General features: G+C 46.2%; 2 protein-coding genes and 1 long non-coding RNA gene across 4 annotated transcripts; 1 reads left to right on the forward strand and 2 right to left on the reverse strand.

The window, feature by feature from the left end:
* Window positions 1-17,293: 17,293 nt before the first annotated feature.
* TGFB2 (transforming growth factor beta 2) lies at window positions 17,294-86,788 on the reverse strand. Of its 2 annotated transcripts, XM_029047171.2 has the most exons (8): window positions 86,052-86,788; window positions 72,891-73,004; window positions 41,181-41,344; window positions 25,687-25,819; window positions 25,459-25,569; window positions 23,662-23,839; window positions 22,088-22,241; window positions 17,294-20,112 (listed from the first exon to the last, which is right to left on the reverse strand). In XM_029047171.2, the coding sequence occupies exons 1-8, from the start codon at window positions 86,395-86,397 to the stop codon at window positions 19,954-19,956; spliced, it is 1,359 nt and encodes a 452-aa protein (XP_028903004.1). In that variant the 5' UTR covers window positions 86,398-86,788; the 3' UTR covers window positions 17,294-19,953. The 2 variants fall into 2 exon arrangements, with proteins under 2 accessions (XP_028903004.1, XP_028903005.1); XM_029047172.2 differs by lacking the exon at window positions 72,891-73,004 and having other exon boundaries at window positions 86,052-86,786.
* A 2,017-nt stretch (window positions 86,789-88,805) lies between these two features.
* Window positions 88,806-90,081, forward strand: LOC120639015. The gene is made up of 2 exons (XR_005661114.1): window positions 88,806-88,990; window positions 89,959-90,081. It is a non-coding gene; the product is annotated as an uncharacterized LOC120639015 (long non-coding RNA).
* A 19,430-nt stretch (window positions 90,082-109,511) lies between these two features.
* On the reverse strand, window positions 109,512-131,461 carry RRP15 (ribosomal RNA processing 15 homolog). Its single transcript, XM_029047203.2, has 5 exons — window positions 131,432-131,461; window positions 127,035-127,294; window positions 126,341-126,438; window positions 125,294-125,495; window positions 109,512-110,014 (listed from the first exon to the last, which is right to left on the reverse strand). Exons 2-5 carry the CDS (start codon window positions 127,152-127,154, stop codon window positions 109,853-109,855), a joined length of 582 nt encoding a protein of 193 aa, XP_028903036.1. The 5' UTR covers window positions 127,155-127,294; window positions 131,432-131,461; the 3' UTR covers window positions 109,512-109,852.
* Between the last annotated feature and the right edge of the window lie 12,718 nt (window positions 131,462-144,179).

Raw genomic sequence — 144,179 nt, forward strand, 5'->3', positions numbered from 1 at the left:
ATGGAAATCCCAGATGAGAAGCTAATCATTCATTCATTCATTCAATAGCATTTATTGAGCGCTTATTATGTGCAGAGCACTGTACTAAGTGCGTGGAATGTACAATTCGGCAGCAGATAGAGACAATCCCTGCCCAACAAGGGCTTACAGTCTAATCGGGGGAGACAGACGGACAAAAACAAGAACAAGACAACACCTAATTAGTCATCAGTTAGTAACTTGTTGGAAGCCATCTACACCTAGAACGGTGGCTAATGTCCCACCACCAGCACGTAGACTGTACCCAGAGCCCTTTGTAATTCAGCATTGGAATTTTTCTGGTTTGAATGAAGCTGTGATCATAACCGTGGCATTTTCTCTGCTTCAGTTTTTGTTTCAGGCAATGATAAACTGGTGATTACTGGGCAAAACTCTACCATCACATGCACAGGAGAAAAGTTATCTCTAGAATGAACACATGGACCCATGGTACAAAGCCATTTGCATGTCAGAGACACTTGTTACGTGACATAAGCAGTGTCTCGGGCCAAAGTTTTTAGTTTCCCCAAAGCTAGTTCTTTAGAGTGGGTGGTAATCTAATAGATAATTAAACCAAAAGTCATTCCTATTCTCCATTTTCTAACCACGGTTGTATTCCAAACAGGAAAATATGGAAAAGCATTCAGATCTGAATTGCTGAAAGAATTACAAGGAAATGTCACTGCACACATAAGAACTATGTTGACATGGAAGGGTATCTGACCATTAGTCTGAGTAAACTATTACATAACAGCTAAGCTATAATAAAATCCTGATTCCAAATCAAATAAGTCTCCCAGACTCCTCAAATGAGTCACCAACAGCTTTATAAACATACAAAATACTTGACAAGGAAGTCTCTGATAATTTTTTAGTAATTATGTCTGTGAATTGTTTCTTGCTGACATCACTATTAGAAATGGTTTCCCATAAGCTTGCATTGCCTCTTAACATCTGCTCATTAATCACTGAAGCTTGGAATATTTCTATCATTACTAAATATTTACAGGGTTTACATGGTCAGACAGCTTTCTCTTCTGCTAGATTTTTAATTAGCGGCTAGCTGAGATCAAAGGCAATATCTCCTTCTAGATTGTCAGCTCGTTCCCGGTAGGGAACGTCGGCTGATTCTCTTGTTTGGTACTCTCCCAAGTGCTTAGTACAGTGCTCCGCACATAGCAAGCGCTCGGTGAATACGACTGACTGACTGATAGCCATTCAATCACATTCTGTGGAGGACTGTAGTGTAGATTCACATTATCTGACCTATCGCAAAGCAAAATCTAGATGCACTTAGATGAAACAACTGGGGAGCATCTGGAGGAGAAATAAGAGAGGGTTGGAGGTGGTGCAGACAAAGGGGAGATGGCTGGGACTTTAAGTATGTGTTAGTGTGTGTGTGTATGCATTTGTTTGAGTATGTGCTAAAAGGCATTTTAAAGTAATAGTGTAATCTCTGGTGGTGTTGGACCGGACATCTGAAGATCTGTTCTTCCGTGATTCAGAAGCAAAAAGCCAAACCGAATGAGTCACGTGGTGGTTTGTTAATTCAGTGGTTGTCTGGCACAGATTGTAGGAGCAAGTGAGGGGACTGTACAGAACGATTTCAATCGTCCTAGTAAAATCATATCTCCTCCAAGAGGGCTTTCCTCTCTAAGCCTTCCCTTCTCTGTCACCTGTGCACTTGGGCCGGTAGCCCTTAAGTACTTTGATAGTTAGCCCTCCCCTAGCCCCATAGTACTTAGAAAGATACCCAGATGAAATTCATTTTATTGTCTCTCTCTCTCCAAGTAGTATATAAGCATCTGTGGACAGGGGTTTTGTCCACCTAATAATAATGATGGCATTTGTTAAGCGCTTACTATGTGCCAAGGACTGTTCTAAGCGCTGGGGTAGATACGAGGTAATCAGGTTGTCCCATGTGGGGCTCACAGCCTTCATCCCCATTCTACAGATGAGGTAACTGAGGCACAGAGAAGTTAAGAGACTTATCACACGGCTGATAAGTGGCGGAGAGGGTATTAGAACCAACAACCTCTGACTCCCAAGCCCGGGCTCTTTCCACTAAGCCATGCTACTATACTCTCCCAGATGCTCTACACTCAGTTCATGCTCAATAAATACCACTGATTGATCGATTGATTCCATTTGAGACTATAGTCATATCCTGAAGATAGCAGAAGAATAAATGCAAGAAGCAGCCTATCAGTGGAAATACTCCATTCTAGAAGCATAGAGTGAGCACAAGTGGCCAGGGAAAATAAAATTATGGTCAGATCCTTCTTTCCTAAACATGCTTCTTTCTGCTCAACCTTAACCAGTTCTCAAAACTTCCTGGTTTTTATCCACACCTGGACACAAGTCACATCTCCTCAAGGTCCCATCTCTGAGAGCCTTCCCGGTTAAGCCCTCTTTTCCCAACCTCCCTCTCCCTTCTGCGGTCGCTTGTGTCCTTGGGCATCTGTGACCTTTGGACATTTAATATTCGCCCAACCCTCAGCCCCACAGCACTTATGTACATATCTTTAAGTTATTCTCTATCAATTGTTTATTTATATTAATGCCTGCCTCCACCCTCTAGACACCAAGCTCATTGAGGGCACGGAACATTTCTGCCACCTCTTTTATAACATACTCTCTCAAGAGCTTAGTACAGTGCTCTGCATATAGGGAGTGCGCAATAAATACCGTCGATGACGATCGTTGAAGGTGACGATGATGATGATGGATGTAATCCAGTAGTGTGGGATGGTGCTATGTGTTTCTCCATTCATCTTTCAGGTGGCTTTCTAGGAAGTGGACGTTATTAAACTCCATTGACCAGAACATTGTAATCTAATGAAGTTAGGGGCACCATTTTATTTTTTAAGAATACTGGCTTATCTCCAGTATCTGCCCCTTCTTCTCCATCCAATCGGCTCTCATCCTGATTCCAGCTTGCATCATTTCACAATTAAATTAATGTTCCGGCCTTTTCCTTGGCCTCCTCCCCCCTTGCTTCTTCCCCCTTCAGTCTAATCTACACACTCCAGCCCGGATCATCTTTTGAAAATGTCATTTGGCACAAGCTATTCCGCTCCTCCATTATCTATGCTAAATAGTGGCGTTGATAAAATCTAATACTAAACTGAGATAGACTTTAATCACTCTATTCGACTCAATTAAAATACTTCAAAGGGAGGGAAAGGGAAGTGCTTAAGCCAAAGAAAACTTCTGCATTATCAGCAAGTGAGAGAGGCTGAAGTAACACTTGCATTAAAATTCAGTAGTGCTTTGGGGAAAGGGGGCTGAGAGAAGAGCGTTAAAAGGGGGTGGCTACATTCCCTTGTTTATTCATCTAAGTGTGGCCTTGTGGATCGAGTAGTGGCCTGAGAGTCAGAAGGACCTAGGTTCTAATTCCGGCTCTGCCACTTGTCTGCCGGGTGACCTCGGGCAAGTCGCTTAACTTCTCTGTGCCTCCGTTACCTCAACTGGAAAATGGGGATTGAGACTGGGAGCCCTGTGTGGGACAGGGACTGTGTCCAACCCCAGTTGTGTTGCCTCTACCCCAGCCTTTAGCACAGTGCCCGGCACAGAGTAAGTGCTTAACCAATACCATGATTATCATGATAATTATCCTGGATGGAAAATGATCAGTTAAAGCCTTGTTCCTCTTCTACTATTTGTACCCAAATCCTCTAATAGATTGTGAGCTCTCTGAGGGCAGGAACTATTGTACTCTCTCAATTAATAAATGAACAATTGATCTTACATACCGGAAGCTCCGACTGCTATTCCAATTTAAGTTCCAGTGGTACGATCAATCGGTCAATCAAGCAATCATACTTATTGAGTACTACCTGTGCGCAGAGCTCTGTACTGAGCATTTGGGAAAGTACAATGGAGTTGGTAGACACTTTTGCTGCCCATTAGGAGCTTACAGTCAAAAGGGTGATTATTTAGTAAAGGGAATCAAAGCAGATAGAATAGTGTGCAATAACTTAGAAGTGCCTGAGGACCTGATGGAGATTAGAAGCCAGGTAGCAAGGCCACTCAATGAATAAGAAAAATGAGCAACAGAAAGTATGGAAAGTGGGTTTAGCGAATACCACGTAGATGGAATAGTTGTCTACCATTGGAGGCTACAGTCAGTAGCTGTTCTGGTCCAAGAGAGAAAGCCGTGACCGCCTTTCCGATATAGTCTAAGGTCCGTGTGGCCTGAAATAATGCAACGTTATTGTCGCTGTTATCATTTTTAAAAACTACGATTCCTACGTAGTAATAAGAGGACCCATTTTCACAGAGCCTGAGGTCAGCTACAATCGGATGACTCACTCACACCACTGATCTACATAAATAGCCGTGTGCTGAGATTACCATCTGGTATAACAATCTACATCACAAGACTCCACATTTCCAGTTACCCAGGGCAAGTCAATTTCAAGCATGAGGGAAAATTTTAGCAAGTTTCCCCAAGTACCTTTACAGAAAGAATAATGAGGTTTATGCAGCGAGGGGGAAATAAAGGAAATTATGAGGTAAATCTTCTCCCCTTCACCTAAGAAGAAAAACATATCAAGGTTACCATTTTCATTTCTACCTTATTTGAAAAATCCAATCTATGTAATGAATACCTGGACAGACTCATTCGGGGGAGCATTTTGAGGGCCAGATATTAGTACACTTTTCAAAAATAGGCTTTTCATTCTCTCCCTGGCTCTATTTTTTATATTACATGCCATGAAACTACATTATATTCTTTGCTCCCAACGTAGAGCCCATCTATAAAGTCATTTCAAGCAAAACCAATTTTTATTTTGAATGGTAATGTTTCTAAAGGTGTTTATTAGGGTTAAATAACTTCGATTGGACATGCAGTTCATTTGGAGTAGAAAGGGCAACTTTCACGTCTTATAAAGTAACTACTTTCCCTGTGATTACTCTCATTACTTGGTATCATTAGTTAAAGGTTACTGAGAGCCTCCTCTGTACAGTTAACTGAATTCTGCCCCATCCACCTTCCACTCTTGAAGTGAAGTGAGTACATACCCTTAAGGCTCATGGTCTTAATCCCCATTTTACGGATGAAGAAACCTAAGGAAAGAGAAGTTAAGTGACTTGGACAAGGTCACACAGCAGACGCATTGAGGAGCCGGGATTAGAATCCAGGTCCTCCGACTCCCAGGCCCGTGCTCTGTCCACTAGGCCATGGTACTTAACAAATACCATGAATACCAGTATTCACAGTCTAACTGTAAGTCTCCAAACTATCAAATTAGACAATTCAGGCCAGGTTCAAAAGAATCAAATGTAGTAAATGCATTTTCATATTGCCATGCCAGTTTATAAATAACAATAATAATAATAATAATAATGTTGGTATTTGTTAAGTGCTTACTATGTGCAGAGCACTGTTCTAAGCGCTGGGGTAGATACAGGGTAATCAGGTTGTCCCACATGAGGCTCACAGTTAATCCCCATTTTACAGATGAAGTAACTGAGGCACAGAGAAGTTAAGTGACTTGCCCACAGTCACACAGCTGACAAATGGCAGAGCCGGAATTCAAACCTATGACCTCTGACTCCCAAGCCCGGGCTCTTTCCACTGAGCCATGCTGCAGAACTTTATACTTGCAAAACTTTTTCACACACAGGTTTTCACAAACTTTTTTTTATTTGTTCTTTCTCATTCATTAGATTATAAGCTTACTGGGGCAAGGGTCATATCTTTATACTTTTGTCATATGTTGCTGTGGCTTTGACTTCCGCTGTGGCTGTGAGGCATCTTGGACTCTGAGCCACAGAGAGACTGAAACTGCTTCTCTAGCCACTGAGCCCTATTGTTACTGTATTTACTGTTCTCCTAGTGTTTTATATTATTTTCATTTGTTATCTGATCTTTCCTTAGGTGAACATGAACAACCTTCCCTTACCTCCCGATTCCTAAATTGTGAGCCCCTTTGGGGTTAGGGATTCTATCTAATCCTCACCCTTTTTTTTATTTATTGATTTACCAGCACTTAGGAGAGTACTTTGCATACAGTAAGCATTTAATAAATATTTTTTGTCGTGGGCAGGGAATGTGTCTGTTTTTTGTTGCATCGTACTCTCCCAAATGTTTAGTACAGTGCTCTGCACACAGTCGGTGCTTAATAAATACAATCGAATGAATTACTATTACTTATCGCTTCTACTGTTACCAGTCTCGTCTTGTCTTATGCCGGTAGAGTCGTGTCCGACCCATAGCAACGCCTCAGATACTTCTCTCCCAGAACGACCCACCTCCGTCGGCAATCGTTCTGGTAGTGTATCCATAGAGTTTTCTTGGTAAAAATCCGGAAGTGGTTTACCGTGGTCTCCTTAGACATCCAATAAATGTTGTGAACCTGACGTTGCTGTTGTTCAAGGAAGAACTTTGATCAAGGTCACCGGGCAAGCATGTCGCAGAACTGGAATAAGGAAAACCACAGGAATTGAATTCTGTTGCCGGGACTACCACTGGGTTGTACTGCTTCTCAGTCCAAAAGATGGGATGTTCAAAATGTGGGAGTTTCCAGGTGCACCGAAAGTGGAAAAGAGCAATTTAGAGGCATGTATTGAATATGGAAACACTGAACTGCCATGGAGGATTCCAACTGGTGTTAACCTGAAGGAGAAAAAATGGAAAAACTGAAACAACATACATTTTTGGGGAATGGGAATGATATGCATCAGAATGCAAATTCCCAAATGTATTTAATAATAAAAATAATGATTGTAGTCACTGTTAAGCATTTGTCAAGTGCCAAGCCTCATACTAAGCAATGGGATTGATGAGATAAAAGCACGGTCCCTGCCCTACAAGGGGCTCACAGTCTAAAGGGGAGGGAAAGCAGACATCTTTTCCTGTTTAGGAAATAGATGAGAGTGAGTAAACTGAAGCACAGGGAAGTTAAGTGACTTGCCCCGGGTCACATAGCAGACAGGTAGAAGAGTTGGGATTGGAACCCAGATCTCCTGACTCCTAGGCCCATTTTGATTCCAGTAGGCCACCACTCGACTGCATCCATCGAAGAGGAAGAAAGGATCAAATTGAACATCTGCGGCAGTTATCTCAATCCAGTCTCCAATCATATTTGTAACTCTAATCCATTCATTATGAGGTTGCTTTCAATATGCATGAGTCCAAGTATGAAATCCTTTATTCCCATGGCGAACAGCATTTGAAAATGATGCTTCACGCAACTAAGGTTTGTTTGGGATTTTTTTCCCCTTTCACATATGGCAGTATTTATCTTCAAAGTTTTCCTTTTGGCTCAAGGACTGCTTTGAAAACCAGATGGTCTTGGGTGGCCTAATTGGAAGATGATTTGTTGTGTGATTCGGTAGCATTGTTTATTTGTACAGTGGTTCGATGGCATTTATAAACTACAAAATATTGTTCTAGATTGTTTTCTTTTTATTAAGAAGTTACGTGTTTTCTAACACTCATGGCTGCGATCACAATTAGTTGGTGTACGCAGATTGTTTGAACCCAACTTCCTCTGTCAGCTAAGGACACTAAACCCAAATGGCTTATAAGGGAGGCACAGTGGTGAGTCCAATCTAAATGTCTTATGTTCTAACAATAGTTCACTGATAATTGAGTAGATATACGAAATAAACTCTACAGGTCCCCTTAAATGAATTCTAATTGCTGTTTTGAAAATCCTAACAAGTCCGCTGAACTGAAGATCCTCCCCTTTGCTACCAGATTTCTATTCTGGTTGTGCCCCCTGAGAAATCTTCCCAAAATTGTCCCATTTGTTTGTCACCTATCATCCAGCTTTTGACATTCTCAAGAATTGCCAAGCCTATAAAACCTTCTGATAACAATTTAACTTTAGTTTCTTTTATTTCAAGCAGGTTTCAGATGTCTTTTTTTTTCTTTTGCCAGTAAGAACATTCTTCACTGGGGTAATGAATGAAAGCCCACATTTTTTATAATAGTTAGGACCTTCCGAGACTTTACTTGAATATTTTATATTGGGATATCTTCAACCTCATCACTAGCAAGAATGATTTCAGCACTCAAAGGGTACATGACCTTTGAAGATACTTTGAAGAGTTTTTCTGACCTTAACAAACTTAGAATCAAAGAGGTGGGAGACTAAGAGGCAAATGGAAAAACCAATATGAACAAGAGTGGGGCATCACCTTCAAAATGCAAAGAATAACTAGTTCCACAATAATATTTGTGGTATTTGTTGAGCACTTACTACGTGCCAAGCTCTGGGAAAAATGCCGGCGTAGAAACAACACAGTTAAATCAGGCACAGTCCCAGTCCCTCATGAGGCTCACAGGGGACAGGAATCTAATCCTCATTTTTACAGATGAAGGAATGGAGGGACAGAGGTTAAGTGACTCACCTAAGTGTCCCACAGCAGGCAATTGGCAGAACCAGGATTAGAATCCAGGTCTGCTACTTCCCAGTCCTGGGAAGAGTCTCAAAAGCCCTTGGAGAGAATGATAATTATGAATTTATTAAGCGCTTATTACATACCAAAGTACTGTGCTAAGAGCTGAGTTAGATGCAAGATACTCAGATTGGGCATAACGATGTCATACATGGCATGATGTACACTTATCCCTATTTTTCAGATGAGGAAACTGATCACAAAGAGTTTAAATGACTTGTCCAAGGTCACTCAGCAGGTCAGCGGCCCAATTAGAAGGGGACAATCACGGGACTGAAAGAACCAGTAGGTTCTCCATATAATAGAGCCTCCATAGTATTGTCAACAGCCTGTTTGGGCTTTCCCATTTCTGCATTCATTCTCTCCCAGACTTATTCAGTCATGGTTCCAGCAGGAAGTAGAGAGGGCCCAGTGAATCATTCAGGAATGCAACTAAAAAAAAAAAATAACAAAAACCTGGCTGACCTTTCCTATTTGTTTAGACATAAGCTGTTTTTCCACTTGCCACACAAACAGGTACTGTGAGAAATGATCATTGGCAACCTGTCAAAAGCAATCACTGGGCAGCAGAGACAGGACCCCATTGTGAGGGAGATGAGCCACCCCAATTTGAGAAGCAGCTTCACTCTGGCTAGGAATTCCATTTTCTTTCCTTGGCTTATAGCCGAGCTCCTCTATAGAGATAGACCTCGCCACCTATGAGGTATTTCAAGAGACAACAAAACCGTGTCCCTTGCTTTTTCCTACCTGATTTGACGTTAAGGGAAAAGTGATTTAGTCTTCCCAGGTGGAGGGAAAAGGTGGGGATGGAGATGGGGGGAAGGGGTGTGAGCTCTGTGAAGGGCGAGGCTGGAAAAGGGTTGAATCGGTTTGTTCTGTGGTGAGGGAAATGATTGGAATCTCTTGGGACAAAAAAAAAAAATAGACAGGAGAGCAGCTGTTGAAAGATCTTGCTTTCCATTGATTTCTAGAACTTTCCGGCTGGGCTCTGACTGGAAATGCCACCGGGAAATGGCTTGGTTTCTCATTTTCCACTCTCAGACGGAGTCATCTGCAAAGAGGTGGAAAATAAATTAACAAATTGTTTGACCTTCCTTTCCTTTCTACCCAGAGGGTTTTTTAAGCTATAGAAAAAAAAAGTTAAGTCCAGTTCTTATTTTATCCTTCCCCTTCATCCAGAAAAAAAAAAAGGGAAAAAAACTACTCACAAAATGACATATACTTGAATAGCTCCAAGATCTATTCTTAGATTGACATATGAGGAATTTAAACACCACTCCCTTCAGCACTGAGGATTATTAACCTCTGGTGAACAGTCCTTATATATATGTGTCAGGGCATTTTTAAGTTGTGAAAATCAGGGGACCAGATCAGTGAACCACGGTCCAAACCCAACTTTATTTTGACAGTGGTCTCTCTGAATTTTGTACCTCTCTAAGATCCTTGGCCTTTCCCCCATTGCCACTGCCCATTCATTTATTTGGTCTCCAAGCCCCCCCCTTTTCCTCATCTATTCTTCATCCAGTAGCCAAACTTGAAGTCAAAGTATCTACGAATGGGGTAGAAACAGCGATGAGCCTCCTGAAATAGAAACACCAATTTTGTGGAGGACTCTGTACTAAAAATATCTGGGTTCTCACAGGTTTTCTAGGAGGTTTAGATCCTAGATCTAGTGTGGATCCTCCTCCAAACCTACCTTGAATATGTGAGGTGAAACTAGGATAAAAACTATGCAGGATATTCTTTTTGCTCTTATTGTTACTTCATCTGAAAAGAGGTCCCGGTTACCGTCCGAAGAGAATGGAGAAGGTTGACCCTGCGGATAAAACCTGACAGGCTAAATGAAGAATTTTGACTTTACATTTTATTTCATTCAAGCTAATCAAGAGGAACATGCTATATTTTCACTTTCGACTTCCAAAATTGTTAGCTCAAGCCTGTGAATATAAATAACAGAAGTATAGTTTTGTTTCCTCTTGCCTAAAGGTTACCTCACATGAGAAGAAAAACTATAATATAGAAATCCTTAGAGTTTAAAGCATATTTAAACTTTCTAGTCATTATTGGCCATGGATCATTTGGTAATGAAAAACAAAGGATTTAGGCAGGATTTATAATTATTTTTCTGCTTCAGCAAAACCAACCCCATCTCAGAACCGTATACAGAGTTGTTAGTAAACCCAGGGCCGGTAGCACTGAACAGGATTGTCAAAAGGGGCTGTATAAAGGTTGGACAGGATTGTATAAAGTGGATTGGGGGAGGGGTTGTAATAATAATAATAACAATAATAATTAATTGTATTTATTAAATGTTTACTGTGTGCAGAGCACTATACTAAGGGCTTGGGAGAGTACAAATTAACATAGACGATTTCCTTGCCCACAAGAAGCTTACAGTCTAGAGGGAGTTGAATAATTGTGGCATTTGTTTAGCATTTACCGTGTGACAAGTGCTGGAGTAGATATAAATTGGGCACAATCCTAATCCCAAATGAGGCTCACAGTCTAAGGGGAGCACATGTTGAATCCCCAATTTACAGATGAAGAAACTGAGGCACAGAGAAATGAAATGACTTGCTCAAGGTCATACAGCAGGCAAGTGGAAGAGCCGGGATTAGAATCCAGTCCTCCTGACTCACAGGCCCATGGTCTTTCCACTAGGCCACATTGCTTCCCAGAGGTGATTCCCATTTCTTGTTACTGGTGAGGAGCCACAACCTGCCTGTTCTTTTCACATCCAAGAGCTGATCAAGACTTTTAGAGGCCAAAAAAGGGTTAGAGGGTGGGAGGTAGGGACAGGTCTGCCTCGGTTAGATCCCCATCTGCCACGAATATAGGGTTCTAAGATTTATAACTAATGAAAGAACCGTCTCTGAAATAATTATATGGAATGACATATCATAAATGTGACATAATGTGCTGAGCACCCTTATGTGACTCTCTGGGTCTTCCCAAAGGCTTCCACTTGACCCAGTTTGGAGCCCCATTTACCTTGGCTGTTCCCTGTGGCTGCAGCCACTCTCCCAATCAGAAATGGGGTCCAACTTATCCAGGGCCGGGGTGGGTAGGGGGGCTTCTACACGACCAGGTGGAGATACGGCAAGCTTCCTAGAGGAGGAAGAAATGGGAGAAGAAGAGAGATGGACGGTGGGAAGGAGAAAACCCTAATGATAATAATAATGCCTGTGGCATTTTCGATCCATCGATCAATCGTATTTTTTGAGTGCTTACTGTGTGCAGAGCACTGTACTAAACGCTTGGGAGAGTGCAGTATAACAATATAACAGACACTTTCCCTGCCCACAACGAGCTTACATTTAAGTGCTCACTATGTGTCAAGCATTGGGATAGAGACAAGATAATCAGGTTGGACACAGTCCCTGTCCCACCTGGGGCTCACAGTCTAAGGAGGCGGGAGGGCAGGTATCATTTTACAGAGGAACAAAGAAGTTAAATGACTTGCCCCAGGTCTGGCAGCAGGCAGGTCGCTCTATTCCGACAAAAGCTGCCAGGGAAGAAGAGGGTATAATTGACTGTATCTTAAGAAGAGTCTGCACTAGAAATGGAACAAACGAAAGTAAACCAAGGGGTTCGGAAATGTCAGCCCACCAGAACAGCCCATGGACGATAGAGAAGTCAGAAGTCCGATTTCTGTGGCTCTCTCACCAAGGCAAAAGATCGCAAGACCACACAATCCAGGATGCCAAGAACACGACCTCTCCTAGCTCCTCATCCAACTTTAGCATTTTCTTTGTACCAACAGTGGGATCTCATCAAAGCCTGAAAGAGGCCGTGCTTAATAATATTAATAATAATAATAATATTTAAGTGCTTACTTTCTGCCAAGCACTGTGCTAAGCACTGGGGTAGATACATGGATGTCTTCATCCCATTTTACAGATGAGGTAACTGAGGCACAGAGAAGTTAATTGACTTGCCCGAGGTCACACAGCAAACAGGTGGAGGAGCGGGACTAGGACCCAGGTCCTTCTGAGGTCCAGGCCTGTGCTCTATCCGAGGCTGCTTCCCTATCAGAGGCCGATGGTATGAAGAGGGAAGGAGGTAGACCATTAATATAATAGAGTGGAAAGGCCAAGAGGTGCGGTATAAACGGTGAGGAAAGTAGGGTGGTGGTAATATGAGGGTCAGAGGTCAAGGGCAAGAAGTTTTGGACCGGTCAATCAATTAACCAGGGCTATTTTCTGAGCCTTTACCGCATGCAGAGCCCTGGACTAATTCCAGCTGTGTCTGCTCTTCGCAACCAAGTCTCTCCCCCACTGGGGAATCGCTGGCCTACGATCAGAGACGGCACCGCTCTCAGAGGTCTGAGCCGCTGGCCTCAGGATGAGCTCCCCCGTCCTTCCAACCTGCCCCCAGGGTCTGGGCTCCTACTCAGCTGGCCACAGCCCCCTTATTAGATAAGTACCGGGCAGTGCTGTTTCCTCTCTCAGTGGAGGAGACTCGAGGCTGGAGGTTTTCAGAGCTCCTTCCCTGGCACCAGTCTCTCTCCCGCCTCGAGCTGGGGCTGCTTTATTGCGTGTGTAAAATGGTTCATAAAGCAGAGACCTGATCTCCCACTCTGAGCCATCACTCACTCCATCCCCTGTGCCTGGAAACCCCTCCCTCCTTTATTCAACAAGCCACGTTCTTTCCCTCCTTCAAAACGCTCTTACCACCCCCCACTCTGGCGAGAAATCTCCCTTGCACCCTCCTCTCTCCATCCCCGCAAAACACACACTCACACCACCCATCACCACTGCCCCAACACTTAGAGACTCAGTGATAAATTTGGGAGGTTGTGTAGTCTGGTGAAAAGAGGTCAGGACCAGGAGAAAGGGATTTAGCTTCTTGTCTTTCCTCTAGCATTAATCCACTGTGTGACCTTGGACAAGGCATCTACTTTAAAACATTGCACCTCAGTTTCCTCATTCTCAGGTTGTATTTCTCCCACTCTGTGCTAGATGCTAAATGTTTTAAGTGATACGTTTCCTAAAATTATCACGCTTTCTTCTAAACTGCACAGCGTTTTGCAAAATAAAGGATATTCCACTCCCACATAGTACAGATCCTATTATTTTTAAAGGCATTATCGCTTCCAGAGGATAGTCACTTCATACTGCCACACTCTATTAATCTTGTAAGGGTCCAGAATATCCTTTCATTAAAAAAAAGTTAGATAATCTCACAGACGTCAACCAAAATGCTCATTAAAACACAACAGCATTGTAGAAGTCTTTGTGAATAAGGCTAATGAACCTCATTTCAAAGATGAATGAAGTGAAGCACAGGTCTTTGGATTAGAGGCAAGAGCAATTTTCTGAATCCCTACGGCTTCTACACTATATAATTTGCATGGCTAAATGGAAGAGTCCAGGCTGGGGAGTCAGAGGACCTGGGTTCTAATCCCCGTTCCTCTACTTTGCTGTGTGACCTTGGCCAAGCCACTTAACTTCCCTGTGTCTGTTTGCTCTTCTGTAAAACAGGTATTAAAAAAGTGCTCTCCCGCCTACTTAGAATGTGCATTTGATGAGGGACAGGAACTTTGTCCAATCTGGTTGTCTCTTGCCTACCCCAGTGCCTAATACAATGCCACCACATGGCAAGTGCTTAACAAACACTATCATTATTCTTATTATAGTCATTCTTCAATTGGAAGATGATTCTCCTGGTGATGATCCTGCATCAGCGAATGGAGAATCCAGTCGGGGCACATTTGAACACTTCATTAATGAAAACAGAGAAGTGAGTCTTTCCAGCCAATCGGATGAGTGTTGTTCAAACCCCAGTTGCTAAAAGAGGAATGATTCCCAGGAGAACACCAATGACAAGTGCAGTGGGACATGTCTAAAAGTTGGAAATGGGCGTTGAGGTACACACAGATCTTTACTCAATAAATATCATAGCAACTCTATTGATAGGAACTCTGAACTCCAAACATTTTGTGCTTTGGGCTCGGGGAACCTTACTAAAACTTGCTAAATGGAGCAAAGTCCAGATAATGGCTGACCTTGCTCAAAGTCATGGAAAACCCTTCCCATCCCCAAGAGCAGAGATAAGGAACTTACCTTTCTGGTCTGACTCATTGCCATTTTGGCCTGAACTGGACACTGGGACCTATTTTTTTTTTTTGTATGGTATTTGTTAAGAACCTACTATGTGCCAGGCACTGTATTAAGCACTGGGGTAGACACAAGGTAATCAGGTTGGGCACAGTCCATGTTCCGCATGTCCACATGTCTCACGGCATTAATCTCCATTTTACAGATGAGGTCACTGAGGCACAGAGAAATGAAGTGACTTGCTCAGGGTCACACAACAGACACGTGGCGGGGCTGGGAGTAGAATCAAGGTGCTTTGACTCCCAGTCCTGTGGTCAGTCCACTGGGCCATCCTACTTTTCTACTTCTACCACCGCAGTAAACTGAAGGGGAGACTAAATAACAGTGATGACACAATTTGACTCCAACAGATTCCTTCATTAAACTTGAAATTTTTATACGTTTTCCTTTCCATTTGATATAACTGTTTTCAGATGACTTAGTGATACACCCCTACCCATTGGCCAGCCAGCTGCATGACTTCACATTTATAACAAACTTATAAAATTGCATTACCTCTAGGTTGTGTCCTCCCAGGATTCCTGACTCCTGGAATATGTTCTGTATGCTGCATTTCTTGGCCTGAAGATTAATTTGAGGAACAGAATGCTATTTTCAGCATTCTATCAGTATGGGCACTGAAAATTTCCACTGCCCTCACTTACCATAGTTAGACACCTGTAAGACCAAATCTATTCTCTTTGAAATCAAGGCCTTTCTTCATTTGACACTTGAATACTGTCTCAGAATGCTCGACTCCTTCCACTGTACCTCTGCCTTTTCCACTTGTGAACGAGTTTTTTCCTCATTCAAAAAACCCAAAACTCACCTAACTGCAACTTTTAGAACGAGGAAAACACAAAGTCATTGTGTTCTGGAAAAAAAAAAAATCAGAGATATTTTTGCACAGAGTAAATGCTCAGTAAATAACCCTGATTGATTGAAAGGAACTGGAAGACCATTTTATTTGCCCTTTTATGAGGGTGTCAATATTATTACCTCTTAATAGACCGGTGTAGTTTCCTCCACACCAAAATTAAGTGATGACTAGGAATATCAGAGGAACTGAGAAGGAGCTCATCCTATTTACAGATGATACTAAATGGAGAAAGGTTACTAATTCCTCGGAACGCAGGAATAAAATTAAAGTGGCTTTGAGAAATGAGAATAATATGTGTATACAGACACGGTGAAATTCAACAAGGACAGATGCAAATCGATACACTCTGGGGCAAACTCTACTCTTCCCAATTGCTAATGCAGGAGAAGGAAAGACCTGCTAGACCCAAATTCAGCAGAAACAGATCAGGGATGTAGAGGGGACAGAGTGGACCAAAAACTAGTCAGTAGACCAGTGTCTTAGCTAGCATGGAGCTGAGGTGTATTATCGAGAGTATGACATGTTACAACTCAAAAGTAGTCCTTTATTGTCATCTGTAGTGGACAAAACTATTTTTAGGGTATTATGCCCTGTTCGGGTGACCACAATTTTTTTTAAAAGATATGAAAAAAATGGAGGTTGTCCAGAGAAGAATGACAAAAATGATTTTAAGAGACGGGATAGAAATAGATCCTCGGAAAAATAAGTTGCTTAGCTTGGGAAAGAAGAGACTCTCGCTTTGTCCACAGTGGCTTAGTCACTGATCTGCCAGGAGGCAGGGGTTGGACCAGATGACCTCTTGAGATCTCTTCCAGCCTTAGGATTCCAGGATAGAACTTGCTTCATTATAAAACCGGAGAATCTGGGCATCCGTTCACTCGTCAGAGCTCTGGAGATGAAATATCCATTTCAGTGTGTTGAAAAGTTAAACCTTTTTTTTACTTCATCCAGCCACTTGCATTTATAGGCTGTCTACAAGCTGCCAAGAAAATGGTTTCTTGAGCAACACGTCAATTTTGAAGGAAACTTGTTGGGCTAATCAAAGGTGAGGAACAGGTTCTGTCGAGAGGTGAGGGAGAGATTGCAGCCATTTCCCTGGGGCAGAGCCTTCCTACCTACCTATCCAAGTTGTGGGATTAGGTTGAGTAGTAGCAATTATTTCATTGCACAATGGGCTTCCCAAGCAGCCAATTTTTTCTCATCGTGTTCAGTGCCATTGGCAACTTTCTTAAGTTGCTGTGCTCATCTGGGATTGGGGATGGGAAGGAGGGAGGGAAAGGCGGGAAGGTAAGGGGTTGGAAACGGAGTGGGTGCTTCCGATGGCAGCCAGACACCAGGCTCAGCAGCCTCGACCTGTGTCACATCAGCTGCAGGATGAATGGCAAACAGCACAACTGCAGTTCTGCACCCTGAATCTTCCTAGGTGCCTCCACTCCTAGGGGGAAACACAGCAGCAGAAAGGCCCGGAAGGTGGGGTGGGTAATGGCTGGAACTGTGGATGAAGGCGGTAGGGCCTGTCCCACTCTACGATAGGTGCGTGGGTCACCGTTCCCTGCTGGAGAAGGTAACCCTGAGCAGACAGGTGGTCCTCACACCACCTCCCTTGAAGACTCATCTCACTGAAGTGAATCCTCAAACCTCCCCCAAACTAACCCAAAACCCCTGAGGACATAAGAAAGAAAACACAAAAGGCCTGACCATGGGGTAGGATGAATTCCTTGGCTCCCTGGCTGTTCAGAGTGGACACTCAAGAGCACAATTACGTATTTTTTTCCAAAGCCGGGAAATTCTGAGGACCATTCCGGGATCCGAATAGGACTTCTCACAGTGTAGGGGTTTCCAGACTGCGAGGTGATGCTCTAATATGAAAGCCACATCAGTGTATAATTGAAATAATTTATTTACCACTAGAGCACCACAAAAACAGACATACATCGTGTTAAAATACAGAGTAATCGGTCACTAAAATACAAAACAGCTGTTCTTACGTTCCATTTTTAAACCATGCTGTCCATATCATAGTATTGCTGCTTAACACCGCAAAATGCTGTCCTAATCCACCCAAGTGTTAATACTTTTCCCCCGCCACCCCCTTCCCCATGTCATATTCGCTAAAGGAAAATAAACGTCTAATGGGATCCCCAACTGAAAAGATTCATGAGATTTAAAATAGAGCATTTAAAATATTATCAGTGCATTCATGAGGAAAAAACAAAACAGAACAAACACAACTTCATCCTATGGTGGGAAAGTCCCTATGGAAATAGAAGCACTATACACAGATTTCCAAGAAAAATGAAAAAAAAAATACACAAAATAACCACAAACCCAGACCCAGTGCTGCAACCAGCACATATCAAGTATAGTTCCACCACAGGCATCCTACGTCCTTGCATCTCGAACTTTCGGGCTTCAGAACCTGTTTTTTGCATTAAACGTCTGGACGAGGTCAAGCTTTGAAAAGCGAAAGACACAAAGAAGCGCTTCCCACCTCATCCTACCTTGTCTCTCCCCCTCCCGCTTATCGAAATTTTCGCTTTGGCCACCGGTAGGGAATAAATGGCCTCGGCAGTCTGTGGCCACTGACCTCTTCCACATGCCGATGAGTCCGAAACACCTCAGCACAAAGGGGAGCTCATTCATCCTTTCTAGCAGATAAAACTGTAGGCTCAGACCTTGCAAGCGGCCTTCCTTGAGGAACAGTTGTGCAAGAGACTGAGAGGATGAAACGTAGCTCGCTTATCGGTCGTAAAGAGCTGGGTCTTTTCCCCTTGGAGAATTTGAAGAGTAATGCTAGTAAGTCACTGCAGAGAGATAAACTGAACTGGTCATCCCTACCATGGTCTAGGTTTTGGAGCTGGAGTTTTTTTGTTGGTTTTTTTTCCTTTTCAACATACAATGCAAATGAAATTTTCCCCTGAATACTCAAAATCTGATTAAAGCCAAAGATGCTTTCTAGGAGCCTTTGGCTCCTTAGAAAAGGGAAAAAGGAAAAAAAAGTGGAATTGGTGGAATTGCTGATTAAACCAAGTTAATCAAAGTTAATTAAACTAAGTTAAAGAAACCTGCTAAATCCAGCCACAAATGTTCTTAGCTGTAGTCAGATCCGAAAGTCCTCTTTTAAAGCAAACAAACAAACGAAAAAAATGTTGTCTTGACCACCTATTGGTCCATAGCACTCCTTCTTCCCCAGAAAATCAGACTGGAAATTCAAACCGCTTAGCGATTTCCAGCTTTATCAGGGAAGAAGCAGGAAAACTAGGGAATCTGAATCTCTCGTTTTTTGTAAAAGAAAAAAAAAAAGACAAGTGGAGTCAGGTAGCTTATGTCATAATGATGAACAACATACAAAGCACATGTATAGCAAATAGTATAAAACATGTATTTGTAGTGCAAGTCAAAGTACATTATAGGGACTCTACTTCTACTGGCCAGCTACGGGGAAACACATTGTTCTTTCTGTGTGACTGAAAAAAAAGAGCCCCAAATTCAAATTTAAATTTATCCAAGTAGACAGTATTACAGAATACAAAAATATGGTGAAAATTTACACATTACACATAAAGTACTTCAGTTTTTTTAATAGTTTACAATAGAGATCTACAGATATGTTTCCAATTAAGCTGGCTTTACTACCCACCTATTGTAATACTATAGGTATGTTTTATATATCCCCCCCAACCCACAAAAAAAAAAAAAAAGAAATCCCCATAGCATAGCTATACAGCAACACATTAAGGTCTGAAGATTAGACCAGTACATGTCAAAATATTTCACTGTTTTACTAAACTGACATTTTATCCATTTACAGTAAAAAAAAAAATCTTAAAGACTTGTCTTTCAGACTGAAACAATTCCTTTATTAGTAAGCTTTTCAGGATTCCAAACCTTACAAGAAGCCTCCTCACATAGCTGGCATTAAAAAGTAAGTTGTTTTCTCAAGGCAGATTGTTTTAGTCATGTAATAGCTGACTTCTAATTTCATCTCACTAGCACGATGCTTTTAGAGTTCAAGTTCCCTAAGTCATCTACGCGTTTCTGGCAGTTGATTTGGTCTCCACTTTGTCCACCTTTATTTTTGCTTTCCCAAAGGCAATGAAATATTCATTGTATAGTTACACACAAATAAATAATGCACTGTTACTCTACAACTAAAAGGTATGGGTAGGGAGACTATTGCATAGCAATACAGAGAAATCAAGTGAGGCAACGGGTCAGGTACATACAGCAACTCCACTTAATGGGATTTTCCTGTTTTTTTCCTTTCACATAATTAACACTAACAAATTCTTCCAGTGTTTATTTTTTTTTTAAAAAAAGGTTTTGCTTCTTGTCTATCTCACTAACAGAGCGGATGAAATGTAAGATCAGACCTTCGACGTTTGGCTTCGGATGCCAGTTTTGACAGAAAAACAAACTTCCAAACAGTTCACACTTAGTACCGCTTTTTCAAAAAAAAATTTGTTTTAACACTGATGAAACTTGGCTCTCTCTTTTCTTGGTATGCACATTATCATCGTTATGGTGCCACTTCTGGGATTTTTAGCTGCATTTGCAAGACTTTACGATCATATTGGACAGCTGTTCAATTTTAGGTGTTTTGCCGATGTAATATAGGATGGTGAGGGGTTCCAAATCCTGGGAGACACAGCAAGGAGATGCAGAAGCTTCTGGGTTTATGGTATTATATAAGCTGAGTACCTGGATGAAAGGAGATTTTTTTAAAAAAGACAATCGCCCTCAGAGTAGTATCTTGCTTTATTCATTCATTCATTCAATAGCATCCGGTCTTTACCCCTCGATTGTTACTACCAGTCAGAAAGAGTCCAGAAAGAATTCTGCACGTGAAAGATTTAAACTGTCTTTGAATTTTAGCTGTCCCTGGTCCCCGTTTCAGCTACCACTGGCTCCTCAGCATAGTTGCGTTGAGGTGAGTATAAGGGAGATCTGAAAAATCATTTTAAGGAAGCAGTGAAGCGCAATTTCAGTCATTGTGACATCTCAACTGATCTGGGGGATTCGGTGGCAGCAGAGGGATCAGTTTGCTGGACACAAGTAAGCACTTAACAATACCGTCATTATTATTATTACTCGAGGGCTTCTGTGGCAACTGGTTACTCTCTCCGGCCACAGAGCTGCCCTGCTCCATGGGGACCCCCGGACCTGGGCTGAAGATGAGGTCTCGAAAGTAACAGCGGAGCAACTATGGTGACCGTTCTAATCGTTTGGCCACCTGACTCTTCCTGAGGGGATCTTGACCCCGGGACATTTTGGCAATCTTTAACTGGGATTAGGTTCCGGAAAACAGGTGCAAGCTTCTATTCATTCCACGATCTTAGTGGAAATACTTCAAGGTCTTTCTTGAGTGTAACGCATATTCCAGAATTAATTTTGGAATCACAAGTCAACTTTTTTGATCCACACCCTTCAACTCACCCTCACAGTTTACCAAATGCCACCAGCTTAGGCGGGTACAGCAAGAAGAGTACAGATTCAGTATAGTTTTCTTTTTTCTATTTGCTTTCAAACAACTTCAGTTTTGGCTCTTATGTAAGAATAAGAAGACTTGAGGAGATTGCTTGGCCTGGATCAAAGTTTCTATGCTCAAAACTGCAGCTTTAATTCCACACGTTATTTACGAATCGTGACTTCCACCAGGAAAAGTCTGTAGGTTACCCGCAGATGACAGATAGCTATTTCCAAGGATGCCATTAATGGGTTGGTTAAACACTAAATGACCTTTTCCTAGAGATTAGGTTGGAGCATTTTCCTCATGAGACAGAAGATCTGTTCAACCAACAACACTAACTACATTATTAGCTACGTCTGGCTTCTTAGATTACCATCCAAGCCACATATTTGTGTCCATGATAGTTATTCTTCCTCTCTCCTTGGAAGAAGAGCATAATTCCGGTCTTCATATACTATCCCTGAGTGTTTGGGAAGCTAGTGACTTTCCTCCTTGGCAAAAGCTAACTGCCCACACTATGGGGTCGAGGTAAAGGGGCCACCCACAAGCAGCAGACCAAAGAAATGCTAGAACAGAGACATAGAGGCTATGACCCTGACCCAAAATCTACTAATGCCAGTGGCCTGGGGAGGCCTTTTTTTAAAAAAAAGGTATTTGTTAAGCTCTTACTTTACGTCAAACACTGTTCTAAGCACTGGGGGTAGGTACGAGGCAAGTAGGTTGGACACAGTCCCTGTCCCGCATGAGGTTCGCCGCCTAAGTAAGAGGGAGAACACGTAACAGTTGAGGAAACTGAGGTGCAGAGAAGTTGAGGGACTCGCCCAAGATCACACAGCCAGCAATTGGCAGAGCCGGAAATAGAACCCAGGTCCTTCGGCCTCTCAGGCCTGTGCTCCCAGGCAATGCTGTTTCTAGACCGGTGACTAAAAGGAGCCGGGACTTTCGACCTGCTAAAAATGCAGGATGAAAATTACCTAAATTACCTAAATAACTGATGCTGGTGTTGTATTTTCCCAAGCACTCAGTACAGTGTTCGGCACACAGTGAGCACTCAACAAATACCAGAGACTGATTCCAAATGCCTTCTTATGTCTGGAGTTGAGCTAGGCACCCGTTAGAACTCATTTAGAAACGCCATATACGTGAGTGTTTAACCAGTAGTAGCGTAAAGCAATGTACCCAAAGTTAGCAATGAAAAGTACTTACTCTGCTGTGCTGAGTATCAGAACTCCATAGATACGGGCAGGCGCCTGCACAGAAATTGGCGTTATAGCCCTTAGGTTCATGGATCCATTTCCAACCAAGATCCCTCTTGAAATCTATGTAAAGTGGACGCAGGCAGCAATTATCCTGAACATTTCTGTTGGAAATAAAAAAAGGAACGTAAAGGTATTACAGAGCTGGCTCTGTGAACGGACTAAAATAAATCGACTACTTTTATGATTAACACCTATTTAAGAGAGATTTGCAACCTGGGTCATCCCGGAGATTTCCCGTATGATCTTCCCTCGCTGGCTTTAGTCCTGGGCAGGACTGGGAACTAGGTGACCTGATTCTAATCCCAGCTCTGCCACTTGCCTGCTGTGTGACCTTGAGCAAGTCACATAACTTCTCTGTGCCTCAATTTCCTCATTGTAAAAAGGGGGATTAAATGCCAGTTCTTCCTTCCGTTTAGACTGCAACCCCTATGGGACAGGGACTACGTCTAATTTAATTGTATTATATCTACTCCAGCACTTAGCCCAGTGGCTGGAAGACAGTTAGCACTTAGCCAATAGACAGTGATTATTAGTAATAATACATAATGTCTATTATTACTACTAATAATAATATCCATCTACCTGGTGAGATTAATCCCGATCCTCTCTTGCCAGTTGCAAGTATAGAATTACCAATTCCAAACAGAGAGGTGACTTTCCCATGGGGGAGCGACAAATTTATAGCCGACAGCTTTTCTACTAAATAGATTCTAGATTCTCGAGGTAGATTTTCTAGATTCTTTTCAAGTTAGATTCCATCACCTGGTCTGAAAGGGAAGTCAGTACCCGGGGAAACCTCTGGATAAACAGCTTTAGGCCCAGGAAACAGTCAACAACAGTAAAGAGCACAGATAACGGCAGTGGCTGTGCAAAACGGTGGCCCTCTCTGATGAAAGCGGTATCCTCACTAATCAAGTAAATGTTGAAACATCCTATGTAGTCTCTTGCTATGGGATGGGGCTGGAAATGATTAGTTAGATGCCAAGGACCATTTTAAAACCTCTTCCAGAAAGCATCCCCCACCAGGTCCCATCAACCAACTAAGTCAAGCCATCCCGACAGGCAGCCTTACCGCATATATATGTACATGTATAAACACGTTTGGTTTGTGCTTATTTTTGTCACCAGTTGTACCCAAGCATTTCCTTTTGTTCCCTTCATTTACTACTATCTGGGTAGTCCCCCTTTCACTGTAAGCTCCACAGGGGCAGGGACTTAATTTTTCTACATTAATTTTATGGTCCAAGTGTCTCTGTTGAGAGTAAGGACTCGATAAATATTACTGATGGATTTCTTTTGAAGGTTCTTTAATACATTTGGAGAAAAAGCGTTATTTGACATCACTCTGACCATCCCATGTTAGAAGTCAAGAATTCAATTTCAACCTGCACTTAGAACAGTGCTTGGCACATAATAAGCGCTTAACAAATACCATCATTATTATTCTACAAGCAGACAAAGGTGGGGAGCACCAGTGCACAAAAGGTTAAAAAGAAAAATCAACAGAATTTTTTTTTTTACCTAAAGCAATAGGCAGCATCTAGAGCCCGTTTCTTCCGCCGGCTGGATTGTTGCGACTCAAGTCTGTAGGAGGGTAACAACATTAGCAGGAGATGTGGGCTCTTCCCACTGTTTTTTTTCCTAGCGGACTTTAAAGTTTTCAGATCACCACTGGAATATGTGAAGGAGCCATCAATACCTTAAAAAAATGCATTTTGGTAATAAACATTGTGTCTCTTTATCTTCATCAATTATAATCAACCATCTTTTTTTTTTCCTTTTTTGACCATTATCAGACTCAGCCGCAAAAATGTCAGCAACAGCATCTGTTGCCTGTGCTCAGTGCCAGGAGAGAGAGATGATCCGCCCTGGCCCCTCAGTGGATTGCACAAAGATAACAACTAGCAGGTCATTTTGTTTTTAATTAATAGTCTCTCCTCAAATGTCATTATCACAAGTACTAGAAGTAGAGATTTTTCCTTATTAAATATATTAAATCCATATGTCTAAATCAATCCAGGACTGGGTCTATACAGTTTGGGTCATTCACTAAATACTACTGAATGAATGAAAGAATGAATGGGTGAACGAATGAATGAATGAATGAATGAATGAATGGTGCAATTAATATTTAGTATTTGGTTGTGCTCAATTTTTCACTGGCAAAAAGTTCCCAGTGCTAGAGGGGAAAGAGATTTTTCATGAAATTATTTTATAGCATTCGTGTCGCGTTCTTCGTTCTATCTAAGAAGAGAAACTTAAATACCCCAGGTAATTCAAAAGAATTCCAGGCTCATGGCCGGCTTGCTGTTTCCCAAAATACTGGACATGCTGGATACTGGGGCAAATCTCTTGATCTTCCGAGTCTTTGTCACAGGCCCCTCACAGATCGAACACTGGTCTAGTGCAGTTATTTGGAAAGGGCCAAGAAATGTCATGTGATTACACATCGTTGCATGGGACTGTGATCATTTCCTGAGTGTCACATGATCAGACCAGCACTATGATCTGGTCACGCCTAGGCGGGGAGAATAGTGGATACATCACGGGCCTGGGAGTCAGAAGGACCTGGGTTCTAATTCTGGCTCTGCCTTGTAACTGCTGTGTGACCTTAGGCAGGTCACTTAAGTTCTCTGTGCCTCAATAAGCCCCATGTGGGACAGAGACTGTGTTCAACCTGACTTTCTTGTATCCACCTCAGTGCTCAGTACAATGCCCAGCACACAGTAAGGGCTTAACAAATACCACAATTATGACTATTATTATTACTATTATTATTCAGGGGCTGATTATCCACTTTGTGGATTATCCAGACTTCGTAAAACTGCGGCTTCTCCCTTCTGCTCTCTGTTTTTCGGTTGCACCCCTGCTTTCTTTAGCACCTGCTCCAGAGGACAGGCAGGAGTTCATTAGTAGCTCTTATAATGCTTCGGTGGCCCAAGAGGTTAAATGGCATGGGCTTCTGCAATGAGGTTTGTGGATTTTCATTTTTCCCAGGTCCCCTTCTCATCCTACTGTAGAGTCATCTGGCCTGCCTCGGAATGGAGTTCATTTAATGAGATCGGGCAAAATGACCCTCTGGCCTTACCAAGAAGCGCTCACCTCCTCCCCAGCCATGACTCTATCTTCGTTAGTTACCCCGCCAATTCAAAAGAAAAAAATTCTCCCAGGCTGCCCTTGTCAACAGAAATTCTGAGATTTTAACTTTACACACGTAAACTGAGCTCATTTCACTCATACCCTCAAACCTCCCAAAAACTAAGTTAGGCATCTGTGCTGACTTCCCACCCCGACCCCATCAGACAAAGTCTCGGTTACCTGCAAATCTTGCTTCTAGTTCTTCACTTTTATTTGGGATGATGTAATTGTTGGATGGTACAAAGGTGCAGCAGGGACAGTGTAAACTGATCTTAAATCCCAGGTTCCTGTCTGGAAAACATGGAAGTCAGGAAGATCATTTTTTTCCCCCTGAAACTTAGAGCAAATCTGTAAAGATGCAGAAGGAGCCAACGTCGAGAGAGAAAAAACACAAGAAGAGGAAGTTACCTTTATGGTGTAGCCATTCATGCACGGCGTCGGTGACATCGAAAGAGAGCCATTCCCCTTCGGCACGTGTTTTAACAACCTTGCTATCAATGTAGCGCTGGGTCGGTGAAGTTAAATCTTTGGACTTGAGAATCTGCAAAGAAATAGAAAATCTATGAACAACTGGGTTTCAGTAGAGGCCTTCCAAGTTCCAAGTTCGACGGGTTGAACGCGGTCCCTGTCCCACATGCGATGCACGGTCTACGAGTATAAGTTCTTCTCTAGACTGTAAGCTCGCTGTGGGCAGGGGATGTGTCTATTTATTGTTATATTGTACTCTCTCAAGCGCTTAGTACAGTGCTCCGCACACAGTAAGTGCTCAATAAATATGACCGAATGAAGAAAGAGCTCACACGGGCTGGAAGTTCTTCTTCTTGTAGTAAAATATATTATTCTGCTCTATGTGAGACTCACAGAAGAAGAGGGGAAGCAGCATAGGTTTCAATGACCATTTCACAGATGAGGAAACCTAGGCCCAGAGAAGCTAGGTGACTTTCCCAAGGTGACACCGCAGGCAGGTGGCGGAGCTGGGATTGGAACTCAGGTGTCCCAATTCCCCATCCTGTGATCTTTCCATGAAGTCTCACTGGCTATCTAGCTTTGTGTTTCCTCATTTCTTCCGATCCGTATTTGTACGTTCATCCGGCAGCAGCAAACCTCTGCTATGGAAAATAGGTACTAAATCATATGCATGTTATGATAAAGGGGACGTGAATCATACGGCCGAAATTCTAAGTAAAAATGACATTAATTATTTTATCCTTTCTGACACGACTTTTACAAGGTTGCAGTCATAAATTAGAAGCCATTAAGTTAATAGTTTTGTTGTCCCCGATCCTTCAGAGCTGGTATTTATTTAATTTTGGGGGGGTATAACACAGTGAGTGCACTCTCTTACTCTGAAGGCCCTTATTATAAATCTACTCCCGATAAAGGAGAGAGTGTTGTAACCCTGGCTCTTAACTCCGCCGACCCTAAATTCCTTGGCAAGCAATAGTGTTCTAGGTAAGGCTGCAGCTGGACTTTTGACTCTGAATGTGACCTGTTACAATTCATAAAGACACTTCATACCCCACAGAGAGTCAACTGAGTTGGGCGGTGAAGGACAGTCTGGCAAACAATGTGAATGAATGTTCTCAAACAAACTTTCCCCTTTAGCTAAGAAATCAGTAAAAGCTATTTCTTTCACACAGAATGAAAAGCAGCAGTCTTACGTTTTATAAACAAGTTAACTGTGTGTAGTGCTTTTCTTTTCTTTGCTTCTGGATGACAGTCCCGCAGGACAGTCTCAAAGCCCAACTATTTCTTAACTGAAAAGTAATGGACAACGACCACCACCCCTACCGGACCGCTTCCCAGTAAGGTTCACAATCCAGTCTCCCCCTCCCCATTTGCTATACAAACTCTCGGGAACAAATTTTGCCAAGCAAAAACTTCTTGAAATGACCGGAAGAGCCATGGAGGTAATGGATCAGTCAGTCGGTGAACAGAATTGATTAAGGTCACATCTCCTCCAAGAGGTCTTTCCTGAATAACGCTCTTTCCCCGACTCCCTCTCCCTTCTGCGTCATCTATGGTCCGGTATCCATTCCCCTTGGGCACTTGGTATTCACCCCACCCTAAGCCCCACAGCCCTTAAGTACATATCTGTAATTTATTGATTTATATGAATGTCTCTCTCCCTCTAGACTGTAAAGTTGTTGAGGGAGGGAATGTGTCTACCAGCTCTGTGGGATTGTACTCTCCCAAGCGCTTTTAACAGTGTGCCATGGATTGACTGGCTGAGCATTTTCTAAGCACTTGGGAGAGCATATTAGACTCAGTAAAAACAGCCACTGCCCTCCAGGAGTTTACAGCGTAGCAGGGGAGACAGACACTACAATGAACTTCAGATAGGAAGAAGAAGGCAAGGGGATATGTGCATGAATGAATACTTAATAAGGTAAATAAGGTACAAGAGGGTACAAATGTTAAAGTGGCATACATGTACTGAAAAGGCAGTAGGGGGATTATAAGCAGAGGGATCAGAAGCCAATCAGAGAAGGTCTCTTGGGGGAAATGCGCTTTGAGAAGAGATCTGAAGGAAGAGATATCTGTCGTTTATCATATTTAAGATGGGAGGAGATGCCAGGCAAGGAGGAGGGAGTGAGCACTTGGTGGCAGGAGAGATGAGAACAGTGCACAATAAGTTGGTTAGCTTGAGAGGAATGAAGTGTGCGAGCTGAAGTGATGTGAGAGAAGAGAGCGGCTACGCAGGAAGAAGAGAGCTGAATGAACGCTCTAAAGTCAAGGGTCAGGAGTCTCTGTGCGATGTAGAGAGGAATGGGTAAACATTTGAGGTTTCTGAGGTGTGGGGAGATGTGTGCAGAACGGCATTTTAGAACGTGGATCCTTCGCACAGGTGCAGGACCAGAGCGGGGAGAGAGCAGAGGCGGTGAAAAAATTGGTGCAGTAGTCGAGCTGGGATATGACGAGCACCTAGACCAGCATGGTGGTCATATGGATTGAGAAGAGGCAGATAGATCCCGGCACTGGACGAAATAAACTTTCATCATCTCAGAAGGAAGAAGGGCGATTACCATCTTGGAGTTTGGGCTTACCCAGACGTGAACTGTGAATAATTCTCAAAGACAAATATCAAGCTCAACAGCCACAGAACATTGTGAAATTGGTCTACCATGTGAGACCCACCATCTCTGCTGAACAAATAAAATCCAGATTTAATATCGGTGCTCCTCACAGAAAAGATGGTCCTTAAGGGACAATCTGGCTGAAACGGCAAAAGCCCAGAACAAGATTTTATGCTACATCACTGCCAAGATAGTGTGTGGGAGAGGCAAACATGCAGTATGGGGGAGGGTCAGGGTTTTTACTCCCGCGGTTCAAAAAGAGAAAGGATAAGTGGAAAAACACATGCACAGCTAAAGAAACTTCGGAGGAGGCTTCTGACACTGAAGATAAATGTTTAAGAGCAGTTCAATCTCAGAGAAACCAACACTGCCTTGATAACACTGCCAGACCCAGTTCGTGATCACTGAGGCTCCAAAGAGCCGTTACATAAATTTCAGGGCTGACACAAAATACACAGAACTTGTGAACCTGATGTGTAATGCTATGCTTTTCTTTGGGGAAACAATTAGGAAAAAATGAAGCCTACAGGTATTTCGTTCCTACCCAGTCAGTTGGCTTGAAAGAGATGGCGGTCCATTCCAAGAGATAATACAAAAAGAAAAGAAGCGCTGGCTACCTCTACAAAATAGATTCCCCTTCTCGACAAAGACTCTATACATGATAAGAGACTGAAGCCCATTCATCACTCGTGCAAATATGACCAGGGGAGAATGTTACTATTCTTCCTCGGGCTGCTTTGTGGAATCACTGGACCTGATGGGATTTGAGGGCCCATTACCTCTTGAGAGATTTACACTTATCCTGCCCTAGAAAACATAACTGCCTCCCCTCTTCTTAAAAATCTCCAGGGCAGGATATTTCTTTACCTTCCTTGGTAATACTGCCCTGGGTGTACAGATTCTTTTGGTCAGGAAGTTCTTCCGCGTATCTAACCGAAAATCCTTCCATCTTAAATTTAGGTCTGTTCCCTCATTCGTTCTCATGGAAAAGACGGCAGATTTACTGAGATCTGTGCCTTTGCTCCTCCAGTGCTAATCTTCTCTCTGTGCCTCGATCTCATCTATCTTGCCGCCGACCTCTGGCCCACGTCCTGCCTCTGGCCTGTAAGGTCCTCCCTTTTCAAATCCAACAGACGATTACTCTCCCCCTCCTTCGAAGTCTTACTGAAGGCACATCTTCTCCAAGAAGCCTTCCCAGACTAAGCCCCACCTTTCCTCATCGCCCCCTCCCTTCTGCATCACCCTGACTTACTCCCTTTTGCTCTTCCCCCCTCCCAGCCTCAAAGCATTCATGTACAAATCTGTAATTTTCTTTATTTGTATTGATGCCTGCCTTCCCTCCACCCCCGCACCGCTAGAGACTGTAAGTTCACTGTGGGCAGGGAATGTGTCTGTTTATTGTTGTATCGTACCTTCCCAAGCGCTTAGTACAGTGCTCTGAACACAGTAAGTGCTCAATAAATGTAACTGAATAAATGAAGATCCTCTCAGCAGCATATATTTTAAGTTAAACCAATCAGTGATATTTACTCATTCATTCATTCCATCTTTTGAATGCTTCCTGTGTGCTGAGCACTGTACTAAGCATTTGGGAAAGTGAAATGCAGTTGGCAGAACTTGTGCCTGTCAAAAGGAGCTTACAATCAATCAATCACAAGAATTCATAGAGTACTTTCACAGAGGACTGAACCAAGGCTTTTCCAAATGCAGCCTACTCCCCAGTCTTTCATCGTATCTGAGGTACTACGTATAAAGTGAGATCGAGCCACAGTATTTCTTTTATGGTATTTGTTAAGTATAGACTACGTGCCAGGCACTGTACTAAGCACTAGGGTGAATACAAGTTTATCAGATTGGACACAGTCCACGTCCCACGTGGGGCTCACAGTCTTCAACCCCATTTCATAGACGATATAACTGAGGCACAGAGAAGTTAAGGGACTTACCCAAGGTCACACAGCAGAAAAGTGGCAGAGCCAGGATTGGGACCCAGGTCCTCCCGACTCCATATCCCTTGCTCTACCCACTAGGCCACGCTTTTTCTCTATATATAATACATAATCTATTCTTCTGCAGATCCGTGATTTCCCTGATACTGAGTTTTCAAACTACACGACTCAAAGGTCACAAATCGTTACTTAAAAGAAGCACTGTCTTCCTTGATGACAAGCATATATCTGTTTTCCTTGATTATCTCCTACGGGTCATGTTGGGGAGGGGAGGGAAAGTTTGGAAGGAGTGACCTAATGATATTATCTCTTAAAGAGGGTAATTATAAATTGCTCCTAGCAGAACAGAGTGAAAAGAACACACACTTTCCCATCTGATTGAAAAGCCCCACTCTTCTGATGGTGGATACCAGACAAATTAGGCCCCTGCTTTTCCCTCCATTGGATAGCCATCTTAATCCATCTGTGTAAATTGAATTGTAAAAGATTTTGTAACGATACTTGGAAATCAAAATTGGCTGCCCCTAAACTAGCTACCACCCAGAGCGGCGTTCAGATTTCACCTTTATTACATTATTGATGTATCCATATATAGATACGCACGTATCTACAGCCATCGCCTCTGGCGAGTCTCGGGGCCCTTCGCTGAATTACGCAATTCTCGACACAAAAGGATCCATTCATTTCTTCTATTACTCACTCACAGCCAGCTCTGGAGTGGAAGGAGGCAGAGGGGCCCGGGGAACGTTATCCTACGGTTGGGGCTAGAAGAAGGGAATTCTGGGTAAAAAATTATGACCAAAGGGGACCTGGAGAACTCTAGGCTAGATACTGGAATTCTCCTCCGGAGTCAGCCTAGACACGAAGACTGGCGCCTTTTAGAATCTGGGGAAAACCTAATACCAGATCTCTAAGAAATGCCGGTGGTCTCACGGGCGCCGGGATCAAATTAGGCCGAACCCAGAGTGCAAATTCTATCGGACTCCTAACTCTGGATTCACAGATTGAAGCCATTTGGGTTGGATGTAGAAGGCGGGCCCTTCGTAGGGGCTTTATTTTTGCTTTCAGGTTATGTTCCAACGGGCTTCTCCACGAACCGGGATCCCCCAGTGCTAAAACTACTCCCAAGCACTCTGGAAGCTGCATTATTCGTTCAGGAAGCCAGGGTAATAGGAGGCTTGGATGCCAGATATGGATATTGGAGGATAAAATGAAAAGCTGACTGTTCTAGCAGGGTTATGCATCTCCTGAAACATACAAGTAGAAAAGTGTGTGCTGCAATTGAGTATCTATGCACATGGAAAATGCTGGACTTTGACCACAGACAGTTTTCTCCTATGTTGAAACTATTCCACAGTGGCACGGCAACACTTTAGGAAGCTGCATTAACTGCATTCAGAACACCCGGATATTATTTAGGAAATAGAACCGGTAATTTCCTAAAGTACATCCTGATGTCCCGGTGCTCGTTACCGTAGGACTGGAATGCCAGGATTAATCAAAAAATACTTAAAAGACATTTGAAATGTCAGTTCATCTTTAACTGTCCACTTCGACTTACTTTATGCTTAAAATATGGATTTTCGGGCTTAAAAAAAAACACCCCACAATTCAGAGGGTGATTAAAAAACCAAACTAAAACCCATTAATCAGTTTGAAGTTTTCCACATTTCAAAAATTTCCAGTTATATTTTCATTTTCATTTATGATTTCCCAGACCGGGAAGTCCCTGCGGCGGGAATGGGGAGAGCCTGACACCGACAGACCTTACCGGAGGGAGGTAATGATGGGGAAGATGCTGGAAAGGATCACGGGGAGCATCAGAGGCAGAGCTGGGACTACTGAGAAGGACCGAGGCCTAGCGGAAAGAGCCTGAGGCTGGGGATCTGAGGACTTGGGTTTGAATTCTGGGTCTGCCACTTGCTTGTTTTGTGACCTTGGCCAAGTCACTTAACTTCTCTGCCCCTCAGTTTTCATAACTGTAAAATGGGGATTCCACACCTGTTCCCCTTCCAAATTAGACGGTGAGCACCATGTGGGACGGAGACTGTGTCCAAACCGATTAATCTGCATCTACTCCAGCTCAAGCACAGGGCTTGACACAGAGTAAGCACCTGACAAATAATAATAGTAATAATAACAATAATACCCCAGAGGGAAGGGAGACTGGGGAGGGCAGCAGGGGTATAACTATCCACTGCACATTAGTCTTGACGTTTCTTTCTCACCCTCCTACTTCCCCAGTACCGCAGGGGGAAAAGAGGGAAAAGAAGGGTGGTGGGGAGGAGAACTGTAAGGCATTTCTGGGGAGGCAGGAAAAGAAGGGGAAAGAGTGCCAACAGATAACAGGATGTACATTTAAAAAAACAAGAGAAACAGGGAGGTAGAAATCAGGTACCACTTCCATATCTGTTCTCTACGTATGTTCTAGCCCTTATTAGAGAAACCATTAACAACCCACTCAACCCTAAAAAATATGCTGTTTCATGGAAAAAGCAGCAAAAGTATATATCCTCAGTTGAAACCCTGATGTTCTACACACGTCAACCTCACTTACTCAAAGGCCAACTGAGCAACGGCAGGCATATCCCGCTGGGATTGTCTTTGGGACCGAGTAGGAGGAGAGAGGAGACTCGCAAGACAAAACAATTGAATTTGGGTTGGTACTGACTCTTCGTATCGCATTTCCAATAAAGCCTGACACGAAGAAAGAATTTCCAGCCATCAGAAAGGTCCCAGTCTTTATGAGGTCAAGAGACCTGGAAAAAAATGGCTTCCACTGCCACAAAAATTCCTCCAAGGCCTAAAAGCCAAACTGTGTTGCCTTTACACTCAAATCTCCTGGTTGGAGATGGGGTTTCTTCAGGGAAGCCTGTGAAACTCAACACACAGATTCCTCAGAAAGGGTTCAAAAGACCCAGCAATTAACCTGACTCTTTCTTTTTCTTTCTCTTTTGTAAGGCCCCTTTCATAGAGCCTTTAAATAATAGATATATTCTCAGCAGCTTCACTGGTCTCACAGCCTGGGCCCAGGCAAAGAGCGTGTACATGGAGGAGCTTTTTAAGGAAAAACTGCTCCAGAGATCCATGTCATTGCATGAAATACGTTCTTTATAGCCGGATGTTCATGCAAATAGGTGTACCTGTCATAGATGCTCATAAATAATTGTAGGGTTAAAAATAATAATTATAGCATTCAATAAGTGCTACCTGGTGAGAAGGAATGTGCTAAATGGATAAAAAATAATCAATTCAGAATGAGTCCCTGTCCCCAACATGGCTCCCAACCCAGGAGGCCGAGAGAGCCGGTAGTTTATTCCCATTTTACAGCTGAGAATAGAGGCACAAGAAGGTTAAATTGACCTCCAAGCCCTTAGTACAGTGTCCCACACATAGTAAGCACTCGATAAATACTACTGATTGACTGATTTACCAAAATCACAGAGCAGGCAATTATATGGAATTAGAAGCTGGGACTCCTGCTCTTTACACTAGGTCATGCTGCCAACCATTATAAAGAATAGTGTCAATTGTACCTACCTTGCATTTAACACACACAACGCACTTAATCCACGTCATAATTACTACTGACTACATCTCTTTCAAGCTACTTCCTCTTTTGTAAATGCAGGTCATTCAAACACACGTACACGTATAAGGTGGTACTAGCCTATATGAAATCTTTAGCCAAATGTCTCCTGCTACTGCCCAAGAGTTCTCTTCATAAGATTGCACTGTTTGTCATCTTGAAAGTCTGTTTTTAAGACCACCTGAAGTATGTTCAATCACTTCCTTTAGTATACATGGGACTTTCTGCTGATGACAGAGTTGCAGTGATACAAGAGTAAAATCACTTACCCAGATCAGGTGGAAAAGTAGGAAACAAATAGGCCGTCTAAACAGAAAAACTCCATAAGTCTATATTTTGGTCCTTCTAAAGCTCCTTTTTTTTTAGCGATGGAAGCAGCCGTTGTTCTAAAAATGTGGGTTGCAGAATGCTAGAACTGAAGTAATTCACAAAAAATACATCTGAACTCCATATATCCAGGAAGCTTTGATACAGTAATAGGGAGTCAGTTTCCTTATCTGTAAAATGGGAATTGAAAACTTGCTTTTCCTCCTTCTTAGACTGTGAGCTTACACTGTGGGACAGGAACTGTGTCCATCCTGATTATCCTGTATCTACTCCAGCACTTGGTTCAGTGCTTAGCACCTAGTAAGCACTTACTACCACAATTATTATTATTAATAATAGTTATAATTGTATATATTAAGCAGTTAGTGTGCAAAGCACTGTACTATTTTCCTGTCTTTTCTGAAACATTACGATTGTGTCGTAGGTCTAAACTTCGTGCACGTTTGTGTGGGTGTATTCACATCTGTGAAGGGAGAGAAAGAAAGAGACAAGCAGATAAAGGGACCGACAGGCAGACAGTTGATCCCCAATATGCTTTCCTTCCGAGTTTAAAGGTCCTGGTGTAGAAGGTGAGATTTTATAAGTGTGAGTACCTGGTTGATAAGGCTGAAGCATACCCAACAATCTCTTCATCAACATGTACATAAAAAGACTGTTGCTGTCAAAGCTATGCAAAAGTATCGTTCCCTCCTGCAGAGGTCAGTGAAGACATGAAATGCACTTTACCGTCTATAATACCCCTCTTATCCCCAAAGGCAGTAAATTTCACCAAAAAATACATCTAGTCCATAAAACCTTCCAGTCTTTTAGTTTTGTCGATCATTTTATTTGTCCATAATACCATAAATGCAACCGTATTTCCATAAAGACAGAAAAACTCAGTTACTCGGATGACCCAGAGATCGGGCCAGTTTGGGATTTAGGCATTCTGGATAATTGTGTTTTATCAAATGATGGTGATGATTATGCTTTTCTCTGTAGGTGGGGGTGGACTCTGTGCTTAAAAAAATATTTAGATACTAATCGTTTTGTATAAGCCTTGTGCCTTTTATTTGAAAAGAGGCACTGGGCTGTGTATGTCTGCTCTGTGGCGCCTGAGAGAGGTTCAGTGTTAAGGGGATTGTATGCAGTAAAATGTTAGACAACAGGAGCTCAGTATAACCCTTTTCAGTAGCACTTTTTCTAAGCCTAATTTAACAGCCACTCTGTTTTTGTGGCTGACCTCTTTTTTATTTTGTACACCCCTGGGCAAAATGAGAAATGAAAGCTAAACTCTGTGTGGGTCTGCATGCGTGTGCATGTGAGAGAGAGCGAGAGAGTGAGAGAGTGTGTGCCTGTATTGGAGAGGTGGGATAAGAAGGAAAAACTTTGATTAACTCTATCAGTACCGCAACCAGATTACATCATCCACAGAATCAACTCACTTTTGTGGTCACAAAGTCCTTTAAGAAATATAATCTAGCTCTCTTACCTTGGACTAAACCTTCTGTTTGTATTTATAGGTTTTGCCCTGAGGTATCACTCTGGGGGAGATGTAGAGTTTAAAATCCTGTTATATGGACTTCACACCAGCAATATTCATGAGAGTGTGTCCACCACATTCTCTCATGCCTCATTTTTTTTTCTGTGATGCAGGAGATTCATTCTAGTAGGAGACAATCCTCAAGGTTCAGGCCAGTGACTTTAGCTACATCTTATCAACTCCAAATTAGAATCTCTACCTCCTCATGCTAAATAATTGTTTACTATGTGCCAAGCACTGTATTAAGCGCTGGCATAGATACGATTGGGTTGGACACAGTCCTTGTCCCACAATGGGCTCACCGTCTTAATCCCCATTTTACAGATGAGGTAACTGAGGCCCAGAGAAGTGAAGTGACTTGCCCAAGGTCACACAACAGGTAAGTGACGGTGCTGGGATTAGAACCCAGGTCCTCTGACTCCAAGACCCATGCTCTATCCATTAGGCCACGTAAAGATCCCTTCCCCCACTGACACTTTCCCACCGCAAAATACAATGGAGCTCAAAGCGTCCCTTAATCAACCAATCAATAGCATTTATTGAGCATTTACCGTGTACAAAGCTCTGTACTAAGTGCTTAGAGGAGTACAACACAACGAGTCTGTAGTCATGTTCCTTGTCCCCAAGGAGTTTATAGCCTAGCATTTCCAGATACCTTACAAGATACATGTTTCCAACTGGATTCTTATATATTTATTACGTTTAATACTCGGTCACTGGTATTCATGTTTGTATAATTTTGCTTGTCCATTCTCGTCTATAATTCTGCCTCAGTAACTCCCCATAGAGCCCAGTAATTGCTCTGCTCCCAAGGGTGATGTTGATTGTCCGACAGAGAGAAGTGTTACTGCTGCATTATTTGGCGGGGGGGCGGGGATATTGGGTGATGGGAAGGGTGGGTTCCTGTAATTTTTTGCCTGGGTTTAAATAAAGTGTAATATAAGCAATCCCATGATCCAGGTCACTGAATATGTGCTGAGAACAGGAAGGAGGGTGGGGAACCAAACTGTCCAGAGATAATTAGTGAAAGTTGTGGGTGATGAAAGAATCGGGGGGGGGGGCAAGTACATTTTTGAAACTAGTTCTAAATGTCCTGAACTCTTTTAAGTTTTTCCGAATTGCACCTCCCTGCAGGGTCAGTAAAATCCCCCGGGGTTATCACCCAGAAAAAAGCAAACCTTGTAAACTGACAAACGACAGTCACATCATCACCGATCCATCCCCCAGTAAAGCACCAATGTCCATGATGCATTAAACCACTCTTCCATCAAGAGAGTCCTGAAAGAGTCCCGGGAAAGGCCAAGCCTCAGTTTACATTTCCTTGAAATATATTCAAACCCTCCTCCTCTTCTTAGGCCGCCTCCTGAGTTGTCTAGCGATCCGGTTGGGCTCTGACTTCTGGAGAAAGCTCACGTTAACTCAACGCAATCCTCCCCTAATGATTCATGGGGAACAGTTGGCAGGTTTTATTCCTTCAGTCCATCAGGTACAGATATATGCAGCCTCACGCCAGCACCGTGATGAAAGTTAGAAATCTGGCTGCCTCCCTCATGACGCTTCATGATGTATGACCAAAACATCTCCCTGCTTCCCAAGAGAGTTATCCAAACACGTGACTGCTCAGTGGTCTGGCACTAATAAGTCACCTGGAAAACGACATGGTGGCTCCTTTCCACTGTGGCAGGAGGGGAGAGAACCACCCCCCTCCTGCTAATACCCAGGGGGAAGATGGCGCCCTGGTTGTTCCCAGAATGCTCCCTCTCTGCCTCTACTTTGGGAGAGATTTAATCTTAAATACAGGAGCATTTTAATCAAAGAAAGATGTATTTTAGTTCCTAAAGTGGCTGAGAGTGCTTTGAATATCAAAGGTTCAAAGACATTCCCAAAACATCAGAGCTTTATCTGATAAAATTCCAATAAAGGTTGCATTTGACATAAATCTTTAAAAACACAGTAAGGGGCACTGGCAGCGGGCATGCTTGCTTATTAAATCTTATTTTTCTCTTGCTCTAAAAGCACTTTACCCCTCAAGTACTATCCCAAATCTTGGTGTATTGTTGAAATCAAACAGGGATCATACCAACTTAGAGTTTTAGGTGGCTATTACATTAGCAAGGGGCAGAGGGAGGCTAGTCTAATCAAACTGAATTCTATTCCCTCTCCAAAATGTTGGCAGACTTTGGAGAGAGTTAAAGCTTGAGATTCCTCCAGAAGCCTGGCGGAGTTCCCTGGATTTCACGCATAGGGAGAGAGAAAGAGGCGGCATTTCTTTTGCAGTCTGGAAAGATGAGTTTGTACCCATGAGTTTACTTAGAGGGTACAATCTGGAGCTGTTCTGTTGGACTGTCAGATGTGGTCAACAAAAGCCCAGCTACAACTAAGGGCAAGGAAAGAAGAACAAGAGGGAGTGAGCTCCTTTCAATCAGTCAGTCAATCAAACAATTATATTTACTGAGCATTTACTGTGTGCAGAGCACAGTACTGAGCACTTAGGAGAGTCCAAACAACAGAGTTGGCAGATTTGTTCCCTGCCCACAATGAGCTTACAGTCTAGAGGGGGAGGAGTGTTTTTTTCAGTGGATGATCCAGTTAGAGGTTTGGGTGTGATCAATTCAGTCGAAGCAAAAATAAATACGCCATATAAAAAAGCGATCCTCCCCGACTGCCTTTCAACTGGCTTGTCTTCCAGAGGAGCGGGCTTGTAGCTTTTTTTTTTCTCCCCCAGACAGAACTGCACCTTCTTCCCTATATCCTCTCTGTCATTGCTAACTAGATGCAGAGAAGAGGGTATCGCACATTCAGAGCGAAAACCCTCTTCATTTCTCCAAGTATCACTCTCCTACCTTCATCAATCAATAGTATTGAGTGCTTACTGCGCGCAGAGCACTAAAAGCTTGGAAAAGTGCAATACAACAGAGTCGAAAGGCAGGATCCCGGCTCACCAGGAGCTTACCGTCTACTGTGGGAGAAAATGCAACCGGTATTCCTTAAAGACCTCAACTGACAGTGTTTGACTATTATTCAGTCAGACGAGGGGGGAATTGGGCATAAAGCTAGTGAATACTTTCTTCCATTAATCTGCCGTGAAATCGCGGCAACCTACCTACCTGAACGGTACCTGACTTGACTGATGCAACTGAGAAGCGAGTTAACTGTAGTGGCCCAAACCCTCTGGTCCTCGCCGGGATGTCATGAGAATGTAATAGATTTCCAGTGTTTGATCTCTTCAGATAAGTTAGCCACAAATGGGGATTGAGGGTCCTGGAGGAATCCGAAGCCAAACCAGGGGTCCCCGTCACCTATGGGTGGGCATTGGGGGGTGAAGGGGTGCTCCACAGCCAACATGGAGACCCTCAGCACCAGAACTGTTTCATGCCCTATCAGCCTCCAGTATAAGGTTGGGCATTTTCCTGTCTTCCAACAGGCTCCGGGGGCAGGGGGGTTGGGAAAGGACTTCTGAGTCCCCGCTGGAGACCACATATCGTGTTCCCTCTAGGCTGTGAGCGTCTTGCCGGTGGGCAATGTGTCCACCAACTCCTTGCATTATATTTTCGCAATTGCTTAAAACAGGGCTCTGCTGCACAGTAAGAGCTCAGTTAATACCACTAAGTCAAATAAATATCACTGAGTGATCCTGTCCCGGAACACCACATCCCCTCTAAGCTCCTCCCCAAGTTCTCCTCTTGAAATCACAATGAAGACTTGGCAACCTAACAAGAAACTCCATGGGTAGATGCTGCATATGATTAAAAACAGTACCCAAGCCAAACCATGTGCTCTTCTGTTCTAACTTGCCACAACCCCCTTCCCCCTCAACTGCTCTAGCAACCAATATTGCCCTGTTAGAAATAAACAGACTCCTAAGCCAGAGATCACCACACAACTAGAGAGGGAGACAATTTACTCCGTTGTTTGCAAACTACAGTGAATACTTCTTGAGTCCAAACTGCCTGAGTTTATTTGGGGATTTGGGTCAGTAGACTCTGTCGGGGGTAGAGATCACTTAAAAGACGGGCCTCTCACCCCTTGCTCCCACCCCGTTCTGACTTGCCAGGCCACAGCTTTCCCCATCTTGAGGCTGAGAGTCCACCTTCTCCAGGAGGCCTTCCCAGATTCATTGTTTATCTAAATAACTCAGTCGATTCAATTGGATATAGCTGAGTCCTTCCAAGTGAAAAGTTTCAGTGCTTTTTTTCCTCCCAGGGGCAAGATTAAAAACCAAGCATTTCTACTCTTTCTATAATTCCTTTTGTCAAGTTTCTACTTCAGATAACCAGAAGCAGGAACACAGTATTTGAATAGGTATTAACACAAACAGGAGAAGCAGCGTGATCCAGTGGAAAGAGCAGAGGCCTGGGAGTTAGAAGGACCTGGGTTCTACTCCTGGCTCTGCCACATGTCTGCTGTGGGACCTTGGGCAAGTCAGTTAACTTCTTTGTGCCTCAGTTACTTCATCTATAAAACGGGACTGAAGATTGCGAATCCCAGTGAGACATGGACTGTGTCCAATCTGATTAGCTTGTATTAGACACTCAGTAGAGTGCCTGGCATGTAGTAAGTGCTTCACAAATACCATAAAATGCCCGAACTGAAATTACCTTTCATCCTCTCCACTTGAATATCTTGGCATCCATCTCTCCCTGTTCCTCTGGGGCCTCCCTTCTTGTTTTCTCACAGGTCTGGTTTGCCACAGCCAGATCTGGCTTTCAGAAGGGCTACCCGAGCCTCTAGGGGTCACAGGGTGGAGGAAGCCACAGAAATGGCCCCCTTCTTGAGATCTTCAACCTGAGAAGGCCGGTCGGTCCCTGAGATTCACCATCAACGGGAGAAGCGGTCTGAATCTTCTGGATCCAAGACCAATTCAACCTCCCTCTCAGAACTGCAGTGACCCCCCGACCTAGCTTTCGGTCAGAACCGCACAAACCCTCAAGCGTTAATTCTGGAGGGGGAGGGAGGAGAGAAGATGAGGCAAATAGCCAGCACAGTGTAAATGCCTCCCTCTTTGTGGAGGGAATCCCTGGTAGGAACAGTCATCTGGGGCCCCATCTCAATGGCTTCCTGAAAGTGAGATGGCTCCAAGTGCTTTGTTAGGGAGACAGCAAGGAGTAGATTCACGGGCGTAGTGCTGACGGAGGAACGGCTGCCGATCCGCACGTTGGAGGAGTGTCAAGAACGGTAACTCCAGGCCAGTAGATCTGTGAATTTATCTGCACGGCTGTATTACCACCAGACGAAAATTCAAAAGTAGGTCATTCCTAAGTATTCTAGAACAGACCCTACTACGCGGACCCTTACCTCATTTGGAGAAGAGGTGCTCAGAACAGCACCGGGCACGTTGTAAGCGCTCGACAAACCCCATCATTATTGTTATGACAATGGAAAGACTATAATGGACCTGTGAAGCCACAGTTCAAGCCAGTCGGGAGAAGTCGTTTTACCTGATAGAGTTCTATTCGTTGTTCAGACACCCGGGCCTTGGGATTCTGCAAACGGAAGACCCGGAACTCGGCCTTTACCAGGTTGGAGGCGTTCTTCTCCATGGCCGAGACGTCGAATCTGACAATCCGGAAGTAGGGTCTGTAAAAGGTGGCTGGGATGGAATCTGTAAGAAGTCAGAGTAATCTTTTAAGAGGAGAAAATTCACTATTCTCGCCAAACAAGATAGTCTCACGAAACAGGGAAATAGCTGCAATATCATTCAGTTTCCAATGGCTAATTTAATATCGTTAACAATTTAACCAGAAAAATAAACATGTGCGTTTGATTACCGGAATAGCAGATTAATGGAGATTAACAAACTGTTTCCAACTCTGTCAAGGGCGTGCAGTTAACCCTCGCCTTTGAAAGATGAATTTGGGGTGGAAAAACCTAGGTGCTTTTGAATCAGAGTGAATTCACGGCAGTTGATGTCTGGCAAAGCCTTTCAGACTTGCATACACCCTAATCGGATGTGCCAAGAAAATAGCTCGTAATGGCAAGCAGTTTGCCCTGTGTATTTTTTTTTCCTTGAAAGTCTGGCGTAAAAATGTCCAGCCTCATCCAGGCTCACGTATTGATTTTTTTATTTCTGGTTTAAATATTTTAATTTTTATGAAGCACAAAAAGGATTAAGAAAGGTGGGGCAGAAGAGAAGGGTTTGAATGAACGCTACCCCCAAAGGCACACAGTAATTCCACTTGAGGGACAGTAACCAGAGTAGAAGTCACTGTGGGCTCAGCCCTAAATCCTCACTCAAAGGGGATGGACATTTTGGCTGAGTTAGGCTGAATTCCCTGGCCCGTCATCAGCAAGGGATCCTGTCACTTTTGTGTCTCGTTTAGGACCGTCGTGGAGAGAGAAAATAAAATATACCCGCTCCAGGTCTTTGTTCAACCATGCTGCCCTCTGCCTAAACTAAAAGACAGTAGATAAAATCACTCTTCCTGATTATCCATACATTGCTTCTGGCCCCAGAGTTGTGATGTGGAGCCAGGTAGATCTGATCCTAAAGAAGAGTCTCTATCTCACCAGTCCAAAGAAATTCAATCTCCAAAGATCCCAATGTAAGGGATCATCGGTTTACTCTGCTTTTGGAGAACAGTACATCACTAGGGAGGGATACATTCTAATTCCATAATCTTTCAATATCTAATAGGTGGCTAAAGCACAGGTCTACTGGCCCAGAGTCCTAAGGCATTCATTCATTCAATCGTATTTATTGAGAGATCGCTGTGCGCAGAGCACTGTACTAAGCGATTGGGAGAGTACAACACAACAATAAACTGACACGTTCCCTGCCCACAATGAGCTTACATCGTAAAGGGAAAATAGGTCATCCCAATAAGAGTTAAAAATGATCCCCCCAGTGATCACCATTATCATTCTACTTCTCCATCCTATCGATGTCCCAGTCATCAGACACATTACACGTCGGTCTTTCCAGCCACACTCGCAATCGGCAGCATCATCTTCAAAACCAGACAAAAGATCTTTCTCTCTCTCTCCTCCTCCTCCTTCCCTCACATATACCTACATATAATATGATAAATTTATCCTGCAAAGTAACATTTATTGAGTGTCCATTTTTTAATAGTATTTGATAAGCGCTTACTATGTGCCAGGCACTGAACTAAGCATTGGAGTGGATACAAGCTAATCAGGTGGGGCCAGGTCTTAATCACCATTTTAAAGATGAGGATCCGAGAAGTGAAGTGGCTTGCCCAAGGTCACACAGCAGACAAATGGCGGAGCGGGAATTGGAAACCACATACTTTTGACTCTCAGGCCCATGATCTATCCACTAGGCCACGCTGCTTCCACTTTGTGTGGTACACTGCATGGGGCACTTGTGGGGGGACAGTAATAATAATAATAATAATGCCGGTATTTTTTTCAGCATTTACTACGTTCCAAGCATCGTGGTGAGTGCTGGGATAGGTAGGAGATAATTAGGTTGAAGGTAGTCCTTACCACCCTCAGGGCACACAGATGAAGACCGAGGGAGAAGTATGTTATCCCCGTTTTCTAGATGAGGAAACGAAGACCCAGAGAAGTTAAGCGACTTGCCCAAGGTCACTCAACGGGCAAGTGGCAGGGCTGGGACGAGAATTCAGGTCTCCTGACTCCTAGGTCCATGTTCTTTCTGTTAGGCCTCACTGTCTCCTGACTATAGAATGCAGAATAAAAGTGACCCTCCCCCTCCCCATCCACAAGGAACTTATCCTCTAATGGGGGAAACAAACATACAGATATTTACAACTAGCAAAACTGATTGAGTGGTGAATGACGCTAATGAGGAGCTGGTTACATCTAAAAGACTCTTTTTCTCCAAGGAAGTGCAAATCGCCTTACCCCTTTCTCTCCGCTTTTCAGTCTATATCCTGGCCGGATGACCGGGCCAGGAGCGGCTCCAGGGACTGGGGTTGGAAGGGCCGTTCAGTGACACCGAGCAGGCTCCCACGTGGCACGTTGTTTCACCCAGTATTTGATCCGGAATCCTCCAGCCGCCGAGCGGCTGCGTTTATTCCGCGGTGCGGTCTCATTATTAGACAGCAGAAGCTTTAAACATTCTTTGAAAGTGCATCTTAAATGAGTGGAACTAATTCAATGTGTTTCCTGTTGTTAGGAAAAGTAAACAACTATTCCTTTCCTTTCTTTTCCTTTCTTCCCTCATCCAGGCAGGGTTCACATACACACAAACAATACCCCACACACCCCACAAGCCTCAATCTTATCCTTCCATCGAGATTTGTAAATAAAGGCCCTAGAGATTTATTTTTATTCTCTTTTATGTTTATTAAACTTTGGAGGGTTTTTCTTTTCCTAGCTCGTCTCCGGTTTACCAGCACGCTCTCCTGCTACCCCCACCCCTCTCTCTTCTCACTGACTGAGAACGGGGCGATCGTTTTTTTTTCTTCTTTCTAAGCAAATCACCCAAATGGCCACATTGAAGCAGCACATGCAAATATTTACAGGACTAGCTTGATTGTTATTGATAACAGTTGTCATGTTTTCTATACCTTGGCCGGGATCCCACTCCCCTCGTGGCTATTTTAACCATTGAAACCATTTCGGCTCCCCGACGACACCAGCCCCGGGTACTTTTAATGAGGAGAAGCAACTTCAGGCGGAGGTGAAATCATCCTGGGCCGGTCCTACCACCCCGTTCGGCTCGAGACCTTTGCCTTCCACGTGGTGGAGTTCCGGGCCGTGAGCAGCGACGGAGTGTTCGTGTTCCGAAGACTGAAGCTGCCCTCCCTTCGGTTGCCAGTGGCTGCCATCTGCCGTAGGTCAAGGACCTCCCGCCTGACTCGGGAACTCGAACAGCTTGTCCAATGCACCTGGAGTGGCTAATTGCTATTTTCTCATACCCATTCTCGTGATCCTATCCTCACTCTCTCTTAAAAAAAGTGCAACGTGGACGAGGTAGAAGGACCAACCCAGCCTCACGACAACCCCTCGGGAACTTAAAAATCATAGCCTCCGTTTAGGAGGGTAATAATTGTGCCATTTCAAAAGCGTTTACTATGTGGCCAGCACTATACCAAGCAGATCAGACACGGCCCCTGTCCCACCTGAGGCTCAGTCGAAGGGAGAGAGAGAACAGGTATTCTGTCTCCATTTTACAGAGGAGGAAACTGAGCCCCAGAGTAGCTAAGGACTTGCTCGAGGTCAAAGAGCAGGCGAATGGTGAAGCCAGGATTAGAAACCAGGCCCCTGACTCCCAAGCCCAGGTTTTTTCCACTAGACCATTATATTCATTATGATACCTAATACTGACCTCTGGGTAACCCCAATCCCAGAGCAGCCTTGGTAGGATTTAATTTTTACCCAACCCTTCTTCAAGAATTCTGTGGTTCTGCCCTGTCTCTGGGCTATAGCTCAGTTAGCCTTTTCTTAATCTTTGCCGCCCCCACCCCCGCCTCGGACCCTTTCTTCTTTGCTGTTCCATATTTCAGCAACAGCCTCTCCCCGCTCCTAAGCCTTCCCCACATACAATCCCTCGCCTTCCATGCCCTGCCGGAAGGTTTTTTCCTCTCAGTGAGTGGAGTGAGAATTCCACCTCCCCCAAACATCCGTGCCAGACAACCATCCCGCCTCACACTGGACCCACCTCAAGCTTGCAAAGTAAGGCCAGTGAAAATGGGCATCGGCTAGAGAAAATTATAAGGAGAAGGGAACGTGTCGACCGACTCTGTTATAATAATAATAATAATAATAATGTTGGTATTAGTTAAGCGCTTACTATGTGCAGAGCACTATTCTAAGCACTGGGGTAGATACAGGGTCATCAGGTTGTCCCACGTGAGGCTCACAGTTAATCCCCATTTTACAAATGAGGTAACTGAGGCACAGAGAAGTTAAGTGACTTGCCCGAGGTCACCCGGCAGACAAGTGGCAGAGCCGGGATTCGAACCCATGACCTCTGACTCCCAAGCCCGGGCTCTTTCCACTGCTAAGTATAGGAACACAGGAGCAGGCTCTGATGATACCTACTTTTCGGGGGAGCTCGTTCCTAGTGGATAGTAGCATTTCCAGGTAGACCCAAAAACCTAGTCCTTCCAGCTACCCTACTTATCTCACTCCAGCCCATGTGGCTCTCCTCTTCCAAATCAGAGAATCGTTAATCCCGGGATCCAATCGTTGGTCTCCGTGGCCTCGGTAGACATGGGATCAGGAATTACTCAGTCTCCCCATTTCCACAACAATAATAATTATGGTATTTGGTAAGTGCTTACTATGCCCCAAGCGCCGGGGTAGATACAAGGTAATTTGGTCCAATACAGTCCCAGTCCCATGCAAAGTAAGAGGGATAAGAGGTACCGAATCTCCATTTCACGATGAGGAAACTGAGGCACAGAGGAGTTAAACGATTTGTCTGAGGTCACAAGAGGCAAGTGGCCGAGCCCGGATTAGAACCCACATGTCTCGACGCTCAGGACCACGCTCTTCTCACTTAGCTACGTTCACCGTCACTCTGAGAACTATTACCTGGACCGTTGGGAAAAACTGAAAGGTTTGGAGGGCAGGGACCTTGTCTTTCACTTCCATCATATGCTCCCAAGTACCTACTACACGATTCTGCCCCTACAGTGTCTTCCGAAAAAGCTCCTCCTGCCCTTGACATATCTCAGAACGTGGAACTTAAAGAAGACAAGGACTGGAGTCACATATTCGGTGCAGACCATTGTGTGTACCCAGTCATTCCTAAACGGGACACAAGACTGCAGGGGAGATGGTGGATAAAGCCCAGGGCTTGCAAAGGATGTCCTCACCCCAGGTCCACTACTGACCTGCTGTGCAGCCTTGGACCACCCACCTCACCTCTCTGAGCTTTCATTTCTTCACCCAGGAAACTGGCAAACTGTCCTTCCTTGCCCCGCAGGATCAGGCTATGGACAAATGAGATAATGGAGGCAAAAACTGGATGAAAAAGATAAGGAGTGAAGGAAGAAGCCTCAATCCCCCAACTTCAGGACGGAGGACCCGTGCAGAGGAATCGATTACAGTGCTGGTGACTTGCTCAGCACCACTCATGCTCTCTCTTCCCACCGGTCCATGTTCCCACTAAGGGAAAGAGTGAGTACCGGGGCACAATGCCCTGAAAACTACCTATGTAGTCTTTGCTCACGTTAAGAATAATAATAATAATAGTTATCGTTATTATATTTGTTAGCCGCTTACTACGTGCCAGGCACCATGCTAAGTGATGAGGTGGAGTCAAACAAATTGGGTTGGGCGCAGTCTCGTCCCACACAGTGCTCCCAGTCTTCATCCCCATTTTACAGATGGGGTAACTGGGGCACAGAGCAGAGAAGTGGAGGAGCAGATAAGTGGAGGAGCAGGGATTAGAACCCGTGACCTTCTGACTCCCAGGCCGTGCCGCTCCTCTAGCTATAGACAGAGCTAGGGCAAAAACCCAGGTTTCCCAATTCCCGGAACGGAGCCCTTCCACCTAGGTTTAAGAACAAGGCTGGACGAGAAGAAAAGTACCTTGGAAAATCTAAGCCATAGGCTTGTAGCCTGACGATATTATTAAGGTGCCATTAATACTGCAGCTGGAAGCTTGAGGAAAGAGAGAAAATCTGGGTGAAAACTTTCCCCTGCTGCTTCTTGAGGAAAGAAAACAAAAGTAAAACCAAAAGATGCAGCCTCCCAGTAGATCTCCCTGAGACCTCGGCTAAATTCCTCCCGCAGATGAACGTCTCTCACACGGGAGGACCTCAACGCATCTTACCACGAGGGCCCCAGGAAGAAACGCCCTTTGTTTGGAAAGCTGGAAATGATCAGTTGGAGCCGGAGACCTCACGTAACATACCTCAGGCCCTGGGTTCAAAAACAGGGGAGAGCGGTCACTGCGGCCGTGGCGTTCCGTTAATGCCAGCGCTTTCCCAAGAGCTCTTGAGGTCTCCAGCCTACCGAAGTGGTCCCCGGAGACTACGCGAGCGTATTCTAGCTCCAGGCTTCGGGGTGGCCTTTCGTGACTCTGGGCTGGTTTTCTCTGGATCCACCCGAGCAAACCGTGATATCAATCTGCCCACAAACTGCTGAACTTTTCCTACGGCTCTCTGGGGGTTTGTAAGGGCTTTCGACATTTCCTAGCCGGACTGATGACTTAGCGTTCTTCACTTCCACAGCTGCCGAGGAGATGGTCAAGAAGTCCTTTCGGGTGCTGAGGAGGCGGCCCGCGGCCCGTGCGTCTGCTGAGGGGCAGCGACCTCGACTCCGTCTGTGCTTGCATCAGCCCGGCCGGCATGAGAAGAATACAATTTCAGTTTGGGTTTTCTGAAATTTGTCTTGGCAAATTAGGCCTGGATTTGATTTCACTACCACATCCCAAGCTGTGCTGACATTCACGTCACAGCGATTTAACACAAAACGACTGAGAAATAAACAGTGTACCTACAGTGGTTTGTGTTTTTCGCCGGGGCTAGGCCTCCCACCAAATGTGTTACAGCAGCACAGAAGTACAGTCCCCTTCACTCAGAAGCGCACCTCCTCGCGGGGACTCCGTTCATCTCTACGTTCCCTGAGCGCTGAGGAAACGGTGGGCCCAACACCAATGTTGCCTAATCCCCGTGACACCCATCTGACGGGATATGGCTTTTACGAAGGCGAGTGCCGCGGGCGACACTGGCCGCTCCGAAGACGCACACGGTCCTATGCGGACTCTGGATTTCCATCGATCAATCGATCGCAATTATTGAGTCCTTACCGGGTGCAGAGCACTGTACTGAGCCCTAGGGAGAGGATAATATACAATACTAATAATAATTATATTTGTTAAGTGCTTACTTTGTGCCAGACACTATACTGAGCGGTGGGATGGACACAGCGGGCGGGACACGGTCTCTGTCCCGCGCGGGGCTCAGTCTCAATCCATTTTACAGATGAAGTAACTGAGGCAAAGAGAAATGAAGTGACTTGTCCAAGGTCACACAGCAGACAAGCGGTGGAGCCGGGATTAGAACCCCTGACCTTCCGACTGCCAGGCCCGTGCTCCATCCACTGTGCCATGCAAAGACTTGGTAGAAACACTTAAACTAAATTTAAACTCAGGTGGATCTCGAGTGGAGTGTAAACTCCTCCACTAGATTGTAAGCCCCTGGAGGGCAAGGAGCGTGGCTACTTTATTGTCCTCACCCGAGGGCTTAGGACAGTGCTCTGAACCCAGTAGTGGCTCGATAGATTTTCTTCATTAACGGTTGACATCAGGTGGGAGATCCAGATGAATCTGCCATTAACCTAGCTACTGCTGCTCCATACATTCTCCAGCGTTTGCTTAATACACCCCAGAATGGCATATACACCCCACAGTAGAGTGCTTGGCACACGGTAAGGGCTTTACACCAGTTATTATCTTTGTTTTTTCCTATCTCCGTTTTGCAGAGGGGGAAACTGAATCATGGAAAGACTAGATTAAGTGATGATTTCAGGGTCCCACTGACCTAGATGAGACAGAGTCAGGGTTTCATCTTTCGGTCCCTGACTTTCTAGCCAAGTCTGACAAACCGTCTCGAAAAGTGTTCTAAGCAGCAGCACCAGCAGGTACCAGCACAAGAGCACTGACTGGACAGCTAAGCATCTCAATAATAATTACGGTACTTGTTAAGCGCTTACAACGTTCCAAGCCCTATTCTAAGCGCTGGGGTAGATACAAGTCAATCCAGTTGGACACAGTCCCTGTCACACATGGGGCTCATAGTCTCAATCCCCATTTTACAGATGAGGTAGCCCAGGCCCAGAGAAGTGACTTACCCAAGGTCACATGGCAGACAAGTGGCAGAGCCGAGATTAGAACCCATGACCTCCTGACTCCCAGGCCCGTGCTCTAGCCACTACGCCATGCTGATTCTCCATAAAGGCTCGGAAGGCCCGGCAGAGTATCTCACCAGCCAGACTCAAGTCAAGCTTTTTTCTTTATGGCCAACAAGGACAGGTAACTCGGGAACGAAGAAAACGGAGGACAGGACTAAAAGGAAGTTTCAGCGGAAGGTGGTTTGCCCGGTTGGTAGAAGTATTCACTAAGGGTGTTCACTCTTCCCCCATCCTGTTTGTGTTGGCAACAGAGATGTGGGCAATTAAGATATGGGAACATACAGGAATTATAGGAATCCAGATGAACTGTGGCATGAAAAGATTCTGGAGGTTTTCCAAAGTGTCATGCTTGTTTTAAGAGATCCTGTTAATTTGGAAGTTAATCCGCTCTCTGTTCTCAATGGTTGGCTTCCATTTATGGATGAAAAACCAACTCATCGAGTCCGTGGTGATGATGCAAGATTGGGCTGAAATTTGGAGAAATTCCTTAAGTTTGGCTATTCTAGAAATAGGGATGACGTTTCATTGTGCCTCGTTTCCTAACTCTAGTACAGGGACCACATCATGAAAAAAAATGGAAGAGAAGGGAGATACCTTCTTTTGTATTTTACCAAAATGACAGTGATTTTCAGGTCAGGAAACTCTTTTGGCTATTTCTGCATGGGCTAAAAAAAAGCCACGGAGGACAGGCTGATTTCAGCGTAGACCTGTGTGGTTTTTCAAAGGCTGGAGCTGATTCTTGAAAGACTTCTGTGTTTTGAGGACAAGTGAGAAATAAAAGGTAATATGGTGTGTGGGATAAATCGGCTTGAATTTTCTCTCTGCCATTGAGTCGGGGTGCCGATGATAAGGTCTGGAGCCGGGCTGCGAGTGCGCGTGGCCCAGGATGGCTAAGGGTCACCTCCACAATGCCTAGCATAGAGAAGAACGAATGAATCCTCATTTAATGCAGCCGAGTGGTTGCATTTCAAGTTGCAGGTTTTTAGAAGAGATGCTGTTATAGTCTAAGAAAGGCAGCCTTCCACAGTATCTATATAACCTCTCTGTGCAGCTCTGGAGTTTCATAAGCAATGCAAGATATAGTCTCTGCAAGCAAGAAACGTGCAACACAATGGGAAGACAGGGCAGACCCAGATACACAACTGAAGAAATATGGGATCAAACAGATTGAGGAAACGATGGCCTAAAAGATAAACTTATGCGAACATTCACTGAGACTTATAGATAGAAACAGACTTAGAGTCTCAGTGAATGAGACTTTCAGAGAGAAACAGTCTTATCATCCTGCATGTTTGGGAAATGCAAGGGACTGATTAATCTAAAGTTCTGGTTCACCAGATCGGTAGAGGGCTTTGCCCAAAAACATGGAAGGCCGTAGTCCATGTTTCCCCACTCCTCAAGGACCTCCAGTGGTCGTCTATCCACCTGCGCATCAGACAGAAACTCCTTATCATTAGCTTTTAAGCCCGCGGTCATCTTGCCCGCTCATATCTTATCTCACTGACTTCCTACTATGACCCAGCCCACACACTTGGGTCGTCTAATGCCAACCTAATCATCAGACCTCAGTCTCTTCTACCTTACCACCGAGCAATCGCGCGCATCCTGCCTCTGGCCTGGAACTCCCTCCCAATTCGTAGTCTACAGACCGTCACTCTCCCCATCGTCAAAGTCTTATTAAAAGCACATCTCCTCCAAGAGACTTGACAATCAGCCAGTCAATCGCATTTATTGAGGGCTTACTGTGTGCAGAGCACCGTACTACGCTCTTGGGTGAGTACAATATAACAGACTTGGTAGACACGTGCCCTGTCCACGACGAGCCTTTCCCCTATTCTCTCTCTCTTCGGCGTCACCCTGGCACTTGGAAGAGAACCCTTTGTTCACCCCATCCTCAGCCCCAGGGCACTTCTGTACAGATTTGTAATTTATTTTAACGTCTGTCTCTCCCTCTAGACGGTAAGTTCACTGTGGGCAGGGATCATGTCTATCAAGTCTATTAGATCGTACTCTTTCAAGCAGCGCTCGGCCCAGTAGGAAGCACTGGATAAATATGATTTATGGATTGATCGACTGCCCTGGAGACTGTCAAAGAAGTTCGGTAGAGAGAGAGCTGGAAGGATAAATGAAACTTGTCAGCCTGAGGAAAAACTGCAAAGACTATGAAATCTGACTCATTAGCCATTTCCAGAGAGCGGGACAAGACACCGAAATCCTAAATGTACTCTCCCAATGCGGGACAGTTTTCCTGAACCTGGGGTTCTGCAAACCCAGAGTCCCATCATCTGAGACACGGGTGTATCAATTATTTAAATCCTGACCAATTTTTATTCCCTACTTTTAAAATATGCCCTTGGAGTATTACCCTTTTTATAACATAAAGGAGAACCACGTGGATCCAAAAGTCAAATAAGTCTATAGTATAATTATAGACTAGGTCCGATCAAAAGTTAATTCCTCTCCGGGTACATCCAGTCCTTTCAAACTTCAGATTACAGAGGACACATTCAGAAACGTGTGTGTGTCCCTGCCTGTCTTCCAGATTTCAAAGCTGTCCATTTCCATGTAGGGTGGAGTGGAAATATGTATAAGGAAAGAAGCATTCATCTTATGCCACGATCTGCAAGCTGCACTTCCTTTTAAGCCATCTCAATGGAAGATTCCAGAACTCCAAAAGCATTTTACGAATGTAATGTGTGCAGGCAAGTCAAAACTATGTAGCTCTTTCCCTGCTCCCTCCACTTCTCCAACGACCACAGCAGTCTTTCGCTTAAGCCTATAGCCCGAAAAACTGAAAATTCAAATCAAGAACCTAAAACACATCTTACAAAGTGATCAGTACGTGTGTTGGCCATCTCTGTGAGAGTGGTGTGTGTAGCGTACGTGTAAGAAGTCCTAGAATGTTAGTCTCAGAGGGCAGGACCTGGGTGGGAGGCAAGTTATGTACAGCAGCCACACAGAAAGCTCATTATGGAAAGTGATCATATCTGCTAACTCTGTTGTACTCCCCCAAGCACTTAGTATAGTGCTCTGGATGGAAAACTCACTCAATAAATACCACTGATGATGCTCTACCATCCTACAGGCACTCAATAAATAGTCAACCACCATAACCAGTGTAACAGCCTGTGGCAATGGCTCTCTACTCAACACACCGAATAATAATAATAATAATGATGGTATTAGTTAAGCGATTACTGTGTGAGAAGTACTGCTCTAAGCACTGAAAGGGATACAAGGTGATCGGGTTGTCCCACGTGGGGCTCACGGTCTTAATCCCCGTTTTACAGATGAGGTAACTGAGGCGTAGAGAAGTGAAGTGACTTGCCCAAAGTCACACAGCTGACAAGAGGCGGAGCTGGGATTAGAACCCATGACCTATGACTCCCAAGCCCGGGCTCTCTCCACTGAGCCACACTGCTTCAGGGGGAAATGCACCATTTGACATCTCCAAGGGATTGAAAGAGCACTTTCCTATTTCTATTCTTCCCAAGAGAGAAAATACTAGAAGGGGTTGTTATCTCCAACTTCTGAGGTCGTCAAATGACAATCTGGACAGCAGGGTGAAATCTCCTAAGGCAAATTCTACCCTGTGACTCCCAAACATTCGTTCCTCCCCATCCTTGTTTTTATGGATGTGGAGCTAGGTGGGATGTGGAAGGAGAATCATTGACGAGTAGATAGCTTTTGCTTGAAAAATCACCCTCATCAGAGTAGAGGAAACGTTCTCAAACTCATCACTCCCACAGACGGAGGGCCTACGTTCTAATCCCTCCCCTGCCACTTGTTGACTGTGTGAGACCTCGGGCAAGTCACTTAACTTCTCGGTGCCTCAGTTACCTCATCCGTAAAATGGGGATTAAGACCGTGGAGCCGCATGTGGGACACAAACTGTGTCCAACCTGACTAGCCTGTATCTACCCCAGTGCTGAGAAGAGTGCCTGGCACGTAGTAAGCACTAAACAAATACCGTTTTTTAAAAAAGGTACATTTGCTTCAACGAAACCTCTTCCTCCTTTGTTCTACACCAGGTTGGTCTGTCTGTCATGGTAGCTTCCTTTAACCCAGCAGAGGAGTTGGGGAAGAGAAGCGAGAGGGAGGGGAGGAGAGGAGATAGTACATTATGCAAATAATTCAAACCAAGATCCCCTTCCCTCCCCCAAGCTGCTTAAAAGATGTGCACGTCATCTGTCTTGAGCCGTGGCCGCCGAGATATCCCACCTGATTTATGTACTGATTTTTCCCCAGGGGATGCAACAGGGCCAGCAGCAATCCTCTGCCACTGTTTGAGCTTATTTAGCTGGGCTCACGGAACCTGGTGACCGCTCTTCAGAAGGAGACCAGTGTCTCCCTCTCCTCTCCTCTCACTTCCCCATTAGAGGAAGCTCCTCCCTGAAAGAAGTTCTGACAAGTTCAGAGAACCACATATTCTTTTCACGCCTGTGTTGGGCTCTGTGCACGCGCTCCGATGAGTATAAATTAATGAGGGGGAAAGCAATGTTTTACCCCCACACACTCACTCTCAAAGTGTGTGGGGAAAAAGGGAGGAAAATAAAGTCATGCATTATTTACACGAACAATAACAGCCGATTTGGTCTGGGCTGTGGGCTCTGGGTATGAATGCCTTTGTGTTTTAACGTCTCCCCTTCTTCACACTTGACTTGTAAAGACATCTACACGGATAGCCTGGTTGGCAGAACCAGAGTCACTTTGGGAGGTTAACCGAGGGCCAGTTTACTAATGAGCTTTATTTCAAACATGTACACAAACACACACACCCACAGAGCCAACAATGAAAAAGATTCCTAGGCACAGATCGAATTTTATTGGAACCCATTAGATTAAATAAAAGTGCTACTGTATTTCCAAAATCTCCCAAATGGAGCCGTCTTCTACGCCTAGCACCTGAGAAGGGCAATTCACAATCGAGCCTCTTGATTCACAGCCCTTTAGCTTTTCCAGGTACTGGACCTGAGACACGAAGCTACAGACAGATTCCAGAGAGTCACAGACTCCTAAGAGCACAAAGGGGAACCTGCTGCAGACAGAAAAGGATGCACCTGCACACTCGGATACTAGGCTCTGAAGCCAATACAGCTGCCTGGATCAGGACTGAGGCAAAAAGACTAGTTTCACTACACAAAGCCAAGTGCTAAAATGATTCGTCACCAGGCATGCTCTTAAAACCTCAAACTATAAATATGTGACGGGAAAAAAGAGGAACATTAGAGCAGCCCAGTTTGAAGCCACGAGGAGAAGCAGTGGTGCTTAGTGGAAAGGACACGGAGCTGAGACTCAAAGAACCTGGGTTCTAACCCCTGCTCCACTATTTGCTTGCTTTATGACCTCGGACGAGTCACTTGACTTCTCTATGCCTCAGTTTCCTGATCTGTAAAATGGCGATTCAAAATCTGCTCTCCCCACTATTAAGACTGTGAGTCTCATATGGGACAAGGACTGTGTCTGACCTGATCAACCTGTATCTACCCCAGCACTTAGCATTGAGCTTGGCACTCTGATTGTTCTACCTATCTCTCTGAAGCTGTGTTTTTACAGACTACTCGTGCTAAAAAATACTCCAAGTCAAAGGTTCGATTCCTTAAGGAGATCCCTCAATGTTCAATACTGCCTTAGCAGGTCCCACGGCAACTTATTATAAGAAAGTCTGTGTGAACTGACCCACTAGAAAAGGAAAACATAAACAAAACACCGGGAGACACTCTCCGGGACTTAAAGAAACCCCAAATAAACTTTGTCTAAATCCAATTTTCTCCAGCACTGACACCAGAACCACAAAACCGTCATACATGACAAGCTCAGGGATGTTGAAATCAAGGAAATGGCAGGGAGAACGCATTCTCCGATCATTTCGCAATGATATTTCAGTTCCTCTGGCTGTGGTGTTTATGTGTCCCTACCTTTGGGCTGGGCCATCCAAATGCAACTCTTGTCTTTTGTTTCTTAACGTTGTTTTGAAAGCCAAGAATCTGCATGTCCCCAAGGTTAACTTGTTGCAACTTTCAACCCAGTGGAAACAAACGCGGGTGATAAATCATGGAATCCTGTAGCACTCTCTGACATATGGCAGTGTGAAAGTACTTGATTGAAAACGTCCAACCTGAAAGGCTGGCTAGGTCAAAGGGAAGTAAGGCTTATACAAGGACTTTCTATCCTCAGAACCCTGCACGATTCCTCTCAGCCTCATTGTTTCCCTCTCATTTTATCCCTTGTGGAAAAGGTTCCAGGGAATGAGGGGGATGGTATGTGCCGGCTGGTGGTGAAAGCCAAAGATGGGCAATTAAGAGCATTTTGTTCTTGGATTCTGGCTCCCTCTCCATTGAATTATTGTTGAGCTAAAGAGAAGGTGCTTTCCCTCCATGTGCCTGAAATTATAACCCTGCAAATCCAACTCTGGATGGGATTCCTCTGCCCAAAAAGTTAAGAGGACAAGAAGGTGCTGTGAAAGCCCTTCCTTTTTTCCAAAGGAAAATGATGACGACCTACATTAATTATAAAAAACAACCTACTGGCTAACAAAACATATTTTAATTTGTGGAAGTAAACAGTGAACAGACTAATACGCAAAAATGTTGACTATTCTCCTGATGACACAGGGCTGCCAAAGATCTTCATTGATTCAATTTTCCATTCCTGATTCAAAAACACGGCTTTGGGGGGTGAAATTCAACCCAAAAATGTACACTCTAAGGCAAACGGATAACCTGATTATCTTGTAATAATAATAATGTTGGTATTTGTTAAGCGCTTACTATGTGCAAAGAGTACTATGTGGAAAGAGTCTGGGCTTTGGAGTCAGAGGTTATGGGTTCGACTCCCGGCTCTGCCACTTGTCAGCTGTGTGACTGTGGGCAAGTCACTTAACTTCTCTGTGCCTCAGTTCCCTCATCGGTCAAATGGGGATTAACTGTGAGCCTCACGTGGGACTACCTAATTACCCTCTATCTACCCCAGCGCTTAGAACAGTGCTCCGCACATAGTAAGCGCTTAATAAATACCAAGACGATTATGTGCAGAGCACTGTTCTAAGCGCTGGGGCAGATACAGGGTAATCAGGTTGTCCCACATGAGGCTCACAGTCTTCATCCCCATTTTACAGATGAGGTAACTGAGGCACAGAGAAGTTAAGTGACTTGCCCACAGTCACACGGCGGAGCGGGGATTCGAACCCATGACCTCTGACTCTCAAGCCCGTGCTCTTTCCACTGAGCCACGCTGCTTCTCTACCTACCTCAGCGCCAAGAACAGCGCCTGGCACAGAGTAAGCACTTAACAAATACCTTTAACAAAAATGGACAGTGGCTGCATGAAACCTGCAATACCAGTTTTCGAAGCTAAAAAAGGATTTTTTTTCCATTTTTTCCATTGTCTTTCGGAGTAGTTTTACACGGAGCCAGTTTCTAAAAACCGGTGTTGCCTACGAAAGCTGTTTCCAATCCTGTGGTTTTAATAATCATAGTCACTTTAAACACATGGAAAATGGGCTTAGGGTCTTTACATAATTGAAAATCATCTTATTTGGAAGTCCAAGAGCGGAAAGACCACTTCAATCAGATAAAGTCAAGAGTGAACTAGATCCACCTTTCGGAATTTCAAATTGCTGAACTGAACTTCAAATCTTTCCGCATTTACTTGTCAGATGAGATTACTTAGGAGAGGAACATTAGTAAATGCTGGGTTTTCAAACTGATTCACTGGAAATCCTAGTACAGAGTTCTGTCTTCTCCTGCCCTCACCCTTCGAAACCAATTTCCCTCATCTCGTTTACTGGTTCCATTGATAAACTCGTGGATCTCTGCACAGGCTGGGACTTGGCCCCCAAACTGGGAGAAGCCAGAGAGAACTCGTCCGGCAACTAGCCCCTGCTCTGACAAGAGCGGTGGATTAACTAACTAGAGGTAGGATGGGTCAGAGCCAAAAGTAGCCCCATTGACATTCCATAAACCCAGGTCCTACAGATAGAGGGGTCGATTTTAAATAGTAGAAAAAGTTGACACCCGCTAGCCCATTTTGAAACTTAACCTCATGCAGCTAATCTTAAAAGTCCTTTCCACATAGGTCTGCAGGTCTCCTTCACACTTCCTTCATCATTCCCCTCTTTATTTTTATATAGTCCATCGCTTTCTTCACCCAGCTGCAGAAGCTCATTCAAAATGTTCCTCTTACCACTGAAATCCCCCGTCAGGTCTCAGCCTGATTTGTGTTGCTCTTTGTCTCCAGCTGAAGCAAAATCTGGTAAATATTACACTTGCAAGGTAACAGGTTTGGAATGTTAAGCATCCAAACCACAGTACAGTTGCTTCTTGGCACCTGCGAGGCTATATTTCGTTGCCTCGCCCCAGATTCGGATGCATTCAGCCAGCATTCTTCAATGCACAAAAAGATTCTACCCCCCTAGACTGTGTAAACATTTGCCCTGTTTACTAGTCAAAAGGGCCAGTGTAAAGGAACATCTTCCTAAGTGAAGTTGATCTCCTGGTCCTGCCTTCTGCCCTTTTATAAAGTTTCCAACCCTAAAAACTCGGAGTCTCTGGTAGACTTTTTATAGCCCTGCAGCTGGCTCGACTGTTTACATATTTCAGGACAATCATCTTAATGGTGGGACAATGAAAGATCGGGGAATTCATTCAGTTCATTCCCTTCTATCCTCTCCCATCTGCCCAGAGAAATCCATTCCTTATGAGCAGCAAGATGACTCTGCCCAAAAATGGAACTTTAATGATAGGTGGATATTCTGACGTATGACCACATTCGTTCAGTGGTATTTATCGGGTACTCACTGAGCGCAGAGCACTGTACTAAGCGCTTGGGAGAGTACGACATAACAAGAAACAGACACACTCCCTGCCCACAGTGAGCTTACCACATGATCTGGTACAAAAAGGGTCTATTTAAAGAGGCTCACGGGCGTAAAAGGATTTATGTGGGAGATCCCTTTTGGCCATGATTCCTTACCTAGGGGGTAAACCGCCTTCCATCGAGGCAGTGGGAAGGAACGTGGCCTAGCGGAAAGGACAGGGGGCTAGCAAATCAGAAGAAGACTTGGCACCTCTGACCTTAACTTGCACAGTCCCCTTTCCTCAGTGTAAGCACCAGGGAGAGAGTGAGAGCCAACACCGGAATCGCCAGTGCCTGGTATTGCTTCATATCTTGTAGCAATAACGTACATCCCTGCTGACTTGCCCACTGGCTTCTGTTCTTTAAATGTTCTCTCCCTTTCCCCTTGGCTAAGGCTAGAATCGATAAATCAGTGGCATTTTTTGAGCACTAAACGTGCAGAGCAATCCATCGCATTTAATTAAGCGCTTGCCGTGTGCAGAGCACTGTACTACGCCCTTGGGGGAGCGGGTAGACGTGGTCCCTGCGCTCAGGAAGCTTACAGAAGCATCAGTCCTTCATCACGTGGGGATGGCTCTACTTCACTGCCCTGCACTGCTCCGGTGCTCTGCTCCAGTGCTCTGCACGGCTCTGCTAAGGTTACAGGAGACTCATAGGATGATCGGTTTCCGGATCACTGCTGGCTTCCTGTGCACATCAAAAGACCACCCCCCCCCGCTCTTCTTTCTCCGTCGACTCGATATCTGACTTCTCTTGAAAGCGGTCCACCAGCGGGCCACCGGTGAACGATACAATTCCCCGAATCCTGCAGTAAGCACAGACTCGGACCCGAAGGTTCCATCCACCGGTTGGAAAACGGGAAGTAAAGTCAAGGCCTCCCCAGCCACTACGAGATTAGAAATACGAGCTCTTCCCACTTAAGAATCGACGCCGGCTTAAACAAAATACACCCTGAGCGTTCTGGTCACTTCCTGTGCTTATCACCGGGAGACATGGACCCGAAAAGCTGAAGGAAGACATCTTTATTAAACTGAGAGGAAGAGACCACCTACTGTTAGAATAGAGAACGGGAAACAAAGAGAGGCCTATTATATGAACTAGTCTGTCTAGACGGATGACTAAACTGGGTCCCCCTAGGGTTAGACTTGAATTTCCTCTACTCGGCCCACTGGATATTCAGCAGTGAAGAAAACTGTCTAAATAGTATAGTACTAATCCACCTCCCCCGACACTGCCCCGAGAAGAGCTTAAAAGTTGTTTCTGGGAAGCCTGGATGTGTTAAAGTTTCAGGCAGGGCTCACCGGTTGAGACGAGAAGAGCCCTAAAAATACTTGTGATGTCTGGTTAAAGACCCAAGAGAACAGACCCAAGTTTCTCTTTTTAACTGTAGTGACAGTAGTTTGAACTCACCCAGGGAACACAGTCTAAGCTAGGTGTCCCTACAGGAATATCAGCGGCTGAAATGCACAGAAGTTAGGACTTCTCATCTTTCACATCAGCTGGCGAGTAACTCCCCTTGACTCGATGGCGCCCCAGCGACACTGACCCTTCCCTAACCTGAAATACGGTTTTATGAAAAAAAAATGCCACTTAACAAAGCAAACAAAATTCCTAGACTCTCTGCAGCTAGGCCGTAAAGCTGTGGAGAATCTGCCGGGATTTTACAGTGGGAGTGACTATTCGAAGGTATTCTAACCAGCGAACAATGGAAAAAGTGAAACGGTCAAAGCTCTCTTCCTGAGAGCCAATTGGAAGTCTTAGTTGGGTGGTGGTACGTGGTACTCTTAATGTGCGTTTGTGGTGCTTAAACCTTGAAAATGCTGCAAAATTACAGGTATTTATTTAGCTTAATTCTGTCCCCCTCGCTCCAGTTATAAAGCTTCTGGCGATTAGGGCCCAGAGGAGATTAAGCCAGAGGACGGAACTCTTGGATGTTCTTTGACTCCCTGGGAAGACTTACTGAAACACTGTGTATATTCAACTACATGCCAAGTACAACAAGAAATACAGGCCTCAGAGGGTCAGAAGGATGTCCTTCTTTGCTTGGGCAAAAGGAAGAATCTAGGAGAAGAGAAGTAATAATAATAATAATAATAATCGTGGTATTTGTTAAGCGCTTACTATGTTCCAGGCACTGTTCTATGAGCTGGGGTAGATACAAGATAATCGGGTCAGACCCAGCCCCCGGCCCACACAGGGCACACAGTCTTAATCCCAATTTTACAGTTGAGATAACTGAGGCACAGAGAAGTGAAGTGACTTGGCCAAGATCACACAGCAGACAAGTGGTGGAGCTGGATCCTCTGACTTCCAAGCCCATACCCTTTCCAGTAGGTCATACTGATTCTCTAAGTAGAGACATTTCTTCGCTTCTCAGAACACAGACGGGAACTGGTCACGTGAATTACGCAGGATACCATTCATCGAATGAAAACAAATGGAACTTCATCAATTTCACCGAACAGCTGGCCAAATTCTAGAACCCCGTCTGCTGGTGACGCTGGCTCTGTTCTCTCTTTTCAGGCGTCGCTCGGATCATAGAAGCAGCGTGGCTCAGTGGAGAGAGCACGGGCTTAGGAGTCAGAGGTCGTGGGTTCAAATCCCGGCTCCGCCACCTGCAGCTGTGTGACTCTGGGCAAGTCACTTCACTTCTCGGTGCCTCAGTACCCTCATCTGTAAAATGGGGATTCAGACTGTGAGCCCCACGTGGGGCAACTTGATTACCCTGTATCTCTCCCGGCGCTTAGAACAGTGCCCGACACACAGTAAGCGCTTCACAAATACCAAAATCATTATTACGACCTTTCAAATAATTACAAACTTTTACCGGCCTGAAAAAGATTTTCCCAGTCTTCTCACTAGTAAATGATTCAGATCAGACCTCTTTGCTACTCGTCCCTGGACAAGTGATTATTTGCATGTGTCTTTAATCTTTCCCATACTTCTTTGAGATGGGCAGAAATAATTACGTCTATTTTTCAGTTGGGGAGAAGCATCAGTGCAACTAAGTGTGGAAAACGGGAACAGAACGCTGTTCTCCTAACTCCCGCCAGTGCGTGATCTCAGTGGCTTAGGCGGTCTGCCTTACGCCGATTCGCTGCTTCATTGGTAGCGGTACTCGAGACTGAACAATCGCAGGGGCTACTGGCAGTCAGTCAAGCAACCAACGATATATGTTGAGTGTTTTGTTTGTGCGGAGCACTGTGCTGAGCACTTGGGAGAGTTCATCAGAGTTAGTAGCCACTTTCCCGGCCCTCAAGGGGTTTACAGTCTAAGCGGGGAGGCGGAAACCAAAATAAATGACAGGTAGGGGGAACCAGCCAAGTTTAGAGGCATATGTGTAAATGGTGTAAGGGGGGTGCGGGCGGGCGGAATACGTTGCGGATTTGCGGGTTCCCTGAGCTTCTTAACGCGACATCTTCTAGACTGTAAGCCCATTCTGGGCAGAGACTGTCTCTCTTTATCGCCGAATTGTACTTTCCAACCGCTTATTACAATGCTGCGCACAGTAAGCGCTCAATAAAGAGGATTGAATGAACCTAATAGTTTAAGATTGAAACAAATGACCTTAGCGCTTCCAGATCTAATTATTATTATTAAGGTACTTGTTAAGCATTTACTACATGCCAAGCACCAGTTCAAGTTCTGGGGGAGATACGAGTCAAGCAGGATGGACACAGTCCCTGTCTCACATGGGGCTCACCCTCTTAAACCCCATTGTACAGATGAGGTACCTGAGACCCAGAGAAGTAAAGTGGCTCGCCCAAGGTCACGCAGCAGGCAAATGGCGGAGCCTGGATCAGAACGACTGAGCCACACTGCTTCCCAACGATCTGACGGACAGGTCCGCGTTTTTAGTGTCGGGCTGGCGTTTCCATTGCTATTTTATAGGTAGCTGTTCCTGATGCTTCACCGGTTTCTGTTCTTGAAACCAAGCCATTCCCTCCCGAACAATAACACCGAAATAAACGATCCCTGAAGCAACACCGCCTTCGGTCCTTCAGGGAGCCACCTCCCTGCCCCACTGGACACAACTAAAGGGGCTCAGCAGCTGCAGGAAAGCAAGCGACGCGCTCACACGATGGAAGCGATACAGGTCGGCCATACAAGTGCACCGTCCCTTCGCATGCGAGGGCCAATCCAACCGAATATTAGAAAAAGATGTCCTGACCATTTAGAATCTGAAGGGATCCAAAACCGATTTAATCTCCAGACTGCGGACAAAGTTCAGATTCGGTAAAACAGCTCCAGAAGTTGCATCATACGTACAACGGGGCAATTCAGAAAATACAGATGTCCGACCCCGCGTGAAACAATGCCTTCATTTTTTACCGAACAGCAGAATGGAAGAGCGCAGCATCTGTTGCTACTAAGAATAGGCCGTGGAGATTATTATTTATGAACTCGCAAGCCCTCCGCAGCTCGACAGCACAGAACCTGACAGGAGCAAATTGTTGGCTTCGTGTTTTAGTCACATCGGTGATGTGTTCTGTCAGTTGCAGTTCCCCTGCTCGGTAATTCGGCTTGCTAACTGACTGCAGTTCGCAAAAGGAGTACGACCACAAGCGATCTGTTTGATTTACTTTCGTCCTAGGACTCGAGCCTGGATTATACGGGATTCTGAAGGCTATTAAGTAACCGGTATTTCAATCGACGGGGGACTCACCAACAATAAGGAACTCTCCTGTTTTTTAGTATAATGAGACTATGGATTGGAACCTGAGATTAGAGACCAGATAGTTATGCTTCCTGATGATTTATATACACGGAATTTACATATGAAATGGATTGACATACAATGAAATGCAGCTGCAATTCATAATCTTACTGGGCAGGAAACTCCAGAGACAGTTGAGGGCTCCTCAAACCTGCAGCCTGCAAGCGCTTAGCAAATGTCATAAACAATAGTAATGTCGTGAATGGGAATGGGATGGGCACGGGAGGAAAGGTTAAAAAAAAAGAAATTGGAAATCCACAATAAGGCTGGGCTCTGGAAAATGGAGCCTTCTCAACCTGTAGAAGGCAATGCCTTATGGGTTTACTCAGAGGAGAGATGTTTCCTTGAACGGATCACCACGCAGTGTGACACGGGTCAATCCAAACTGGAAAGTGACCCAATCGGGTACTGCGAACGGTAGCCTCAGTTGTAAACCAAAGTACGGTCAGGTCTCCTATAACGTGGGAGTTTACTTCCTTGACGTACCTCATTTTATGGAAAATCTGCATCATGATACCCCACCCCCCCGAGCCACACAAACACGCATGTACAACCATTCTTTCCAATATCGCATCGTGACTGCCGGCATCATCCTTAGTGTCCAGAGAAAGGATGATTTTATTTCAGCAACCTGGCATGAAATCGGTCCTCATATAAAGATTGGAATGGAACGACACGAGCTTGGAAAGTTCTTTGGGGCTCATGAGAAAGAAGGCAGTCTCTTGTCCAGCAATTTTTTTTTTTTTATGGCATTTGTTAAGCGCTTACTGTGGGCCAAACACGGTTCTAAGCGCTGGGGTAATCAGGTCATCCCACGTGGGGCTCACAGTCTTAATCCCCATTTTACAGATTAGATAACTGAGGCACAGAGAAGTTAAGTGGTTTGCCCAAGGTCCTCCAGCTGACAAGTGGCGGAACCAGGATTAGAACACACATCCCCTGACTCCCAAGCAATTTGGTGAAGAACTACCGCGCTAGCAGGATAGTTAACGTGGAAGCACTGAGACCTAGTGAAAAGAGCCAGACCTGAGAGTCGGAGGACCTTGGTTCAATTAATAATAACAATAATAATAATAATAATGCTGGTATTTGTTAAGCGCTTACTATGGGCCAAGCACTGTTCTAAGCGCTCGGTGATAGAAGGTGATCAGGTTGTCCTACGTGGGGCTCACAGTCTTCATCCCCATTTTACAGATGAGGGAACCGAGGCCCAGAGAAGTTAAGTGACTTGCCCAAAGTCACACAGCTGACAAACGGCAGGGCTGGAATTCGAACCCATGACCTCTGACTCCCAAGCCCGGGCTCTGTCTATTGAGCCACGCTGCTTCTCAATCAAGGCTAATCCCAGCCTCGCCAACTGCTCGCCGGGTGACCTTGGGCAAGTCACGTAAGCCCTCGGTGCCACAGTTTCCTCACCTGCGCCATGGGGATTCCACCCCCGTTCTCCCTCCTACTTAGAGTGTAAGCCCCATAGGGGATGGGGACTGTGTCAGACCTGATTACCTTGTATCTACCCCAATGCTTAGTACGGTGCTTTGCACCTACCAAGTGCTTAACGAATACCATCACGATTACTATTATTAGAATCAGGTTGTTCACAGCAGTCTGGGAGCACGTGGTGAGGAGGTTCTCTCCGGTGCTGCTAGTGTAAACTCTCCGCCCCTGCTCGGAGAAGACACGTTAATTCCTCGGGAAAATCCAGGGGAACTGCCCTCAGCCCGGTGAACCCAGCTGAACAGGCATACCCACTGTGGGTTTACTACAAAGGTCAGGCATTTGGTGACTCACCCCTCATATTTAATTTGGCAAACGGGAATAAATAAAAAGGAAAATGGCAAAATAAGTGGCTTGGATTTTCACCTGATCTAATTCCTCTAGATGAGAATCAGGTCATTTAGGAAGATTAAAATGCAGTTACCTGACCTCGAATTCTGGCTGGAACCTTGGAATTTCGATTCCTTTTCTGGCCAGACTCTCACCCCCATAATGCCACAGAATCTGGCCATAAATAATGTTGGCAGTGTCAGAGCCGAGACAAAAATTCGACTTTGGGGAATTTCAGTTTAAGCTCCTTAAGTCGTCGCCCAATTCCGTGTTTCTGTCAACTTCTCTCTCCTTGGCTCCCAGCATCTAGTCCTTCACCACGTCCTGCCAATTCATCTTCAATCGCATTTCGGGAATCCGTCCTTTCTCCGTTCCCACAGCCACAATCCCAGCCCCAGGGCACGGGCTACCCTTGAAGTCTCGATGCTAGCCTCCCCGACTCTCCCCCTTTCCATCCAATCTAATTTATACCCAACAATGAGAATCGTCTTCAAGCCAACCAACTGAATTGAAAACGAGGATAACGGAACCTAACTGAATCCTTCCCGCGACACGCTCTACAGTCGGGCTGAGTCGAGCAAAATCTCATAAAACGTGTTGAAGGAGCAGGGCCTAGTGGAAAGAACGTGGGACTGAGAGTCAGAGGACTTGGATTCTAATCCCGGCTCCACCACTTGCCGACTGCGTGACCTTAGGCAAATCACTTAACTTCTCTGGGCCTCATCTGTAAAAAGGGGATTAAGACCATGAGCCCCGTGTGGGACGGGGACTGTGTACAACCTGATCACCTTGTGTCTGACCCAGCTCTCAGTACAGTGCCAGGCACATAGTCGGCACTTAACGAATACCGTTACAAAAAGCGTGATGTCATCACAGTACGCTAAACGCTGGTGTGATGACACGCGGTGTCACTTGCGCCTTGGGGTCCAGAATTTCAGAGTGCTGCAGCCGGTCACCCAGATCCTCCCCCATCACCCTCTCTCTTCATTTTTCCTTGCCCCAGTGAGAAAGGTGTCCGGACAACCCATCCCCTCTCCAGACAATGTTGGGAGAGACGACAGAATACTAGGGCGTTTCGGCACTACTCGAAAAGGCCCTTTGAAGACGTGAAGAGCGAGGCAAGAGTTAAACACTACTGAGTGCTCGCAATTCCCGGGACCGTTAAAGGACCTGGATTTTGACTGCTTCCTGTCAAAATTAGCCACAGCGGTGTACACTGCAAACCGCTAAACACAGATCAAGTGGGGTGGAGAGTAAGCAGGCCCCTCAAGCCCCGTCGCCCTTGAAGGATTCCAAATGTCTTATTGGAAAGCAGTGGTTCATGCAAGGTGACAGAGATGGCCCTCTAGATGTTTGGCACAGGACATTTTCCCTTAACAAGTGTTCAAAAATCACACTCGGCATGGAGAAATTCACTCTGACCTTGGATGTCGGCCCCCTGGCACAAACTCACTTACATTTTTGCTCAATTACTATTTCTAAGAACACAGACTTGAAATAAAAAATAAATTTCAAAAACCACCCTGCAAAGCTCCATCGCTCAGCTCTCCTGCACGGAATATTACTTCCAAGCGGTCAGAGATTCTCCCCCTCCAGCCAGCGGACCCTGACCAGCAGAGAGGACAGGAAATCCCAGCTCGGTGAAATACAGGTTCTGTTCCCTCCAACCTCTGCCTTCTTCAAGTCAGGAAAGAGGTCCGGCTTTTTCCCCGACCAGCCAAGGAGCGAATGATGTTCCTGCTGTTTTGCGGAAGCCAGCAAGAATCTTGCACCAGAATTTCCCAACGAAATCTATGCGGAGAAGGAAAGTGCAAATGATGCCTCAGAGGGCGAGGATAATTGTTTCACCCATTTATCCAAGATAAAAGGATGAAGAGGAAATCGAAGTGAAGTGAGAACGGGCTAGCGGATAGTGCGTGGGCCTGGGAGTCAGAGGGGCCTGAGTTCTAATCCTGGCTCTGCCGCCTGTCTGCCGTGTGACCTCGGGCAAGTCACTCAACTTCTCTGAGCCTCGGTTTGCTCATCTGTAAAATAGGATTAAGACTGTGAGACCCATATGGGACAGAGACTGTTTCCAACCAATTATTTCATATCTACCCCAACGCTTATTATTGCAAAAGAGGACGGGAACGGATAGCACGAAAGGAAGAGAGGCATTTTGGGCCAATCCCTGGCCCATACTGTGCAGGCAGCTCAGCGAGCCAGACATTTGGCTCTTTGATTTGTGGACTGAAATGAACTAGAAGTTTGGAAATTTTTAGGTGCAGACATCATAGCTTCATCTGGCTCAGAAAAGAGCCAAAACAATGGAAATTAATCCCCCTCATTTTTTTTTTCTAACGGCAATAAACCCCTGGACTTTTTTCTGTTATGCGCTTCAGGGCTGATAAAAAGCCATGAAGCTGGTCGTCACCTAAAGCGACGTGCTGGTTGGTGAGGAGTGGTCCCTCCTCTGAGGCTTCCCATCCTCAGCTACTGAAACGTAAGCTGTAACAACTGCCAGGAGGGGAGATTCACCCTCTCAAGATGCAGAGTGAGATAAAGAGACGGCCCCCCCAGCTGAAATTAGCCACAGGGCTCTCCTCCATCCTGAACCATCCCTCATTTGTGAGGCGGGAATGCGTCTACCAACGCTGATGTACTGAACCCTCCTAAGTGGTTAGTGTGGTGCTTCGCACCCAGTAAGCATTCGGTAGATATCACTGCCTGATGTGAAGAGCCCAGCTCCTACCAACCCTTTCAAGTGGGCTACGAAATTGTCGCTTGATTCTGTCTTCATTTTTCATTCTGATTCCTCCTGTGGTCCTAGGACCTACGTAACCTCACAGACGAGAGTCTCCGAACGGCCCCGAGCAGAGATGCTTATGGAATCAAGGGGTTTTTTGTTTTTGTTTTGGGCTACCATAGGATGCGTCCCAAAGTGGTTCTCAGAGGATTCCCTCCGTGGCATTGTGGGTCTAAGGGTTTGCCAGGGGAGGGGAGAGGAAAGCCACCAGACTTGACAAACTGTAGGTCTGGTCCCGTCGCCCACTCAGGGATTGAAACTGACCTAACCTGAAGGACCAATATAAACACGTGCCAAGCTACACACACCCAAAGAGAAAAAAAATGCAGTTCAGGAATAACACAATAGTATCGGATTTCCGCAAGCGCTCTGAGGACAGGGACCGTGACTTGTTTTAAATGTTTGCTTCCCAATTCTAGTATGGTGTTCCACGCTGAGTTGGCACTCAATAAATGCTAAGGAAGGAAGGGAAGAAAGGAAAGGTGGAAGAAAGAAGAAAAAAAGCTAGGCAAATCTAAGAACAAGCTGTAATAAAGTCCTGGAATCTACCTCTGTCAGATGTTTACTTATTCACCAGTGGGCAACAAGGGCTGTATAGGCAGGGTATTTTTTAATGGTACTTGTTAAGTTCTTACTATGTGCCAGGCACTGAACTACATGCTAGGACAGATACAAGATAATCGGGTCGGGCGTAGTCCCTGTCCCATCTGGAGCTCACCCTCTAAACTGGTGGGAGGAGGAGTTAATCCCCATTTTACAGATGTGGTGACTGAGGCACAGAGAAGTTAAGTGACTTGCCTAAGGTCACATAGCAGACAAGTGGCAGAGCCGGGATTAGAACCCAGGTCTTCTGACTCCCAGACCCGTGCTCTCTCCTCTAGGCCACACTGCTACGAGACAGTCCTGGAGTTTCCTTAATTGGAAGTCGCTCTCAGGAAATGTTAGTGACTCAACACCTCCTCGGCACCTCGCCAACCAATATGCCAGGTTTCTGAGGCCCATTTAATCAACTGGTCAATGGCACTGAATGAGCACCTTTGCATAGAGCACAGTAAGTGTTCTTGGGAGGAGATAGCAAAATTAGTAGACATGATTCTTGCCCTCAAGAAGTTTACAATCTAGTAGGGACAATAATAATAATAATAATAATGTTGGTATCTGCTAAGCCCTTACTATGTGCAGAGCACTGTTCTAAGAGCTGGGGGAGACACAGAGTCATCAGGTTGTCCCACGTGAGGCTCATTGTCTTCATCCCCATTTTACAGATGAGGTCACTGAGGCACAGAGAAGTGAAGTGACTTGCCCAGAGTCAGACAGCTGACAAGTGGCAGATCCGGTATTCGAACCCATGACCTCTGACTCCCAAGCCCGGGCTCTTTCCACTGAGCCACACTGCCTCTCGACAGACAGTAAAATGAATTATAGACAGGACTGAAAAGATAAGAGATTACTTATGTCTGGCCTGATGATCTCATTTCTACCCCAGTGCTTAACACATAAGCGCTTAACAAATACCACAACTGCTATCATTATTATTATTATAGGAGGAACCAACAGGGTATAAAGTACACATATAAAGGGTTACCAGGAGGAGGGGTAGGGGATGATGTGCTTAGGTGATCTGGATGTAGGCGGGAAATAGAGTAGGAAAAGGAGAGATTAGCTCCAGAAGGCCTCCAGAAGATGTGATTTCAGAAGGCGCTTGAAGATGGGGAGAGCCGTGGCCTGCCGGATGTGAAGGGGAAGGGAATTCTGGGCAGAAGAGAGGGCATGTACATATGCCTCCGAAACCATCCTCTCTCCTAAAAACAGCTGGCTGAGTCTTCCTCCCCTAGATTGTTACCTTCAACCGCTCTGGTGGCTCTTCCCTTCTGCCTTCAATACACTAATATCTCTCCTCTACTGGGAAAAAAAAAAATCCTCTCTGGACCTCATGGCACCCTTCACTTTTTGCCCAAATTCCCTGCTCTTCTTCTTGTTCAAACTCATCGGATGGGTTGTATACTCGCGATCTCCACTTTCCCTCCACCAACTCCTATCCTTCCCTTCGAGCAGAAGTTTTGTAAGCCGCGAGAAGCATGATGGCTTAGTGGAACGAGCACAGGCCTGGAAGTCAGAAGGACCTGGGCTCTAATCCGGCTCCACCACCTGCCTGCTGTGTGACCTTGGGTGAGTCACTTAACTTCTCTGTGCCCCAGTTACCTCATCTGTAAAATGGGATTAAGATGGTGAGCCCCCTGTGAGACATGAACTGTGTTCAATGTGTTCGGTTTGTTTAGTACAGTGCCTCAGAGTTTAGTACAGTGCCTGGCAGAGAGTAAGTGCTTTAACTAATACCATTAAAAATAAATTAAAAATCAAGCTCGTGAGACAAGGAGACAAAAGTGAAAACAAAATCATGCACTGCAGACAACCAACATGACAACACACAAAGGACCAAGTCGGGCGCCTGTATGGTGTGCGTAGAACTGTGGGTCCCACATTGACCTTTTCGGCCACGAGGTCAACTACAGATGTACGTATAGAATTATGAATCTGGATATATAGTTATATGTAAGTACACACATTTTCTGTGCAGGAGGCAGAAGCGTTCACATCAGAGTTCTCAGAGAGGAGCAGAAGTGTGAACAAGCCTTATGCACCCCCAAGAGCGCTAGTCCTGTCTATACAACAGAATCTCTAAAAATGAAGGCCTGAAATGATTTTGCAGATATATATCAACTCCATGTAGAGCGGGCCATGGAGACCTACTCTATCCTACTCGCTTTATTAAAGACCCTAAAGATCCACTTAATCTTACTTGGTAAAATGCACTGAGAAATCGAAAGCAACTTTCTCCCATTGGCTTAGCTCCTATTACCAAATTTTCCTACGTGGAAACCGGGATCCAGTCCAATTCAGCCCGATTAAGCCATTTCTTTTGACAGCAGCACTGTGGTGGTCGTTCAGTTTAAAATTAACTCGGAAGATTCTGGGTAATAACACAAGATCTTGTTCATTCGATCGTATTTATTGAGCGCTTACTGTGTGCAGAGCACTGTAGTGAGTGCTTAACCCTGGGCTTCTCTTCTAGTCTACTGTTTGGGAAGCTACCAGATTTGACTCCTTTTGCTATTTTGAAGGGAAGGATTTTAGCCATCCAGACTGATTTTACAAATTCAGAGGCAACAGGGTCATGAACAAGATCCCAGCGACACTGTAAATTGTGACGTGCTGATTCCGAAGATTTGACAGTCAATCTGCCATTTATTTCAGAGCTAGGAGTGTGGGTTACCTGAGAGTTAGGATTCATGAACTAAGTCATATCATTTGCTGTTCTGTAATCATATATGGGCAGCACCTTGCTGCCACATGCCAATTGACATCGATTCTCATATGCTGCTACCGACAAGTGACCATTCCGTTTATTTTTAATGATTAGCGCACAGCCGAACAGAGAAGAACCTCAAATAAATGGGTTAGCAAAAAGAAGAAACTGCATTGAAAGGTTAATAGTAGAAATTACCCACCCTTTTCTAACCACTTAAAGGTTGACACGCAAACCATCTTAAAGAAAACTTGCAAAAAAATTGGCCAGAAGAAACACCATTCATCTGGTTTTCCTCTTTCCATTGGCAATGGCAGGGGTTGGAGGCTCATGTTTATAAGGTGAGAAAAATGCTTCCCCTAAACGATTGGACACTAGCCGTCCAGCCCCGTTGAGGGGTAGAAAAAAGTGGGGAGAAGTGGAGTCCTGTGAAGACCACACTGGAATTAGAAGGAGGGATTTACGCATGGACATCTCGGAAGGTTGTACCACGTTGCCGTAACTTGACAAAGTTTCATGCTGTATAAGAGGTAGAAGAGAGGCTGCTAGTTAGAAAATCTGGTGTTGGAAGGATCACAGTAAGAGGATTTTCTCCCCTCTGCACCCTCCTAACTGAAAGAATAGGGCTGAGTGAACAGGAAGCAGCACGGCCTAGGCCTGGGAGACAGGCGACCTGGGTTTTAATCTCGCCTTTACAATGTGCTTGCTGTGTGACTTTGGGCGAGTCCTTGAACTGCTCTGGGACTCGGTTTCCTCGTCTGTAAAATGGGGATGAAATATCTGTTCTCCTTTCCTCTTAGACTCTGAGCCCCCTGTGAGGCAGGGACCGTGTCCAACCCGATTATGCCCTTCTGTACCGTAAGCTCCTTGTGAGCACGGAATGTGTCTACCAACTCTGCTGAACTCTCCAAGCTCTTAGTACAGGGCTCTGCACACAGTGAGTGCTCAGTAGATACCATTGATTGATTAGCGTGTATCTACCTCAGCACCCGGTGGCGTGCTGGGCACAGAGTAAGGACTTAACGAAGGCCACAATTTTTATCCTTAAATAAAGTTCAACACAACCTTGTATAACCACGTTGCTTTACCCTTTGGGAAAAATTCAGACAGATGAAAATCCAAATATTTCAGAGTTAAGTCTCTGGGTTTAACTTCTGGCAGCCCCCGGGATCCCACCCAATTCCATCATCCAGCTCCTACCCCAGTGGCAAAATGACTCTGGGAGCACATTTACCCCACTCCCTTCCCCAGCACAGAGAAAATCAGAGGAAGGCGTGCACATCTCCGGAGCGCTTTCTTTCATTATGAATTGCTCTACCCGCTGTGTGAAGGTGCAGCTACTGGAGCCAAACTCTCCTGGAAGGCTAAGGATGAGGAGTTGACACCTCATGGCCCAAGGAAGTTGGAGATGGCTAGATATGCTCTTGCATGCCATTTTTGCAAACGATCCAGATAAACCACAGCTCTGGAGAGTCTGGGGAGACAGGTAGATTGACATAATATGTGGCTTGGCTAGGGCCACTTTTTCCTAACCATGATCCTTTTCTCTACTTGGATAAATTAACTTTTTTTTTTTTCTGGGAAACAGCATCGTCTTCAAGACATTGCTGGCTGTAGAACAGGGCCGACATCACCAAAGGGCGATGCAGGATTCATCATAGAAGAAACTGGCAGTTTACAGAAAGCCAGAAACATAATTTGCTACTTTGTTTATTTTCATTCTATGTAGCCTGAGGAGAAGGGCGGGCCAAAAATCGCTAAACATTTTGGTTGGTTAGTAGATACATCGAGTTCTCCTAGAACAGGGGGGCTGGGTCTTTGCAGAACCCCGGATTACGGAACACTCACGCTGTAGTACTCACCCCGCTTCTGACACTGCAAACATGCGCACAACCGTTTCTTCCAACATCGCATTGCGCTGTATCCAGACAGACGCACATTGTCGGAAGAACGTTCCCTAATTCTGCCGCCGTGTTCTAGCCAAAACGCAAAGTGAAAACACGCGTTATGGCAGGACTGGGTGCATTTTTTCTTCATCTGTATCAACGCATGAGGGCACCACCAGTAGTGTCCTGGCGGGCACTAAAATCGGGGCTATGACAATGTGGCGACTTTCATTTCGACAAGAAATAAATCTGGTGCGCCATTCCACACTGGCATCTTCGGGTGGGGAAACGGATAGGTACCTCCCTTCCCAAACCCTCCCCACCTCTTTAAAACTTTCCTGCCCCGTCCCTCCCTCCCCACCTCCCTCAGCCCCTTAAAACCATTCCTCCCTTATTCCCCACGGCTACCCAACGAGATGCTTCCCCTCACCCGCACGTTCCCCATTCTGATGCCCACCTCTACCCACGGCCCTGAACCCAAGCCCCTCAAATCCCACAGTCCTCCCGGGCTGGGCCACCACCTGCCCCTTCCTCGGCTTGCAGCCCCCGCTTAAGGAACTGTCAAAGCAGCGGGCCTGGGAAGGGGCCTGGAAGGGAATCCTCTGAGGGAAAACGGGGTTTTTCTAAAGCCAAAATACGTGTAGAATTCCTTTAAAATCCTTCGAATGGAAGGCATGTCCGAGGTCAGAGTTTGGACTCCACCCCGACGATAACAAGACACCAGGTTGGCGTGTCTACGTTGCAGATGCTCGAGCGACACACTTCCTAAAATCCCTCTGACTTTAAACATGGGACCTCACCCTCTATTTGTTACGGTTACTGCCTTTGATGTGATGTTGTTATCTGCTCATGTCATTATCTCCTGGAAGGAAGGGAAAGCCCCAGGGTGAGTCATTTTGATCCATTTCACAGCAGGGGAATCGGGTGACGACCCTGGATCCGTTCACGGTCACTGACCCTACCTCACCGGCCATGGATAAAACCCTGCATCGCAAAAGTGGCCCTCAAATTGGCCCAACTGAAAAAGCCTGCTCCGGGAACGACTCAGAACCACAGCGACTCGAATACGGGGCCCGAGCGAGGCGTTCCGCGATGTCATGCCGGATTTCTAAGTCTGCGCATTTGAAGACCTGATTGTTGTCGACGGTAAGGGCTGTGGGATGGCAAACGCGAAAAGTACCATCCTACACGCCTACCCCTAACTTCTCCCCTAGCCCAAGCCCTCGCCCTCAAGGTAATCTTAACCCTAACCAAAACCCTAACCTTCCTTTTCAGAAATCTGCTTTGTTGAGGCTTGGCTTTCAAATTCTTGAACTCTTGGATTGCTAGAGCTTTTGAGTCCAGTATTTTAATTTTCCTGTTAGACCGAGCAGGTGGGAACTTGGTCAGAGGTGTGTAAACAAAAGGCCTTCCCAGGACAGGCCTCAAATGACTTCTCTTAGCCTTCTCACCAAACCACCCACCTTCTGCCAAGAAAACCTCAAACTGTGATTTCTTAATTCTTCACAGACCTAGAGCCAGCTTAAGACATCCACCTCCTTCAATCGGTAAAATCTCTAACTCCTTTAACTGCAAGAAATGGAAAAAAGAAAACTTTCACAGTCCTGGGTTTGCCTTTTAAAAGTCAAGGCCGAGTTAGAGGGAGATGAAAGCGGTGGGAACAACAAGGTATCAACCCCGGTCAAAAAAGAATAAATGATCATATAAAAATGAAAAACTGAAATGGAAAGAATGACAGATTCACTGCCACATTTGATGTTGATAGAACAATCCTGGGTTGACTTTCTCCAGGAAGTGATGAAATGACCATCGCTGAAATGAATCTCACACTTACAAATTAAATTATCTCTCCCAGAACTTTCCAATTTGTGCTCTGGCAACAACGGATGTTTTAGTGTTCTTAACTGTATTTATTATTTTTTAAAAAATACAGTATCCTTTTACACCCGGTAGAACTCCCTCTTGGTTTTTGCTCTCAGATGAATGTCTATCATTTTATAGCGCTCTCTCTCGACGCGATAGTTTGCATTCACCATCCCAAGATAAAGTAGCAAATTTAGATTCTTACGACAGTCTGAAGTTAGGAATGAACGGTTATTGGTGAATTAGCTTGTCAAGACAGATGCAGTATTTGTCAGAGTAGCAAGGGATAGATATGGAAAGAGTCAAACAAACGGACCGAAAGTCTGAGTCACAACATTTCCTTTTGGTCAGAATAGAATGATATTACGATATTTCTGAAGCAAAAACACTAGTCGTTCATTTTTATGCAGATTGCTGCGTATATGTGCCTTTTCTCCTGAAAGGCAGTATCTTTTCCTTAGGCATAAAACATTGGAAACTACTTCAAATTTTACAAAAGCAAGCAAAAGAAAAAAACTGAAAAAAATAGTGAAACTCACTCATTTTGAACATGGACAGATCCACCATGTGGATCTGGGTGAGAGCAAACATCTGCACCTGAGGGTCACTAAATGTCTTCAACCGTTTTCAGACGGTTTGAGCTTTGCAAACTTCGAAGAGCGTCTTTCCCTTTCCCTAACTCCAAATCTCTGCAGTCGAAGGGAAACTGAATCTGCATATTTATGATTGGTTAACACATAATCTACTCGAGGGTTCATCTGTGAGGCCAACTGAATGGCCCGAAGCCATGACAATCTTATTTTGCCTCAACATCAGGAAGTTATGTTTCCCCACCTTTAAATGGCCATCGGCTACCAAAGAGTTCAGGGTTCAGTTTGAATGTCATCGCTTCCAAACGTAAGCGGAAACATCTTGCTACCTTTAACGCGGTGGACCTCAAAGTACTGTGACGAGATGCTAAATTAAAGCGGAAAGAGTCAGCACTTTTAGCAGTTTTAGAACGAAAAGATTGGCTTCCAATCCATCTCTTTGACTCTCTGCTTCCTCCTATCCCTTACTCTGTGCTCCTTCATCGCTCCCCTGTCAGGTGACCTCTCCATCATCCTCATAGCTTACCTACTTCGGCCCGCTTCCTCCACCCACTCCCTTCCCATTATAGCAGTGATACGTGAGCTATTTGATCACTTCAGGAAACCCAGTGAAGGTGAGCTGTACCAGTCCGGCTCTGTTTTGCCGCTCTCCCCTTCTACACCGTAAGTTCGCTGTGGGCTGGGAACGTGTCCAGCAACTCTGTTTTATCGTACTCTCCCGAGAACTTAGTGGAGGTCTCTGCACGTGGTAAATACTCAGTGAATACCGCTAATTGATGGGCTGCTTTGAGGCTAATTTATTTATTTTTATATACTTATTTATTGATGACATATTAATGTCAGTCTAGACCGTAAGCTCATTGTGGGCAGAGAATGTGTCTGCTATACTGCTACTCTCCCAAGTGCTTAGTACGGTGCTCTGCACGGAGTAAGTGCTCAATAAATACACCTGACTGACTGATTAGAGTTAGCCCCAATACCAATCTTTCAAGATTCCGGCAGGGAGGCTGGCACCCCCCCGACCGCACAAGGCTGCTCTGCCAGGAGCCAGGGTTGCCTGCTGGGAAGCGAAGGAAATCCAGACTACGAGGAATCACGGCTCTCCTGATTTCAGAGAGCCACATCAGAGAGAACAGTAGTTCTGTGGACACTCTTCTGACATTGGCTTGGGAGATCCCTAAAGCACATGGAGGATTGAGAGCCAACACTGGCCAGAAGCTTAGCTCAGGTTCGAGCCCCAGTGTCCTGCAGTGGAGCCTGATCAACCTTCATCTTCTTCCAAGAAGGCACTCGAGGCCCAGAAGCCTCAACAGGACTTTAAATCAATCAATCGATCATTCAGCCGATCATATTTATTGAACGCTTACTGTGAGCAGAGCACTGGGCTTCCTGCTTGGGAGGGTTCAGTACAACGGAGTTGGTAGACACATTCCCCGCCCACAAAGAGCTAACAGTGTAGAGGGATTTAAAAAAGAGCAATCTCTATTTCCTTCTCTCTCTCTTTTTCTCTCTCTCTCTCTTCAGGAACTCAAGAGCACAGGAGGGCCAGGGATAGGAAAGGGATAATCAGGGATAGGAGGAGGAAGAGCAGGTTTTCTTGCCCAGGCTCAGAGCTATTTATGCTTCAGGATAACTCTATCTGGAGCTGAGTATCACAATTTATATTTTGGTATTAGAGCCGCATTTTATGGGCTTTGTCCTCAAAGTTTTCTCCAAAGATCTTTGGCCACATTAATTCCAACTTTACTCCTACCAAGAAGCAGAGACTGGAGAACTGGTTGTAATAACCTCTAATGGGATAACCCCAAGTAGATTTATGTAGTGTCAGAAGAAAATAACCTACCCAGACTGCACTTAGGGGCAGACTGGGATGGGGAGAGCTAAGGCTATGCTTTTGAGGGAATTCCATCACAGTGCTTCTTAGCTGTTTATGCCCCTTGCTAACCCCTAAAACCAGCAACTGCAGGAAGACGTGCAGGCATCCGATTCCCCTCAGAGGATCAGAGAGGAGCTCTCGGAAGGCAGGCATGCCAACCGAGCAGATCCTCCCCGGAGGATCCAATCAGAGGAGGGCAGCTCATAGAGCCGTGTTTTAACCGGTGGAATCCAAAGAAAAAAGGTCTCTAGAAAGGTATCATTTGTTGAGGAAGTCACAGAATAACAAACCGCTAGGTTTTTGTGTGCTCGAGGCAAACTCTTCCTCCCTCTGCAATCAGTCAATCGCATTTATTGAGTGCTTACTGTGTGCGGGATACTATACTGAGCACTTGGGAGCGTACAGCATAACAATAAAACCGACACACTCCCTGCCCACCACGATCTTACAAAGAGTGGGCTGCTGTGTTCGCCCCAAAATCAGCCCAGAAAGTGATGATTAATGATTTTATGAATTTTCATGCCATTCCTAGGGGTTAGGGAGTGATATGGATTAGTACAGACAGGCCACCAAAAGCACTATAAAAACTACCCGCGGCCCCACTACAGGAAAAATCTGCAGAGCCAGCAGCAAAGTGTGGACTTTCTGACTTTTGGACAAGCGACCTGTCCATCGAGGCACTTTCTCTTCTAAAGCAGTGCTGATCCGGTGTTCGCCAGCCAGCTCTAGAAGGGGCAGAGGGAAGCTGAGACTTGGTAAGTATCCAGTCAATCGGTGTCAGTCAAGACTATGTTTCTGGCTTGAGTTCTTCAAGTAATGGCTCTCCCCTCCACCGCTTTGGGTGTCTGTCCTGCCCTCAAACTACCCTATAAAGAACCTCCCACCCTACCTTTACAGTCAATTCTATATTATTTGGATCTGATTATTCGGTTTGAGGATTACTCGCGCTCCTTGCTCCTCCTCCTCTTTCCTGGCCTCTGGCCATTTCTCTCTTCATTCCCACTCTCCATCAGAAAGCGTACGGGGGCAAGACGAGGTGAAACTCAAATTAATCATTTCAGCTACTTGTTAGCGGATCTGGAGACGTGGAAAGTGTTAAGGCTAAAATGGGAGGATTTCAATGACCAACGGTATCCTTATGAGACCTAGTGGTAATTTGGGGAGTTGGCAATATTTGAGGATGGAAAAAAGGAGGTAGACAGGATCAGACAGACAGGCCCATAAGGAAAAAAAAAACTGTTTTATTCTCAGGGCCAGGAATTAAATTAAGGTACTTGGTTCCAACTTCTGCTAAGGGTGAACACGCTGTATGGTTTGCATTAAATTTTATATGGCTTCCCAAATTTATCAATTAACAACAAAGACCAATAAAAGCCTCCATCAACGGGTTCCACATTGTGAGACCCAGTCCAAAGAAACCTTTGCTTTAACTTGACATGACGAATGATAACAGTGATATTCTTAAAACGTGCGATCTCTGAACGTTAAGAAGCCATCTGCTGCTTTAGAAAAAGGGACCCAGAACAGTCTAATATGCATCTTTGGGGATCGACTGTAAGCTCCTTGAAGGTAGGGATCGCGACTTCCAACTCTATTGTATTGAATTACCCCAAGGGCTTAGCACGGTGCGGCTGCACACAGTCAAGCCTCAATAAATACCACTGATTGCTTGATTGATAGCTAAGGAAAATGCCAGTCTCACAACACCACGAGGTACCTATTGTTTTTTGAGCTCTATCACACACCCTCCCCTTCTCCCCCCGGCCATAGATAGGTGGAAGGAAAGAGAAGGGGAAGGTCTGATTTACGTTAAGGTGCCCAGACTCTGAGTCAGCGAGGACCAATGTCCTTGATATCAATACTGGAGACAGCCTGGACCCGGAACTGAGTTTCTTCCCGGCCTCTCTTCCACCTGACGGTGAGCAAACGACCCCCTTACCCTTGTGAGCCTCTCAGGAAAGAGAGGAGTTTCCCCACCAAATAAATCTGCTACAGGAAGTGGCTTATCCTAAAGGTCCTATGCCATTCCAAATGGAGTCCACTGGATTACTGTTCTACTTGTGTTTCTCTCCAGTATGCAATGTGGCCCCGGGGGGGCGGGGAGGGGGAGGTGATCACTGTGCATGCGATTAGTTCATAACAGCAAAGAGAGGGACGGCAATTGGGAGGATTATGACCAGGGGTTAAGAAGAGACCATTTTAATGGAGAACTGAGCCAGCTAGGCCAATTCAGGAAGCGAGTTGGTAGTAACGCTTCAGTTGAGCACCTACTCTGGACATCTTGGATTTAAAAAGAAACAAAAAATAGCTTGCGGTTGTAGGCAGGATGCAAACTTACTCTAAACAAATGACCGAAGCAAACTTTTCAGTCTAAACAAACCTGTTGAGGCATCCGTAGAATGTTATTAAATTAACAAAAAATACCTGGGAAACATATAATTCCCAGGCTAAAAGCTGCCTTTGTTAAAAAAAAAAAAGGGGGGCAGCATCTGGTTTCACAATGACAATGGAAATATTTGTTTATCTCTAGCAAAGGCTTGTTTTGTCAGGCTGTTTAGAAAGTTAACTCACCATCTGCAGCAGAGTAAACTCCTAGGCAGAAGCAAAGAAAGCTCATGCGGCCAAGCAAAATCATCTCTCCAGGATCACATGAATACCAGAAATACTACAATGAGGTATTCTGGCGTTTTTCAAGCTCTTCAAGCTCTCTGCTTTCTGTTTACCTTCCCACTGACTGACATTTAGTGGGGCATTTTATAGCCCATCGGCACTTCCCCGATCGGCGGGCCTATCCCTTAACTATCAGTGGTTTTCACCACCCAGTCTTGAAGGTCCTCTTAGATTAGACCGTAGGCCCGTCAAAGGGCAGGGACTGTCTCCATCTGTTAACGATTTGTCCATTCCAAGCGCTTAGTACAGCCCTCTGCACATAGTAAGCGCTCAATAAAATACTACTGAATGAATTTGATCCCCGCGTTTTTCTTTCTGTAATCTTTAACCCTTCACAATCTGTGCTCTGGGCAGCATGGCCTGCGCTCCCGTCTTAACTAATCTGACCCTCAGCTTCCTCTTGGGCATTTCAAGGTTTTTTTCTCCAGAAAAATTAAGATTAAACCCTTTGGCGTTGCCGAAGAGGCGTAAGAGTGCTTAAAACGTTAGGCAGGAGACCTTCAGCCTAAAAGTGCAGTCCTTTAAATGGGCTGTGGGGGGTGCTATTACGCACTTGAGCACCCAGCCATTATTATTAATAATAATGATAATAATAATGTTGCTATTTGTTAAGCGCTTACTACGTGCAGAGCACTGCTGTAAGCGCTGGGGGAGATACAGGGTAAACTGGTTGTCCCATGTGAGGCTCACAGTCTTCATCCCCATTTTACAGATGAGGTCGCTGAGGCACAGAGAAGTGAAGTGACTTGCCCACAGTCATAGAGCTTCCGGGATTCGAATCCATGACCTCTGACTCCCCAGCCCGGGCTCTTTCCACCGAGCCACGCTGCTTCCCTCATTCAATAGTATTTATTGAGCGCTTACTATGCGCAGAGCACTGTACTAAGCGCTTGGAATGGGCAAATGGGCAACAGATAGAGACAATCCCTGCCCACTGACGGGCTTACAGTCGAACCATTTGAGCTAGGACTTCCACGCTCAGGAAACAAGCGGACTGAAAATTTCTCAGTCACCCCACTTAGCCACCTGGCCTGCCGGGCTAGTCCGCTCTAAATACTACCTTCCATCGGAGTGTTTCTTTAAGGGTTTAAAAGGAATCCTGGAAGAGAAAATTCTGACCTGAACTTCACCGCACACCCACCTAAGCTGCCCGGCTACCCCGGATAACACTGAGGAAAGACGCAGCGAGCGCAGAGGAGCTCAGAAAGTCTAGCCAGTTCTGTACTAGTAACTCAAGTATTCCGAAACACGAGGAGCTCACGTGCCTAAATGGCAAGTTGACTCTCTGTAGGTCAGGCAGGACCGAGACAGGGTCCCGTCATTTTGTAATTTTTTTTTTCATTCACGGAGTGATAATCCATAAAGGAAGCTCGTGAAGAGATCGAGTCACACCTCCCGAGAGGATAACAGTCGTTTACAGTCTATATGAAACATCTACTCCTCTGGGAGAAACGAGGGGGAAAGGGTTGCTTGCTATTAAATGTGTTTTAATGTTCATGCGAAGCAGTGACGAAGAAAACTGCACTGTGGCTTTTTAGGTTGAATATTTTAGTTCTTGTAAGGCAACGAGCCAGAATAAAGCACAGCTATTATTTATTTTCCTAATTCTTAATCCGGAGTTTCAATAAACTGCTCCTTTTCTTTGCAACTGACTTTCAATATATTTCCTCCCTTTTTTCTTCTTTAAAAATCTAACACTGCATTGCCGCAGACTATCTTTGGCACACGTGATATAACTCCGTGCCCCTAGCCTAAGGAAGCACAGTCGGATCAGGATTAAACCAAAACAAAACTCTAGAAAGGAGCATGACTACAGTTTACAAGAGAAAGATAACTGCTTCTGCCTATCGCGTTGCAATCACGCTTTAGTTGCAGTTTTTCTTCCCTTCTCGCACCACAAATGCGTCGTAGAGTGTAGCTGTCTCTTCCCCGGGCCACGCACTGAATCCATAAAAGAATTCGGTTTCCGGGATTGGACGTGGAGGCGGGATTAGACCGACGTCTAAAAGACGCTAGAGCAAGCTAACAATACGAGGACTGCTGTATTTTTAAAAAAGAAAAGGGAGAAGAAAAAGACGATCCCGTTTTCGACTTTCCACGCTCTAGGTAACGTTTCTACTGTCAGTAACCTGGAAGCCTATTGCGTTTGACGTGATCGTCGTGACTGAGTCATCCTTCAGCCTTTCTGCAATAACTTCTGAACAGAGGAATCCTGAATTTCAGATGGACTGTCAGGAGAACAGATGTCTTCTTTTTTCCCCTCAGTGCAAACTATCGGTAAACCTTAGCAAAATTCTCCTTTGACCCCTAAGCCGACATCATGTGAAAAGATTAATATTAATAAATTTGAAACTAATCAGATCCCTTCTTCATATGTTGACACAGTATTATTTATATCCCATAAATACCTTCTTGACTAAAATTCATCCCGGGAGATTGGCACTTGGCCAGTTCTATTCATATTTACCGTATTTATATAGTTCAGTTGGCCAAGGATAATATTCAAGACAAAATACGCCTCGGGGCATATACGATATCTCTTATATTTTTTTGTTTTTCAATCTCCACGTTGCTAAAAATATTTATTCTGAACTTTATAAAACGTCTTAAAAAAGGGCTATGGGTACTCTGCAGTGATACGTAGCTGGCTACGAGTATAATTAGAGCATATTTGTAACGCTCCAGCTAAAGTCGGTCGCCGAACGCCAATAACTCCGTGGTAGAAGTTCAACCAGTGATCTTTCCCATGCCTTCATCTCAGAAGCTTTTGACCTCCGGCATGTCCGCTGCAAGAAAAAGCCAGGCTCCCCCTTCGCAACCATTTCATTTCAGAAAGAGCAGAGTTAAAAACGATTCCCCCTAAGAGGGAAAGCCCGCCCGTTAGCCAACGCTGCGTTTTCAATTTGCTCTGAAAAAATACGGTGGAGCGGTTTCTTCCTCGCTTTCTTTTTTTGGAAAGGTTCATATAATCCAGCATAACTACAAAGCACTGGAAAATCAGTTAACCTACTTTCTATAAAGTTACCCACAGCCCCTACGCGGTAGTTTCGACTCGGCTACCACGCGGCCTTCTCATTCTAAACTCGGGATGCACTCTGTTGGTAGACGCCTGCAATGTACGCTATCTGTCCAAAACCCTGCCGGGATCACTTGGCCTTGCCGGTTCTGTGCTCGGCGGGGCGAGGGCAGCGCGGAGAAAAAGGACGATTTTAGCTTTTCGGTCGTTACGCCGCGTAGCTGGAACTTTTGCCGGGGAGGAGACAAGACAGATGCGCTTGGCTTACGCAACTTGCTCCTTCTGGGCCTCGGGCTTCAGATCTCCACGTCGAGGGCTGTTGCGGCTCATTATTTGCCTCCTTTACTGGAGGCCTGTCACTCTTTGGGGCGGGGCCAGCTCACGTGCTGCTCCTCCATCCCAAGAGAAGCAGCGTGGCCCGGCGGCTGCGGCGCGGGCTCGGGAGCCAGAGGAGCTGGGTTCCGATCCCGCCTCCGGCACGGGTCTGCCGCGTGACCTTGGCCGAGTCGCTTAACTTCTCTGTCGCCTCAGGGACCTCATCTGTAAAACGGGGATTGAGACCGGGAGCTAACGGGGGACCGCGTCCAACCCGACGAGCTGGTGTCTGCCCGGGAGGTCAGTACAGGCCCACGGGAAGCGCTTAGCAGATACCGTTGAAAAAGAAAACAAACATTCCCCACCCCCTCCCAGACCATCAAAAGTGTCGTCAGAAACCGGCCCGGTTCTTCCTCTCGGTCTCAGGGGCGATGCCGCGACGGATTACACTAAGGTCTCTCTTCCCTTACCCCTCACCCGCTCCCCCCCATCCTTTGGCTCCAGCCCAGGTAAAACAGCTCGCTTCCCCAGAGGATAACCAGGGTGGAATGTATCTATCAAAGCTGTTAGGGAGAGGGCCGATAAACAATAATAAACTCTGCTTCCAGCCGGGGTTCTTGATACCCGGTGCCGTCACCCTAACGATAATCGGGGAAGCGGCGGCGGCGGAAGAAAAGCAGCTGGAGGGAGGGAGGTCAGACACCTCGGCTGTCAGCCTGGGACTGTCAAGGTACAAGACGCAACTCGCGAAACTGAAAATATTTTTTTTTTTTTAAAAAAAAAACCCCTCTGCCATGAGAAATTCTTGGATAAAACGATCAAGATGGCTGGATTATCTATTTAGGCAAGACACACCGAGTTTGCGAAGGAGGCCAACGAGTATATAGGGCACGGAAGGGGGAGGGGGAGCGAAGGGGCAGCCAATGAAAAAATTAAGGACTGGTTGGGAATACACTAATGGTGAAGTTATTTTTTTTTTTTTCCCCTTCCTGGTAGAGCATTTAACCCCGTCGCACCCGCGCGAGGCATTTTCGGGCGAGCACCTCTTCCAAAACAATTCATCGCCCTCCTCCCTCCCCCGGATCTTTCCCCGCTAAACGCTGCGGGTTCCCGGAGGGATTTGAGGCTCCGGCCCCGTAGCGGTTTTCCTCGGTCTCCGGATTAGGGGAGCATCAGAAGGAAAAGCTAAGGGGAGGGCAGAGATCAAGGAGGATGCGCGGGGGGGACATCGAGTCACCCGGGCCAGGCCTCTTTCTGGTCGCTCGTCCATAAGACAATAGCGCCGCGGTGGGTGCACCTTCGGGTGACCTGCCTTAAAAGAGGACTTGATCTGGGGGGAGAAAAGAAAGAAAGTAGCGGACTTTTCACGCTCCGGGGATGGGGGGGGGGGGACCCTCTGGGTGTGCCGCATCGTACATTCCAAGCGCTTAGCACAGCGCTCCGCACCCAGTAAGCGCTCAGTGAATACGATCGAATGGGTGAACGGATGATCCCAACTAAAACGGGATCGGGATGTGGGAGACGGATTCGATCGTATTTACTGAGCGCCTACTGGGTGCAGAGCACCGTACTAAACGCTTGGAAAGTATAACACGGTAGAGACGATCCCCGCCCAACAACGGGGTTCCCAGTCTAAGATGTAAAACTTCACCTTCGGGCGGCAGCGGAGAAGAAGAAGAAGAAGAAGAAAGAAGAAGAAGAAGAAGAAGAAGAAGGATGGCATTTGCCGAGCGCCTCCCCGGCGCCAGGCACCGTACTAAGCACCGCGGTGGATCCGGGCAGATGGAGCGGGAGGCGGAACCCGTCCCATGTGGGGCTCACGGTCTCCATCCCCATTTGACAGATGAGGTCACTGAGGCCCAGAGAAGTAAAGCGACTTGCCCGAGGACACGCGACAGACAAGCGGAGAGGGCGGGATTGGAACCCGTGACCTTCTGACTCCCGGGCCCGGCTCTAGCCACTAGGCCACGCTGCTTTTCAAGGATGGGTGAGTCAGGGGTGGGGCGGGGGGGGGGGGGGGGTTCCCCGGAGAGGGGAAAATCCCTCCCCCCTTCAAAGCGAGTGGAATTCCAGATGGATTTTCCAGGACCAGGTGGGATGGGGGGAGGGAAGCGAGGAGAGAGGAGATGCCGGAGGAGGAGGGAGGGGCGGGCCGGCGACACTGTGGCTCGGTGGCCGGGGCTGGAGAGTCCGAGGTCCTGGGTTCTAATCCCGCCTCCTCCGCTCGCCCGCTGGGTGACCCCGGCCAACCCGCTCAACCTCCCTGTGCCTCGGTCCCCTCATCTCTCAAAGGGGGGCTAAGACCCTGAGCCCCACGCGGGCCACCCCGACTCCTTCGGTCGGATTTATCTGAGCGTCGACTGCGTGCGGAGCACTGTCCTAAGCGCTCGGCCGGCACCACGAGGGGGACGATCCCTGCCCACCACGGGCTCGCCCCCCTCCCCCCATCTACCCCAGCGTGCTGGGCGCCTAAGAGTAAAGATTATTTTCTTCAACCGTATTTCCTGAGCGCCTACTCTGTGCAGAGCACTGCGCTGAGCGCTCGGAACGTACACTTCGGCAACAGAGACCACCCCTGCCCAATGACGGGCTCCCAGTCTAAACGAGGGCACTCGGTAGGCGCCCGGGACGTGCCCAGCACTGTTCTAAGCGCTGCGCAAGGGCTCGGCAAACACCATCGTCGTCGAGGATCATTTATGCGGGGGGGGCGGGGGAGGGAAGAGCGGCCTGGCTCGCCCAGGGCCCAGGGGAGGGAAAGGTGGGGTTGGAGGGGGGCGGCTAAGACACCCCCCGCCCCGGCTACTTACTTTCGGAGGGGAAATAGGGCAGCATGTCGATTTTGTAGACCTCTTTGGCGTAATATTCCTCGTCGCTGCGCTCCCTCTCGCAAGCGGCCGCCCTCTGGTTGGCTTTCTCCTGCAGCAAGTCCCGGGTGCTGTTGTAGATGGACACCACCTCCGGGGGGACCTCCTCCGGCTCGGGGTAGTCTTCGGGGGGGCTGGTCAGCTTCAGTTTGCTGAGGATCTGCCCCCGGATGGCCTCGATCCGCTTGCGCATGAACTGATCCATGTCGAGGGTGCTGCAGGTAGACAGGCTCAGCGCCGCCGTCACCAGATCCAGGGTCAGGACGACGCTCAGCAGAGAGCAGCGCATCTCTCTCGGAGACGGGGGGGGGACAGGGCAGGAGGAGGGGGTGGGGGAGAAAAACGACGGAGGACACTGGCCCGCTGGCCCCTCTCGAGATCCGCACCGGGAAAACGACGGAGAGAAAGGGGAGAAAAGAGAGGGAGGACGGTGTCCGGCTTGCCCCTCTCAAAATCCGCACCGGGACAAGGGGGGCGGGGGGGGGGGGGAGGAAAGAAAAAAGGAAGGGAGGACGGTGTCCCGCTTTCCTCTCTCAAAATCCGCACCGGGAAAGAGGGCTGAAGAAGCAAAAAAGGAGGGAGGACAGGGTCCCGCTTTCCTCTCTCAAAATCCGCACCGGGAAAGGCGGGGGGTGGGGGGAGAAAAAGAAAAAAAAATAAGGAGGGAGGACGGGGTCTCGCTTTCCTCTCCTCTCTCAAAATCCGCACCGGAAAAAGGGGGGAGAGAAAAAGGGGAAAAAAAAGGAAGCAGGACAGTGTCTCGCTTTCCTCTCCTCTCTCAGACTCTGCACCAGAAGAGGGGGGCAGAAAAAGGAAAAAAAAGAGGGAGGACAGTAGGAGGGAGGACGGTGCCTTGCTTTCCTTTCCTCACTCCAACTCCGCACCAGAAAAAGAGGGGAGAAAAAGCAAAAAAAAAAAAAAGGGATCAAGTGCGGAACCGGTGCGATGAGCCGAGGTGATGCCCCAGTGAAACGCGATTTGCTAGAATCGCTTTAAAAAAAAAAACGCAAAGCGCTCCGAGCGTGGAAATATTAAAAGGGGGGGGGGGAGGGAGCCTGGAGTTTCCGAAAAAGTCGGCTCGGAGGGGCCAGAAGGAAAAAGAAATGAATGTCGATTCGGCCAGGAGCCTCTGAAATCCGGAAAAGGGGGGCACGGGGGGTGGGTCCCCGGCCCTGGAAGGGGGTGGCGGGGAGAATCTGAACTCGGGTCCCCCGGCGCCTCCGGCTCCCAGTTGGACAGATGTGCGAGTTTCCGAAGCTGGTGGCCGGCGAGGAGGCAGGGGTGGGGGGGGGACCCAAAACAAAACAAAACCCAACCAAAACCCAACAACAACAACAACAACAAAAAAAAAACCAAAAAGGAAAAAACGAGGCGAGCGGCGGCGCCCCACTGGCAGCGCGGCGCAGATGTCCTGCGAGGCCCACACCCACACCCACACAACACACACCGCGGGAGGAGCGGCCCGGGCCGGACCGCACGTGGGACGGTGAGTGTGTGTGGGGTGTGTGTGTGTGTCGGGGTGTGTGTGTGTGTTTGTGTGTGTGTGCGGAGGCCAGGCGCCGGTGGGGCTCGGCAGCCCGTTGCCCGCACCCCGGCCTGCAGCCACCGAGCCACCCCGCCCGGGTTACTTCTTGCCGCCGCCTCCTCCTCCTCCTGCAGACGCCGACCGAGCTGCAAACAACAGCCCGCGGCAGCCTCCTCTTCCTCCTCCTCCTCCTCCTCCTCCTCCTCCTCCTCCTCCTCCTCCTCCTCCTCCTCCTCCACCTCCTGCCGCTCCTGCTCGGCCTCTGTCACCTCCCCTGGCTCGCCCAGGCCTCGGCTCGGACGAACTAGGTGGCGGGCGGGCGGGCGGGCGGAGCGGGCGCTTTTAGTGGAGATTGGAGGGTCTCCCTCTCGCCTCCCCTCTCCCCGGACCCCCTTCCTCCCGCCGGTTGGCCCCTCTGCCGGGGGCCTCTCCCTCCCCGCCGAGCGGCTCCTCCGGAGGGACCCGCAGACCGTTATAACCTCTCCTCCATCCCTCCTCCTCCTCCTCCTCCTCTCCCCCTCTCCCTGTCGGAGCTCAGCGCCGAGCGCAACTTTGCCAGCAGATAACATCACGATCTCGCCGGGGAGATTTATAAGTTCTCCCCGCACCACGTGTTTGCCTCCAACGAAATGACGTGCTGCCGTCGCGGCGAGAGGAGTCCCGCTCTCCCTCGCTCCGGCTATTTGATTTTCTCTAAGCGGAGAGTTGGGGGAGGAGGGAGAGGAGGGGCCTGGGTGGAGGGAGAGAGAGAAGGGGGGGCGTGGGAGTCCTTAAGGTATAGGCGTCTGGCCATCGCGACGGGAATTTGCCGTCTCAGTTCCCATTTTACAGTTGAGGCGACCGAGGCACGGAGAGGTGAAGCCACTCGCCCGGGGTCACCCGGCAGACGAGCGGCGGAGCCGGGATCAGAGACTCGGTTCCGTTGGCCGTCTCCCCCGTTCGGACCGTGAGCCCGTCGTCGGGCGGCGATCGTCCCTATCCGTCGCTGAGTTGTCCGTCCCGAGCGCTCGGTACGGTGCCCCGCACCCGGTGAGCGCTCCGTAGATACAACTGAGAGATATGAAATGGCTCCTGTTTCGGGTCGGGGGAGGCGGATCGCCGGAGTCGCCCCTTTCAGTTCCGTGCCGCTCGCCCTCCTCGCCCACGGGGCTGGGATGCTATTGGGATTTTATTCTTTGATCCGTTATTTTGTTTCAGGGCGCCCGACCCCCCAGCGGATCGAATGCGACGGCTCAGCGGGAAGGGCGCGGGCCCAGCGAGGGACGGTCCGTCGATGGATCGGTCGGTCGAGATCCGGGGTCTCCCCCCGGGCCCTGTCGCGGACTCGCCAGACGGATCCGAGTAGGGCAGAACTGAGGTCGGTTGCGAGCGGACGGAAGGATCGCGCGTTTTGTTTCCGAAGGGCCCAGGAGACGCCCGGCCTCCGGAGTCGGCGGATGGGTTGGGGGATCTGCTGCTTGGGCCGGTCGGTCCGGAAACCGAGATCGGACAGAGAGGCGGTTTCCGTCGGACCGCGCCTTCGCGAGGATTCCGACGTAGCCCAAGGTGCCGGCTGCTTAGGCGCTGCCCCGCGACGTCTGCTTCGGCCCCGAGGGGCCCCGGGTGGAAGTGGTGGCCGAGGGAGCGGGAGGGCGGGACGGACGGGGCTGCGACTGGAAGAGTCCAAAATGCTCTTCCTTCCGGTCCGGCGGGTGCTCCGACTTCCACGATCCTTGTGGAGGAACCAGCGGGCCCGGCTCCTAAAATATCAGCCTCGCCTGCCGGGCACGGTCTGCGCTCCCATCGGCTTGGCATTGGAAGGCGGAGTTTGCCCCTCGCCGATTCAGGTCTGAAGAGGAATTTTCCAATAGAAAATTCCTTTCAAATAACACAGGTTGCCCTGTGTGCAGAACTGGCCAACCCGTGACTTTGGACGAGTCATCTGTAGAGCTGGGATATTAATATCAGCCCTAGCGCGTTAGTTCCGTTGTGGGAACGGGATGAGATGATATACCTCTGAAAGAGCTTTGACTTCTTAGAGAGGAGAGGTACTATATAAATTCACGCTAGTATTACCGTGCATATTATACCTGAGATGCCAACTGACTCAACCCTCGCTGCTTCTCAGATCCGTTTGCTGGCAGAGTTCTCTTTTCCTTTGGGCATGATTACCTGGAAATTCCCTACTCGCTTCCTCGGCAAGTCTGTTCTTTCAGAAGCGTTCGTCCGGCTCCCTGGGTTTCCTCTTGATTCTCACAAAGGAGGGGAGTCGCTCCCTTCGCTCCCGATGCCTCCCCGGGTTCCGTTGATCCGTCGCGCCCAACTCGGTCTTGTTTTCTATTTCAGACCCTTCTGCCGTGGAGAGATAAAGACGACGAAACTCTGCGGTTGACCCTGTTATTCTTTTCGTTTGATCGACTTTTTCAAGTAATTTGTCGGACTGATTAGAACACGTTCTCACTGGGGCAGGATGGGTTCTCTTTGACTGAGTTCGTTTCCCAATCCGAACGTTTCCAGATCACCCCCGAAGAAAGTGCGAGAATCGAAATGGTTCCCTCGGCTCTGCGGGGTATCCGATGTGACTCGTTTGGAATCTCGGGAGAGAATGAGTCTCAGATATGCTCGGGCATGCGAAGGGAGCATACTTGTGACAGTACTGCGGCATTCACGATATCTGAACGTAGAATAATATTAGGCAAGAAAGAAGGGGGGTGAAAAATGCCTTTTTTGGGTTGCTTAATGATGTTTTACGTGAGGGACAGCCCCCTGCGCTACATTACTCATCGGCAGATCGTCCGAGAGCCCCGCAGTCGAGAAGCAGGAAAGCCTGGTGGATAGAGCACGGGCCTGGGAGTCAGAAGGACCTGGGTTCTAATCGTGGCTCTGCCGCTTGTCTACTGTGTGACCTGGGGCGAGTCACTTTCCTTTTCTGGGCCTCAATGACCTCATCTGCAAAATGGGGTTTAAGACCCCGAGTCCCCCGTGGGACAGGGACTGCATCCGACCTTCTGACCCGACATCGACCCCCGTACTTGGAACAGTGCTTGACGCATAGTGAGCGCTTAACAAACAGCATTGTAATAATAAGTATTATCATCGTTATTATTAAGGCTCAGGGTGTGGCGATATGACGACAGCCAGGGGTCGAAGATTTTGAGGAATGGAACTCTGCCGCTGTCTGCATCACATTGCTACCGAGGCTGCTAGTCAGGGAAAGGGGGCTTTCGAACCAGAAGGGGGGCACCGGTTACTGCTCCTACCGGGGTTCCCCACCCCCTGGTCCCCCTTTTGACCCGGTTACAGGCTGCTGGCAAAATTAAAAGGCGCAGGGAGGAATGAGGAGGTGGAGTAGCGAAAGGGAAGTAACGAGGGGGGAGAAGGGAAAAGAATACTGCAGAAAGAGGGAGGATGAGGCCCGGCCCTTTCTATCGTGTCACCTCGATATCATCAGACCGTTCCCCCCGAAGCAGACGGTACAGGAGCAGCCGGGTGACACGGTGGGAAGAACCCAGGACTGGGAGTCAGGAGACCTGGGCTCTGAACCCGGCCGCTTTCCTGCTGTGTGGCCTCGGGCGGGTCACAACTTCTTTGAGCCTTTAGTTTCTTCATCTGTCAAAGGGGGATAAAATGCCCCTTCTCCCTCCCACTTAGAGTGAGCCCCATAGGGAAAGGGGTGGGCTTGGATTGGATTTTCTTTTTTCCACCCCGGAACTTAGCGTAGTGTTTGACCCATAGTAAGCGCCCAACTGATGCCACAGAGATTATTAAGAGGGCCCCACAGTCAGGAAAAAGAGATGCCGGGTGGCATGGAGTCCTAGAGGGATGAAAATCCCACCGCCTTAAGAGTGGCGAAAAGCCCCGAGGAGTTAATGTCATGGTGTCAGCAGTGCCATAGGTTCAAGTCATCCATCTGGGCCCGTTTGGTAAAATTCCTGGTGATTCATAGAAGGTACAAATTCCTTTAGCATTCAGACACTTTAGGCAAGAAAGCTTCTTTGCGCGAGGGAAGGGGGAAAAAAAAAGGCCTTTTTTTGGTTGCTTAATGATGTTTTATGTGAGGGACAGTCCCCTGCACTACATTACTCATCCGAAAATCATCTGAGAGCCCCACAGTCTGCCTCAGAGGTGCTAGAGACCGAGAAAATAAGCCTTTCTGGCTGGGTATTTTTTAAAGTAAAACGTCCTATTTAATGAGCCGTGTATCTCCTGTTTGTTTGGAGCTGTCCCGCTCCCCCCCCGCCTCCCCAGCCCGGCCCCCGTCCACATTCAATTGGAAAAGCACTTTGAGTTTTCACAAAACCGCAGTGGCTAGAGCACGGGCCTGGGAGTCAGAAGGGACCTGGCTGACAATCTCAGCTCTGCCACTTATCTGCTGGGTAACCTTGGGCAAATCACCTCACTTCTCTGTGCCTCAGTTACCTCTCCTGTAAAAAGGGGAATAAGACTGTGAGTCCCAGGTGGGGCAGGAACCGTGTCCAACCCAACTGGCTTAGTACAGCGCACGCCACGTAGTAAGCGCCTCACAAAAACCGTGACTATTATGAGCATGATTATTAATGACAATCTACGCAGCCTTCTACAGCTAGAACAATTTAAATAACCGATCGACTGCCCTAATGCCCGACTTTTCCGTATACGGTGCTATAAAGTAGAGCGATTAGTGCATGAGCTTCTGTTAGAATATAAGCCCCCCGTGGACAGGAGGGCCGGTCTTGTGCTCCCGTTGTTCTTTTCCGAGCACTTAGTTGGGAACACTGCATTCGGTGAGCCCTCAATAAATACCAGAACTCCAAGAATACTACAGATTCTGTGACAAGAAAACAATACCTTACCGATTTGTACATTCCAAGCGCTTAGTACAGTGCTCTGCACATAGTCAGTGCTCAATAAATACTATTGAAATTCCTTAATCATTCGTATTGAGTCCATACTGGGTACAGAGCACTCTATCTAGCACTTGGGAGGGTACAGTATAACGGAACCGGTGGGCACATTCTCTGCCCGCGAGCGCAGTTTCAGATCCACTGTCCGTTCATTGGTTTTTGAGGCCATTCCCCGCAGAAGTAAAAGGATGGATATGCCGGAAGAAGAGTTTGCTGAGATCGACTGTAACGCTGTAAATGAGGAACAGAGACGGCTGATAGAAGTGCCTAGTGAATCACTGCTTGACCCAGCAAACCTCCAGTTGTACGGAAACTTGAATCTCTGTTATCGGCGGACTCAGTGGAGCTGGGGAAGAGAGCCGAGATATTCTCAAAGGGTGGAAGTTCAACTGTGGATGTGGGGAGTTGGGGACAGGAGCGGGATGGGGAGGAACGTCAATGGAAATAGCCCCAGCTCCCACCCAGAACGTGCCCCAAATCATTCCCGTGATTCTTCACTCTCCCCCACTCAAATCCACCTGCTCCACTGTTTAAGTGGTATGAAAATATGACAATTAAAGTTTTAGGTCGTCGTTTAGCACCCATACATCATCGGTGTGTCACTCACGTCTAGTCACATCATCGTCTGAGGTTATGAGTTCTTATTATGTGTTTTCACTTGTTGGGTGCATCAACTCTAAGATATTGTACTTTCCCAGGCACTTAGTACAGTGTTCCGCTCACAGTGTGCGCTCAGTACATAACAGGGATTGGATTGGAACTGCTTAGCACAGGGCCACGACAAGGCAGAGACGCTCAATCATATTTATTGAGCGTTTATTGTGTGCTCAGCGATCGATCGATCGTATTTATTGAGCACTTACAGTGTGCAGCTCACTGTACTGAGCACTTGGTAGCTGCTGTGTGACCTTGGACAAGTCCCTTCACTTCTCCGTGCCTCAGTTACCTCATCTGTAGAATGGGGATAAGAGTGCCAGCCCTATGTGGAGGAGGGACTGTGTCCAACCTGATTAACTTGTAGCTAACCCAGCGCTTAGAACAGTGCCTGGCGCTTCGTAAGGGCTTGTGGATATGTACTTCAGTGCTGTGGGGCCGCAGGGCAGAGAGACCAACAGAGGGAGCAAATCAGGGTGACAGAGAAGGGAGGAGGAGAGTAGGAAATGAAGCCTTAATCAGGGAAGGCCATTCGGAGATGCGCCGTCGATAAGGCTCTGAAGGTGGGGAGGGTGATCGTCGGTTGACAGGAAGAGGGAGGGCGTTCCAGGCCGGAGGCAGGACGTGGGTGAGAGGTCGGCAGCGAGACGGATGAGATCGAGGTACGGTGAGTAGGTTGGCGTTAGAGGAGTGACGTGTGGCAGGCTGGGTTGTGGTAAGAAAGCAGCAGGGTGAGGTAAGGAGGGGGCAAGATGATTGAGTGCTTTAAAGCCAGTGGTACGGGGCTTCTGTTTGATGAGGATGGGGATGGGCAGCCCCTGGAACTTCTTGAGGAGTAGAGAAATGTGGAAGGAAAGTTTTCGTAGAAAAATGATCCAGGCACCAGAGTGAAGTTCGGACCGGAGTGGGGAAAGGCAGGAAGCAGGGAGGCGGATAGAGTAATCAAGGCGGGATAGAGTAAGTGCTTGGATTAACGTGGGAGCAGTTTGGGTGGAGAGGGAAGGGTGGATTTTAGCGATGTTGCGAAGGTCGAACTGACAGGATTTAGTGACGTCTGGAGTATGTGGTCTGAATCAAAAAGAAGAGTCAAGGATAGCGCCTCAGTCACGGGCTCGTGAGACAGGAAAGGTGGTGGTGCTGTCTACAGTGATGGGAAAGTCTCGGAAAGGGGAGGGTTTGGGTGGGAAGATACGGAGTTCTGTTTTGGACATGTTAAATTTGAGGCGATGGCAAGGCATCCAAGTAGAGATGTCTTAAAGGCAGGAGGAAATGCGCGACTTGAGAGAGGGAGGGAGACCAGGGCTGGAGATGTAGAACTGGGAATCATCCGCGGAGCGATGGTAGTTGAAGCCATGCGAGCAAAGGGAGTGAGTATAGATGGAGACTAGAAGGGGACCTGGAACTGGACCTCGAGGGACACCTACAGTAAGAGGGTGGGAGGCAGAGGAGGAGACCATGAAAGAGACTGAGAAGAAGTGGCCGGAGAGGTAGGAGAACCCAGGAGAGGGGCGCGTCGGTGAAGCAGAGGTCGGGTAATGTTTCCAGGAGAAGGGGGCGGCCGACGGCCTTGAAGGCGGCCGAGAGGTCGAGGAGGATTAGGATGGAGGAGGGGCCGTTGGATTTGGCAAGGAGGAGACCGTTTGTGACTTTATGACAATGATTTAGAGTTAAAAGACTCCCTTTAGATCTCCCCCATTCCTTCAGTGGTTCACTAAAATGGGTCAGTGGGTCCCCTTTGTTTCATCGTTAGAGCTCAGAGGTCTCTCGTGATATTAAAGTAAGTCTTTCAGGCCGGGAGAATCGGATAGTGCAGCTGTTTCAATCAGCTAACCCTTTTCTTCTCATTAAATGGCACCATTCACTTCAGTCTTTGGGAATTCCTACAAGAGGCTAAACAAATGTTTAATGTCAAAACAACAACTGCTCATTGCCATCCTCGAGCTTTACCCTTACTGACCTCAGAGGAAAGAGCTTGATGAGCCGAGGCCCTTCCTAATTCAGATGAGAGAACAACTTCATTTAGGGAGAACTGAGTTTTCCACTGTGTTTTCAAGAATAAGGGAAGGTTGAAATGATTTGCTGTACTGATTTCACTTCTCAACAAATGTCTGTAGACTGGGATCCCATTGATGGGGCTCAGTGACTGTATAAAATGACTACAGTTCAGTGGAGGCCATCACTTTTTAATGTGGAAAACAATGCAATCCTAGTAGAAAGCATTTCTCAAGCACTTCTGTCTGTAGAGTACCGCTCTATATGCTGGGAGAGAATACACAGGTGGCAATTAGACACAGCCCCTGGCCCTTCGGGGACTCACGACCTAAGAGTTGAAGTGGGGAGAAGGGGCCGGAGGCAGACACATCAGTGGCGATGAAACATCAAAACCCAGCACGATCCAAATAGGTCCAAAGTCTTAAGGATATTCCCGTTAATAAGGTTGTCTGAATAATTCAAATATTTAGGATCAACAAGGTTTTCAAAACATTCCACTGGGGAAAATCATTTTTTTAAAACCAAAAGTCCACCGAGGTACGTACTTTTGTAGTTAAGAGCCCAACTTCCTTTTCGGGAATAGGGTAATCGGAAAAAAATTCATCGTACATCTGATCGTGTCTACTCGAGTGCTGAGAAAGGAAATAAATAAATAAATAAATAAATAAATAAATAAATAAATAAATAAATAAATAAATAAATGAATAAATAAATAAACAAATAGGCAAGTCCCAGAGGTGATTGAGGGATTAATGTGAGTTAACTGGGGAAGGCTCGTTGGAAGAGGAGGGATTTTATGAGGATTTTGAAGCTGGGGATTGCTCTAGTCTCTTGAATTAACCAGGGAAGGCATTTCAGACTGGTGGAACCGCATTAGAGAGGGACAGGGACAGGAGGAAAATGGGAAGTCACTGCCTGGCTTTGAGAGATGTGAGATGAGCTATGTTTCCAGAAGATACTAATTCTGTATAAGATTTATGTAAATTCACTATGGGCAAGGAACATATCTACCAACCCTGTTACACCGTACTTTCCCAAGCGCTTAGCTCCGTGCTCTGCATACGGTAAGCAGGCAATAACTACTATTGATTGACTGCTTTATGTCAAAGCCAGCCTAGTAAATGAAATATATAGTACATATTTACTTGGTTTTCCTTTAAAGTCGTTGCTGCACTGTGAAATTTCCACAACCAGCCGCATCCCAGGATATTTGAGGAAAAGGAAGAGGAGTTGAATTTACTCATCGCAGAGGTGATTTATACTTGACTGGCATTGGGTCCTTTATTTCTTCCCCTAAAATGAATCAATAGGCTTAGTGGAAGGAGTAGATCTTAAAGGGCGGGGGGGGGGGGGGGTGATGGAGCGGGGTGTAAAGGAGAAAGGAAATATTGGTGTAGAGAAAAACAAGTAACTAAGAAAGAGAGAGAAGAGAGGCCAAAGAAGGAGAAAAAGAAGAGAATCATATTTTCAGACTGGAGTACAAGATTTATATCCTATGTAACTCTACCTTTTTGTTATACCCTTTATTTTCAGGAATAATGTTTAATGTATCTCCACTGCCCTATATTTAATACGGGTTTACCAAATATATGTTCCATTAACGCAGTAACCATTTTATATTTCAACCAGGAACTGTATCATTTTTGTAATGCCTTTTGTCTGCCTCCAAATTTACAGGATAATAAAAAAAAAAACCTGGGAACGTTGATTCCAACTCCCAAATCTCCCAATCCTCATTACTTAATTTAGGTTAGAAAAGAAAGGCTGCTTTTAGGATTACAGCAGACTCACATGATGACGATAGGCAGTATTGAATGAGACCACTATCTCATCCCAAATAACACCCTAGGCGGAGTGCAAGAGAGATAGAAAGTCCCTGAAATGGATTATCATTTTAGGCTCTGAAAACATCAACTTCTTTATGATATTCACATATACACAAATAACAGTGGGGATCTGCAGGTCATGTCTCTCATCTGGAGATCTCAAGAAACTTTAAACCGTTGGAAAAGAGGCCGACTCAGACACAGAGTGCCTCTGTGTTCAGCTGGTCTTTGCCGTGCCGAAGTAATGGCGGCCACATTTCAAATTGCTGTTTTTTGGCCTTTAACATAGATGCAAATGTACCCTGACAGAGAGATGAAAGGCCTAACAGCATCCTCTCAGCAGATTACTTGCCCAAGAAATTCAGTGAATGTGGGCTTCATACACAGAGAAGGGGTTGGAGAGCAAGAGGTGGATTAAAGGAAGAGGGAGAAGGCAGAGGAATTGGGCCCTTAAGTGACTTAATCCAGGCCCGCTGCAAAGTGTGGATAATGCCGGGAACAAAATGAAGGGCTCTAGATAGCAGCCCTGAGCTTGTTGACTTTTCCATGATCACTCAGGACAGCTTAGCTTTAACTTTTAGAAAATGAGCAATAGACCAAGAATCTGAAAAGCAAAAGTGAGTGTTTCACCTTCCGCTTTTACTGTCGGGATGGAAAAAGAACAGAACGTTTCTGTTTGTCATTTTGGGCTCTCAGCTTCCCATAATGCTGTCTTTTCAAATGTTGATCTTTCCTTTTTAATAAACAGTAAGTGTTTCACAAAACCAGGGCACCTGGGAAGTTATTTGGCTAAATCGGAAGGGCTCGCGTTTCCTGTTAACGCACAAATGATGTGGTTGGGATTTCTACAATTTGAGGGTTTTTTTACTTTAGATTGTTTAAAGGTTCTGCTAAATACAAAAGCAGTAATCTTCTTAGAAACTGCTGATCGAGCCATTAAAGTGACTAGCTAGGAAAAATAAACAAATGGTTGAAAAAAAGGACACTTCCCGCTTTTTCGACCGTGGCTCGGACTATGATTTCTAAGATCGGGTGTACAAATTGTTTTACCAATAAATTAGCATCTACTGAATCCTCACAGATGCACAGCCTTGTTGTATCTGACATTACACTGAAGAGAGACGGTCCTCTCAAGAAGCTTAAAATCCCAACTCTTAACTAAGACATTCAAAGACCCCAGTTTGGGGATTCGAATGTTACACCTTTAATGGGGAGGTGATCTTTTGCCAGATATTTCAAGAGGAAAATGTTTTTATGGACTGGCTCACAGAGACGATTATCTGTGCAAACCAGGCCCGAATTGATATTGAGAAATATCGGCGTAGTAATATGTGAAAAGAATAAAATCAGCTATTTAGGCTTAACCCTTCAGTAGCTCGATGTGTTCAAAGCAGATGAAAAGCATTAATCACTGAGCAATTTCTAGTTCTACAATTTGGTGCAATTTTCCGTTGAATGCAAAATAACGCGGTTTCCAGTCATCCCAGGGAGGTCGGGGCAGGGGGAGGAACAGAGCGAGGGACGGGAGAGGAGGAGAGCTAAGGAGAAAGATAAAAAGGAAAGAAATGGAGACAGAGGGAGAGAGGGCACTGGCAGTAGAAGTAGATTCAGCATTTATTGGGGGTGCGGTGCACTGTCCTAGGCACTGGGAATTAGGGACTAACAAAGTGGCACATCCCTTGCTCACAAGAAGTTTATAGTCTAGCGGGGGAGACACACTATTTACAACTAAGAAGGAAAAAAGGAGAGGGGAAGAGGAAAAAAAATAAGAGCCAAGGGAAGACTTAGCAGGCTACCCTCTGTCACCTTCTGCCCACCACCAGCTGGTACCATTCAGATGAAAACGGTGCCCACCCTCGCCGAACTGGCCCCATTTGAATATATTCACTGGAGAATCTGGGGGCTCCATGATTCCTGCTACTTTTGCCAAAGAAGAAGAGGAGGAGGAGGAGGAGGAGGAAGCCGAGCAGCTGCACCCTGGCTGAAAATAGGTTGCTAAGAGTCAGACGCCTTTCCAGTGGTGGGACAGAACTCAAGAATGTAGGACTTTCCCAACTAATGCAGGATGTCTGGTCACTCTGGTAGGATGTATTATTCGGCATGATTTCACTCCTCAAAGTCTAGAGTCTTAATAAAAAGATGCAGCTATTTTCAGATGTTTTTTCCTAAAGCTATCAGCCCATAAGGCATGATTTAAAAAAAAAAATCTAACTTGGCTATCAATGGATTTAAATTTGATAGCCGTCCCGCATTCAAATTCATTTTGGAAAGTTCGCTGAACTTCTACAATATTGCCAGACTTTTCCCTGTTATATTGTTGGCTACTGTTCTTCTGCTAGGGGCATTCTAAACTCCCAACTTTACTACACAGTGGAAAAGTAGAAGCTACCATTTCACAAAAGAAATTCCAAGAAATGTTTGTGGAATTTGCAATTCCTAAACCATCTGCAGAGACCCAGTGGAGAGGGAAACACAGAGGCAGAGTCATGTAAGAGAAAGCGAAAGGTCTACCGCTAATTTACAATGATTTAGAAATGATCGCTTGGTTTTGGTATATCTCAATTTCGCCAGCTCTGTACCTCAGTTTCCTCATCTGCAAAATGGGAATAAAGCACCCGTTCACCTCCCTATTGGGCCGTGAGCCTCACGTGGGACAGGACCTGATCATTTTGTATCCGCCCAAAGGCTTGGCGCATAGTGAACATTTAATAAATGTCATTATTAGGAGCAGTATTATCCTTGGGTTACAGAGGAAGCAGATGAACATTTATCAGCATGTATCATTTGGTTAAGATATGAGGAAGAAATGTGGTCTCATTATACAAACTTCTTCGATGGTGAGAAATTCAGTCCCTCACTTCACTGGAACCCAACTTTGGAGGTTTTAAACATATTATAACAAGATTACTGCCACTTGTTTTATTTCAGTATGAATAGAAGTGAAATCAAAACTGGTCATGCATCAGTAAATGGTCCAATGGCCATCACAGCAGTAATTTCAACAACCCCACTATTTGGAAACGTTTAGGAAATGAAATTGTACTGCTTTAATTGCATCACAGGTTCAGACAGGACTTGTGGTGGATTTTCAAGAAGAGGGCTGTTTGTTTAAAAAAAAAAAATAATAAAAACTTAGTGACAGCAGCCTCCAACATGGGCTTGAAGTAACGTAATACTTTAAGCCCCATGTTGCAGCTGCACAGGAAAAAAAGACGCCTTTATAATTCGCGAAGTCAATGACCTACTTGCCTCTCCGGGAAGCACAGTTCAGCTAAAAGCAAGGATGGCGCTAGGAGGCCAACATTTCCATGTGATATTCTAGAGTTGTTCACAAAGAAGGATTCCGAGTTCCCAAGAAAGTGTGCTTTACACCATCCTAAAATCCCTGCCTATGCTGTTTTAGACTGGTTTGAGGCACCTTCTTGAATATGATACTCAAACTCAAATCGATGGATCTAGTTTAGCGAGCGCCTGTTGTGTGCAACCCATCCATCGATGGTATTTACCGAGAGCTTTCTGAGCGCAGAGCACTGTACTAGGACGATACAGTAGATCAGTAGAGAAAGCGGAAGGTCGACTGCTAATGTACAGTGATTTAGAACTGATCACTTGCTTTTGCTAAATCTCTGTTTCTCCAGCTCTGTGCCTCAGTTTCCACATCTGTAAACTGGGAATAAAGCACCCGTTCACCTCGCGGTTAGACTGTGAGCCTCACGTGGGACAACCTGATTACCCTGTATCTAACCTAGCGCTTAGAACAGTGCTCTGCACATAGTAAGTGCTTAACAAATACCAACATTATGTGGGGTAGGGACTGATCATTCTGTATCATTCCAAAAGCTTGGCACATAGTGAACACTGCCCTCAAAGAAGTACACACAGGTTGCTTTCTGTTTTTTTCATCTTTTTAAGAACAGGTTAATCCCACACCATGAGTTTATTCCACTGGAGTACTGTGGAATAAAGGTGTTGGGCTCAAAAGTGGAAGTTCTCCAAGAAGGGAAAACTTTTTTATGACTCTATGTCCAATTCTCTTATAATGGATTAATATCACCTTTACTCACATACCCCCTTCCCCAACCGCCCACGTTTTGCATACTTTTTAACACGGAAACAGGGGTGGGACTATTACACGCGGCATCTAAGAGTTAAATCTAGCAAAAAGGAGAGGAGCAAAAAGGAGACGATAAGGAGGAGGAGGAAAAGAAGGGAGAAGGAAGGGGAAGATAAGGGCCACTCAAACGATCTCCCCACTATACCCTCAAACTGAGTTGTGAGATCTCACCTTTCCTCTTCTACTTCTCCACCTGTGAATGTGGCTACCATTATGCGATACAAAAAATAACCTTCTACTCTATCCTTATAATTCACATTGGGGCAATTATACAAGTAAATATGGTACAACACGCACCAACTAGTTATAAATATGGATTGGCAAAGCTTTACCAGGAATTTTCAAGTTGTTTTGCTCACAAGTAGCTAGTTTGCAAGTTATATCAAAGAGCAAGAGTTTATGTTCCTCCAAATATGAGACTGAATGAGTTTTGGGGATATTTTTTTTCCAAAATTAATTCTGAGAATACTTTTTCCCAGAGTTCGGGGTCTATTTGGAAACTCAGCTTGAGATCATCTCTCGAACAATCAGTGACATCTATTGAACATCTTTTGACGGGTGATGCGCTTTGGGGGGTAAAAAGAAGCAAGACACAGTCACTGCCCTCAGGGTGTCTACGATCCTCTGGGCTAGATGGATACTTAAAATTACTTTAAGATAGCGGGAGCAGGAGGAAGGACAAGCCTATAACTGAAAACAGTACGTGTCGGGATATACCTAGGAGAGATAGTTAAGACTCAAGGTCTACTTTGGCTTCTCCCACAAATTTACCCCGATTTAGAGATGATCGCTTGGTTTTGCTCCATCTCGAAAAACCCATCTCTAAAACGCTGTGAATAGATTTTGCACTTGCTAATCCTAAATTCAGAATAAGAGTTGTGTTTTTCTAATGTAGGAAGTTCCCTCGGCAAGCAAGTGGCAGATTTAGAACCCAGGTCCCCCGACTCCCAGGCCCGGCTCTTTCCGTAGCAGGCGCCGTTATTCCACCGGATCACGCTGCCTCTCAGCATTCCCGCTACAGTACGACAGCTGTATTCTTGAAAACCCTCACGCTGCCCCCAAATCATGTCCTAGCAACTATTCCTTTTGACGGGGGAAGATCACTGAACACTATGAGAGTATAATAATAATAATGATGTTGGTATTGGTCAAGCGCTTACTATGTGCCAATCACCGTTCTAAGCGCCGGGGTAGATACGAGGTAATCGGGTCGTCCCTCGTGGGGCTCACAGCCTTCACTCCCATTTTACAGATGAGGGAACTGAGGCACAGAGAAGTGAAGCGACTTGCCCCAGGTCACACAGCCAAGTGGCGGAGCCGGCATTAGAACCCACGACCCCTGACTCCCAAGCCCGGGCTCTTTCCACTGAGCCACGCCGCTTCTCTATGAGCCTCAGTACGAGTCTTTATATTTGCTGTTCGTGTAACTCAGAGTAGATGTTGGGTTTTTCTCATTTCGGGAGGTTCTGACTGTCCCGCTTTTAAATACTCCAGAGTTTCAGACTGCGGAGTGCCTGGCTGCCCCACTACGGTTTTGAGAGTTGATGTCAATGCTTCACTTATTTTCATTCTGCTAGGTGATGGATTTACTTAAGGCTGAAGTCTGCTTGTGCAGAAGCAAAAGGGCAGTTGCTCCAGGATGGATCAACATCTGCAAAGACCACCCACACTCAAGGACAGAGCAATCAACTGGCTCTCCATTCCGATCCTGGGTTTATCCTAACCCCATACGGATCTGGGGATCTCGCTTTGATGTTTCTGAACCGGTTCCATAAGAAAGGCAGGGCGACGACTCAGGGGTTAGAATGTTATTTAGACAAAAGTGGTTAGCACCTCATCATTTTAAGTTGGCTATGCTAATAATGTTCGCTGTGCTCTTCGTTTCGTGTTTTCTTGCCCCACACTGAAACCTGCATCTGCGATCCGGCAAGACGGGAGTGGCGTATCGCGACAGAGCCGCCTCGCTGGCCAAATCCCGAGTCTTGCAACCGAGCCGGCTCCTTGGAAGTCCTCCTTAACGATGATACCGTCTGGTGCTAGGCCAATTCACGGGAATGTCGTGGTTTAGGAGCTAGGCTTGGCAGCCTGGGTTTGAATGTCTTTTGCATTAGTGCTTCTTAGTGGGGTCTTTCTCGGGGAGGATTAATGGAATTGCAGCTCCTAATGTAGCACTCAGGAGAGATGTCAGAGGGGTCGTCGAAAACGAGAGCAGTTATTAAACAGCGATCGTAACGTGGAGACATGGAAACTGGAAGACTGTAAGGTCGTTACGGGTAGGAAACCCATCTGCTACTTCTGCCATATTGAACTCTCCCAACCACTCAGTTCCGTGCTCTGCACGTAAGCGGCTCTCAATAAATATCATCGATCGACCGATATCTTGAATCCGTAACTCAGTTCAGTTCCCGAAATATAATCTGTATAACCATAATGCATTCGTGTTCTAACGCAAATTGTGAAAAGACCTCAAGTATTTAGATTATCCTGAAAAACCACATTTATGTAAACACTAGGCCCACTTGAAAAATCCGCAAGTTTGTAACTCTCCGAGTTTCTAACCGTGAGGTGGGCTTCTTAAAGTCCAGAGGAGGGTCAGAAAAAGAATTCAGGATTTCCTCATTAGGCAATCCCCCAAATATTTTTCTTCATTAAGAGCCCAAAAAACAAGGCTTGCAATTTACTTAAGTGGGGGCGACGGTGCTTTCCCACAAATACTTACTTACTGCAGAATCCATGCAATGAGAAAAACATTCAGTAACATAACTTAGTCCAAAATGAATTCGCTATGTTGCATTAGAAATAAAGTGCGTGTGACTAATAGGAAATATCTTCTGATTTTCATATTGTTTTAAAATGAACTTTGGAGACCAAGAAGGCGTTGGCTCATCCATTCGTATTTATTGAGCACAAGCATTGTACTAAGCACTCGGGAGAGTACAATATAACAATAAACAGACACATTCCCTATCACACTCTTAATAGATGTTCCAATTTACAAGGGCTCCACTTGCCCTCTGCTTCTGGGGAGAAGCAAGGTTGATATCACTCAATCATAGTATATATTACATACTCACTATGTGTCAGGGACTGTATTAGGTGGTGGGGTGGATACAAGATAATCAGGTTGGACGTAGTCCCGGTCCCACGAGGGGCTCCAAGTCTTAATCCTCGTTTTACACGGGAGGTAGCGGAGGCACAGAGAAGTTAAGTGACTCGCCCGAGGTCAGAGAGCAGACAGAGGGCAGAGCTAGGCCAAGAACTCAGGTTCTCTGACTCCCAGGCCCGTGCTTTTTCCAATAAGCCATGTTATTAGAACCAACTTATTTGTAAGCTGCAGAATCTAATGCCGTCCCCAAATTCGGGTCCGGGGTGAAGTACAATCTCTAATGATGCATAAATAGACAGGGAGGTAGACAACGTAATCAAAACAATTTAGGAAGCCGACAAGAATTTGGCAACAGCGGAACCCTCCTTGCTATCAAAACGGAACTTCCGAACCGCCGGAAGGTATGCGACTTTCTATAGGGCGGTAAGATCTGGACCTCACCGAGATACGTGCAGTCTCTTGAAAGGTTGCACCGTTACCTCCGAGCTCCTCTAACACTGAAAGAAATGGGATGACAGCGATGGGGCGGGAATCTCGAGCTGCTGCTGAATGGAAAACTCAGAGGAAATCTCAAGCAATCTGAGAACAGTGGGGAGATTCCCGAAGCAGAAAGACTAACCTGGCTGGTAGGCGGCAACCAGGGGAGTTCCTCCTGAACAGAGGATTCAGGAACAGAGGAGAAACCGAGCAAGGGGGAGTCTTGAAAACAACAGGACCTCCAAAGAGAAAATACAGTGCAGCAAAGAACTATTTTTAAGGGGCTGATGTGCAAGAGATCTTTGAGATCCATCGTCTTTTTCGCCGCAACCACAAACATCCACTTCAGTAGCATCATCTATGAAAGTAAAAGTCAACTCTTCGAGTTACAACCTATGAGCCGCTGCTCAACCTTAGAGAAGCAGATATATTAATTCATAAGATAAAGTAAATACTCCATTTATCAATACATTATTCCAAAGTCCATTTTTTTGTTTGTTTTTTTATGGCATTAAGAGTGGCAGACACTCTGTACTAAGCGCTGGGGCAGTTCCAAGCTAAACAGGTCAGACACAGTTCATGTCCCACATGGGGGACACAGTCTTAATCACCATTTTACAGATGAGGTAACTGAGGAACAGAGAAGTGGCTTGCCCAAGATTTCGCAGCTGATATAGGGCAGAGCTGGGAGTAAGATCCCAGGTCCCCGGCCCGTGCTCTTTCCACTAGGCCGTTCTGCTAATTATGAAAAGCACAAAATTGCGTTTTAAAACGTATGGCCACGTTTCAAATGCGGAGGAAAATAAAAACCACAAATAAAGAACAAACAGTAGCAGAGAATGCAAAAACAATAGTAACAGCACTTTGGGAAGGCAACAGAGCACGCGGGACTCTTGTACTGTCAACCAACATCTTAAAGATAACATTTCCTCGTATTATGAACTTTGGCAGATAATTACTGACATACTCTCTACAATTTGGAGATGCAGTCTGGAGAAATGCAGTTTAAGCCACAATAACAATGAGTTTAATTTTCCATAGGCAATGATATAATTAAGGAATGTTTTCACCTTTTTTGCTTACCCTGAACAAATAACCCACCCTTCATGCTGAAGGACAAAGAATCGTCTCACCTTTTATTTTATGGAAAAAGAGTGGGGGAGGAAGGGAGAAAGGGAGAGGAGAGGAGGAGAGACAAAGAAAGGAAGAGGTGGGAGAGGGAGAGATGGGTGGGGAGAACTGAAGGGGAGTACTTAACCCATTTCCAAACTCCCAAACTTTTAGCAAATCTCACACTGCTTAGCCTCTCAAGGGTATAAATTACCGAACAGTTAACTAATCCTACAACTATCATGAAACCAAGTTTAATTAAGAGATTACGGCAAATCTATTAGAAATTTTCCAGCCAATAACTTCACACACAATCACCACTAAATGAGAGTTAACTGGGTATGGCACCTGGGATTTGAGTCACCAATTTCTACCAATTTGTGAACAACCTAATTAGTCTCCCTTGTTCCTCTGATTGCCCCCTTTGATTCCATCTGGACCTCCGCTCTTCACTCCTATAGGTCAACCATCCCCCTTATTCGCCACCTTTCCCAGTAATATAATGTTAATTGGAAAAGAACCCATTTAGCATCTAAACTTCTTCTGCCGGGTTGTCGCAAGAAATGTGGGCATTTTAAAAACACCCTTTCCCTCTTTGCAGTATAGCCCACCTTCACCTTGAGAATAATTTGTCGTCAAGCAAACTGATTTAAAAAAAAAAACTACTGTGAAGATCCCAGTCACTAGTTTGAGATCAAGACCTCATCCCTAACTTTATCAAATAGGAAAATAATCCAGTTCCACTGCAATATTCACAATCTTAGTTCCTAGCCAAGAATAAGCAAGGGAAAATGCACAGCTAGTAATACGGTTCGTTAGCATATCGAAACCGATTGATCCATTTGTTACAGGAAAGGCAAGCCTAAGGTAAATAATTCTCCTCATGTGATTAACGTTAGAAATTGGGTTCCATATAGTCAGCATTTTTGGGTTGGTGGCAATGTCTAATGTATATTTTATAAAATACTGCCTATGCCTAAACCCTAGCAATGGCAGTTTCTTTACGTGATCTGCCTTCTTCTCCATGCTGCAGAAATTCTCATGTCAGAAGTGGTTAGTTCTTAAAGAAGCCGACTGACATAGCCCACGAGGACCTCATAAGACACTGTGTATTATTTTCTATCACAACTCAATTTCTTGAAGAATAAAGTGACTTTTGCTTTATTACCAAATGACAAGTTAATTCTTTCACCACTTATTTTTTTAAAATAAAACACAAACCCCAAACCATGTTTGACTCAAGTGATTCTTCTCTTAATACCCCTATGATTTCAGAAACTTGTGGGTAAATTGTAAATTTAATCCTCGACCACTTGTCTGACAATTTGAAATGCTTCTCCCCAAATCAGGTATTTCACATGTCATTTTTTTTTTTGGCCAAGTTGGGTCTCCATCCTATTCCCACGATGCAAACTCAGGGTGACTTCTAAGGGTAAGATTAAATTCAAAATTCTGTAACTTTACAGATGTAGGGTTGCTGTTGAAACTTGAAACATGGAATTTCCAAAAATACACTTCTTCAGTCTGCATTTGGTAGGTACTAGAAAATGCTTAGTTTAGGAATTGCTGTTTCAAAAATACTGAGTCATGACATGAGTGTTTTTTCAAGCTTCTCTGAGTAATTTTATTCAAACTAGGTGCCATGTTAGACTATGTTGCCATATTGTAATTCTACTCAGGCAGGACAGGACTGGTTCACTGGCATAAGGGGAATATCCAGGCAGCCAGCTCCTTGTTGCTCAGAGACAATCTGGAGAAAAGCACAATAGATGGGAATTAAAGAATTTCTGCCTTCCAGGTCCTCTCGGAATTTGAATGTGCTCAAAAAAAGATGACTTAGGAATAGCAATTGCTAACCAAATTATTAGACTGTAAGTTTCTTGGGGGCAGGGAATGTGTGGGCCAACTCCACGGTACTGTATTCTCAGTGCTCGGTAGAGTGCTCTGCCCATTGAGTAAGTGCTCAATAAAATACTACTGATTGCTACCCGAATACACTCACCACACAACATAGAACAGAATCCTTTTTTAATTCTCTATCAGCTTCCTTCAGGGTAATTCTGAGTTCATAAAAACCTCAAAAGGTAAGAACCAACCCATCTGACATTTTTCCTAAACTTGATTTCCATGATTATCTCCACTAAACTCACTTCTCACCCACAGATAGAATACCAGTGTTCTACCTGTACATTTCTATTAGACTATCGAAAATGTAAAACACTAGACACTTCATAGGCTTCTCATTCAAAATAAACATTGAAAATCCATCTCCATCAGTAACTGCTAATGTCATATCAAAGAGCGACTTGGATCTAGAAATCCCGCTTTCCTTTACCACCCATGGTTTTGAGGATGCTCGCTATTTACCGTACCGTTTTGGCTCCTAGGGTGCAGCGTTCTGAAAACCACAGATTTCCAGGGAAGTGCATCGGTCATCTGACATTACAAGCTGCATCCACTCTGGCAATCCCACCTGAAGGCTCGGATAGATGCGAGGAGTTTTACAAACCCCACATGGAGCTTCTTATCAGTAGGATAACATCAAAATGCGCTTACTTTTCTCCAGCTTTCATTGTACTTTTCACATTTTGGCTTTAAAGCATGGCCTTAAGGCAAAGAGTAAGTGAACAATTTGCAAAGAGGAACAAGGAAAGTTAACAGGCTCAAAAATGAAGATTCAAAAAGCCCGGCAGATCCTCGAGGAAACTGAGGGGAAGCAACACGACGGCAGACCGAATGAAGGCCTACCTGGGTTGAAGTTACACCTCATTTTATTCCTTGAGAACTTCCATCATGGTCATTGACGGGCCGTACTCAATATCAAGTGACAGTACCACATTAGAAAAAACGTAAGTCTCGCACTGAAGTCGACCTACTTGGAGCTCAAGCTAGGCTGATGGATGGGGCCCGTTTAGGAGAATAGATGGAAAATGGAATAACCTAAATGGCTGCTGGGTGATGAACTGAAATGGGGTGCCCCACGCATGTGGGTGGAAAGAACATTTTTGGGTGCAGGATAACGTGGTGTTGAAAGTTGAAAGCCGAGAAACACCCTGGCGGACAGACCTGCTGGGCACGCCAACTGTCAACAAGGACGGTGTAGCTTTGAGAGGACGGGTTTAATGAGCGAAAACAAAAACAGACACTATGTCGACTACAAAAGGGACTACTGATGCCCCCTTGGCCTTTTGGCCATCCTTTGGTAAACTTCACCATCAGCGGCATCACCGAGGGAAACCGAAGGCGCGGTTCTCTTAAAAGTCGGACGCGCACTCTCACCAGAGCCCGCCTTCGGGGAGACCCGCCACATGGCACTCACTGTGATCGACACCCCGTGCACGCATATATACACGTTCTTTCGATCTCGCAGCAGCGTTCTGTACACGGGCTCGGACTCGGGCGAACACTCTGATTTCCTGACATCACTCCAGTCGTACTGTGTAACGAAAACACACGTTCTGACCGAACCGGGGATATATTAAAATCTTTCTAGAGCTGTCCGTGATAACCAACAGAATTAACATAAAAATGAGGTTTCCTCGCTATCACTCATACTTATGCCGCGCGTTGGCTTCCGAGGCTTATTTTGGACCGAGTCAGACACTCTTGAATCTTGGTGTGACCGGAGCCAGAGTCGCTAACCCCATTTGTCCCATCGACCTTTAGTCTCCTCCAGCAGAGCAAATTTCCAGATCCCATCCCCAGCATTTGGCGAGGGAAACCTGCACGTCGATATCCACGGCTAAAATGAAATCTTTCAATGATCACGGCACATGAACGTTCAGTGGGACGGACACCTCTGTTTAAACTGTACAAAATAGTTTGGAAATATGTAGAAAATTACACATTTTGGAAAATATCTCAGAATGTTGTCATTTAATATGTTAAAAGGAAAATTCAAAATTGGGTAAGTGAAGGAAGGTTTTTTCGCTTTCTCCAAAAAGTAAAAAAAAAAAAAAAGGGGGGGGGTGGGCGGGATAAGTACTTCTGTAATCCCCAAAATGCAACGTGTTCAAGAAATAGGAGTTTTTGCCAACAAATTAGATAAGTTAAATCAAATTCTTTTTTCTCTGCATTTTCAGCTGTCAGAGTCACTTTCATTATCTTGTCCGTTGTCAGAGCCAGGTTCTGCACTGTCCTCTTTATCACTTTCTTTATCCCAGTCTTTCATAGACGCTCCCATCATGAAGTCATCACGCAATATGTTCCAACCTGGGCCTTCTTCTGATTTCACTTTGGCCTGAAAAACACCCCCAAAGAACTCGAGGTCAGAATCTAACTTAATAAAGCTTTTTTGTTTTTTTTTTTAAAGAAACGCACACCAAAAAAAATCCCCAAACAAAAACAAATTCCACTAACTCAATTTAACAACAGAAATGAAACCCAGACAAACTGTAAGTCGATTTTATTTTCACCCTGTGACTAGACACACCCCAAAGGACAAATCGTATACTAAAAAGACAATTCATTTAAAAAATAAGTCTTAGAAAGCCAAATCATCATTCTGCACCGACTGGTCCCGGACATTTAAATCCTTTCCGACACTCCAAGCGAACGCGTCATGTAATTTCGCGAAAGCTCGGGCCCTACCTCGGTAGGTGAAATTTTGCCAGGTTATCGGAAAGCCAGAACGGAATCGAGAAAGGCGCCGCCCCATTTAAAATGCTGACTATTCGGTACCCGCGAATTAAACCGCCTTCTTGGGAGCGATTCCTGTGCTACCTGCGCGAGTCCTAAGGCGTGGGGGACAAGAACGAATGCGAAAGTAATTCGAGTCGGTGCCGGGGCCCAAATGGCATATTCACCTTATTCCAGGCCCGCTGCTGCTAGAAGACAGACCGACGCGGGCCTCGTTTGGAAGGGGCTACCGCACGACACGAGGAGCGCGGACGCATTTGGGTTCGCGTGCAGCATGAGAAGCGGGGCACCGCGTCAGGGGAGCGCGGGGACGAGGAGATGCGGGCCTCCTTTCCGTGGGCCGCTGCTACCACCTTGTGGTTCAGCTCCAGCAATACAGACGCTCTAACTCACAGCTAAGTCATCGGCTACTGAGATCACCTCCCCAAAACCTTCCCCCCACCCCGCAAGAACAAAAAGCCAGCGAGGTGAGACGACCATTTAGATTTTCACAAGCCTACTGACTCGTTAAACGTCCCGAGCACCGCCCTAAACGCTGGGGGAGAAACAAGTTAATCGGGTTGGACCCCGTCCCTTGTCCCGCAAGGGGCTCGTTCGTTCGTATTTCCGGGGCGCTTACTGCGTGCGGAGCGCCGTACTAAGCGCTTGGGAAAGCGCCACACGACACACGCCGCATCCCCCGTTTTACAGCCGAGGCGACTGAGGCGCAGAAAGGTTAAGTGACCTGCCCAGGGGCGCACGGCGGGCAGGTGGTGGAGCCGGGCTGACAGCCCAGGTCCTCTTCATTCGTTCAACGGTATTTATCGAGCGCTTCCTACGTGCAGAGCACTGTACCAAGCGCTTGGAACGGACAATTCGGCAACAGATAGAGACAATCCCTGCCCAAAGGAGGGGCTCGCAGTCTACTCGGGGGAAATCAAATCTAGGATTCCAATCTAGGAGAGCTCAATCGTCGTTCTTACTCATCATCAGTACTGCGGACTTTGTTGAGCGCGTACGGACTCAACCGAACTAAGTGCTGTTGATTCCCAGACCCATTCTCTATCCACTAGCCTGTGCTGCTTCTCCCCAGACCTGCCAAAAGACGACTAAAACTGAAGCCCACCAGGGAGGGGGGTTGAACCTCACCAGTCCGAAGTTGATTTCGGGGAGAAAACGGAACGGTCTTATGAACGAAGAATAAAGGTGACCGAGCGGACAACCCAAATGCTCCACAGTCTAACCCAGGAGGGAGGCACTCTGAGGTTGGGTCCCTAATGACAGCATCGAGTAGTAGGCAGTTGTCCTTGGTCTTGCTGGGTCCTCTTTATCGGACGGGAGTAATCCGGGGTCAAAAAACAGCTCTGATTTAACTGCCCGGCTCATCACCTCGACTGCAAACCCTGAGATCGTCTACTCGACCCCTTACTTTCTGGAAGGCTTCCAAAAGAGAAGCACACCCGGGGCCAGAAGTAATCAATCGATCCTATTTACTGAGCATTTACAGTGTGCAAAGCCCTACACTAAACACTTGGGAGACTATAACATAATGGGGTCGCGAGACAAGTCCCATGCTCACAAGAAGCTTACGGCCTACGAGGGGGAGCCTACAGCTCAGGAGGCTGCGTTCTAGAAACGAATGAACCCAAAAGAGAAGGCAGAGGGCGGGAATAGCAGAGTGTTTCATCCCTCGGCTACATCGAGTCGGTAGAGGTCAGTCCTGATATGGTTTACTAAAAATTTTAAGTCGTATTCCATGAGGAATTACACATTTACGTGGAAGAGGCTGAGGGATATAAAGTGATTCAAAGAGCGATCAACACTTTCTCTGTGCCGAACACAAAACAAAAAAAAATCCTAAACACTCCACCGTTATCCGGTCCGTTAGTCTCGACTGAGTACCCACTTTGTGATGAGCATTCTACTAAGCAACGGAGGAGACCTGCATCGACTGACAGTGGGTGATATCTGTAGCTTCATCTCATGTCTACATCTCTTAAAAATCCCTTGCTTTACCGTTCAGCATCCATTAACTGTGTGCTCAGTCACAATAATACATCGCCTTTGACTGTATTTGAATTATCTATCGCCGTGCCTGGGAACTTGGCATCTGTTAGTCGGGCCTGTACCGATACCCGCGACCGTTTCGTTTGGAATTTGGAAAAATATCGATCTAAGTTGGGATACCCCCAGAACTGAGCCTAAGCGCCGGAGGGACGTTCATCTATTAAAGATGTGTTCCAGTCTTCCGGGAATTAAAATTACATATGGAGAGCGCTGTCTGGTGATGTCAGGCCAGGCCTGTATAGGTAAGATGGAGATCAGAGAGTTATCCGGTGAGCTCGATGCGGAGTTTGGTTACACCGAAGACGCTCTCGGGAGAAACGGCTTTGTACACATCATTGGGGGGGATAAAAGCAGGAGTTTTCCTTTACACGGGCTTTGTGAGCATGCTATCCTTGCATAATAGGAGAACTGGGCATACATATACAGAGTCTTTCCCCAATTTATATTTGGCTTATTTCTCCACACAAAAGGCTGGTTTTACAGTACCCATTTGCCAGTATCTTTAGGTCACTTTGAACCCTATTCCGACACGTCAGCGACTCCGGACAATTTAGACTCCGCAGACGACTTGGTAAGTAAGCACTGATGGGCGCTGTAACTGCGGGAGCAATAGAGATATCAAACAGGGTCGGTCCCAGGATTCCCACGGAACACGACTCATTGCGTCCCACGCTTCCGGCCTTAAGATGTCTGGTGTGACCCAAGCCGACGGCACATCTGTTCGACAGCCATTCAACCAAGACCGCAGTTCAGCGGCCCAACGATGAAGAGGTCACGTGGGCTAAATCAGAAGTCTTACTAATATCGAGAGAAATCCCACCTGCTGCTTTCGCCTTGTCTACTCTCGTCTACTAGGTCTATTACAGTGAGGGATTAAATTTGTCTGGCCAGTTGGCTTTTCCCAGAGTAACCTGGTGGCTTCCTAATGTCGTATGCATTACTAAGCGGTGCTTGTAATCAACAATACGGTCTACTCATAATGCACTTCAGCTTCTCAATCTCATAGGCATAAAATGCAAGGCTGCTCTTATTAGCACTTGTGAGTGGGACAGAAGAAAATCTGGTGGTCTGCTTTTTTTGTTTTTGAGCCCACCTGCCAGACGCACTCATTCAGTGACCTCGGGCAACTTACATGACAGTCTGTGCCTACATCAACTGAAAAAGAAAACTGGGTAAATGCAGAATCTCAATGGAAGCCAGATGCTGTAAAAGAGCAAATGATCTCTTCTTTCCAACCTCCCCCCCACCAAAATCTTTGGTTTGCATTTACACAAATATTTGATCACGATCACACAGAGGTAGTTAGTGTCAATTTGAAGGATGGAGAAAGCCCTTCAAAAAATAATGTTAGCAATTCTACATCCCCAAACAATTTTCCTTCCACTTCCTAGAGAAAAGGTTAAAAAAAAAAAAAAGACAGAACTTCCAAAATAGGGATTATGGGCTAATTTTAATGCCTTACATCAAACAAGTATCGACGCCTAACCTAGTTTCTCTTTAGTAAAAATAAAAAAAAAAACCATTAAATCCATTTCCAGAACTGGTGGACTTTATTTCATTACAATTTTTGTACACAAGAATGCTCATGCTTTCCATTTTCAGACTCTAATCTGGTTTCATTTAAATGAAATAAACTGCATCTCAGCACTTGCCAGGTAAATTCCCGTTAATACTCCTGCTGCTCTGAGATTTTTTTATTAAGAGGTTTCTCTTCTGCCAAAGTTTGACATCAGGAGACCGTTGTATAAATCCCCCAGCTCCCAGTGTGGGATGTGTGCGACATCCCCCTTCCCCTGGATCAGGGAAATAAAGCTTTCCACCTTCAGAATGATGGCAGCGCTCAACGTTACTGGTTTTCCAGGTGGCACCAAGTTTGGGGGATTTCAAATTAAGACTGATGGTATAGGAAGAATTCACCCTTCGGAAGGCCCAGCAAACACTTTCTGGGGCTCTCCCGAAGGGAGCTTGGGCAAGTTTCTTTCCCTGGATGATGGCCCTCTGATCATTTCTGGCCTCTAATAGTCCCACCCACCGATCCTTAATCAGGCAGGAGAGGAGGGGTTCACTTTGATCGTTCCCCTCCACCGGTCCGAGACCAGTTTCCTCTACGTATATGGTTCGTACAGTGTCTCATATTGTATATCCACTTGGACTATTAGTAAGAGAGCCAAAAGGATGGGCCCCTTGTAAAGAAACTCAACCCAAGAAATTATTTTATATTAGAAACGCAACGACGCAAACCTCCAAGTGAAGTGCAGGATACTTGGAAGCACTGCTGAACACTCCTCAACACGTGGAGACGGAAGAGTGGATCTGCCTACGGTTTTTAGGCTAATACTCTTGGAGAGCAACTTGAAAATTCACTGTTTCCAATTCTTCTTCTATAACTTTCTTTTTCTGTCATCGCCTTTATTTCAGAAGATGAGGTGGTAACTACCAGTTGGAGCCACCTTACGCACTGCAAGCACGACTTAAAACTGATCAGGATAAAACCAGCCGTACTTGAAATGGTGCTTCTAAAACTTTGTCGTTCTTTTTTCCTCACTTTACACTTCTATCTCTGCTTCTTGTCCCACGCTAAAGAAGAATTACCACTTCCAATCGCCAGGCTGGGCTGCCTGCTGCCGCTAGAAGCCAACAGTAAACAGTTTTTATGGCTGTTTCGGGAAGAGGTCTCCCCGATCACCCTACCACGCTCCCGCCTTGAAAGTGGGTAGCCTGCTCCTCTCAAACCTCCACTCCAGGAAGTCACGTTACATTGACCACTTGAATGCTGACAGGCTGGCAGGGGGCCAGATTTTGTTACGTCGAGACCATATTTTTCTTCGGTAGAGGTGGTCTCTGTCCTGTTCCCACCAGAGGCTCTGTATGCGGTCACATCCACTCTCCCTTCTAATAAGGGAGTCGTTCCTTGTCCCCGCCGGAATCTACTCAGGCATTCCAGCAAACAAACATTAAGCTGAATTGTTTACAGAGTTGGAATTCCAGGCATTCCTGTTGGGACTCTCAAGCGAGAGCAAAGAGATGAACTGCCACGTGAAGGGGGCAATTTAGGGACGGCGATGCTTCCCGGTCAGTAAATGAGACCTGCGCAGGGCAGTCGGTCACCCAGTGACCTCTGCAAGGAATCCCCACTCCTCCACTGGCTACTCTGACGTAAGAAATAGCGGATGGGTGACCGAGGAATTTGGAGATTTTTAAACGCACCCTAACGCGACAAAACCCAGTACTGTCCAAAACACTTAGAAGGCGATCACGCGGCTATCAAGAAATTATAAACGATTTTACACCTCCCTGACGTGGCTACGGATCGGAAACAACTCGACGGCCTTTGAAGAAGAACATGACTGAAATCGCTGATTGTAAGAAGAGGCGGCCTTTTAAGGCATTCGTGAAAAACGCAGGGAGTACTGGGTTTTTTACCCCTGTATCAGATCTCGGGATTTTAAAGTGCTGAAACGTCAGGTTAAAGCAACTTGAATGGCGTGGGTGTATGGCGGTGCCCAGTTCCTTCTCACGCCTTCCCTGTATGACTCTCCTTGAAAAGTTTTGGTCCTGGTGAAAATGGGAAATCAGATTTGACAGCTGTCTGCGATTTCTGCCCCCCGCAAGAATACTTTATGTCATTGCAAGAAATGAGCTCTAATGGCAACGGGAATCTTTCTGAAAAACTTTGCTACGTTTTCATGTTTTGCCTCCACGACTGATGCTTCCCAATGGCTGCAAAGCATTACCGTGGATGCCGAGGAACTATATTTCTTCGATCTACTTTAGACCGCACCTAACCAAGCGCCACTTAACCAGGGATGCCTTGCCGGGACGTTCCTCCATACCCTAGGTGGGGGTGGGGCAAGCTGCAGTGCCGGTCGACTGGGGGAAGTGGCTACCCGTTTCCCAGTGGCAGTCCAAGGCTATCTCCACGACCGCTGCAGACGCAGTCGGCGATCCCGTGGGCCGCTGAGGCGCACACCGGGGTTACGAGCGCATCTCTGGAGGAACAGGAGAACGGCTGCTTCTTGTTTCTTCAACCACCTCCCCTCCCAAACCACCCGTCCTCTTCCCCGAGGCAGCCGGGAGCCGTTCGGGCGGCTTGAGCCCTCGACGGGCTTATCAAATTGGATCGGCGTGGCTCTCCAAGAGAAGCCGCCCTCCCCAGCTAGAGGAAAGAATCGTTGGTCAGCTATCATGCTTTGCAGTCATATTTTCAGCAAAGATTACCAACGAGATATATGAAATAAATGCATCTCGATATATGAATAGGCAGTCCACGGAAACATTTACGATAATATGTAACTATCCCCTCTCACTATTTGCTTACTCCACCAACCTGACGATCTGATACAAATTAACCAAGTCTTAGGGTTGACGGGGAAAAAGTAAATATCAATCACTAGTGACCGATCACAGATTGGAAGCTGGTTCTGTATACAAGAGAAATGTGCTTGATGGACTGAGATCTATAACAAAGGCTTAGAATTTAAGGAATGTGAAAGCAGGATTTTGAAAGTAACAAAGAAGGGCAATAAAAAAGGCACTTTGGAATTACTTAGGCTCTAAGAGATCTTCAAACAGTGCAAGAACAAAGCTGCTTCACCACCCTCTACCAACCACACAAAGAGACCTTTAAAAACACAAAGAGCCAAATTAACTGGGCAAGCTGCAACTAAGTCCTACATGACACCCTGGGCAATGAAAACCTCAGCCAACACCAAAACACCTATTTTTAAAGTCTTAAATTAAATTTCCAATTAAAATAGCTTTGGAGACCACAGACCTCAAGTCCAATAAAGAAACTCTAATAGGATTAGACATTTTGGATGACTGTATATTTGCAAAAAGATCAAACGAGGGAGCCCACAAATTGTTCAAATGCATGCCTCTCAGTGGTCTCTTCAGCCATCACTTCCAACTCCGTGGCAACGGTTACCAAAATGAGGAGACGGTTGCCGCTCCAGACGGAATTCTTGAAATATGAAGATGATTTTGTTTTGTTTTTGCACCTACGCAAAATATGTGTGAATTGCAGCCGCGTAATGCCCGAACAAACTCTTTGAACGGACAGACGCTAGTTAAATCTCACACCTTTCTTGGTGCTTTTCACTGCACGTGGCCAAGTCGAAAACTGCCGTTTGGCCCACCCGAATCCCATTTTAGTTATCCGGCCACTGCTTCGCCGTTGTCTTCTTTCTAGGGCATTTTATATGATTTGGAGGGGAAAGTCTTTTTCTTTCTCTGGCCTACAACTAAATTCACGCTCTCAATCCAACCGACCGGGTTCAACTCCAGTGTTTCGACAACAGCGAATGCTTAGTGAGTTTGACTTCTCTGAGTGAATCTTGACTTCTCGGCGAGATTCAGGGATTGCTCCGCGAGGGCCCGGCTGGGTCAGAGCTAAGGTGTCCCATCTCATCCAATGGGGACACATATACGTACATATCCACATCAGAGAATGCAACGATGGGCTTTGGCACAAATTTACTTGGACTGACCTACTCCCCAGTCTCCCTCCTACTTAAGACTGTGCGCCTCACGTGAGACAGGGACTGCGTTCGATCCAATTAATCCGTACCTTCCCCGGGGCTTAGAACAGCGTTCGACACACGGTCAGCGCTTAAGGAATACCAAAAAAAAAAAAATACGGAATTCGCTAAGCGCTTACTATGTGTCAAGCATCGTTCTAAGCTCTGGGTGTAAGGATACGCTTCCACTTCCCCAGGAAACTCTTCCAACGCAACAGGCTAAGTGCATCACCGAAATTCCTAAAGACGGTTATTCAAGTGTTGCTATACAAGCGAGACTGCCAAAACAATGCACAAATGATTACAAACGGCTGCACAGTCAGTCCGTGTTATGCAAGGATAAGTCTTTTGGTCTAACACACAACCCAAGCCCTTCTTTAGCAACTAAATACTGTCACAGAATTCACTTCCCTAGGCAAGGAAAAATGGAATCAGTTTCTTCTGTAGAAGTGTAGAGGTAATGTGCCATCTGGCTTCAGACTACACTGAAGGACTACATAAGGCCCCCTGTCCTGACCAATATTTATTACGTCTGTGAGACTCTTGAGCAGCTCCATCGGCATCCCTCTCTGTTTACACTCACCATCAAGGGAGAATGCAGGATAACAAATAACGAAAGTCCCGAAACGAAGACAATCTACAAGCATCTAAACTATGACCAGCCGAGCACAACTTCGGTAGCACAACTTCGGTGGACTTCTCGTGAGGACAAATGGTGACGGCAAAATTCGCCAAGAGCTACTCTATGGGAGGGCTGAAGAGGGCTCACTGAAAACTAAGGGAACCAAGGGGATGTCTTCAGGATATAATCAAGCAAAGTCCGAGGAAATATGGGATCCCAGCTGAAAACTGCATACCTCCAGACAGGAAGGAAGCTTCTGGTGGGCAGCGACTGTGGCTTCCAACTCTAGTGCACTGTCCTCGCCCAAGCTCACAGCACAGTGTTCCGCACACAGTGAACACTCAGTAAATACCACTGATTGAACGATGCCACTGATCGACAAGTACAGTCGACAGACTGTGGACGCAGCGTGGCCTAGTAAATAGCAGCATGACCTAGTGGATAGAGCACAGGCCTGGGGGACAGAAGGAACTGGCCTCTAATCCCGGCTTCGCCACTTGTCCGCTATGTGACCGTGGGCAAATCACTAAACTCTGTACTTCAGTTACCCCATCTGCAAAATGGAGATTAAGACTGTGAGCCCCATTTGGGACAGGGATTGTGCCCAATCTGATTAGCTTGCATCTATTCCGGCGCTTAGTACGGTATCGGGCACAAAATGAGCAATTAAATATCAATGCAAAAAAAAAAAAAAAAGGCAGACCAGATGGCTTGGAACTCCCTCCCCGCTTCATATCTGACAGATCACCGCTCTCCCCACCTTCAAAACCTTATTAAAATCACACCTCCTCCAAGAGGCTTTCCCTAAATAAGCCCTCATTTCCTTTCCTCCCTCCCTTTCTGGAGCATCTATGTATTTGGATCTGAACTCCGTAAGCATCTGATAATTCACCCCACCCTCGGCACTTAGGAACGGAGCTCTAGCTTGGAAACTCCTAGTGGAAAGAGAATTTGTCTACTAATTGTTGTACTGAATTCTCCCATATGCTCAGTACAGTGCTCTGCACACAATAAGCGTTCGATAAATCCCATCGATTGATTTTTCAGTCACACAACCAGACATAAGTAAACTTCACCATCACAACATCCTCTTCAACTATGAAAGATGACGTGGTCACGCACTACTCTCCAACCCTCTTTTCATAATGCAGATCCTTAAGTTCGCCCGTGCACTGGGCAATGTAACTATTTTTGCTCGCCCTCTGCACGGAAACCGGAGCGCCTCTTGGACTGCCGATGAAACAACATCAGCCTATCCACCTTGAGCTAAATAATTAATAATTCCAAAAGGAAAGATGTCTGAAATAAAAAACGTATAACCGCCTTGGTCAGCAAAATCTAAGTGCTCATGAAGGGATCTGTACTAAAATGATGCCTATTTAGACAAACTTTTAATACAAATATTTTTGAAAACAGAATGAGAAACCTGAAGGAACCTTGCTCCGACGATTTCTCTTCGGGACCCCAGCCTAGCTGAGGATCAGTCTGGAAGCGGATTTTTTGCCCTTGAAGGCTAAAAATCGTAGCTTCGTATTTTTACCCGTTTGCAAAATACAGTTCGGATTTGCTTGTTAGGTGTCAACCACAACTTTCTAATTGCTACTCCTGAAAAACTGGTGCCACGCTCACTTTACATTCTTCCTCACCTCTCTTCACGAATCACGAATTAATCAATGATTCAAGATGATGTTGTCGATTCCGTTGATGAGGCGGAATGCGATGCATCACTCCTCCCATCGCTAAAACGGCTCTGCTGGACGGAACGCAAGGACATGAGATACATGCTCAGGTTAAGGAGGCTCCTGATTGCAATCAGGCTGAGGAATGTCAACTGAACACCAAGCACTACAGTAGGACTGAAGAAGCTGAGGGCAGATGGAAATGACAGAACACTCTTCCTCCGGCCAAAACCAAACCAAACAGTACCCAGGAGAGTGGCGGACAGCCAATGGACTGCGGTGGGAACCGCAGATATGAGTTTCTTAAGACAGAGTGAAGCAGACTTTCACTCTGGGAGGGAGTTAAGAGAATTCAGATTACCTCGGAGGTGGAACTGAAAAAAGCCCCGGATACTTCCAGAGCCTCTATAAGAGCAGTGCCGAAGTCAATCTTTGGTGTCCACAGGTTGACTGACCGAATGACCGACAGGACATGCACCAATCTTTTAAGCCACCTCCGCTCCCGGTATTCTTAATGTCCTGTATCACACAGAAGCAACCCTACTATATAGCTAGCAGACCTTGTCCCTCAGGGCCAAAAAAAAAAAGACCTGATGGAGGTCCCACCTCTTGTCAGGGTGATGTTCTGCCAAGTAGCTCATGTGAAACCTTTCTGAACTCCATCAACCATGTTTTGTTTCTTTGCACTGACAACCCAGCTTAGTTGGCTCTCCAATTACGTGTGTTTTCACGAGTTGATTGGGACAAAACAGTACCGATGATATGGGGACGTACTTTTCAAAATGCCTCTCCGGCTACAAGCTGCCATCTACAAAATGGCCCAGAGAAACGCCCACGGCAGTAAGTGAGACCTCCACTGTACTATGTGACAGAGTTCGTCGAGGCCACAGCTCTCACGTCGGAGGACTACTGACTTTCCATAAAAAACCAAAAACGAAACAGTAAATCACCCCCGTCGTCTCAGTCTAAATTCAAGATGGAGAAACTGAAGCAGAGTCGCTTAAGTGACAGATCACAAAGCCGGGCACCGAGGAAGCCGAGGCTCGGACAGATGTCTTCTAACTTTTGGAAGTGCTAAAACGCTTTCGTGCCCCATGGCTTTTTTTTGCTACTGATAGCATGCTGTCTCTCAACAGTCATCGCACCAAACAAGTCAGTACATCTTTCTGGAACTTCATTCTAACGTCTCAAAAAAGAGGCTGTCTAGTAATAAGCATTCACGAGCCAGAAACATGAGAGAGAGAAAAACAAAACACCGAGGACACTAACGGTCTTCACATCAGTGGGCAAGGAAGGATTAAGAAATACCCTGATAAACAGCAAGCGATCCGAAAGGCAAAGTTTCTGGCACACTTGCAGGAAAGTAATTACTCCCATCTGGGCTGACAACGCCTGCGAAAGGGCTACACTTCCAAATGGAACAAGCAAACTTTTAACAGCAGCTCCTTATTTTGCAGTTACGGGATTAAAAAAAGTAAACCTGAATAAACCAGAAGCAGATGCATGATGTGCAAACATATATCCCAGAGCTCAGGCACAAAATTAGAGGTGAAAGAAAAGAATGACTCCTCTGGCAACATAATAAGAATGAAGTAAACAGCTAGCCTGATCTGGGTCCCTACAAAAAAACACAGTGAGACAGCCTGCAAATAAATAAAAGGCATCTGACGATCCATCTTCCTTCCACACCACTTACTTGCCGAGACGGGAATAGAGAAGCAAGAAAAAGGAGGACGAGGCACGCAGGGTCAAAGCCGCTTCGTCCCTAAAGAGAATCAGGATAACGAAAAAGAATGAAGTTTCTTGGCATCTGGGGGCAGGTACCCACTCTGGGCGTACGGATACCCTTTCCTTTGCCCCCCTAAGGAAGGCCTTTACAAAATATTTCCGAGAGGGTTTATTCCTTCCACCCTAGCCTTCCCCGCCAATCGCCGGCTGGGAGCTCTCCGGGAGTCAGAGGGGTTGCAAGCGGCTCCCTGTGAGTCACAAGACAGTGATGTGACAACGGCGCATTGTCCAAGAAATGAGGTACAGGAGAATTTGAGGTTTACTGTTTGGGGCCAACAGCCTCTGCTGGGGTGACAGTTGGCTTCTTCAGTTCCAGGTGGCCGTGGCATTTGCTCCTAGGAATGAGGCCCAGATTTAGACCAGGAGATGCTTAACATTTAAGCACTCAGATTCTCGTTCCAGCCCCCGAAACTTACATACATATCCTTTTACTCATTTTCCCTATGTGTAACTTATTTTAATGCCTGTCTCCCCCTAAAGACTGTAAGCTCCTTGAGGACAAGGATCCCATCTAGCTACTGTACTTCCCCAAGCACTAATTACAATGTTTTACACACTGTAAATGCTCAATAAATATCAGCCATTGAATCTCTGTATCTAGACACACACACAAAAAAAAGAAAGAAAAGAAAGGTCTGGAATCAGATAATTGAAGACAAAGTGGGCCTGAAAGTGAGTGCTATCTTTTAGGCATCCTCATTTTCCCCATGACGTCAAATGGATATAAGAGGACTATATAGTTGTCGGGGCTGGCTATTAAAGAAGAGAAGAGAAGGGCCCAAACATTTAAACCAGTCGGTTAAATATATTTAACGGGTGCCACCTATTGAATGCACAACACCGTGCAGCAGGAGGTTTTTAACTCAAATAGGACATTATCCATGGTGCAGAGGATTTCACACCAAAGAGGAGTCTTCCCAAGGCAAGCGGCAAAAGACGGCATCGCCAGGAAAAAGCAAAAGAAGCTCAAGTGAACGGTTTCCAGTCGGTGGGTGCTAAAGAAGATGACAGCACCCGGTACAGTAATAGGTGGGCTGGGATGGTCTCTCTCTGTTGCTCAATTGTACTTTCCGAGTACTCTGCACAGAGCAAGCGCTCAATAAATACGACCGAATGAATGAATTAGCACCAGCATCAGCAAAGGGGGAAGTGCATCATGCCCTCTCATTACCCTTCATAAATCACTCCCTTTCCCTCATGACATTTTGCCCAACTCATAAAACGGTGCGATATTCTGTGGCATTTGGATAGGTCTTCAAATAAAAATAATGAAAACCAGGACCGTGTCTACCATTCATTCATTCAATAGCATTTATTGAGCGCTTACTATGTGCAGAGCACTGCACTAGCGCTTGGAATGGACAATTCAGCAACAGATAGAGACAATCCCTGCCCCATAACGGGCTCACAGTCTGCATTACTACACTCACGCAAGTGCTTTAACGGAGCTCTGCACATGGTAAGGGCTCAGTAAAATGATACTGACTGATGGATTATTTTAGGAAAAATTGCTGGGAGGCAGGGGAAGAGTTGGATCGCATACTGGGAAAACCAACAGCCGTTCTTTGTAAATGTAGTATTTAAGAGGTTCATTCTTTGTTACTACCTGTTGAAATCAAAACATTTGTAGGGAAAAAAGGATCATAAGGTCAAAACTGGAAAGCGATGACCTGTAAAGAAGTGACACTGGCTTGAATCTCAATGCTCTGGTGGCAGATTTTATATTATTTTCCTCAATGGAAGGAAAATAGCAAGAATCAGTGACGTGATTAAATAAAAAAGGGATTCAGCGGTCAAAAAGTAGCAAAGGACATTTCACGGAAGCCACAAAGCCGAAGCAAGGAGTTCTTTTAAAAGTTATTTTGACGCTAAAACAATTCAAAAATGAAAATGCAATTTTTCTAGTCTCTTCCATTGCCGAGTGATTTCTAAAAGAATTCCTGGAGTAAGCGCTCAGTGGCAAATCTCCCTTTTGTGACTTTTTCAATGAAAATTATAAATCCCCAAACCATGTTTACAATTATTGCAGACAGACCCTTGAAAATAGCATCACCAGTGGGCACCATTATTACATAAACATACAATCTCTGTCCTTTGAATTTTGAAGGCCGGACACACTTGGGACCTTTAGAAATGCATGTCAGCATCCAGTCAGATGCTAAGTTAACCAAGGATTTTTTTTTAAGGATATTTCTACACCATATTTACATGAAATTCCTAAATGCTCTTCGTGCCACGAAGTGTTTCAGCACGTCTCCCCACAACACAAACAAAAAACATATGACAGAAACTGTTGTTTCCTGATTGATTAAAGCATTTCACGCTGGTGTGCACTTAGCTGACTACTCGGGATTAGTGCCAAGAGAACTGTTCCACCCAAAACCAAGCACGTCGAAGTTTAAATACACACGCCAATGTGCATTTTGGAGAGTGCACCCTTCTGAGATTGGACCATGCGTCGGAACCACTTGATCTTTACGTTCTTAAAGGGCGACCCCGGGAGTTGATCGGGACAAAATGTGACCTCCCTCTTGGTCTACCTTCAAAGCCCATGAGGCCATCCATTGTCTTTTCCGGGCAAACCATTAAAAAACGCAAATAGCAGCCTCTCCTGAAGAAAGAGTGGATATAGTGGATACACAATGGAAAGTTCAGATCCTAAAACCAGATGATTAAAGAACCCCTTGCAGATCTTTAGGACTTTAGCACCGGCTCATCTCGGCGGTTAGGAATCCTCCAAGGTGGGTGCATTTCCGATAACCGCTGGAGCGTATTACACGACGGTCGGACTAGCGTTCAGCTCAATTCGTAAACGCAAATGGACGTGTCCAAGTCCAACGGTGCTTAACACATAGTAAGCGCATAACAGACATCAGAACAAGAAAAGGTCCCTCTGCCGCACGCTGACGTGATCGGTGATCCACGTCAGAACCTCTTACTCGGTGAGACAGTGTTGGGGATTACCGGCAGATATTTTCTACTCAGTGACGAGGAATAAACCACCGTCATTTAGCTTGTCGATACCCTGGGGTCTAATGGACTCTTTCCCCCCTGTGTCGGGCTAGGCTGTCCTTCAGACATCAGCCCTAATGTGAGCAAAGCTCTCAAGATACACCCGATAGCTCTGAGCGTCAGAAATCTAAAGACCTACCGTGTATTTACTGCCTCTATTGAAAGAATGCCAGGCGAGTAAGCTGAATGCATCGGCTAGGCTACCAAAATCTTACCTGTTTGACTTGGGAGGTCTTCCCAGAAGCACTCTCTTCATTTTTACCGCCTTCTATCCCCCTGAGGACACTAATGAAATCTTTTTTGGAAACGGATGACATCAACTTCGCACGTTTCCGCATGGACCCTCCAGCTTCTTTCATTTTGTCGTCAACGTTCTTCTGGTGCTTCCGAACTGCATTAAATAACTGAACCACGCCCCTGGGGTAGAAGAGACAAATACGTTTGCATTCTCTAACGCGAGAAAATTAAAAAATAACCAGGAAATGAAGGAGTATGTGAAAACTGCAAGAGGACCGGCCATACGAGATAAGTCTTAGCATAACCCACTGATTCTCAGAGCGTAGGGCATAAGCTCTGAGGAACAAACGCGGGAGATTGGTTACCCGTCGCCCTAAGGAATGATGCTCAGGGACTAGACTTGGGAGATGAATCATTTTTTATCTCAGGCTACACACAGCTCACCTACAAACACCAGAAACGACGATCGAATCAGAATCGAGTGCAAAGTAAACCAAATAGGAGAAAATCAATCATAATTATTGAGCATTTACTGTGTGCAGAGCACTGTACTAACTGCTTAGGAGAGTCCAATCTATCAGATTTGGGAGACATGTCCCCTACCCTCAAGGAGCTTAAAATCTAGAGGGGGAGAAAACCAAAATTCAGAAGAAGGGTCACGGGTCAGTCACGGGACAAGTGAACGGTGATCCGGGTACGACGCAAAATAGTAAGATGACCGGCGATTCTTCAGAGAGCCAACTTAAGTCAGCGACTTACGAGCATATTTTAAAGTCTAAACAAGAGGGTGAGCTGAAGCACAGCGGCCAAGCTGAGCATACGCTCCGGATGCCAGTCTCGTCTAAACTCTTCGGCTTTTCCAAGACCTCCGAACACGTCGGTTCAACCCAAAGGCAAACGTACGGACTTATGCATCGATCACTTGGTTCCTAGTAGTCACTTCTTAAGAGTCGAATCTGTCTGGACGCCGATTACTTTCCCAAACTTTTATGTCCATTTTTAAACGTGCAAAAGCACTTTCTTACCTCGTCGCGATTCTCTGCAGATTTCTTTCTTTTTCTTTGTCTTGAACAACATCTGGCTTCACTCTGCACATCATTTCCCACTCCCGCTTCTTATCAAGCTGTGTTATAAATATTGTTATGCGAAAGCACATCAGACATTTTGAAAGCGAGGCATTCTTTGATATGATGGTCTATAAAAGGACGGAGGCAATAAATCACCCTGGCTCGGTCCGTCGCAGAAGCTTTCTGGGTTCGGTTCACAGCGCCTGTGGTTACCCCTCTGTTGTGTCACGAGGGCGACACAAGTGAGTTACTGTCAGTTTTCTGCTTCCTGGGCCAGCAGGGGCTTGGAGTGTTGCCAAGGTAACACGTCCAGCCGTGGGAAGGGAGAGAGGGACCACATATTACCGCATCAACCATCTGTCTGATCAAGGTTCAGGACTAACAGCGACGGCTGACGACCCCCCCCCCCCCACCCGTCAACGAGGTGACTCTGGACCGCTCTCCTTCTTTCAGGAGAACGGTCGATTCTTCCAAATTTGGCATTATAAAGATATCACAAAAATTAAATCTACCTAGGTGCTTGCGTGTTCCCAAACTAAAATACACGCTCCTCAATAACGACATCTTTGACAATGAAAAACACTACAAGGAAGAACTAGGTACCGATAGAAAACGGGCCACTGATCTCATACAACAGCATTAGATGAGCCACCTGCTTTCTTTTCTCCAGCCTCTCTTGTTTTTCTTTCTTCTTTTCCTGCTCCAGCTCTTTATTCTTGACCAGAATGGTGGGTCTACTCTGCGGAGTTTTTTTGCTGAGAATTTTCGCCATGGCTTCTGCCCAGCCTGTACTGGTTCCGGCACCAGACTCGGCCGCATCGCCGTTTTCCTCGTCGCGGCCTGTGGTGTCGTTTGCGCCGTCACCTTCCGAAGAACGGAGATCGTCTCCGAGGGCCAAACTCCCCGCAGAGCCTTAAAAGAGGAACGATGTCAAAAGCCAGGCGATTCCCTACGTAAAGAGTCAGGGATGGGGCAGGCTGGGCTAAAAGAGAGGATCCCTCGGGGAATGGAGAGTTTTCCTTCTGGCTCTGAGACGCTCCCTAGATGTCCCAACACCTCCAGCTCAAACTCCTCGCCTTCCCTCCCAAATCTCTCCGCCACCCACCTTTCCCATCACACTGGACAACACCACTATCCTCCCGTCTCTTAAGGCTGCCAACTTGACACCATCCTGAAATCCTCCCTCGTTTTTAATTCCCCAATTCGGTCTGTCACCGTATCCTGACGTTTTTCTCCCTCCACATTACCAGGGTCCATCCCTTCCACTCTGGTCCCCGCGCCTGTCACTCCAGCTTAACGATCGATCCGTCGGTGGCATTTGTTGAGCACTCCCTAGGTGTAAGGCACTTGGGAGAGTACGGGGCAACAGAATCAGCAGACGCGTACCCTGCCCATAAAGAGCTTACGGTCTAGAGGGGAAGTCAGTCGACAACTGCGTCAGTTGCCGGGATTCGGCCTTCCACGTCTACCCAGGGGTAGAGTGACCGTCTGGAGGCCTCGGGCCCCACCCTGAAACAACCCACCTGCCACCAGATGCCCTCCTGCTCCTTTCCCACTCTAGTCTGCCAAACTGTGCGAAGGACAGCCGGGTCTTCTTTTTGGTCATCTACTGTTCTTTGTTTTACTTCTGCTTTTCTGCCTGCCCTTCCAAAAAATGCGTAAGACTCCCCTGACCTTTTTAAAAATGGTATTTAAGTGTCTACTTATTTGCCAGGCTCTGAACTAAGCTCTGGGGTAGATACGAGCTCATCAGGTGGACCCTGTCCCACAGGGGCGCACAACCTCAATCCCCATTTTTACAGACGAGGTAACCGAGGCCCAGAGAAGTCACGCGGCAGACGAGCGGCCGAGCGGGATTAGGACCCTGGCACTGGGACTCCCGCGGCCGGGCTCCTTCCCCTAGGCCGCGTCACCTCTCAAGGTAGTCTGCGATCGCAGGCCGAACCCTTTTCGCCCACCAGCTGTCAGTCGGTCAGTCGATTTTATTTACTGAACAGAGAAGCACCGTAATAAGCCCCGGGGCGAGCGCACGGGAACACGAAGCCTGTCGCTGCACCTAAGGGGTCTTGCAAGAATGCGGACGGCTCCCGGCAAACCAACATTTCTAATACCGTAAAGACCACCGAATACCTCTCCCGCTGCTAAGTGGGACACACCTCCACCCTGAGGGCCACGACCATCTGCGCACCGGTCACCCCCGATGACCCAGGCCCAGAATGTATTTTCACAGACTCGGTGTGTAAGAAAGACACAAACCCAGTAAGGTTAAGCAATCTGCCCCGTGTCCTCGTTGGCCATGGCAGACCAAAATAAAAGGCTGGTTCCAGAGACCGTCGGTCACATCTCTCGCTACCTGATCCGTAGTTCCCGAACATTTTCGACCCACCAACTCCTTAAGACCTTCTACTCTCTGTTTCGTAAACTACCGGCACCACTAATCTCACGGTCGCGCAACTCAATCCTTTTCGACTGGTCCCCTATTAACCTGAATCTTTAAATTTCTCTTTTACCCCATGATCATTTCCCAGGGCTTTCTCGCCTGCAGATTGCTCCCGGATTTCCCCCTTTCTTTTCCTCCTGCAAACCGTCAGCCCCTCCGCTTTTCTCTCTGCAACACCCATCCGTGTGGTTCGGAGGTCTTACTGTATCTCCATCACATCGGCCTTACTTCCCCACTCCTGTAGCCTCCGAAGTAATAATAGTGATAATGTTGGTATCTGTTACGCGCCTACTGTGTGCTGAGCACTAGGCGCTGGCGGCGATACAGGGTAATCAGGTTGCCCACGTGAGGCTCCCGGTCTTCATCCCCATTTTAAAGATGAGGTCAAGGAGGCACAGAGAAGTGAAGCGACTCGCCCAAAGTCACCCAGCTGACACGTGGAGGAGCCGGGATTCGAACCCGTGACCTTTGACTCCTAAGCCCGGGCTCTTTCCACTGAGGCACGCTGCTTCCCTGAGGGTCCTAAAAGACCCCCGCACACCACCCATCTGGCTTGGGGAATCACCTCCAAATTAAAATGGCTGATACGTTCCCGTTAATAAACCTACAGCTCCTAGGTAAAAGAGCAATTCCAGACTCCCAGTCCAACCTTACTTTATCTCCTCAGGTGGATATTTGGACCGTGGCATTATGTCCAAGGCCCAATGCAGCGCGACTCAGTGGAAGGAGCCCGGGCTTGGGAGTCAGAGGTCATGGGTTCGAATCCCGGCTCCGCCACTTGCCAGCTGTGTGACCTTGGGCAAGTCACTTCACCTCTCTGGGCCTCGGTGACCTCATCTGTCAAATGGGGATGAAGACTGGGAGCCTCACGTGGGACGACCTGATGACCCTGTATCTACCCCGGCGCTCAGAACAGTGCTCTGCACATAGTAAGCGCTTAACAGATACCATCATCATCATCATCATCATCATCATCAATGCCGGGAGAAGTAGGGAGGCCTGGTCGAAAGAGCGTGAACCTGGGAGTCACAGGACCTGGGTTCTAAGCGCTTAGGGCAGCGCTCGGCGCTCAGTAAATACTCAAGAGATACGAACGACTGCCAATCCCAGCTCTACCACCTGCCTCCGGGGAGACCTGGGTCTCTGTGACTCTGATTCCCCACCTGTAAGATGGGGGTTGAAATACCTATTGTCTTCCCTCCCCCCATTTTAGGCTGCGAGCTCCTCCGCGGGAGCCAGGGCCGGCGTCCCACCTCCTTAGAGAGAAGCAGCGGGGCTCGGTGGCGAGAGCCCCGGCTTAGGAGTCGGGTCATGGGTTTTAAGCCCGGCTCCGCCACCTCTCAGCTGGGTGACTCTGGACAAGTCACTTCACCTCTCGGTGCCTCGGTCACCTCGTCTGTCAAATGGGGATGAAGGCTGGGAGCCCCACGTGGGACAACCTGATGACCCTGGATCTCCCCCAGCGCTTAGAACAGGGCTCGGTGCATAATAAGCCCTGAACAAATACCAACGTGATTATTATTATTACCCCAGCGCTTAGAACGGTGCTCTGCACCCAGTAAGCGCTTAACAAACACCAACACTATCAACTTCTCTGGGCCTCAGTTCCCTCATCTGGAAACTGGGGATGAAGACTGAGTCCCACGTGGGACCACCTGATGACCCTGCATCTACCCCAGCGCTTAGCACATAGTAAGCGCTTAGCAAACACCAACATTATCATTATTAACTTCTCTGTGCCTGTTCCCTCACCTAGAAAATGGGGATGAAGACTGTGAGCCCTACGTGGGACCACCTGAGCACCTTGTATCTACCCCAGCGCTTAGCACATAGTAAGCGCTGAACAAATACCATTATTATCAACTTCTCTGGGCCTCAGTTCCCTCATCTGGAAAATGGGGATGAAGACTGTGAGCCCCACGTGGGACCACCTGATTACCCTGTATCTACCCCAGCGCTTAGCACTCAGTAAGCGCTTAACAAACACCAACATTATTATCATTATTAATTCCTCTGTGCCTGTTCCCTCATCTGGAAAATGGGGATGAAGACTGTGGGCCCTACGTGGGATCACCTGAGCACCTTGTATCTACCCCAGCGCTTAGCACATAGTAAGCGCTTAACAAAAACCACCATTATTATCAACTTCTCTGGGCCTCAGTTCCCTCATCTGGAAAATGGGGATGAAGACTGTGAGCCTCTACCCCGTATCTCCCCCAGCGCTTAGAACAGTGCTCTGCACAGAGTAAGCGCTGAACAAATACCAACATCATTAACTTCTCTGTGCCTCAGTTCCCTCATCTGTCAAATGGGGATGAAGACTGTGAGCCCCACGTGGGCCCACCTGATCCCCTTGCATCTCCCCCGGCGCTTAGACCAGTGCTCTACACAGAGTGAGCGCTTAACAAATGCCTTCATCGTTACTGTTACGTTCTCTGGGCCTCGGTGACCTCATCTGGAAAACGGGGCTGAAGGGCGGGAGCCCCAGGTGTGCCCACCCCCCCCCCCCCCGCCCCGACGACCCCGTAGCTCCCCGCAGCGCTCAGCCCAGTGCTGGGGCCCATGGGAAGCGCTTCCCCGCTGCCGCCTCTGCAGCCCCCACACGTCACCGCAGTCCTCCTCGCCTTCCTCTTCTCCCGCCGCCGCCGCTTCCTCTTCCTCCTCCTCCTCCTCCGCTCCTTTCCTCGGCTTCTTCCTCCTCATCTTCTTGCCGCCGCTCCCACGTGAGGCCGCCGCCGCCGCCGCCGCCATCTTGCACCGGAAACGCCCGGCGCGAGCGCGCGGCACTTCCGGGGAGCCACTTCCGGATCCGGGCGGCGGCGGAGGGAGGGGGAGGGAGGAGGGAGCAGGGAGCGAGAAGCGCCTTTGCGCATGCGCGGCCTGCTGTCACTCCCCCCCCCCCCCCCCCCCCCGCCTAATGGGCCCAAGCCAGGGCCGTGGTTGACCCGTCTCAGCCCCCTGCTATGTGCCAAGCGCTCTGCTAAGCGTTGGAAGAGATAATAATAACAATGTCGGTATTAGTTAAGCGCTTACTCTGTGCAGAGCACTGTTCTAAGCGCTGGGGGAGATACAAGGGCATCAGGTGGTCCCACTTAGGGCTCCCAGTCTTCATCCCCATTTTCCAGATGAGGGAACTGAGGCCCAGGGAATAATAATATTGGCATTTGTTAAACGCTTACTCTGTGCAGAGCACTTTTCTAAGCGCTGGGGGAGATGGAGGGTCATCAGGTTTCCCCACGTGAGGCTCCCAGTCTTCATCCCCATTTTCCAGATGAGGTCACTGAGGCCCAGGGAATAATAATATTGGCATTTGTTAAGCGCTTACTCTGTGCAGAGCACTGTTCTAAGCGCTGGGGGAGATCCAGGGTCATCAGGTTGTCCCACGTAAGACTCCCAGTCTTCATCCCCATTTTCCAGATGAGGTCACTGAGGCCCAGGGAATAATAATATTGGCATTTGTTAAGCGCTTACTCTGTGCAGAGCCCTGTTCTAAGCGCTGGGGGAGATCCAGGGTCATCAGGTTGTCCCTCGTGAGGCTCACAGTCTTCATCCCCATTTTATGGATGAGGTCACTGAGGCACAGAGAAGTGAAGTGACTTGCCCACAGTCACACAGCTGACAAGTGGCAGAGCCAAGATTTGAACCCATGACCTCTGACTCCCAAGCCCGGGCTCTTTTCACTGAGCCACGCTGCTTCTCTAGCCCCCTGTTATGTGCCAAGCGCTCTGCTAAACGTTGGGGGAGATGATAATCATAATGTTGGTATTTGTTAAGCGCTTACTATGCGCAGAGCACTGTTCTAAGCGCTGGGGGAGATACAGGGTCATCAGGTTGTCCCACGTGAGACTCCCAGTCTTCATCCCCATTTTCCAGATGAGGTCACTGAGGCCCAGGGAATAATAATATTGGCATTTGTTAAGCGCTTACTCTGTGCAGAGCACTGTTCTAAGCGCTGGGGTAGACACAGGGTCATCAGGTTGTCCCACGTGAGGCTCACAGGCTTCATCCCCATTTTCCAGATGAGGGGACTGAGGCCCAGAGAAGTTAAGTGACTCACCCAAAGTCACAGAGCTGACAAGTGGTGGAGTAGGTATTAGAACCCATGACCTTCTGACTCCCTGTGCTCTATCCACTATGCCATCCGGGATTTGTCGAAAGCGGTTTGTCCTTGTGGAAAGAGCTCGGGGCCGGGGAGTCAGAGGGTCTGGGTTCTAATCCCGGTTGTGCCGGACGCTTGCCGGGTGACCTTGGGCAAGCCATTTCATTTCTCTGTGCCTCAGTTCTCCCGTTCTCCCTCCTATTTAGACCGCGAGGCCCACGCGGGACAGGGACTGTGTCCGACCTGATTCCCTTGCACCTATCGCAGTACTTAGCACAGTGTTTGACACATAGCACTTAACAAATGCCATAAAAAAAGAAAGGAAGAGCTACATAATGTGAGCAGACAAGTCGCTCTAAACAGTTACAGAATCATAACTTAAAATGTGCTTGCTTGTAGAAGATAAGCACGGGGATCGACCCCTTAATATTTATGAATTTTTGTCCATCCCCCGTACACGCTACACATTTGTTGATCATGCAAAGCTCTGCCCACGGTAAGATCTCAATACATATAGTTGGTGGGTCGATATACTCGATCGTATATTCACGTGCGTATTCGTACTTTCTCCTACTCCCACTTTTTGTTAATCATTTTCTATGCCTCCCTTCTCCATTAGACTATCAAGTCTTGGGCAATAAGGATCACGTATTTTGCTCTTTTGTACTTATCCATGTAGTTAGTCACATTATTTGCTCTCAGAAGGCTCTTAGTAAATACCACTGATGGATTTACTGAAATGGGAATACTATCCTGTTCCCTCTTCTCTCACCCACTCTGTCGCCTAGTGCCTTTTGCTCCATAATATGAATAGGGAATCCCTGAAAGGGAAGGTTTCAGGATCAAAGAGGGCCTTGCTTTGGAAAGGCAAATGCTGGATTTCCTTTGTGGGTTTGCGAGCTTCTAATAATGGCGCTTATTAAGAACCTGCTCTATGCTAGTGACCGGTACACTCTCCTAAGCTTCAAAACCTAATTAAGGCGACGGCTTTCCCCCATTAAACTCTCTTTTCCCCCAACTCCCTCTCCCTTCTACGTTTTCTTCGCGCTTAGATCTGAATCCTTTGGGCTCTTGGTATTCACCACACCCTCAGCCCCACAGCACTCAGGTTCATATCTGTAACTTATTTACGTTGAAGTCCGTCTCCCCTTCTAGACTCTAAGCTTGTCATGGGCCAACTCTGTGGTGCTGTACTCTCCCAAGCTCTTAGTCTAGTGTCAATCGATACAATCAGCACTCAGTCAATACAATCAATACAATCAAGTCAATACAATACAATCAGTCAATACAAGCAGCGTGGCTCAGTGGAAAGGGCCTGGGCTTCGGAGTCAGAGGTCATGGGTTCGACTCCCGGCTCCGCCACTTTCAGCTGTGTGACTGTGGGCAAGTCACTTCACTTCTCCCTGCCTCAGTTCCCTCGTCTGTAAAATGGGGATTAACTGTGAGCCTCACGTGGGACAACCTGATTACCCTGTATCTACTCCAACGCTTAGAACAGTGCTCTGCACATAGTAAGCGCTTTACAAATACCAACATTATTATTATTATTATTACAATCAGCACTCGATAAACAAGAGCGAGCAAATAGTGAACCCTCATTTTGCAGAAGAGAGAACTGAAACACAGAGAAGTGGCTTGCCCAAGGTCACACAGAAGGCAAGTGCTGGAGCCAGGATTAGAACCCAGATCATCTGACTCCCAGGCCCGTGCTCTTTCCACTAGGCCCTGCTGCTTCTCTGATGATTTGGGGGCACTTCTAATCCCCCAAATGGTGTACAGCTCATTTCTAGAATGATAGAGTGAAAAAGCCACCGAGTACCAAAATGAAAATAAATAACGTTCTGTGCATTTAAAAACTCATGAATTCACCGTTGTGTCAAATGAAAACCACTACCCAAAAACTCATAAACAAGATAATGTTGTTCTCTAAAGGCAACAGTAAAAATCTACTCATACGAGGCCTACATTCTCCAAAACCTTCTCAAGACCAGAACTGAAACTTCAAGTTCTCCTTCTTGATCGTCATCACAATTTATCGAGTGTGCTCTGTATGCCCGGTACTTTCACAAGCGTGTGGGAGCTGATGATAAAAGAAGATATGGTGCCTATTTTCATTACCCTATTTATTTTGTTAATGAGATGTCCATCACCTTGATTCTATTTATTGCTATTGTTTTAATGGGGTGTTCATCCCCTTGCTATTCATTGCTATTGTTTTTGTCCGTCTTCTCCCCCGATTAGACTGTAAGCCCGTCAATGGGCAGGGGCTGTATCTGTTGCCGATTTGTACATTCCAAGCGCTTAGTACAGTGCTCTGCACATAGTAAGCGCTCAATAAATAAGAATGAATGAATGAATGAAGGCAGTCTGAGTCCTTTTCCTATTCCCTTTAAGAAAATAACTTTTCATTCTCACAGCGATAAAAATTATGTGCCAAGCACTGTACTGAGCACTGGGGTAGCTTCGAGACCGTCGGTTTGAACACAGTTGCTGTACCTCGGAGGGTTCGTGGTAGGAGGGAAAATCCCTATTTTACAGATGAGGAATCTGTAAAGTGGGGATTCTCACATCCAGCAGTAGCCCTTCTAGCAGATGGTTTTCCTTGTTCCTTTCTAATTAAGAAGCAGGAACCAATACTCTTGGCCAAACGGTATCAATTGCACCCACATCCGCTCCTAATTTTCGTTGCTTAATTGAAACTAGAAACCCCCCTAGAAACAAGAAAGAGACAGACTGTATCATCCAGCTAGTATTAAGCCGTACGGAGCTGGTGAACACTGGCAAGACTAATAGGCTTTATTTCATCTGGACAAATTACTCTTGGACTCCTAGTCTCAAAGCCTTCATTAGTGAGATGGGTACAATCATGCATCAAGGAGACACATTCCACCTTGCATAAAACCTTTTCATTAACAACTCACCTCTCCATGGAGCATATAGTCTCTCGGGCAGAATTTATCAAGGCTGACGAGATTTGCCCAGTTTTCAAAAGATCAAGCAAGCCAAAGAGAAAATGGGGGTTAGCATCCCACGACCGATCTCCTTTTTTAAAAATTACTGGGGGAAACGTTCTGAGAGTGTTTTTAGACTGGGGAGCCTTTTCTTCAGGAAAGTGAGATGGGAGCCTCTTAGCCGTTTGACACCAAACTAAGTTAACCATCCCGGGCTCAGCGCAATCTAAGGATGATGGGGAATCATAGACTCCGGCCAGGATCCTGCTGACAGCTCTGTGAAGACTCCGGAAAAGATGGACAAACCAGATTTCCTGGCACAGTAATGGCCCAAGTCAAGATTCAATCATGTGCACGTTGGAAAGAATATCAAGAGACGATATCAGTCTCACCGCACTTATGCACACATGTGTAATTTGTTTATTTATTATCAACATCGGTCTCCTCATCTAGATTGGAAGCTCGCTGTGGGCAGGGAATGTGTCTACCAACTCTGTTATATTGTTATATCGTACTCTTCCAAGTGCTTATTACAGTGCTCTGCACATAGTAAACGGTCAATAAACATGATTGATTGATAAGCACGTGAGCTCTTCATTGGGCAGGGATTATCTCTGTCTCTTGCCGAATTGTCCATTCCAAGTGCTTAGTACAGTGCTCTGCACATAGTAAGCGCTCAATAAATACTTTTGAATGAATGAATATTTAAAGCCCCTGGGGTTTAATACTGAGAGTTGTATTTGTTAAACACATGCTTACCATACATCAAGCACTGTGGAAGATACAATACAATCAGATTAGACACAAACCCTGTTCCACATGGGGAGACTAAGGGGAGGGAAAAACAGGCATTTAATCCCCATTTTACAGATGAGGAAACTGAGACACAGAGAGGTCGAACGACTTGACCAAGGTCACAGAGTTGGAACTCTAGTCTCCAGACTTCCAGTTCTGAGCTCTTTTCACTGAACCAAGTTCCTTCAGGAAAAAAAAAAATGCCTAAAGCCTGTTTGTTGAATCAGCTTGAAAAGGCTGGAGTTAGGGTCACTTTTATATCCACTTTCTAACTTAAAGCTCCCACCTACTTCTGCTTCAGTTTCTGCCACTGAGTTCCAAGGCTCAGAAAGATTGCCTGTGTTAAGAAGGATCTGGGAAGGGGGGGGACAAAAAAAAAAATACTCTGGAGCAAGTGAGAGTGGAGAAAGTCCAGGAGGCCTCCCCAAGGGGAAGTGCTCTGGGTTCAATAAAATGCTGCACCGATAAATCAATCAAATTTACTGAGCGCTTCTGTGTGTAGAGCCCGTATACGATGTGATTGTCTTTTGCTGTATGACCGAAGTAACGCACACGGCATCACAGGGATCTATTTCAGTGTCCCATATCTGTCCCTTGGAAACTCCACCCTAAATCGGTCCCCAGAGTGGAAATGAAAAACCGACACACCTGTTGAGGTAAAAATCAGGTCTCAGGAGCACCCGAATGATGGCTCAATATTTATTGAGCACTTTACTCCGTGCAGACCGCTGGACTAACTCGGGAGGGTACAGTCTAACGGAGTTAGTAGACACGCTCCCTGCCGGAAGTAAAGTTTTATAAATGTCTTAGAAGTCTCCTTATAGTTGGTTCTCTGAATGAGTACTGGTAGTAGTAGGAAAAAGGAAAATCCTTTTTTTCTTTCTTACATTCGTGACCATCGGTTAGGTGAAAGTGAGCTGAAAATAAAGAATACGGAAATTAGCATGCAGCAGGTCCACTGAGGAATGTGAGCGCCGTGTTTATCGTACTGGTGACATAACAGCCTCTTTAAAATGTAAGAGCACAGAGGCACCGGAGTCATATCTCACGGCAGTCGGCAGACTGTGCTAATTTATTCCATGACTAAATTGGCTTGTTGTGCAATTAGTGCATATAATATTAGTTTAAAAAGAACTTGTTGTTTTACTAAGTGACTTTAATGGGGACAGAAAGCAGAGGTCACATGGGTGGGTGAGGAAATGTTATTCCAAAGTACTGACATCAAAACTTAAAACTGAAATAAAAGTGTAGAATACAATTAACCAGAAGCTAGTGAGTCCAAATCACCATATGAGAGAGTAGAGTGGGGCCTAAAAGAGAGCATGTCCGACTGAAATATGGAGCTAAAGGCATATTGATTGAAAAGCCTTCTCTTTAGCATTGCAATGAAATGGCCGGAATGAGACTTCACGTTCTCAGACGTACTCACGAATTCACGGCTTTGGCCGCCGTCTACCTACTTTGGTAAACAGTGTCTCCTCATCAGACATCAGTTCTGAGTCTTCATGCCCACGATTTATCTGTCATATCCGGATCTTGATTCCCTTGTGCAGGGACCGATTGACTGCTCTAGACAGTAAAGGCAGTTATGATCAGCACACAAGAAATAAATGCACTTTTGATAAACTGCCTTTTCCTAAATAAGAACAGTACTATTTACTGATTCTGATGGCAGTGGGAACATTATTAATAATAATAATAATCTTGGTATTGGTTAAGCGCTTACTATGTGCCAAGCACTGTTCTAAGCGCTGGGGTAGATACAAGGCAAACAGGTTGTCCCATGTAGGGCTCACAGTTTTCATCCCCATTTTCCAGATGAGGTAACTGAGGTACAGACAAGCTAAGTGACTTGCCCAAAGTCACACAGCTGACAGGCGGCAGAGCCGGGATTCAAACCCATGACCTCTGACTCCCAAGCCCGGGCTCTTGCCACGAAGTCACGCTGCTATTACCTCAAAGAGGAGTGTTGCTGGATGACTATAAACCCTCAAGCACTTTCCTAGAGTAGGCAACTTGGATAAGGCAGGGGTTACCAAGGCTGAGGCCCAGGGCCTCAGGAAAAAGGGGTTCCACTGAGATTCAGAAACCCTGCTCCCTTGACATTGTGTTACTGCCGAAAGGAAATCTGGCTAAAATTCTGCCACCCATGGTGCCACTAATACTGTGCTTCCTCCGCCATCTTCTGCCTCCTGAAGCCTCAGGTTTGGAGGCTCAATGGCCACTCCTAGAGAAGCATCGTGGCTCGGCGGAAAGAGCACGGGCTTGGGAGTCAGAGATCATGGGTTCAAATCCCGGCTCTGCCACTTGTCAGCTGTGTGACTGTGGGCAAGTCACTTCACTTCTCTGTGCCTCAGTTACCTCATCTGTAAAATGGGGATTAAGACCGTGAGCCTCACGTGGGACAAACTGATTATCCTGTATCCACTCCAGCGCTTAGAACAGTGCTCTGCACATAGTAAGCGCTTAACAAATACCAACATTCCTGTTGGGAGATTCCAGCCAAAAGGAATCCTGGCACTGTTAGAGACTGAATTTCCTCATACCTCTCATGGACTTTTCACATCTAATAAGGATTTTAGTAATAGTAACAGTATTAATTAATCCATCCATCAGTGGCATTTATTGAACGCTACTGTGTGCAGAGCCTGGTACTAAGCACTTGGGAGAGTACAATAAAACCAAAGTGGTAGACACATTCCCTACCTACTACAAGCTTACGGTCTAGAGGGGGAAGAGAGAGAGAGAAGACAAAGAGAGAGAAGGGAGAAGATCTTCCTGGAAGACAACATCCACCTTCATGAGTAGAACGAGGGCAAGATAGTGCAACGCTTGTGAGGCCCTCGGGCCATCTAAAAATCCTGTAGAGAGGAATTAAAATTTCACCTACATGGTTTGGGATCACCTTGTAGACACTAGTGGTAGTAATAGTAGTTATCAAGCACTTTGTGGAAAGCACCGTTCTAAGCACTGGGAAAGAAATACGTAGAGGAGGTATGGGAATAGTCCCTAAGGCCCAAGCTCACCACCTAAGAATGAGGAGGAGATGGAGGGGGTGGAAGTGAGGGGATTTGGCGACAGACACATGAGGTAAAGTGAACAAAAATAAAAAAAACAAAGACGGGGATTGAAAATTCCAGTGGAAAAGCTAAGATTGAAACCATTACTGAAATAACCAGGCACTTCTTGAGGCGGCTAGCCTTTCCCTCAGGCCCCTAGGCCAAGACTTGGAGGAGAAACAGCACAGGGTACCCGCAGCAGGACCTACTGGAGATGAGGTGGCTGCTGTGATGGGTTTCCAAGAGAGCGCTGGGAGCTGAGCTCTGCCCAGAACAACCTCTTTGGCTCCTGGCAAATGTGGTGAATTGGCCCCTTTGTCCATAGAGAAATAGAATTTCGCCTTCCTTCCCTGCAGTTCCTCTGCATACTTCCCGCAGAAAAATTGATTAGGTGTTTTGAACTATAACACAGCTCAAACCAGGGATCGATCGACTCTCGCAGCGCAGCAAAATCTAAAAGCCAGGGCCTAAGCCGATCCCCAGGGCGTGAGGCCATACCTGGTCTAAAAACCTGGTTGGGCCCAATTTCCTTTCTGGTTGGGGAGAGAAGCAGCGTGGCTTAGTGGAAAGAGCCCGGGCTCGGGAGTCAGAGGTCATGGATTCGAAACCCGGCTCTGCCACTTGTCAGCTGTGTGACTGTGGGCAAGTCACTTCACTTCTCTGTGGCTCAGTTACCTCATCTGTAAATTGGGGATTAAGACTGTGAGCCTCAAGAGGGACAACCTGATGACTCTGTATCTACCCCAGCACTTAGAACAGTGCTCTGCACATAGTAAGCGCTTAACAAATACCAACATTATTATTATTATTATTATTAAAATAAATGATCGACAAAGTTGGTCACTGCTTCACCCTCCTTTTCAACCTCCACCTGGCCTACTTTGAGAAAGCCAGAAACAAGTTTGGTGGGATTTGTAGGCCAAGGCCAGCCCAGGATGGTAGCTTGTGACGGGCAGGGACTGTGCCCACTAATATTGATGTATTGAACTCAGCCGAACGCTTAGCACAGTGGTCTGCATATAGTAAACGTTCGATAAATACCACTGATTGATTGTTGGAGTCCCTCAAGGATAACGTTTCCGTGACTGGGCGGAGAATCAATCAGCCGGGTAAATCTCCCTCACAGGAGTGGCCTACAGGAAAGAACACGGGTCTGTGAGAGTCAGAGGACCTGGGTCCTAATCCCGCTCTCTGCTCTGTGACCTTGAGCAAGTCACTAAACCTCTCTGAGTCTCAGTTTCCCCATCTGTAAAATGGGGATTAAGCACCACTTCTCCCTCCTTAGACCGTGAGCCTCGTGTGGAATGGCCTTTTTAACCTGCCTCTAACTCAGTGTTTAGTGCGGTGCTTAACAAATACCACCGCTCTTTTTCTTTACGGAGGTATTTTCTTTATGTTCCAATAGGAACACTTTGCCCGGTGCCTCTCTTTCTCACTTGCTATTTGCATGTGCTAGTCTTTTTATTGCAAATAGGGCTCTAAATCTCACCTCAGAAACAAATATTGCATTATATGAGAGTGCGTTTGCTAGGGCAGCTATCAATAACGTTAGTTATGAAAACCTGATCATAAGGGTTTTTAGTCCATTACGCATTCGGCTTTATTTATGCCCCCTTTCGGGAAGAATTTGAAGTCAATATCCGAGTTTAGAAGAAGAGCAGCACATGAAGTTATAAAACACTGTCACCATTCTTCAAGCTAGAACGTATTTCCTCTCTCTTCTAACAGAGTAAGACCCCAATAAGGGAGGCTACAGGAATATATTCCCCGTAATCGTTTGGACACCATTAAATGAGAATATCCTAAATACGTACGATCGGCTCAAAGTAATCTCCGAATATCACGGAGGGTAAGTGTATGTACCCCAACGCCTCATTTTTAAAGTGCTTTTTTTTTCCCATTTCCATTGCCAAATAGAGATGGAAAACTTACAGAAATACAATTCATGATTTCCTAATGAAAAGCTGTTTGCTCCATGGGGCTGCTCTTTCTTCTAAATAACACCCGCATAATGCGCACCGAGTTTGAAAAGAGAGAATGTTTCTTATGACTTTCTTAGTTTAAGGTAATGCCTTCTCCTGGGATTTTTGGTCTATGGTTACCGTGTTAATGCATCTCCGAGGGTACGGCTTGATCTCATTGCACTTAGATATCGTGAGTTGGGGATCTAATGTGGCAGCCCAGGGCCCGCTCCTCAGCCAGGGGCGACGGCGACTGCGGCAGCCTCCGCCAGAAGGGGTTTATAAAGGGAAGATGGCGGGAGGAATAGGACACGGGAAGAAGAGAGAGTCTCCCCCGATCCATCTTCCTTTTCAGCAAATTAAAATGCACATCTCATTAATTTTGCCTATTAGAAGGTATTTTTCCACTAGGTTGACTGGCATTTTGGTATCGCTTAGAGGAGAATTGAGACGTTCGGAGTTAGCCCCTTCCTAAGTGGATGTCGGGGAAAACATTTCAGCTGAGTTCCAGGTGCGGCTAAGGGGGCCTCCAACCTCTGAAGAGATTTCTTACCGGGGATGCTACGAATCGGCGTTTTAAAGTTCGTTTAGATCTGAATGAATGTGGACCCAAGCTCCTTGAATCACCTAGTCCTCCTCCGTGGAATTGTTTCTAATTGAATGTGAAGATCAAAGTTTAAGTTTATAAGAAAGAAAAACAAGTGCAGATAAATAGTTATTATCTGACATTCTTATGAAAATTCATGACCTGCCGCTTTATCAGAGACCTTTTAAGAATTCTAATTGTGAAGTATGCATAACTATTAAATGGCTAGTACACTTCACTCTCTTGATAAGAAACGAGTTAAATAATTGTCCTGTTTAACTTGTGCTTGTTAACCTTTAAGGTCAACTAGTTTGAACATACGTTTAATGAAATCCTGGAGCCAGAATTTATGATACTGCTGCTGAATGTTAAATTGGACAATTTACATAAGCAGGACATTAACCTTCTGAGCACTAAATAGCATTTTAGCACTTAGCCGCTGGGGACAATAAGGGACATGTTCTATATATTTGTGATTAGCTTGTCTGGAAACTCTCATGATGACCAATTGGCCTACCAAGTTTAGCAGCATAATTAAATGAATGGACTCAGCCTAAGTAAATTATCAGTGCTGAATACAGTATATCATTATAGTCCTTAGGAAAAAAAGATATGAATAATTTAATATTACATTACTAATTTATCAATGCTAAGTGACTGCGAGGAGGCTCTCTGTGGTTCGTTGTTTTAAATTTGATATTTGATTTACCGCTCGTGTGATTGAACTTGAACCAACTTCATTTCTTTACCAGAAATTTATAGCAGTAGCGTATTCCTTTTCCACCTCTGCGTTTTCGAAACATTTTTAGGACTCTTCGGCTTTTGGCGATATTAGGAAATACAAAGTATTGAGCACTGGGAAACTTGCAAATTAGCATTAGTCACAACCGGTTATGTGCTATTCCCCTCTGCATGGCAGACTTAGTGTAAGAGAAGGGCACTAACCTTCGAATTGTTCAGAACCTCAGCTCGCCCAACGGAGCGGCGATTATCATTACAGTTGGGAAGGATGGAGCCCCAGTGAAAGCAATCTGCATTTAAACTAGGAATGTTCCTGTTGCGTTGGGATAATAGCCTGCCAAGCTAGGCATTGGGAAAGTTGTGTTCTAAAAGGATCAGCTAAGCGATAGATCTTGAAGGCGGCATTGTGTTGAAACTCGCTCTGAAGCTCCGTATGTATTTGGGGACTGAAGATACGGACCAGAAAGGAACGAAATCGGCATTTATATAGTAGTGAACTGAAGTTGGAGTACACTGGATTTGAGGGTGGTGGCCAGCGTGACATGTTTGACTTGAAAACCAACATCAGATCTCTTTTGGAAATGACTGTATTGCTCTCTCCTAAGTGACTGGTAAAGTGCCTGGTACATAGTAAACACTCACTATACACCACTGAGTGAATGACTGATTGAATCTCCTGCCATCTAGAAAATATTAGATCCCAGAGCTAGTTTTGGGGCTGGTGAAACGGGTAGGTCCCGAGGGACGTCAACATGAAGGAGGGCGCTTTTTCTCGGCGACACCCGTCGCCGCGATCAGCAGTGTGGAGATGGAGGGCAGCTCGGTCCAACGGAAAATCCACATCTCTCCGGAAATCACCGGAAAACAGCAGCCAGATCAGTCAGGGGCTTTAGAGGCTTCGAGGTACTTAAAGGCGAGTTGTACCTGAAAAATCCTGCTGCCACTCTTTCAACCGTCCCCCCAACGCACTCGCGCACACAATTCTATAAATCTGGGAGTTTCATCTCAACCTGGGAGTTTCATCTCCACCAATCGGATCCTATCTGTGGGAACTAATCGAAGGAAGCAGCCCATGGCGGGGGGACATAAAACAGTGCTTTGAACTGATAGCGTATGATCAAAGAAGGTCCCCTGGAAGTTGAAAGAGCTTAGCAATTCATAGTTC

The sequence above is a fragment of the Ornithorhynchus anatinus genome, chromosome 19 (assembly GCF_004115215.2).
Source record: "Ornithorhynchus anatinus isolate Pmale09 chromosome 19, mOrnAna1.pri.v4, whole genome shotgun sequence".
Classification (NCBI taxonomy): Eukaryota; Metazoa; Chordata; class Mammalia; order Monotremata; family Ornithorhynchidae; genus Ornithorhynchus; species Ornithorhynchus anatinus.

What these genes read in the sequence shown, in the direction of transcription:
- TGFB2 (XM_029047171.2), bottom strand. Translation starts at nt 86,397, where the DNA reads ATGCGCTGCTCTCTGCTGAGCGTCGTCCTGACCCTGGATCTGGTGACG. An exon ending in TGAATGGCTACACCATAAAG is followed by an intron (nt 25,570 to 25,686) that starts GTAACTTCCTCT and finishes CATGTTTTCCAG; the next exon opens with ACAGGAACCTGGGATTTAAG. An exon ending in ACTAGAAGCAAGATTTGCAG is followed by an intron (nt 23,840 to 25,458) that starts GTAACCGAGACT and finishes CATTTTTTTAAG; the next exon opens with GTATTGATGGCTCCTTCACA.
- RRP15 (XM_029047203.2), bottom strand. Translation starts at nt 127,154, where the DNA reads ATGGCGAAAATTCTCAGCAAAAAAACTCCGCAGAGTAGACCCACCATT. An exon ending in CTGCAGAGAATCGCGACGAG is followed by an intron (nt 125,496 to 126,340) that starts GTAAGAAAGTGC and finishes CTTCTACCCCAG; the next exon opens with GGGCGTGGTTCAGTTATTTA. An exon ending in AGACCTCCCAAGTCAAACAG is followed by an intron (nt 110,015 to 125,293) that starts GTAAGATTTTGG and finishes GGTGTTTTTCAG; the next exon opens with GCCAAAGTGAAATCAGAAGA.